This window comes from Vicia villosa, unplaced genomic scaffold (assembly GCF_029867415.1).
Source record: "Vicia villosa cultivar HV-30 ecotype Madison, WI unplaced genomic scaffold, Vvil1.0 ctg.000037F_1_1_3, whole genome shotgun sequence".
NCBI classification, from domain to species: Eukaryota; Viridiplantae; Streptophyta; class Magnoliopsida; order Fabales; family Fabaceae; genus Vicia; species Vicia villosa.
The window spans coordinates 2327-146505 of record NW_026704971.1 but is presented as its reverse complement, the minus strand read 5'-3'; the positions used below and the strand labels follow the sequence as shown (position 1 = coordinate 146505).

The following is a 144179-nucleotide window of genomic DNA, read 5'->3' as shown; positions in this document are numbered from 1 at the left end:
GCTGAGCAAGATAGAATCGAGTTTTATCACAAATGGTACTTAAATTAAAGAGGTGGAGTTCAAGAACTTACCTCTGAAACTGAAGGTCGTGTGTGTGATGGAGGACTTCTGGGCTTGTGTGAATGATCCTAAAAGCTTCCTTGGGACTCAGTGATGCTAACTGGATTTTTATTGTGGCCTGAATCCTTCTGAATTGCTCTACTCGACTCCCTCGATTTGAGCTTCAAGTGAACATGGAGGATGATGAATCTGCAGTTACAGATGAGCTGCGACCATCTGGAAAGCTCCACTACCTCCTATGGAACGTGTCTGGATGATTGGCTTTGCTTGGAACCTCCTGAATTGCTCTGTGGACCTCCAACTGCAACAGCTCCAAAGTGAAAGCAACAATGGTGTTCCTCCACTTACAGAAGTGATCCAGGTGCTTGGATCACCTCAAATGGACCCCCTTGAGATGTTAGAGTGCTTACTTTCCAAAGAGAAGCTCTGGTTTGAAGAAAACGATTCTTCTTGCCAAAGAACTTTGTCAAACCATAAGCAAGAGGAAAGAAAGAGAAAGCAAGGAATATGGTTGCTTTGGTGTGTTTTCTGAATGAGAAAGAGCCCTCTATTTATAGGCAAATGGTTCAGTACTGATTGAGAGAGTGAGCTTGCTTAGTGAAGTGAGTTTGGTTTCTTAGCCATGAAGAAATTTCAAAGAATATCCAAGTGTGATCATTGCATTTTCGAGCCAGCTCCCCATCCATTGATCCTATCTGATCTTAGGGAACATTTCTAGTGCAGAGTGAGCTCTAATTGGTTGGTGAGAAGATTCCTTGGGTGATTCATCAATTTGCCATAAATTCCCAAATGTAATCATTACATAATCACATGTTCTTGTTTTAGGAATCTTCCTCAATTCTCATGGCATGGTGAAAATGAATGCATGGCATGTTTTCAGATGTGTTATGGGTCGTGTAGCATCCATAATTGAGGTCATGTGCACAAAAATTGCAAAGTTCAAAAATGATGCATGACCTATAATTTTACTTCATGAGGCCAACTTTGAACAAGCATAACTCCTAGCTCAAAATGAATTTGGAGAAGGTTGAACACAATTTGGAAAGCCCTAAACATCTAATTCAAATCATTAGTTTGGAGTTTCTTCAGAATCATTTGGGAAATTTATGAAAAATGAGTCTAAAGTTGGATGAAAACTAGGTTAAAAACACTTAGAAAAATTTCTAAGTTTTTATAACCTAAAGCTTGAAAATTCCAAATCTCTTAAATGATTGATTTCTTGAAAAAAGTTGCTTGTAAGATGTTGTTTTATTTTGCAAGATCTACAACTTTCATGTTGGAAGTTTTTTGAGTTGTGTAGGTGAAATTTTGAGTTCCCACAATGCCCTCAAAAACCCTAATTCCCGACTTTTTGCTCCTTGATGATTCTTCATGAATTTCTTTGGTCAAATGACTTTAATATCCATATATTGATGATATTGATCTTTGAAAGTCATGGTTTGACCAAAAATCTTAAAAGTCAAAGGTGATCCCATACAGTTGACTTTTTCCAGATAAAGTGAGATTTTGGACTTTTGTGTGGAATCAAGATCTTTTCCTCAAATGAATGATGTAAATGGGTTGTATTGAGGTAGTAGAGGTTCTTGAATCATGTCTTGAGTTTTGGATCCATGCCCTGATTAAAAGTCAACTATCCAGATGAATTAGGTCAAAAACCCTAATTGTCGACCAGATGAAATTGATGACTATGGATCTTGAATTGGAGTGTAATGTCCAATGGATCTTGTTATATGGATCATTTGAAGATGATTGAAGCCTTTAACAGATGTCCTGGAGCTTATTGAGATTTCCCAAAGGTGATCCCTGATTTCAGTCCCTGATGGGCTCAAAACCCTAGATTGGTAGTCTTAGTGACCTTGAGCTCAGATGATTGGATGTCTAATCAATCATGAAGCTTTTTGTATCCCATGATTGTGTTGTAGATCAATCCCTTCATTGATTGATCCTTTGCCTGAGTCTTTCTTGTCTTTGAACATCCTCGATTAAATGCCAGATGAGAAAGTGACTGCTCTAGGCATTTGTTTTGACCTGATGAAAAGCCTGAAGATGTGTAATCTCAGGGGGGTCAAAATTTGGGGTATGACAGGTTGGTCCAGAAACGCGCGCAGGGAGACTTTCAAATCTGGCAATCCAGCGCGTTAAGACGTACGTCCTTTGTATGCTCCCTCGCCCTCCCAGCCATTGGATACAATCTCAAGTCAATCCAATGCTCCAGGAAGCGCAGATCCACCATGTTCCTCATGCGCTGTACCACACCTGATAAAAAGTTAAGTTTTTTATAATTTTTTTTATTTTTAATTACATAGCCTCTTTTTTTTATATATTAATATATATATATATATATATATATATATATATATATATATATATATATATATATATATATATATATATATATATATATATATATATATATATATATATATATATATATATATATATATATATATATATATATATATATATATATATATATATATATATATATATATATATATATATATATATATATATATATATATATATATATATATATATATATATATATATATATATATATATATATATATATATATTGTTTTAAATCTTTTTCTTTAAAAAATAAAAAACTATTATATGTTTTATTTTCAAAACTTTTTCATATAATTAATAATTTATTTATTTTATTTATTTTCTTTTCTTTTAATATATATTTTATTTTATTAAACTTCATATGTATATATTATTTAAATTATCCTTTTTATTTTATTCTTATTTACTTACTTATTTATATATTATATTTATTTCATTTAAAAACATTTTAATTATATATTTATTTATTTTCTTTTATTTAATTTATATTTATTTACTTATATTTCCAAAAATTCATATTTATCTTATTTTTATTCTAAAAAAATTCATAAAAAATATCTGTGTGTCTGATTTTACTTTCTCTTCTCGATTTAATTAATTAGGTCGCAAGACCAATAATTAATTAAATAATTTATGTTATTTTATTCAATTCCTACCCTAATTAGGGTTTACGACGAACATTCCATACACTGAAAATAGTCCTTTTTTTTTCTCTCTGTGCCTTTTTCAGGGTTACTCTTCAAATACATTCCGACTATGCGCCTGATCAAGATCCGAAGCTAAGTATTCAATTTAATTATTATTATTTTAAAGTCTATTTTGTTTCCTTTTAATTAGGGTTTGCCTTTAAATAAATCTTGCCTACATTCACTTTTCCGCCTTTGCTTTGCCATTTTTCAGGGTTAACCCCGAGGCTTCCTCCGACTGCCAACCATACCAGATCAAATCAAAAGCTAAGTGTTCTTTTCTATTTTAAATATTTGTTTATTTTATTTTATTTTATTTATTAAATTAGGGTTAACCCTAATTGACATTAGGACTGATAACGCACTCACCCTACTTTTGCTTGCTATTTTCCCCACTTTTTCAGGGTTTGTCAATTACCAAAGCTTCGAATAGTCGGTAACCCTAAACCCTGATCTCAATTATTACTTGTTTCAAACCTATTGCTCCGTTTATCCCGCTGGTTTCAATTTCCCTTTCCCCCGCTGGTTTCAGTTTCCCTTTCCTCATTATTGCTTTAATTGTTAATATTAATTGTTGTGGTTAGTAATTCTAGGGAGTGCAAGCTTGTAATTAACCTAGAATAACTAATTATAAGATAAATATTTGAATCAAATCACGTGATTGTTGCACCCACACACACTTTTGGGGTAACCTCTTTGCTGCCTGTTGCCTTGTTGCCTTGTGTATTTTTTGCAGAATGGCCATGTCCCTCGAATACGAGGATACCTCAGCCATGCTGCCTCGATAAATATAAAGGTCATAAGACCCCAATGATGGTGCCTTCGATACACTAATATGACCTCGACCCTCAGAAGTTGCCTACGAAAAGGATGAGGTATCCTCTGGCTGCCTACGAAAGGCTATTCTGATCCTTCCCTTAGACTACCTGCCTCCCTATGGCATGGGACACTCTTATGGCGAACGACATTGCGACGACCCTTCAACCTCCAAATGAAAGGCTTTTTGCCCTCTTATGGCATGGATAGACCCTTTCACCCTGAAAGGCTAAAAGAACATTTTTCATCTAACCAGGTAATTGCCCCTAATTGCTTTGCCTCGCTCTAAAAACTTTTTTCATATTCTTTCTCATAAACCTTCAAATGGCTACGCTCATTTACGAGCTAAAGTCCACTTTCTTTTCTTCTACATTTCTGAAATCAAAGAGCAAAGCAATTAAGAGCCCATGGAAAACCATGGATGCAAATGGTGCCTTACACCTTCCCTTTGCATAAATTACCCCCCGAACCCGTTTTCTTTTAAAAAGGTTTTTTCTGTTTCTTTTAGCCTTTCTGAATATTTGGATAAAATAAAAGTCGGTGGCGACTCATGCTTAACCGCGACATTTCGATATAAAAGTCAGTTCACCGTATTACAAAGTGGATATACCAGATTTACTTAAGTTTGGTGATGAAGGCCCTTTGGATGACGATGTCTACAATAGCACAATGATTATCAAATGTGGACAGTCTGCAATAGGACTTGTTTTTGAAAGGATTTACATTTTCCCGGAAGCTTGCAAGGCTGCATTTGCCAGCATATGTAGACCATTAATTGGATTGGATGCTTGTTTCTTGAAAGGTGAACATGGTGGTCAGCGTATATCAGTTATATGCAAGGAAGGAAACAACCAGATAATGCATATTGCATATGCTGTGGTTGAATCTGAAACAAGGGATTCTTGGAAGTGGTTTGTTGACCTACTGTTGGAAGATCTTAACCAAATTATCCCTAGACAATATGCATTTGTTTCTGACCAGCAAAAGGTATGTATTTAACTATGTATAATATGGCTATTGATTTTTTGGTTTGTATAATATGGCAGGGACTTGTGGAAGTGATTAAAGGACTTGGTGAGAATGTGGAACACAGGTTGTGTGTCAAACATCCATATGGAAGAAGAGATTCCCATGAGCACACATGAAGGAACTGTTGTGGAAAGCTGCTAGAGCTACTACTGTGCCAGAGTGGAACCATGCAATGTAGAAAATGAAAGACATAAATGAAGATGCATACAATTAAATTTCCAAGGTCCAAACTGCACAATGGACTATATCAACATTTAGCACTAACACAACATGTAATTTGCAGGTCAACAACGTGTGTGAGGCTTTCAATAGGGCAATACTCAGCATAAGGGAGAAACCAATAGGTCAACAAACGTAGAAAATCAAAATGCCTTGCAACTTATGCTCACATTGTGCTGCCATCAAGTGGACCAAGACTGTGGCCAGTCACAAATACTGAACACATGCATCTACCAGTCATGAGAAGGGCACCAGGAAGGCCCGATAAGTTAAGGAACAAGACCAATGATGAGCTAAAAAATGATGGTGTGATACCAAGGCAGTTGAAGATAGTAAAATGCATACATTGTGGCAAGTATGGGCATAACAGTAGGACATGTGTAAAGGAAAAAGTGATGCTAACAGGCAGATTCCAAAGGGAGGAAACAAGCAGATTCCAAAGAAGCAGAAGGCAAATGATGTTGAAGTTAATGCTCAAGGATTACAAGCTACACAGACATAACCATCTCAACAGTAGATTAGACTTAAGTTACTTTTTGTTTTGTGTGGATGCAATTTATATGTTAGTTGTGTTGTGAATGTATGTTATGCTCCACAAACAAATGTTTTTTTTGTTTGGATATAATGATGGTACATTTGCTTGTTTATGTAATGACTATTTTGGATATGTAATGAAAATTATATTATGCTATAATGTTAGGCTTTTATGCTTCAATGTATTGGCAATTGGTTCAACACAATTAAGTGATTCAATGTTACAGTGACAATAAAACATCAATGTAGTTTAACAACTTTCGTTTTCATTCAAACAAGAATAGGTACACCATAACATACAAAACATCTCCACATAACGCCTAACAACAACTAAACATGACATCTAAACAACAACTAAAAACCTAAACATATTCAGCCTCAAGAAATAACAACTAAACATCACATCCTTCTATTATTCAAGCTAACAAAGCACATCAATCATATTATGACCATAATAGATGCAACAAACAATCCTTGCCAAAAATTTAGCTTCTTCCTCAAATCCTCATCTTGTTTCAACTTTATATTGTCATTGTGCTTAAGTTCATCAATTCTCTTCATTAGTGACAAAATAACCTCCTTTGAATGAACAAACATTTCCTCCTCGTACCAACTGAAGAAATTGCATCTCTTTCTTCCGTGCAACTGCATTGACAAACAAGGTTAGCATTCTTTAACCTTGTCTCATATTCTATGCAACAAATTCAAACACAAATAGAACGTCACTTACCTTAAATAACCCACACCCATTAAACCTACTCCCAAGATTCCCAGTCGTCCACGAAGTAGTGAGAGGTGAATCATGGTCACGGAAGCAACAAACCTCTCTTCTTCGTGACGCGCAGCTAGAGGTCGACATGTAATTCGCTTATGGCATTGATGAAGATGGACAAAACGATAAAGACGAAGAGATTGGAGAAACAGCGAGAACGACTATGGAGTGAAACGCATAGATTAGAGAAAAATAGTGAAAACGAAGATGAGTATGCTATGAAGATGAGTATGCTATGGAAGCTTGCAAGGGGAACGAGAAAATGAATTCGAGAAAATGAATTAGTGATTTGACCTTTTAATCTTTTTAATTTTTTCCAGAAATTTTACTAATAATGAAAATGGATTTAAATTGTGAAAATCCATGTAAGTCATGCCACATAGTTAAAAAATTGCAAAAGTACATAAATCTACTTAATCTAAATTCAAGGTCGTCATGATGACAATCTTGAATACAACCCTAACTCTAATGCTTATGTGACATGATTTTAGAATTTTCAATTTTTATATACCACATTATTTTTTCTAACAATATTATCAAACCATCTTTCTAACCACTATTTTTTAAACAATATTATAAAACCATCATTCTAGCAATAACATCAAATATAGTAACAATATGATAATATTAATAGACAGTTATTACTTTATTACTAATCCTTCAATGAATATATATTTTTTAATAAATTTATAAAATATATATTCATAGAAATGGAAATAAAAATATAAATAAAATATAAATTTTAAATTTTGATCTTTTAATACTATTATGAATTTTGCTAGATAATTTTTTTACATTAAGAAATTGAAAACTTGAAAACTAAAAGAAATATTTTTCCATTTTCCTAATATCTTTATAATAATATATACTCATAGAAATAGAAATAAAAATAAAATATAAATTTTGAAATTTTACTATTTCTTTGTACATTATTATTTACTAAATTTGTAATTTTTTATGCTAAATTAAGATTCTAGATATTTATAAAAATATATACTCAAAGAAATAAAAATAAAATTTAAATTTAAATTTTCAAAATTTTACTATTTCAAATGCTAAAAAACAGGATAACCGGCAACATATGACCGGGGCTTATTTGAATAAAAATGTAAATAGGTATATGGAGATCCAAGAGAATAGATGCTTATTAATGGGGCAAATATTGTTTTCGCTAGCCACCTCAATCTAATTATGCGGATGCATATTAATGATTAAAAATTGAAATATTAACAACGTAAATAATTTTGTTTAAGAAAATAAATTAATAAGAACAACTTAAACACGAGAAGAGGAAAACCAATTTATTTTTTTGGACTAGAGAAAAACTAAAAAAAACTTAATATAAAAAATGCATATAATCAAAAGTTCCAACCAAAGAAATTAAATTAAAAAAACATAGATTAAACCAACATATATTAAGATAATAGTCAACATCTTTTTTTCTTTACTTTTAATCACTCCTGACAAGAGTATGATATAGGTTGAAACTCTTGTCATGAGTGATTAAAAGTAAAAAAAAAAAGATGTTGACTATTATCTTAATATATGTTGGTTTAATCTATGTTTTTTTAATTTAATTTCCTTTGGTTGGAAGTTTTGATTATATGCATTTTTTATATTTAAGTTTTTTTTTAGTTTTTCTCTACTCCAAAAAAATAAATTGGTTTTCCTCTTCTCGTGTTTAAGTTGTTCTTATTAATTTATTTTCTTAAACAAAATTATTTACATAAAGTTGTTAATATTTCAATTTTTAATCATTAATATGCATCAGCATAATTAGATTGAGGTGGCTAGCGAAAACAATATTTGCCCCATTAATAAGCATCTATTCTCTTGGATCTCCATATACCTATTTACATTTTTATTCAAATAAGCCCCGGTCATATGTTGCCGGTTGTCCTGTTTTTTAGCAACATACCTCCCTTTTCCAAAAGCTCCTTCACGGCTTCATTTTTTTTACTTCCAGATCCATGACCCAATTGATACTTACCGTAGTTACGGAGATCGCGAGTGGAGGATATGTCAGCGGCCGTCGGAGGGGTGGTTCAGTGATGTCGCAAGGGGGTCGGATCGGAGACGTCGGTGCTTCGGTTGTGTATGTTTCCGGAGTTTTGCGTGGCCGGCGGTTGAGGTGTTGGCTGTGATTTCTAGACCCGGATCCTGTACACAAGTAACTGTACACAAGTAACAGAGCAACATATGAATTGATATTGGAATAAAACATAAACATTATTCACCTTAGAGTTGTTCCTTTCAAAGTGACTACACTATTTTAAACAATTTTTTAACAAAAGATAATCTTCTCATGTTGTGTGCCACAAAGCTAAGAGTGAAAATATTTTTATTTGAACTTAGTAGTGTGTTACTGTAAGTGAGAATTGGAAAATAAGGGTTGGAGTTTGTGTGTTTGTACGTGAATAGTGATTGTTGTCCTCAAAAGTGTGACATTTAGAACCTATTTATACTATAATATTAGGTTAAATAAAAGGAAAAATAATATTAGTATTAACCAATAATCAATCAAATAATATCATGATTTTCTTAATGAACAAGCTGACACTATTTGGACCAATCAAAGGTTAGCATGACACAATATGACCAATAAAAAACAACTATCACAAACATGGAATAGATTTAATTCTTTTTTGGGATTTTTGGACTCTTTTTGATAAAACATGCATAAATTGAATTAAAAATTATTATTTAAAAAAAACCTAAAATTAAAAACGAAAATTAAATATTAAAATTATAAAAATATCTTTTTTTTTATTTTTGGATATAAAATGAAAATATAATTAAAACTAAAGTTATAAGAAAAAAAAAGTTAGAAGTGATATTCGAATCCGGGACCCTGTACTTGCAAACCCTACTTCCTTACCAATTGTGTTGTATTATGTATTCAAAATAAAAAGCCAATTGAAAGTGTATGAAGCATCGGTTAGTATTTTGCTATTTATTAAAATATAAATAATTTAGGCAAAATACTCTTTTTAGTCCCGTATGTTATCCTCGGGGTTCATTTTGGTCTCTTTATTTTAAAAAGTTTCATATTGGTCCCTTAACTCTTCAAAAGGTGTCATTTTAGTCCTTTTTGTCATATTAGCGACCGATTTAGCGACCAATTTTTTAGTTTTTTCGTCGCTAATATGACAAAAAGGACTAAAATGACACCTTTTGAAAAGTTATGAGACCAATATGAAACTTTTTAAAATTAAGGGACCAAAACGAACCCCGAAGATAACATACGGGGCCAAAAAGAGTATTTTGCCAATAATTTAAGAGTAAACTATTATATTTTAAAATAGACTTTAAATCAAACATTTATAAAATTCAGGATGTCAATGTAAATGGACCCAAGATTTTTATAAAACTCAATTTTTGAAATTGTTTTGAATTTTTGAAATGTGTGGGCAAATTTTGGGGTATGACACCTACACTTGCCAAGATCAGAGATTGAGAAGGTTTGGATTAGTAAGAAAAAATATTCTGGATTACCCCTTGATTTCCTTTATGAAAAAGCGGAGATTTTTGCTAAAGCTTCAAGTATGGATGCTTTGGAAGCTGTTTTGTCTCTTTTGATTTATGGACAAGTCCTATTCTTTCATTATGACAAAATTGTGGATGTGGCTGCTATCAAGATATTTCTCAGTAAGAATTCCGTTCCTACTTTACTTGGTGATTTGTTACATTCTATTCACTTCCGAGTATCGAAAAGGAAAGGTTGTGTCCTTGGATGTGCTCCGCTATTGCATAAGTGGTTTATTTTGCACTTACCTCTCTCCGTAAGAAAGAATGAAGAAGGTTTAACTTGGGCTCAAAGAATTATGAAGCTTTCTTTTGACGACGTCACTTGGTACCAAAAGGAGTTTGAAAGAACTTTGCTATTTGAAAGTTGTGGAGAATTCCCTAATATACCTCTTCTTGGTGTTCGTGGAGGAATAACTTATAATCCTATTCTAGCTCGACATCAGTTTGGTTTTGCTTTGAAGGATAAGCCACGTTCCTTGTATCTCAGTTCAGAATATTTCAGCTATGATTCAGATAAATCAAAGAAAAGAGATCTTTTCATCAAAGCTTGGTCGAAAGTAAAGAAAGTTGGTGCAAAAGATATAGGAAGGAGAAACTACATGCCATGGGACCCGTACTTCCAATGGATTTATGATCGAGTTATGGAGTTTGGGATGCCTTACCCTTCTGATACGCCCATAGTACCAAGGGTAGCTCCTCCTGTTGTCCCAGTTGCATTTGAGCCATATATTCCTGCTCCAAATGAAGATCTTGTTGCAACCGTTAACCAACTAAAGAGGGAAAGGGATGACTTTGAGAGACGCTTGCTAAAAGCTGAAGCTGAAAAAGAGGTGATGACACAAGATGCTAAAGAGCGAGAGACTTTGCTTGATTACTTTTCTCGTAAATGGAAGATTGAAGATTTTGTTTCCCCGGATCAGATTAACTCATGGGAAAATGAAATTTCAAGGCTTGTTCAAGAAAGAGAAGAAATGATCAAGGCGCACAAAGAAGAAGTTAGAGTTCTAAAAAGGAGGCGTCGTCAAGAGGACAAGATTACCGGAGTTTAGACTTTTATTATTTTATTTATTATTATTTATTTCTTTTCGTTTTAATGTAACCAAAAGATTATAACTCTAAGTTCGTGATTTATTTAATAATAATATTTTTTCTTCCTTTTGTTTTCAATATGTGTTAAAATCGTCCCAATTCTTTGAAAATATTGCATACGCATAAACATATCATTCATAAACATCGCATCACAGGTTTTATAAAAACAAATGCCTCATCTTTCTGCTGTTTATTTCAGTAAGAAAGATGGATCTCGAACAGTCTGTCAAGAATCTCCAAGATCAGAACGCTGAATTTCAAGCCTTGATCCTCAACTTGTCCAAGGGGCAAGATGAACTGAAAGCTCTCCTGACTAAGAAGACGAAGGCTAAGAAACCCAAATGAGTGATCAACATGGGAAGAAGGTTCAAAGGTCGTCCTAAGAAGGTTGAAGAAGCTGAAATTCCTAAGGATGAGGAAGAAGAAGAGCATGATGGCGACGCTGAAAGTAATGTGGGCTCTGATGGTCAAGGTGAAGAAGAAGAAGAGTATCCTCAAGACGAGGATGAATCTGATGAGAAGTATAGGCTATTAGAAGAGCGTCTGAGAAGCGTGGAAATTCAGAAGGTACCTGGGATGGATTTTGAGGAGCTGGGACACATTCCTGGGGTCGTTATTCCTCCCAAATTCAAAACTCCCGTCTTTGCTAAGTATGATGGAGTCTCCTGTCCCAAGATGCACTTGAGGTCTTATGTAAGGAAGATTCAGCCTCACACCGCTGATAAGAAGCTATGGATCCACTTCTTCCAAGAGAGCTTATCCAGAACTCAACTCAAATGGTACTATCAACTAGAAAGTGCTAACATCCGTACCTGGGAAGATCTGATGGTTGCCTTTTACCAATAATATCAATACAATTCCGATCTTGCACCAACTCGCATGCAACTATAAAGCATGACTATGGGACCTAAGGAAAGTTTCAAAGAATATGCGCAAAAGTGGAGAGATCTAGCTGGAAGAGTCCAACCTTCTTTGACTGATAGGGAGTTGGTGGACATGTTCATGGGCACGCTAACTGGGCCGTTCTATAGTCACTTGCTGGGTAGTTCTTCGTCTGGTTTCACTGATCTTATATTGACTGGAGAACGTGTTGAGAATGGTATTCGAAGTGGGAAGATTCAAGTGGGTGCATCTTCTGGTACTGCAAGGAAACCCTATCATGGAAGAAATGAGTCTAATGCTGTTCATAGTCAGAGGGGCCGTGGTAAGAATGATCAGAATCAGTCTGTTGGCGCCGTCCTCATCTCTACTCCAACATCTCAACAAGCTTCTAGACAAGAGTATCAACGCAAGACTGATAGACCAAGGCGACGATTCACCCCGATCAACATGCCTTTGTCTCAAGTCCTACAACATCTATTGAAGGCTAAACTGGTCACACTGAAGGATCCTCCGAAGTTTGTCAACATTGTGAGTCCAACTTATGATCCCAAAGCTACATGTGCTTATCATTCCAACGCTACTGGGCACAATGCAGATAATTGTTGGGCCCTGAAAAACAAAGTTCAAGATATGATAGAAGCTGGCGAAATCGAGTTCGACGCTCCAGAGACTCCTAACGTCATTACTGCTCCCATGCCGAAACACGACAAGACTGTTAATGCAATCATGGACACAATCCATGTCTATGATGTGAGAGATCTGTCAACACCTCTCCCTGACATCAAGAGAAAGCTGCTGCAAGCTGGTTTATTTCCAGGTTGCGACCCAGGTTGTTATTACTGTGCGTCCCTACCTAACGGTTGTGAGAACCTGAAAAGAGGTATCCAAGGCTGGATGGATCGTGGCACCATCAGATTTGAGAAGACTCCTTCTGTTGAGGATTTGTGCGAAGGTTTCTCCCGTGGCTTGAAGTTTGAAGATGTGTCCGTAATCTCCAAAGCTCCGCTAAAAATCCCTACTAAGGCTCCTTTCAAGATTTCTGCTGAACCCCGTGTGGCTCCGATTACTATTACTAAACCTGGTTCGATGCCATATTCTTCTGACAAAGCTATCCCTTGGAACTATGGTGCCGAGGTCTATGTTCAAGGAGTTAAGCAAGAAATCGAAGCTGATAAAGTTTTTGAAGATGCCAATCCTAATGTGGGTAATATTGCTGGTACTAGTAAAGTAACAAGAAATGAAAGGGTGTTTTCTCCAAAGATCTCTCTGAATACTGCTTCACCTGCCGTTATTATTACTCCGAATACTGATGCTCGTGGTAAAAGGTCGTTGCATGAACCTGAGGCTGTCACTGAAAACCCACCATCTGAAGAAACAAATGAGTTCCTGAAGATCATTCGCAAGAGTGATTATGAGATTGTTGAACAAATGGGGCATACTCCTTCCAAGATCTCTATGCTGTCACTTTTGAGTTGTTCTAAGACTCACGCCAAAGCTATGATGAAGTTTCTAGAAGCGGCCCACGTGCCACAAGAGATTTCTGTCAATCAACTCGAGAGTTGCATTGCGAACCTGACAACAGAGAATTACCTTGGGTTTTCTGATGCTGATCTGAGTCCTAGTGGAAAGAACCATAACAAAGCGCTACACATCTCCATTGAATGTGGAGGCACCACTCTGGCCCATGTTCTAGTGGATAATGGTTCATCTCTGAATGTGCTACCCAAGCTGGTATTGGACAAACTCCGACCTGAAGGAGCTACGTTGAAATCTAGTGATGTGATTGTAAAAGCTTTTGATGGATCAATGAGTACTGTACATGGTGAAATCGAGCTCCCAATCAGAGTAGGTTCCCAGACTTTCAACATCGTATTCTATGTGATGGACATTCATCCTGCTTATTCTTGTCTACTGGGGCGTCCTTGGATACATGGGGCAAATGCTGTGACATCAACTCTCTATCAGAAGCTGAAGTACCCAGCGAAAGGCAAGATTGTCACTATTCATGGCGAGGAAGAGTATGTGGTAAGTTTCGTAGATGAAACCAAGTATGTTGAGTTCACTATAGAAGGTTTTGAGAGTCCCCGTCAAGCATTCGAGTTGGTCCCTCAAGTAATTTATGAAACTAAGCATGTCTACACTCCTCCTAAAGTTACTAGGGTTCCTCCTACAATGGCTTCTCTGAAAGACGCTAGGGCTGTGGTAGAAGAAGGTGGTTGCACTATCTGGGGGCAACTTCCTGATATTCCTTACAAGTCCAACAAATGGGGTCTAGGCTGCACTGCTAAGGATCAGAGTGGAGAAAAACATCCTCGTCCTGAAGGTTTGAAGTATCATTTCATCAGCAAAGGAGTCAACGCCATTAGTGAAGATGAATACAACTACAACCTGGACAAATGGGTCTTCCACACATCTGACAAAGGGCTAGACAACTGGAAGACTGAAGACATTGTTTCTATCTCCTATAATCAGGAGTAATTGTCGTTCTTAGTTCTACTTCTGCTTTCTTTTATTTTTCCAATTTTAAATTATGTATTTCAATAAACAATAAACTCTAAAGCCGCGTGTCCCGCGCGAGGCACAATGGTCCATTGTTAGGGCTTGTCATTTCATAAGCATATTTTCATTCAATAAAGCATTGGACGTTTCGTATTCAAATCGTGTGTTTGCTTTTATTTTCTTGCTTTACTTCTATAGCTATTTTTTCTTACACACACCCACATACTGCACTGCAGATTCACATCCACTCTGGATCCTATTGATAACGAATCTGCTATTGCTAAATATGACTTTGAAAATCCGATCTACCAAGCTGAGGACGAAGGTGAGGAAGATTGTGAAGTGCCTAGAGAACTTGCCAGATTACTAGAGCAAGAAGAGAAGACTATACAGCCGCATGAAGAGCCAATCGAGGTTGTGAACATAGGTACTAACGAAGAAAAGAAAGAGATCAAGATAGGGGCTGAATTAGAGGATGTTGTCAAACAGAGATTGATCCAGATGTTACGAGACAACGTTGAGATCTTTGCTTGGTCCTATGAAGATATGCCTGGACTCGATACTGATATTGTGGTTCACCGTCTACCGATCAAAGAAAATAGCCCTCCGGTTAAACAGAAGTTACGAAGAAGCAGACCTGACATGGCTCAAAAGATCAAAGAGGAGGTTGAAAAGCAATTCAATGCTGGTTTCCTAAAAGTTGTGAGTTATCCGCCATGGATCGCCAATATCGTACCCGTGCCTAAGAAAGATGGAAAAGTCAGAATGTGTGTGGACTATAGAGATTTGAATCGAGCAAGCCCTAAAGATGATTTCCCACTACCGCATATTGACATTCTAGTTGATAGTACCGCGCAATGCAAGGTGTTCTCTTTCATGGATGGTTTCTCAGGTTATAATCAGATCAAGATGGCACCCGAAGACATGGAAAACACAACTTTCACTACGCCTTGGGGCACCTTCTGTTACAAGGTCATGCCATTTGGGTTGAAGAACGCTGGGGCAACATACCAACATGCGATGGTGTCATACCCCAAATTTTAACCCCCTGAGATTACACATCTTCAGGCTTTTCATCAGGTCAAAACAAATGCCTAGAGCAGTCACTTTCTCATCTGGCATTTAATCGAGGATGTTCAAAGACAAGAAAGACTCAGGCAAAGGATCAATCAATGAAAGGATTGATCTACAACACAATCATAGGATTCAAAAAGCTTCATGATTGATTAGACATCCAATCATCTGAGCTCAAGGTTACTCAGACTACCAATCTAGGGTTTTGAGCCCATCAGGGACTGAAATCGGGGATCACCTTTGGAAAATCTCAATGAGCTCCAGGACATCTGTTAAAGGCTTCAATCATCTTCAAATGATCCATATAATAAGACCCACTGGACATTACACTCCAATTCAAGATCCACAGTCACCAATTTCATCTGGTCGACAATTAGGGTTTTTGACCTAATTCATTTGGATAGTTGACTTTTGATCAGGGCATGGATCCAAAACTCAAGACATGATTTAAGAATCTCTACTACCTCAACATAACCCATTTACATCACTCATTTGAGAAGAAGATCTTGATTCCACACAAAAGTCCAAAATCTCACTTTATCTAGAAAAAGTCAACTGTATAGGATCACCTTTGACTTTTGAGATTTTTGGTCAAACCATGACTTTTAAAGATCAATATCATCAATATATGATTATTAAAGTCATTTGACCAAAGAAATTCAAGAGAATTCATCAAGGAGCAAAAAGTCGGGAATTAGGGTTTTTGAGGGCATTATGGGAACTCAAACTTTCACCTACACAACTCAAAAAACTTCCAACATGAAAGTTCTAGATTTTGCAAAATAAAACAACATCTTACAATGCAACTTTTTTCAAGAAATCAATCATTTAAGAGATTTGGAATTTTCAAGCTTTAGGTTATAAAAACTTGGAAATTTTTCTAAGTGTTTTTAACCTAGTTTTCATCCAACTTTGGGCTCATTTTTCACAAATTTCCCAAATGATTCTGAAGAAACTCCAACATAATGATTTGAAGTAGATGTTTAGGGCTTTCCAAATTGTGCTCAACCTTCTCCAAATTCATTTTGAGCTAGGAGTTATGCTTGTTCAAAGTTGGCCTCATGAAGTAAAATTATAGGTCATGTATCATTTTTGAACTTTGCAATTTTGTGCACACGACCTCACTTATGGATGCTACACGACCCATAACACATCTGAAAACATGCCATACATCCAATTTCATCATTGCATGAGGATTAGAGAAGATTCCTAAAAACAAGAACATGTGATTATGTAATGATTACATTTGGGAATTTATGGCAAGTTGATGAATCACCCAAGGAATCTTCTCACCAACCAATTAGAGCTCACTCTGCATCAGAAATGTTCCCTAAGATCATATAGGATCAATGGATGGGGAGCTGGCTCGAAAATGCAATGATCACTCTTGGATATTCCTTGAAATTTCTTCATGGCTAAGAAACCAAACTCACTTCACTAAGCAAGCTCACTCTCTCAATCAGTACTGAATCAATTGCCTATAAATAGAGGACTCTTTCTCATTCAGAAAACACACCAAAGCAACCATATTCCTTGCTTTCTCTTTCTCTTCTCATGCTTATGGTTTTTCAAAGTTCTTTGGCAAGAAGAATCGTTTTCTTCAAACCAGAGCTTATCTTTGGAAAGTAAGCATTCTAACATCTTAAGAGGGTTCATTTGAGGTGATCCAAGCACCTGGATCACTTCTGTAAGTGGAGGAACACCATTGTTGCTTTCAATTTGAAGCTGTTGCAGTTGGAGGTCCACAGAGCAATTCAGGAGGTTCCAAGCAAAGCCAATCATGCAGACACGTTCCATAGGAGGTAGTGGAGCTATCTAGATGGTCGCAGCTCATCTGTAACTGCAGATTCATCATCCTCCATGTTCAATTGAAGCTCAAATCGAGGGAGTCGAGTAGCGCAATTCAGAAGGATTCAGGCCACAATAAACATCCAGTTAGCATCACTGAGTCCCAAGGAAGCTTTTAGGATCATTCACACAAGCCCAGAAGTCCTCCATCACACATACGACCTTCAGTTTCAGAGGTAAGTTCTTGAACTCCACCTCTTTAATTTAAGTACTATCAGTGATAAAACTCGATTCTATCTTGCTCAGCATCATCAGAGGATTGAAAACCCTCTATCATCATTCATTTATTCATCTTGCTTGTCATTTAATTTTAAATTTAGGGTTCATATGTTCTTCGTGTTTTATGAGAAATTAGATAGTTGTAGTTAATATAAATAGATATTAGTTACATATCTGGATTCGTGAGCAAATTTGGAGCAAGATTGATGTTTACATCATGCAATTTGGTTGAGAAACCAGAGAGTTAGGAAATTCAAATTTCTTGAACTCAAGGAAGAAGACGACCATGGTGCGCGTGAAATTTGAATTTCATAGGCTGTTTGAAAATATAATGAAATGAATGTGTCTGGTTGACAAGCTGCGCGTGCAGCTCAGTTGGTTATTGTTTTGTGATATGATCATGAGGGCGTGTGTTCGAACCTCCCTAGGGCCAAAACCAATTTTTTACCACTTTTCTTCTTCAATTTCTTCACAACTTTAATCAAATATTTCACCTATTAAACTAAATCATTTTCAATTCATTTTTCACACACTTGTTAATTAATATATATATTTTATGAATAATCAAAAAAATCACAAAAATATTATTTATTTTATATATTTTTATTAGGTTAAAAATAGTATTATTTTAAGTGTTTTAAAATATATTTTAATATATGTTTTATTAAAATTTCAAAACCTAATATTTCATAAATGTTTTAGTATTAAAAACCCTAATTATTTAGGTCTTAATTAGGTATATTTTTTATCTGTACTTTAATTAAGTTGACTTTTGTCAATTTTCAAAACTGTATTTTCAAAATCTTCTCTCTGTTTTCAAAACATTCTTCTGGTATTTGAAGGGCATTATTCCCGGTGAAACTCTTCAGATACCTATGTGACCTATGTCCATCTTCACTTCTTCTGTTTTCAAAAACCATTAACTGTTTATACTATATATTCAACTGTTATCCACCAATTACTGTTGAGGCTCTGTACATACTTTTTCAGAGGCCTCCACTCCATCCAGGTTAGGCTTTACAAGCTTTCAATTTACAGTTTTTATTTAAATTACTGTCAAATATAAACTGTGCATATATTAGTTTAGAACTACGTTTGAGTGTAAACCCTAGGACAGTTAAACTATATATATATATATATATATATATATATATATATATATATATATATATATATATATATATATATATATATATATATATATATATTAGGAATATGGCCTAGGATTGAGAATGTCTTCCCGGTGAAGGCTCTTTCCTAATTAGAGATCTGTAGTTCAAAACCCCCAAGATGAATTATTCCCGGTGAAACATCTTGGCAAAAACCTTAGAATCCAAAAAAATAGGACACATCCACCCAAGAGGAATTATTCCCGGTGAAACCTCTTACCCATTTGCTTAGAGCCAAAATAAGTTCAAAACCACATAGCTTTCTCTTGTGCTATAACAAGGACCCTCGATTAGCCTCCTCTAGGGCTTTGTACAAGGACCCACAGGCTTCTTAAAAGCATTTCCAGCTTCCTCTTGAGCTTGTATACAAGGACCCATCAGGTTTCTTATAAACATAGGAACAGGTCTTTAGTCACCTTTTAACATACCCTGGTGAGTCTCTTCCAATTTAAACCAGACTTTAAACAAGCTAAGTTTGTCTTAATCTCACATTGAGCACACCTTTTGGAATGAGAGGCATGGACAGTCTCTGTCACCCTTATCTTCATTAATCTTCCTTAGCAGAGTCTAGGATCCATACTTGTTTATCCTCAGTAAGTGTCAGCCTTCATCTTGGGCTTTAAACAAGAAGTCTCAATTAGATAATGTTTCTGCCATCATTCAAAAACCCCTGGAAAGGGTCAGCCTCCATTAATTCCTTCATTTTAACAAAAATCCCTGGAAAGGGTTAGCCTCCTAAATCACTCCTTTAAATCCAAATCCCCTGGAAAGGGTTAGCCTCCAACTTCAGTCAATAAATTGAGTCAAAATCCCTGGAAAGGGTTAGCTTCCAAAGAAATCATTTCTTTTCAAAAGACAAATTCTCTAGCAGAATAAAACCCCTGGAAAGGGTTAGCTTCCAAAAACCTCATTCTTAAAAAAGATAAACTCACCAGCTGAGTCAAAATCCCTGGAAAGGGTTAGCTTCCTGAAAACAGTCTTTTAATAAATAAATCCTTCAGTAGAGTCAAAACCCAACAAAAACAGTTAGCCTCAACCTTGGGCTTCATACAAGGCACCAAAACAAATAAATTCCCCTGTTAATAGTCAGCCTCAACCTTGGGCATTGTACAAGGGAGAAAATAGAGTCTCCCCATTGAGTCCTTCAAAAAACAGTAGCCACAACCTTGGGCTTTGTACAAGGCAGATAAACCATATTTCACGTGTCAAAGATTCCTAACATCTAGGATCTTTCCCCATTAGAGTCATTCATACTCAGTTAGCCACAACCTTGGGCTTTGTACAAGGCAGAAAATAATGTTTTCCCTAGCTAGAGTCAGCCTCAATTCTGGGCTTTGTACAGAACACAAAAATTCCTTGTAATTAATCCCCAGTGGAGTTATCTCCCAGAGTCAATAAATAAATAATTAATCAATCAAAAAGCCTCAAGCTTGGGCCTCATACAAGCCAGCTAAAAAATCAAATCTTTTATACAGTAGATAGACATAGCTTATCTCTATAGAGAGATATTTTTACTACTCTACCACATTCAAACAAACAAACATTTCAAACATTTCAATTTCAATTTCAATTTCAATCAAGTCTCCCATTTAGGATTTTGAAAGGCATGAGCTGGCAGTAAAACCCAGACATGTGGTAACTTTCCCTAATTTGGATGAGCATCTTTCTTTCATTTAAGAGGCATCTGACTGGCATACTTGCACACACACAAGTAAGGTCCCCCTCTTGAATGAAATGAATCCAGTTATTCTGTCACTCTTTTAAATGTTTGTGGTAGAATAGTACAAATACCTCTTCAAGCAAGGCACCAAAAATCATTAATAATTAATTAGTTCCCCGAACTACATTAAGCTCTGACTTCCATTAGGGATATGTAGGCATGAGGTTTACAAGGAATCTCAACGAGCTAATAAAATACCAAAAATAGTCAGTCAGTCTGTCTGTCTTTCTTTTAATCAATTCAATTCCTTCTCCTAACACAAAGGAGAAACTTTCCCAATAATCATTAGCAAACACAAACACAATGACACAGAGAAGGTTCCTGTAGAGTACTACAGATATATAGGGTGCTTAAACTCTTCCCTATGTATAACCGACCTCCCGGACTCCAGAATTTCTAGTCTAGGTGAATCCCCACACTTAGCAAACTCCTAGGGTTTAGTTGAGATCTTTTTTCCCCTTTCCTACTCGTAGGACAAATAATAAAGTTCGTGTGATATCGTAGGAAGAACTGAAACAAAATTCATCCCACCACGGCGCATTCTCCTTCCAAATTTCGCGTGAAGGGTCTAGCGTGCCGTCCTCCCAAGTGAAACGGGGAGGTAAACAAAATGACACCACAGAAAAATGGCGACTCTACTGGGGATATAAGTGTTAAAAACCTTGGTTTTTCATCCAAACCAATGGTTGACCTGTTGCTGGTCCAGCCCCAATGAGGAATTAGGGATGCCAAATTCCCCCTCAAACAAGAGAGGTTCTGCCTAACCTCTGTGTCATTTCATGTGTTTGCTGCATTTATATCTGTTTATTTTGTTTATTCCGTATCGGGAAAGGGCTTGATTCCCCCTTGTGGTGAGAAATCCTATACCCGGATTTGAGTGCAACATAAGATAGGATGAAGGATGTCTTCCCGGTGAAGACCCTCTAATCTTGGTTCACAATTCTACTCTTGGGATTTGCCTGGCTGGTTGTGATTAACTGCGCCAATGCATTCCGAGACTGATTTGTACCAGGAGGACCTAGAAACACATTAACCCCACTTAAAGCCTTTTGTTAGGACGTAGAGCGGTGATTACGGAAGTAATTGTCACGCAGATACTACACTTAGAGAAAACTCTCTTATAGATACCAGTCAACGTATCTTTAAGATTGAGCAAAAGCTCTGAGACCCCTAGAACCCGTTCTACAGGTACAAAAATCCTTATCCTTAGTTTACCATGGGGAGAGGTTTGCGTTTTGACTTCATGACCACTATACCCTTCTACGCCATGTTTGTTAAAAACTCTTGTGTGTGCATTCATGCATTCATGCATCATTCATTAATAATAACTAAAAACAAAAGAGTCTTTTTTGAGTCGTTTTTCAAGGAAACTAAATAACGAACGTTTTGAACTTCATAGAAAGAGAGAAACGGAGAAAGGACTTAAGGATCTATACCATGGATTATGGGAGAAAGAGAGCTAGGAAATACACCTTCAAGATTCCCTAGGTCGAGGAACTGGGAAAGCTCGGAAAACTGGTAGTCAACCCCCAGACTTTCAAGGAGAAGTATGGAAAGCTTCTGCCTTTGCTCAATACCAACATTGTGGATGGGATCCTTCCCACATTGGTACAGTTTTACGATCCAACGTATCACTGTTTCACCTTTCCAGATTATCAACTCATGCCTACGTTGGAGGAGTACTCTCGTCTGATTGGAATACCCGTGTACGCGCAAGATCCGTACTCCGGTTTGGAAAAGAATCCTGACGACATTATCATTGTTGCAACTACTCCTTTGAACGTGGTCGACATCAGAACTCATATGGTGAGTAGAGGAGGAATTCAAGGATTGCCCTCCAAGTTCTTGCTTGATCAAGCTCGGTACTTCGTCAGCATCCAAGATATGAATGCATTTGAGGAAATCTTGGCTTTGCTTATTTACGGATTGTTTTTGTTCCCTAACATTAACGATTTCGTCGACATCGACGCAATTAAAATCTTCTTAATTGGGAATCCAGTTCTAACTTTGCTTGCGGATGCTTATCACTCTGTGCATTCAAGAAACCTGCAGCGAGGAGGATTAATCACATGCTGCGTACCGTTGTTATACGAATGGTTCGTCTCGCACCTGCCAAAGTCTAGCACTTTCTGGAACATGAGGGATGGCCTTTACTGGTCACAGAAGATCATGTCCCTCACTCATTCGGGCATTGAGTGGTGTAGTCCTGACAATGACAAAACCAAGATCATCTTCAGTTGTGGAAGTTTTCCCAACGTACCCCTTATTGGAACTAAGGGAGGAATCAGTTACAATCCAGCGTTAGCCCGTCGTCAATACGGCTATCCCATGAAAAATATACCAAGTAGTATTCAATTGGAGGGTCTGTTCTTCAAGAACATCGACGATCATGGCAACATGCTAAAGAAGGAAATTGTCCAAGCCTGGCGTCTTGTTCACAGCAAAGGGAGAAGATTGTTAGGAAAACATCTTTGCATTTCCCTGGATCCTTACCTTCAATGGGTACGCGTCAGGGCATTCAAGCTCAGGATGCCATATCAGCGACAGGAACCTATTCCCCTAAGGGAACCAATATACCTTTTCTCCACAGATGTCGAAAAACTGCAAGCGGCATTGAACAAGGTATGCCAAGAAAGGAATGCTTGGAGGAACAAGTACCGAATCGTCAACACCGAAAATGTTGAGATTCATAACATCCTAAGAAGGAAGGATGAGTTACTTGAAGTGCTCGATCGACAGGTGACACAATCGTCACTTTCTCATCATATCCCTCCTGCTTCCTGGATCATCGATCAACTCACGTCAGAGAACACTCAGCTCAAGAAACAGAAGAAGGTGTTAGAACGTGACGTCGGCTCTTCGTCAAAGTTTTAGAGTCCTTTCTCTCAGTTTCTCTGTATTTCATTTTTCAAAGTGTGTAAAAAACGGCGTTTTCGCTTAATTAATAAAAGTTTGATGTTTCATAACGTAATTATGGTGTTTCCTTGAAAAATATTAACTTAATTGCATATCATGCATCGCTTTAGTCGTGCGCACTGACACGAGAATTGTCGCGGATCTAATATTCACTTTCCTTTCTCCAGAAAGAGAGGAGGAGAAGGAGGTGAACCAAGACTTTCAAGCTGTCTCATCCATACAACACTCGTTCAAGTCGCAAGAAAAGAATGGATGACTTTGAGCAAGAGAATGGAGAACTCAGAGAAGAGGTTAATACTCTCAAAGATGCTATTGAAAAGCTCAATAGTATGGTAGAAGCCATGGTAGTTGCACAGAATCGACCAACGCCAGAAGAACCACAAAGGACTGTGGTTTCCGAGATTGTTTCTACTCCTATTCCTCAGTATACCATGCCACCCAACCGACCTTGGGGCATGCCGTATAACTTTATTCCAGAAGGGTACATACCCCCAAGTTCTGAAGTTCCAAGAGCTACAATGGAGATGCAACCACCGGAGGGTTACAAACCTCTGGAAATTGAAGTTCCAAGAGCAACGGCGATGGGTTTCGCACAACAGAATGCTGAGATTCCAAGATCTGTTGTCATGGCTTCTCCACAGCCGATTATGCATACTTTTCCTCCACAGGGCGGACAAGTATATCATCACGCTCCTAGTGAGGACGCTGGCGTGTATGAAAGATTGGACGAGTTCCAGGAACAGTTTCTGCAAATGCAGAAGGAACTCAAGACTCTCCGAGGACAAGATCTATTTGGAAAGAATGCTGCAGACCTCTGTCTGGTTCCAAATGTTAAGATTCCTCACAAATTCAAAGTACTAGAGTTCGAGAAGTACTAAGGGAATTCATGCCCTCAAAGTCACCTCGTGATGTACGCTCGAAGGATGTCAACTCAGACTGATAATCAACAATTACTCATTCATTATTTTCAAGACAGCCTGACTGGTGCTGCACTCAAATGGTACATGAACTTGGACAGTTCAGAGATTCGTACTTTTCGAGACCTCTGAGAGGCCTCCGTCAAACAGTACAAGTACAATCTGGATATGGCTCCCGACAGAGATCAACTCCAGGCCATGACTCAAAAGGATAGAGAAAGCTTCAAGGAATACGCTCAGAGATGGCGTGAAGTAGCTGCTCAAATCTGTCCACCACTTGAAGAGAAAGAAATGACAAAAATCTATCTCAAGACTTTAAGTCCATTTTACTACGGACGAATGGTTGCAAGTGCGCCAAGTGACTTTACCGAGATGGTAAACATGGGTGTACGTTTAGAAGAAGCAGTTCGAGAAGGTCGTTTGAACAAAGAACCAGAATCTTCTATTGGTCCAAGGAAGTATGGAAGTTCTTTCCAGAAGAAAAAGGATCAAGATGTCAGCAATATCTTGCACAAGGCAAAAAAGAGACTTCAATCTCAAGTTGCAGCGATAACTCCGGTTGTTAACTCAGCGCCAGCTTATCAACCTCAGGTTTCTCAACAACAAATTCAACAAAGGTCACAGCAACCTCAGCAGCAGGTTCGACCTCCAAATTACAACAATCGGGTTCAAAGGTATCCTCCACTTGACCCAATACCAATGCGGTATGCGGAATTGTTTCCAACACTACTGGCGAAAGGACTCATTCAGACAAAGAGCCCTCCAAATCCAACGTATGAATCATCACCTTGGTTCAAGGCTGACCAATCTTGTCCCTATCATCAGGGGGCACCAGGTCATAGTATTGAGAACTGTTTCAGTTTCAAGGCCGACGTCCAACGATTAGTGAAGAGCGGAATGCTATCCTTCAAAGATACTAATCCAAACGTCCAAGCAAATCCTTTGCCGCAGCATAAAGAAGCTTCAGTGAATTTTATAGATCAGCACCCCAATGTCATTCAAATCTACGACATTCGTCAGATAGGGGAAAATCTCGTCAAGATGCACTCTAAACAAGCTGGGTATGGTCACGTACCACCTCACAACTACTTCACATGTGATATCTGTCCAAAGGATAATCAAGGATGTGTCATAGTTCAAGCTGCATTACAAGAACAAATGGACTTAGGATGGATTCAACATATCCGAGTCAGAACTGAACATGACGTCAACATGGTCCAAGGATGTCCAGGAGAATACAAAATCTACAAAGTTGAAGATCTCGAAGGATCGGTAGTCAGGTTCCATAAGACTTTAAATGGACTTGCCTACTTTGGAACAGATTTCCACGCTTACAGTAGGTGCAGAATTTGTCGAAGAAATTCACGAGGATGTTTACGCGTTCGCAACGATATTCAAAAGCTGATAGACGACAATACCATTACAGTTCTTGCCAATAGAGAAGATGACGAAGTCTTCACCGTATCTCCTCAAATTAATCAAGTTGAACCAATGCAAGTTAAGTATGACAGCAGGAAGGCAGCAATTGCTCCGTTGGTCATCTACTTACCAGGTCCTGTACCGTATGAGTCCAGCAAGGCTATACCATACAAGTACAACGCTACATTCATTGAAAATGGTAAGGAAATACCATCAAAACAAATGCCTAGAGCAGTCACTTTCTCATCTGACATTTAATCGAGGATGTTCAAAGACAAGAAAGACTCGGGAAAAGGATCAATCAATGAAAGGATTGATCTATAACACAATCATAGGATTCAAAAAGCTTCATGATTGATTAGACATCCAATCATCTGAGCTCAAGGTTACTCAGACTACCAATCTAGGGTTTTGAGCCCATCAGGGATCAACTTTGGGAAATCTCAATGAGCTCCAGGACATCTGTTAAAGGCTTCAACCATCTTCAAATGATCCATATAATAAGACCCACTGGACATTACACTCCAATTCAAGATCCACAGTCACCAATTTCATCTGGTCGACAATTAGGGTTTTTGACCTAATTCATCTGGATAGTTGACTTTTGATCAGGGCATGGATCCAAAACTCAAGACATGATTCAATAATCTCTACTACCTCAACATAACCCATTTACATCACTCATTTAAGGAGAAGATCTTGATTCCACACAAAAGTCCAAAATCTCACTTTATTTGGAAAAAGTCAACTGTATAGGATCACCTTTGACTTTTGAGATTTTTGGTCAAACCATGACTTTTAAAGATCAATATCATCAATATATGATTATTAAAGTCATTTGACCAAAGAAATTCAAGAGAATTCATCAAGGAGCAAAAAGTCAGGAATTAGGGTTTTTGAGGGCATTGTGGGAACTCAAAATTTCACCTACACAACTCAAAAAACTTCCAACATGAAAGTTGTAGATCTTGCAAAATAAAACAACATCTTACAATGCAACTTTTTTCAAGAAATCAATCATTTAAGAGATTTGGAATTTTCAAGCTTTAGGTTATAAAAACTTAGAAATTTTTCTAAGTGTTTTTAACCTAGTTTTCATCCAACTTGGGGCTCATTTTTCACAAATTTCCCAAATGATTCTGAAGAAACTCCAAACTAATGATTTGAAGTAGATGTTTAGGGCTTTCCAAATTGTGCTCAACCTTCTCCAAATTCATTTTGAGCTAGGAGTTATGCTTGTTCAAAGTTGGCCTCATGAAGTAAAATTTCAGGTCATGAATCATTTTTGAACTTTGCAATTTTGTGCACATGACCTCACTTATGGATGCTACACGACCCATAACACATCTGAAAACATGCCATACATCCAATTTCATCATTGCATGAGGATTAGAGAAGATTCCTAAAAACAAGAACATGTGATTATGTAATGATTACATTTGGGAATTTATGGCAAGTTGATGAATCACCCAAGGAATCTTCTCACCAACCAATTAGAGCTCACTCTGCATCAGAAATGTTCCCTAAGATCATATAGGATCAATGGATGGGGAGCTGGCTCGAAAATGCAATGATCACTCTTGGATATTCCTTGAAATTTCTTCATGGCTAAGAAACCAAACTCACTTCACTAAGCAAGCTCACTCTCTCAATCAGTACTGAATCAATTGCCTATAAATAGAGGACTCTTTCTCATTCAGAAAACACACCAAAGCAACCATATTCCTTGCTTTCTCTTTCTCTTCTCATGCTTATGGTTTTTCAAAGTTCTTTGGCAAGAAGAATCGTTTTCTTCAAACCAGAGCTTATCTTTGGAAAGTAAGCATTCTAACATCTTAAGAGGGTTCATTTGAGGTGATCCAAGCACCTGGATCACTTCTGTAAGTGGAGGAACACCATTGTTGCTTTCAATTTGAAGCTGTTGCAGTTGGAGGTCCACAGAGCAATTCAGGAGGTTCCAAGCAAAGCCAATCATCCAGACACGTTCCATAGGAGGTAGTGGAGCTATCCAGATGGTCGCAGCTCATCTGTAACTGCAGATTCATCATCCTCCATGTTCACTTGAAACTCAAATCGAGGGAGTCGAGAAGAGCAATTCAGAAGGATTCAGGCCACAATAAACATCCAGTTAGCATCACTGAGTCCCAAGGAAGCTTTTAGGATCATTCACACAAGCCCAGAAGTCCTCCATCACACATACGACCTTCAGTTTCAGAGGTAAGTTCTTGAACTCCACCTCTTTAATTTAAGTACTATCAGTGATAAAACTCGATTCTATCTTGCTCAGCATCATCAGAGGATTGAAAACCCTCTATCATCATTCATTTATTCATCTTGCTTGTCATTTAATTTTAAATTTAGGGTTCATATGTTCTTCGTGTTTTATGAGAAATTAGATAGTTGTAGTTAATATAAATAGATATTAGTTACATATCTGGATTCGTGAAGAAATTTGGAGCAAGATTGATGTTTACATCACACCATTTGGTTGAGAAACCAGAGAGTTAGGAAATTCAAATTTCTTGAACTCAAGGAAGAAGACGACCATGGTGCGCGCTAAATTTGAATTTCATAGGCTGTTTGAAAATATAATGAAATGAATGTGTATGGTTGACAAGCTGCGCGCGCAGCTCAGTTGGTTATTGTTTTGTGGTGTGATCATGAGGGCGTGTGTTCGAACCTCCCTAGGGCCAAAACCAATTTTTTACCACTTTTCTTCTTCAATTTCTTCACAACTTTAATCAAATATTTCACCTATTAAACTAAATCATTTTCAATTCATTTTTCACACACTTGTTAATTAATATATATATTTTATGAATAATCAAAAAAATCACAAAAATATTATTTATTTTATATATTTTTATTAGGTTAAAAATAGTATTATTTTAAGTGTTTTAAAATATATTTTAATATATGTTTTATTAAAATTTCAAAACCTAATATTTCATAAATGTTTTAGTATTAAAAACCCTAATTATTTAGGTCTTAATTAGGTATAGTTTTTATCTGTACTTTAATTAAGTTGACTTTTGTCAATTTTCAAAACTGTATTTTCAAAATCTTCTCTCTGTTTTCAAAACATTCTAATGGTATTTGAAGGGCATTATTCCCGGTGAAACTCTTCAGATACCTATGTGACCTATGTCCATCTTCACTTCTTCTGTTTTCAAAAACCATTAACTGTTTATACTATATATTCAACTGTTATCCATCAATTACTGTTGAGGCTCTGTACATACTTCTTCAGAGGCCTCCACTCCATCCAGGTTAGGCTTTACAAGCTTTCAATTTACAGTCTTTATTTAAATTACTGTCAAATATAAACTGTGCATATATTAGTTTAGAACTACGTTTGAGTGTAAACCCTAGGACAGTTAAACTATATATATATATATAAATATTATAGGAATATGGCCTAGGATTGAGAATGTCTTCCCGGTGAAGGCTCTTTCCTAATTAGAGATCTGTAGTTCAAAACCCCCAAGATGAATTATTCCCGGTGAAACATCTTGGCAAAAACCTTAGAATCCAAAAAAATAGGACACATCCACCCAAGAGGAATTATTCCCGGTGAAACCTCTTACCCATTTGCTTAGAGCCAAAATAAGTTCAAAACCACATAGCTTTCTCTTGTGCTATAACAAGGACCCTCGATTAGCCTCCTCTTGGGCTTTGTACAAGGACCCACAGGCTTCTTAAAAGCATTTCCAGCTTCCTCTTGAGCTTGTATACAAGGACCCATCAGGTTTCTTATAAACATAGGAACAGGTCTTTAGTCACCTTTTAACATACCCTGGTGAGTCTCTTCCAATTTAAACCAGACTTTAAACAAGCTAAGTTTGTCTCAATCTCACATTGAGCACACCTTTTGGAATGAGAGGCATGGACAGTCTCTGTCACCCTTATCTTCATTAATCTTCCTTAGTAGAGTCTAGGATCCATACTTGTTTATCCACAGTAAGTGTCAGCCTTCATCTTGGGCTTTAAACAAGAAGTCTCAATTAGATAATCTTTTTGCCATCATTCAAAAACCCCTGGAAAGGGTCAGCCTCCATTAATTCCTTCATTTTAACAAAAATCCCTGGAAAGGGTTAGCCTCCAAATTCACTCCTTTAAATCCAAATCCCCTGGAAAGGGTTAGCCTCCAACTTCAGTCAATAAATTGAGTCAAAATCCCTGGAAAGGGTTAGCTTCCAAAGAAATCATTTCTTTTCAAAAGACAAATTCTCCAGCAGAATAAAACCCCTGGAAAGAGTTAGCTTCCAAAAACCTCATTCTTAAAAAAGATAAACTCACCAGCTGAGTCAAAATCCCTGGAAAGGGTTAGCTTCCAAAAAACAGTCTTTTAATAAATAAATCCTTCAGTAGAGTCAAAACCCAACAAAAACAGTTAGCCTAAACCTTGGGCTTCATACAAGGCACCATAACAAATAAATTCCCCTATTAATAGTCAGCCTCAACCTTGGGCATTGTACAAGGTAGAAAATAGAGTCTCCCCATTGAGTCCTTCAAAAAACAGTAGCCACAACCTTGGGCTTTGTACAAGGCAGATAAACCATATTTCATGTGTCAAAGATTCCTAACATCTAGGATCTTTCCCCATTAGAGTCATTCATACTCAGTTAGCCACAACCTTGGGCTTTGTACAAGGCAAAAAATAATGTTTTCCCTAGCTAGAGTCAGCCTCAATTCTAGGCTTTGTACAGAACACAAAAATTCCTTGTAATTAATCCCCAGTGGAGTTATCTCCCAGAGTCAATAAATAAATAATTAATCAATCAAAAAGCCTCAAGCTTGGGCCTCATACAAGCCAGCTAAAAAATCAAATCTTTTATACAGTAGATAGACATAGCTTATCTCTATAGAGAGATCTTTCTTCTATCTCACCACATTCAAACAAACAAACATTACATCATTTCAATTTCAATTTCAATCAAAGTCTCCCATTTAGGACTCTGAAAGGCATGAGCTGGCAGTAAAACCCAGACATGTGCTAACTTTCCCTAATTTGGATGAGCATCTTTCTTTCATTCAAGAGGCATGTTGGCTGTCATACTTGATCAACCAAGTAGGCTCCCTCTCTTAGTGAAATGAATTCAGTTATTTTATCACTCTTTTAATGTTTGTGGTGGAATAGTAGAAAAACCTCTCTGTAAAGATAATTTCATGCTTCTTTACTGTAAACAGAGATTTAATTCAAGCTTCAACCTTGAGCTTCAAGCAAGGCACCAAAAATCATTAATAATTAATTAGTTCCCCAAACTACATTAAGCTCTGACTTCCATTAGGGATATGTAGGCATGAGGTTCACAAGGAATCTCAGCGAGCTAATAAAATACCAAAAATAGTCAGTCAGTCTGTCTGTCTTTCTTTTAATAAATTCAATTCCTTCTCCTAATACAAAGGAGAAACTTTCCCAATAATCATTAGCAAACACAAACACAATGACACAGAGAAGGTTCCTGTAGAGTACTACAGATATATATAGGGTGCTTAAACTCTTCCCTATGTATAACCGACCTCCCGAACTCCAGAATTTCTAGTCTAGGTGAATCCCCACACTTAGCAAACTCCTAGGGTTTAGTTGAGATCTTTTTTCCCCTTTCCTACTCGTATGACAAATAAGAAAGTTCGTGTGATATCGTAGGAAGAACTGAAACAAAATTCATCCCACCACGAGCGCATTCTCCTTCCAAATTTCGCGTGAAGGGTCTAGCGTGCCGTCCTCCCAAGTGAAACAGGGAGGTAAACAAAACGACACCACAGATGGTAGCTTTGTTCCATGATATGATCCACAAAGAAATAGAGGTTTATGTCGATGATATGATTGCAAAATCCAACACTGAAGAAGAACATCTAGACCACCTGCAGAAATTGTTTGATAGGGTGAAGAAGTACAAGCTGAGACTGAATCCGAACAAATGCACCTTTGGCGTAAGGTCTGGTAAGCTGCTGGGTTTCATTGTTAGTAGTAAAGGTATTGAAGTTGATCCTGCAAAGGTAAAAGCTATACAAGAGATGCCTGCTCCACGAAATGAGAAAGAAGTTAGAGGATTCCTGGGACGTTTGAACTACATTGCTAGGTTTATTTCCCATCTGACCGCTACTTGTGAACCAATCTTCAAACTACTGAGGAAAGATCAAGTAGTAAAGTGGAACGACCAATGTCAAGAAGCTTTTGAAAAAATCAAGAAGTATCTGCAAGAACCTCCGATCATGATACCACCTGTTGAAGGAAGGCCTCTAATTATGTACTTAATAGTTTTGGAAAACTCAATGGGGTGCGTACTGGGGCAACATGACGAGTTTGGTCAAAAAGAGCATGCAATATACTACCTTAGCAAAAATTTTACCGACTGTGAAACAAGATACTCACTGCTCGAGAAAACTTGTTGTGCTTTGGCCTGGGCTGCTCGCCGACTGAGAAAGTATATGTTGAACCATACCACTTTATTGATCTCTAGAATGGATCCTATCAAATACGTGTTCGAAAAGCATGCTCTCTCTGGACGAATAGCAAGATGGAAAATGATATTAACTGAGTACGACATCCAGTATACAACTCAAAAAGCAATCAAAGGAAGCGTAGTGGCAGATCATTTGGCACAACAAGCTGTGGACGACTATCAATCCATGAGTTTTGAATTTCCAGATGAAGATGTTATGTTTGTTACTGATTGTGAAGAGCCTGGTCCGGATGAAGGACCTGAACCTGGATCCCGATGGACTATGGTTTTTGATGGAGCTTCAAATGCACTTGGTAATGGTATTGGCGCAGTGATTATCTCTCCTGAAGGTGGACACACTCCATTCACCGCAAGGTTATGTTTTGATTGTACCAACAATATGGCCGAGTATGAAGCATGTATTCTAGGACTCCGAGCTGCTATCAACTTAAGGATCAAGTTCCTGGAAGTATATGGGGACTCCGCCTTAGTTATCAGTCAAGTCAAAGGAGAATGGGACACAAAGCATCCTAATCTCATGCCTTATAAAGAGTTGGTGTTGTCTTTAATTACATATTTCGAAGAGATTACTTTTGAACATATTCCCCGAGAAGAGAATCAATTAGCTGATGCATTGGCTACTATGTCATCTATGTTCAAGGTCAGATGGGATAACAAGGCTCCTATAGTTATTATAATAAGACATGACGAACCTGCGCACTGCTACGAGATAGTTACTGATGAGGTCGAAGAAAAGCCATGGTTTCATGAAGTAAAAAGATACCTCGAGGCTCAAGAGTACCCTGAAGGGGCATCTATCAATGACAAGAAATTCTTAAGAAGGTTCGCATCCAAGTTATTTCTGAGCAATGGAACCTTATACAAGCGAAACCATGATTCAACTTTGCTTCGCTGTGTGAACAAGAAGGAAGCTGAAGAGATCATGGAAGACATGCACGATGGTACTTTTGGAACCCATTCTAGTGGACACACTATGGCTAAAAAGATTCTGAGAGAGGGTTATTATTGGTCCACTATGGAAACTGATTGTCACCAACATTCAAGAACTTGCCACAAGCGTCAGATATACACCGACAAAGTACACGTACCTCATGTTCCTCTAAATGTTCTGACTGCTCCTTGACCTTTTGCAATGTGAGGCATTGATATGATCGGAGAAATTAAACCTACCGCTTCCAATGGACACTGTTTCATTCTTGTGGCCATTGATTACTTCACCAAATGGGTAGAAGCTGCTTCATTTGCTTCCGTAACCAAGAATGTGGTGGCTCAATTCATTAAACACAATCTCATCTGTCGGTATGGCATCCCCGAGAGGATTATCACTGATAATGGTACCAATTTGAATAACAAGATGATTACCGAGCTCTGCACGCAATTCAATATCAAACACCACAATTCTTCTCCTTATAGACCAAAGATGAATGGCGCTGTGGAGGCCGCCAACAAGAATATAAAGAAGATTGTACAGAAAATGACCGTAACTTACAAGGATTGGCATGAGATGTTACCATTTGCTCTTCATGGTTACCGTACTTCCGCACGTACGTCAACTGGGGCAACCCCGTTCTCATTAGTCTATGGTATGGAAGCTGTGTTACCGATTGAAGTTCAGATTCCATCCTTGAGGATCATGAAAGAGGCAGAGATAGACGAAGACGAATGGATTCAAACTCGACTGGATTAGATAAACCTGATTGACGAAAAGAGGCTTGCGGCTGTTTGTCATGGACAATTATATCAGAAGCGTATGATCAAGGCGTTTAACAAAAGAGTCAAACAACAAGTTTATCAGACTGGTGACTTGGTTATATAGAGGATTATTCTACCACAAGAGGATCCTAGGGGCAAGTGGACGCCCACATATGAAGGACCATTCGTAATCAAGAAAATATTCTCTAGAGGAGCAATGATACTCACTACTATGAATGACGAAGACTTTCCGCATCCCGTGAACGTTGACATAGTTAAAAAATATTACGCATAAATAAGACCCGCTAGGTCGACGTACCTAGGCAAAAGTAAGGGCATCCCGACAAACCAAAAGGGTTTGGGCAAAAGTTAGGGATATATATAAAAAAATGTACACCCGTTAAGTTGAAAACCCGAAAGGGCGACTTGGGCAAAAAAGGGTATCCTGGTAGGTCGAAAACCTGAAAAGGCGGCCTTGGCAAAAGTTAAGGATTAAGCGTACGACTATGTCTCGTTCACGTTATTCATCAGTCAGTTATACTTACAACGTCAAGTTCGAAGGGCTCGGATCGATTCAATCGTCTTTCTCCAACAAGCAAGGGATGAGATGCTCGAAGACATAATAGCAATAGCATAATTGAAACTTAATAGGATTGTTTCCACATAGCTATTTTTCTTTCGTTTTATTCTGTACCTTTTTCAAAAAACACACAATATGTTCTTTATTTTGCCTATTCATGGATTTCTTAATACAAGTTATCTTCTCTATTTCAATTTTTCCTTTTCTTTTTCGAATACGCAAACGTCCAATGATAATTTTGAATGAACATATGCATATGAACATGGTTATCATCTATCCTTTCTTTCATAAAAATATCTATTAGTTCATTAGATAGGAAAGGCAAAGAGACAATGTCTAAAGTAATCCAGAAGTCCTTCTTCAAAGTCAGTAGTCTGAAGGAATCCCCACAGAGTAATCATTAAGAAGATATCTTCAAATACTCTCAACTAAAGACATGGTTCCCCAACGGAGTTTCTCCGACATCTCTCATCCCCAATCAGGTACATCAAGTTACTGATCATCCCCAAGCAAAATCATAAATCCCCAGTCAAGCACTCCCAAGATAAGATCAACAACAGAAAGATTTATCCTCTCAATCAAGACAATCAAAGAAGCACAAATCATAGTCATACATCATAAGTCATGAACATACTCATACATCGCATACATAATCACATACACGTTCCTCATTTATTTTGAGAAACACGTAGCTCATGCATCATAACATTGCATAGATACTAACAATATTTGACAGGTACGTTACAAAGATTTGAATCTTATTCCAAACAACGCCTAACACATGGTATTCCAGACATCTACGGATGCAAATTGGGTTTAGTCTAACACAAGACTCACTTCATAACCTAACGCACGATTTTCCAGACATCTGAGGATGCAATTGATATTATTCTAACGCACGACTTATTCATCAACCTAACGCACAGTTTTCCAGACATCTGAGGATGCAATTGGGAGTAGTCTAACGCATGACTTATCCTTCGACCTGACGCACGGTTTTCCAGACATCTATGGTGTATTTATTATGGATGGTTATTTTGTTGTCTTGATATTCACAGGCCAAGTGAAGTACAAAGGTTGAAGCTACGTATTAACCATAAGGGAAGATTTGTTAGTTTTCCTATCAAATGTTACATGGAGGGTTTAGTTTATGAGATGGACTTCAGTGTTGATGTTGATTTTGTGAACTATAAGGACATTGAAAGCCTGGTCCTTAGTGTTGGGTATACGAAATTCAAGTGTTTGTGGTACCAACATCCAAAACTCTCATTTTAGCATGGACTCAAGCCTCTAAACTCAGATGATGACCTGTTGCAGCTTGTTGAAGATTCAAAAGGGTATGGCTTAGTACATGTCTTTGTTGAACATGAAGTGTGTCATACCCCAAAATTTGTCCACGCTATTTCTCTTATACAAATTCAAAGCAATACATAAAGCTCCTAGACACACTCTCCGATACAAGGCTCTGAAACTAGGGTTTGGGTTGTTCAAAGGAAAATCAGTGAATCAATGGCTCCAAGTCATCCTATATGGCTCAATATATTTCACATTACCTCTATAACAAGTATCAAGTCTCAATTCAAAGGATTGGTCACTCAATTGATCAAAAAGTCAACAGTCGACTAAGTTAACCTAAAAGTCAACTGTGGTCAAAGTAAAATCAAAACTCCTGATTTTTTGTCAAGATCCTCATATTGAAGTATCATTCACCATTTGATCAAGAATTGATCATGTTTCATCAAGGAAGGATCAAAAATCAATAAATCAAAAAGTTTCCAAATTAGGGTTTGTACAGGAGAAAGTCAACTAAACTTTGACCAGCCATAACTCTCACATGGAACATCAGAAATTCTCCATCGAAAGCTCAGTTGGAAGGAAATTGAATTCTCTACAAATTTGTCTCTCACATGCCAAGTCTAAAAATGCTCCATTTGAGAGATATGGACCAAAACATTATAGGTCCTTTTCAAAAGTCAACAAAAAGTCACTTTTTTAAAAAGGACATTTAAGGAGCATGGAAAATAATTTTGATATGAGACCAAAGACAATGGTTAGAGGTCTTTCTAAGGTTTCTAGAAAGTTCTATAACACTCCCATACCTCAAAAATTGAGAGAGATAGACCTTGTCAAAGTTGGGCTATTTTGGAGGGAAAATGTGAAGAAACTTGAAACTTTTTTGCAAATGGGCCCATATTTTTGAGATCCAAACTTCTTCCTTATGATATTAGGGGCCCATAAATCATTGGCCACGAATTTATTTGGTTTAAATTAATTTTATAGAATTTTTTATTCATTAAAAGTTCAATAAAATTAAAGAAAATCAAAAGATTTGATGAAAATTTGTTTGGTATCAAATCCAATCTACATTTACTCCAAAACTCAATCAAATTTCGTGCACATGGTAATTGGAGAGAGATTGGATCATTCAAGGCCAAAATTAGAAAGAGCAAAAATCAAATTTCAATCAAATTTGCATAATTTCCAATTAAAGATTCAAGAGGATTCTTTCTAGTTTTATAACCCTAATATGTTCCTCTATATAAACATAAGTATAGCAGAGCATCAGGGTACGAATTTCTGCCTCCAAGAAACCTAATTGAGTTCTCAAAGTTTCAAGAAAAGGTGATATTCGGTTTTTGAGTTGGAGAAAGATTCAACCCCGTCAAAGGCTTCCAACACGTTCCCTGGAGGTCTCTGAAGCAATTGGAACTCTCACACGCAATCAACACCCCCAGAGTTACCTCGTGTAAGCCAAGGTATGTCATGAAATTTTCAAACTCGATTCCTCTAATTCATGGCATATAAACATGTTTCGATGGCATCATATTGTTTTTTATAGTGCACTGAACGTTTCTGGATGAATAATTCATTGTTTACCTGCTTGTGTCGAGTTATGCCATTATTAAATGTTAGGGTTTCGTTTTAGGGTTTCTCAGTACAGGTACTTTTAGGGTCAAATTGAGACCATGGTTGAACTCGTGAGGCCCAGACGAACGTAAAGGTGGCCTCGCGAAAAATTTCTGTATTCGTTTGCTTGTGTTCGTAAACTGCAGGGCTATGGCTACGGAAGCGTCTGTTGGTAAAGGTCTGAACCAGAGCTAATACGACGGTTAGGGGAAGAAGATGACTACGTGTCATCGTCCGGTTGGTCCAAAAACGCGCGCAGGGAGACTTTCAAATCTGGCAATCCAGCACGTTAAGACGTACGTCCTTTGCATGCTCCCTCACCCTCTCAGCCATTGGATGCAATCTCAAGTCAATCCAATGCTCCAGGAAGCGCAGATCCACCATGTTCCTCATGCGCTGTACCACACTTGATAAAAAGTTAAGTTTTTTATAATTTTTTTTATTTTTAATTACATAGCCTTTTATATATATGCTCCAGGAAGCGCAGATCCACCATGTTCCTCATAGCCTTTTATATATATATATATTGTTTTAAATCTTTTTCTTTAAAAAATAAAAAACTATTATATGTTTTATTTTCAAAACTTTTTCATATAATTAATAATTTATTTATTTTATTTATTTTCTTTTCTTTTAATATATATTTTATTTTATTAAAATTCATATGTATATATTATTTAAATTATCCTTTTTATTTTATTCTTATTTACTTATTTATTTATATATTATATTTATTTCATTTAAAAACATTTTAATTATATATTTATTTATTTTCTTTTATTTAATTTATATTTATTTACTTATATTTCCAAAAATTCATATATATCTTATTTTTATTCTAAAAAAATTCATAAAAAATATCTGTGTGTCTGGTTTTACTTTCTCTTCTCGATTTAATTAATTAGGTCGCTAGACCAATAATTAATTAAATCATTTATGTTATTTTATTCAATTCCTACCCTAATCAGGGTTTACGAAGAACATTCCATACACTGAAAATAGTCCTTTTTTTCTCTTTGTGCCTTTTTCAGGGTTACTCTTTAAATACACTCCGACTATGCGCCTGATCAAGATCCGAAGCTAAGTATTCAATTTAATTATTATTATTTTAAAGTCTATTTTGTTTCCTTTTAATTAGGGGTTGCCTTTAAATAAATCTTGCCTACATTCACTTTTACGCCTTTGCTTTGCCATTTTTCAGGGTTAACCCCGAGGCTTCCTCCGACTGCCAACCATACCAAATCAAATCAAAAGCTAAGTGTTCTTTTCTATTTTAAATATTTGTTTATTTTATTTTATTTTATTTATTAAATTAGGATTAACCCTAATTAACATTAGGACTGATAACGCACTCACCCTACTTTTGCTTGCTATTTTTCCCACTTTTTTAGGGTTTGTCAATTGCCAAAGCTTCGAATAGTCGGTAACCCTAAACCCTGATCTCAATTATTACTTGTTTCAAACCTATTGCTCCGTTTATCCCGCTGGTTTCAATTTCCCTTTCCCCCGCTGGTTTCAGTTTCCCTTTCCCCATTATTGCTTTAATTGTTAATATTAATTGTTGTGGTTAGTAATTCTAGGGAGTGCAAGCTTGTAATTAACCTAGAATAACTAATTATAAGATAAATATTTGAATCAAATCACGTGATTGTTGCACCCACGCACACTTTTGGGGTAACCTCTTTGCTGCCTGTTGCCTTGTTGCCTTGTTGCCTTGTGTATTTTTTGCAGAATAGCCATGTCCCTCGAATACGAGGATACCTCAGCCATGCTGCCTCGATAAATATAAAGGTCATAAGACCCCAATGATGTTGCCTTCGATACACTAATATGACCTCAACCCTCAGAAGTTGCCTACGAAAAGGCTGAGGTATCCTCTGGCTGCCTACGAAAGGCTATTCTGGTCCTTCCCTTAGACTACCTGTCTCCCTATGGCATGGGACACTCTTATGGCGAACGACATTGCGATGACCCTTCAACCTCCAAATGAAAGGCTTCCTGCCCTCTTATGGCATGGATAGACCCTTTCACCCTGAAAGGCTAAAAGAACATTTTTCATCTAACCAGGTAATTGCCCCTAATTGCTTTGCCTCGCTCTAAAAATTTTTTTCATATTATTTCTCATAAACCTTCAAATGCCTACGCTCATTTACGAGCTAAAGTCCACTTTCTTTTCTTCTACATTTCTGAAATCAAAGAGCAAAGCAATTAAGAGCCCATGGAAAACCATGGATGCAAAGGGTGCCTTACACCTTCCCTTTGCATAAATTACCCCCCGAACTCGTTTTCTTTTAAAAAGGTTTTTTCTGTTTCTTTTAGCCTTTCTGAATATTTGGATAAAATAAAAGTCGGTGGCGACTCATGCTTAACCGTGACATTTCGATATAAAAGTCAGTTCACCGTATTACAAAGTGGATATACCAGATTTACTTAAGTTTGGTGATGAAGGCCCTTTGGATGACGATGTCTACAATAGCACAATGATTATCAAATGTGGACAGTCTGCAATAGGACCTGTTTTTGAAAGGATTTACATTTTCCCGGAAGCTTGCAAGGCTGCATTTGCCAGCATATGTAGACCATTAATTGGATTGGATGCTTGTTTCTTGAAAGGTGAACATGGTGGTCAGCGTATATCAGTTATATGCAAGGAAGGAAACAACCAGATAATGCATATTGCATATGCTGTGGTTGAATCTGAAACAAGGGATTCTTGGAAGTGGTTTGTTGACCTACTGTTGGAAGATCTTAACCAAATTATCCCTAGACAATATGCATTTATTTCTGACCAACAAAAGGTATGTATTTAACTATGTATAATATGGCTATTGATTTTTTGGTTTGTATAATATGGCAGGGACTTGTGGAAGTGATTAAAGGACTTGGTGAGAATGTGGAACACAGGTTGTGTGTCAAACATCCATATGGAAGAAGAGATTCCCATGAGCACACATGAAGGAACTATTGTGGAAAGCTGCTAGAGCTACTACTGTGCCAGATTGGAACCATGCAATGTAGAAAATGAAAGACATAAATGAAGATGCATACAATTAAATTTCCAAGGTCCAACCTGCACAATGGACTATATCAACATTTAGCACTAACACAACATGTAATTTGCAGGTCAACAACGTGTGTGAGGCTTTCAATAGGGCAATACTCAGCATAAGGGAGAAACCAATAGGTCAACAAATGTAGAAAATCAAAATGCCTTGCAACTTATGCTCACATTGTGCTGCCATCAAGTGGACCAAGACTGTGGCCAGTCACAAATACTGAACACATCCATCCACCAGTCATGAGAAGGGCACCAGGAAGGCCCGATAAGTTAAGGAACAAGACCAATGATGAGCTAAAAAATGATGGTGTGATACCAAGGCAGTTGAAGACAGTAAAATGCATACATTGTGGCAAGTATGGGCATAACAGTAGGACATGTGTAAAGGAAAAAGTGATGCTAACAGGCAGATTCCAAAGGGAGGAAACAAGCAGATTCCAAAGAAGCAGAAGGCAAATGATGTTGAAGTTAATGCTCAAGGATTACAAGCTACACAGACATAACCATCTCAACAGTAGATTAGACTTAAGTTACTTTTTGTTTTGTGTGGATGCAATTTATATGTTAGTTGTGTTGTGAATGTATGTTATGCTCCACAAACAAATGTTTTTTTTGTTTGGATATAATGATGGTACATTTGCTTGTTTATGTAATGACTATTTTGGATATGTAATGAAAATTATATTATGCTATAATGTTAGGATTTTATGCTTCAATGTATTGGCAATTGGTTCAACACAATTAACTGATTCAATTTTACAGGGACAATAAAACATCAATGTAGTTTAACAACTTTCGTTTTCATTCAAACAAGAATAGGTACACCATAACATACAAAACATCTCCACATAACGCCTAACAACAACTAAACATGACATCTAAACAACAACTAAAAACCTAAACATATTCAGCCTCAAGAAATAACAACTAAACATCACATCCTTCTATTATTCAAGCTAACAAAGCACATCAATCATATTATGACCATAATAGATGTAACCAACAATCCTTGCCAAAAATTTAGCTTCTTCCTCAAATCCTCATCTTGTTTCAACTTTATATTGTCATTATGCTTAAGTTCATCAATTCTCTTCATTAGTGACAAAATAACATCCTTTGAATGAACAAACATTTCCTCCTCGTACCAACTGAAGAAATTGCATCTCTTTCTTCCGTGCAACTGCATTGACAAACAAGGTTAGCATTCTTTAACCTTGTCTCATATTCTATGCAACAAATTCAAACACAAATAGAACGTCACTTACCTTAAATAACCCACACCCATTAAACCTACTCCCAAGATTCCCAGTCGTCCACGAAGTAGTGAGAGGTGAATCATGGTCACGGAAGCAACAAACCTCTCTTCTTCGTGACGCGCAGCTAGAGGTTGACATGTAACTCGCTTATGGCATTGATGAAGATGGACAAAACGATAAAGACGAAGAGATTGGAGAAACAGCGAGAACGACTACGGAGTGAAACGCATAGATTAGAGAAAAATAGTGAAAACGAAGATGAGTATGCTATGAAGATGAGTATGCTATGGAAGCTTGCAAGGGGAACAAGAAAATGAATTCGGGAAAATGAATTAGTGATTTGACCTTTTAATATTTTAAATTTTTTTCAGAAATTTTACTAATAATGAAAATGGATTTAAATTGTGAAAATCCATGTAAGTCATGCCACATAGTTAAAAAATTGCAAAAGTACATAAATCTACTTAATCTAAATTCAAGGTCGTCATGATGACAATCTTGAATACAACCCTAACTCTAATGCTTATGTGACATGATTTTAGAATTTTCAATTTTTATATACCACATTATTTTTTCTAACAATATTATCAAACCATCTTTCTAACCACTATTTTTTAAACAATATTATGAAACCATCATTCTAGCAATAACATCAAATATAGTAACAATATGATAATATTAGTAGACAGTTATTACTTTATTTCTAATCCTTCAATGAATATATATTCTTTAATAAATTTATAAAATATATATTCATAGAAATGGAAATAAAAATATAAATAAAATATAAATTTTAAATTTTGATCTTTTAATACTATTATGAATTTTGCTAGATAATTTTTTTACATTAAGAAATTGAAAACTTGAAAACTAAAAGAAATATTTTTCCATTTTCCTAATATCTTTATAATAATATATACTCATAGAAATAGAAATAAAAATAAAATATAAATTTTGAAATTTTACTATTTCTTTGTACATTATTATTTACTAAATTTGTAATTTTTTATGCTAAATTAAGATTCTAGATATTTATAAAAATATATACTCAAAGAAATAAAAATAAAATTTAAATTTAAATTTTCAAAATTTTACTATTTCTTTATAAATTATTATTTACTACAAATTAAATAAACAAAAACTCATAAAAATAATTTTATATTTATTACAAATTAATAAATTAAAGACTCATAAAATTAATTAAAAAAATAGCTTTCCATTTTTTTAATAAATTTATAAAAATATATACTCATAGAAATAGAAATAAAAATAAAATATAATTTAAAATTTTGAAACTTTACTATTTCTTAGTACATTATTATTTATAAAATTTATAATTTTTTATCCTAAACTAAAATTCTTGATATTTATAAAAATATATACTCATAGAAATAAATTTTACTATTTCTTTAAACATTATTATTTACTAAAAATTATTAATTATTATTTACTAACATTTTACCATTTAAATTATTAAATTATTGAATTTATACATGACAATGACCAACTAATACATCGTTTTATAATATATTAATTATTAAAAAAAATTAATTATTATTTACTAAAATTTTACAATTTAAATATTAAATTATTGAATGTATACATGACAATGACGAACTAATACATCATTTTAAAAATTAAACTTTTAACCATCAAACCACTTATGAATCCATGGACATAGTCGCGCATCGCGCCGGTCACAATCTAATATATGTAAAATAAATAATTACTGACTTGTACTTTGTTAGTTATGAAAGTGATAGTTATGAAGGTGAGAAAAGCACAAGAAAGGAGATTTGTATTGTATTCAATTTTATAAATTTTTTAAAAATATTTAAAATATGATCCATGTCAAACACGCGTGACAAATATTATTAGATAAGCGATGAGAGATTGACAAAAAAAAAAAAATTATCCTAGTTGAACCCACAACTCAAAGTTATGCTCGATCCTCTCATACTTGAGTGATTCCCTACAATCCAACTTATTACAAATTCACAAAGGAGTGTCATGATCCAACAGTCTTATACATTAGTTTCTCTAACACAAAGAACTAACATAATTGAGTCTCTTCTGAAAAGAGTTTACATACAACTTAATTCTTTTGAAGAAATACAATCAAATAAGAGATAATTGTTTGTTTTTACAAAAATTACTCATTACAGAATGCAGACAAAATTAAACACAAGTAAAATATATACAATGAAATCACTTAATAGTTGCTTAACGAATAGAGGATCAACCTGAAGTTATTGACCACATATTGAATTCTCAACTAATAATCCTGATCCATATGAAGTTTATGTAAGTCTATAACATGTGTCAAAATTTTACACACATGTGCAAAAAATGATAAAATAAATGAATTGCTTATGTGGTGTTTAGTATAGTAGAGTACATAAAAATTGATTCGACGATGTAAAGCTTTGAATGAGCGATAACCACGGAAATTATTACAAGACAGGTCTATCGTTCATTTGCTATTGGTAGATAACTGAATTTATGGCACATCATTAATGCATTCTCAACAAACTGAGAGCGATCTTCATTGATAGTAGGACAAGTTTAGCAAATATGTGCTGACTTTTTTTTATAAACTAGTAAGGGATGTAAATTCAAATATGCAACGAATCATCGGTTGATTTATTGGTGGTTGACGTTGAAGTTAGTAGAAAGAATTACGGTTCAATTTTTCGTAATTTTTTTTGAAAGAAGTTTCAAATTACTTGATGTTAAAATTGATTCTCAAACCGGACTATACCGGTGGTAAAAAGTCAAGATGTTTAGAAGGTGTGTTCTATTGAGTTAAAACAATAGCAATGCAAGTAGATATGGATGAAAAATGGTTCAATTTGAAGTGGAGCATACCTATGAAAATGAATGAATTCATACTTTTTGTTTTACGATTTTGTAAAATTGTCACTAGAGAAATTATCAGCTCGATTCGCATATTAGGTCGTTTTCTTTAAAATGTTTTGCAATATTGTTCAAAATTGTGCAACGCAGACGTTCACCACGATGTCTCTAAGATAAAATAATTCAATTCTATATTATATGATTACTACTTGTACGATAGATAATTGGTCTAGATATATACTTTTTGATTGTACGAAGACCAATTGAATATGGTATAAATATCACTCATAGTATATGGCATAAAATTCAATCGTAATAATTTCTCAAACGAGAAAAAATTCAAATAATTCTCTAAAAGAGAATTCAATAATAATTGTTCGACTATTCAAAATAATTTCTCAAACAAAGATAATTCAAATAGTTCTCTAAACATAATTCAATAAAGCCTATTTCATTTGAACATTTGTTAATAAACAATTCAACTAATGTTAAATAGATTAACAAATTAAAAGATCAATGAGATTAAATGTTTGTTTCATTGACTCTTCCGAGTTTACTTATTAACATAAGTTTTATGATAATATTTATTTGAAAAAACTTATGAAAACAATTTATGACAACAACTTATGTACTGTTCATAAGATTTTTTTTAATTTATTTTCATAAGTTCTTTAAGATAATTAAGTTTTATTTTTTATTTTAATTTAAAGTACAAAATACAATATAATAATATTAAAACTCCTCTCTAGGGCGATTTCCAGCAGAGATTTGGGTTTTCGGCGACTGAAATTCTGATAGCTACAACTGCAAACCGGAATACTGGGGAGATAAAGTACATAAGTTTTCTTTTCATGTGTTTGAAGATGGCTCGAGGTCGGGGACGACCGAAAAAGAAGGTATCTTCCTCGTCGATCCCATCAGGGGTTTAGAAGCAACACACAAGGAGCAACAAAGAGGACATTAATGACAAGGGGGCTGAAAGCACCGAAGAAATAACAGAGAATGAAATAGTAGTGACCAAGACAATCGAGAAGCAGGACAATGATACAATAATTGAAAACCCTAAAACAAATTTGGGGGTTGAGAAACTCTGGGTGGATGTAATCAAAGATAACTGTGTCATTGCTAACAACATACCTATAGAGTTTGTTGCACCAAAGATTGTGGATGGTGAAGTTGAAATCCAAATAGAAGAGGAACACATTGAATTTGAGGTCAAATTTTGGGAGACATCGCTAATAATGTATGTTTTGGAGAAAACCTGAGTATGAATGTTGTGACGAACTTTATGATTAAGTTCTGGAACTTCATCAAGCTCCCTGAATTGTACTAAGATCAGTGGCGGAGCCAGGATGAAATTGTTGATTGGGCCAAATATTAAAAAAAAAAAGAGTAACTAATAAAAAATATAATGTTAAAAATGTTTATTTATTTACCCAAGAGCACTTGAATGAGATGGTAAGAGATCTCTTCCGCATTATTCAAAAAAATTGGGTTCGATCATGGTTCTGGACATACAACCTTGTTAAATTCTTTTGAGGGATCCGACTCGAAAGATTAGTCTGTGCAATTGCACGTAGCGATATCTCATTTCTACCCAAAAAAAATCATTCTATTTGCTTTCACTTTTTTTGTTACTAGCAAAAATAAATGTATAAATTGTATTTTTCTTAAACTCTTGTGCAAAAGTGTGTCAAATTATACTATAAAATTTATTGATACATCTTCAAAAATCAACTAATTATTCTCAACATAAATTAACTAATTATTGTCAACGTGTCTAGCAATATTATTATGTTATTTATTTTTGTAGATTTACTATTTTTATTTGCTCTTTGTTCAATATATTTGTATAGTGATAATTGATTGAAATCATTTTATGTGAAAAAAATAACAACAAAACAATCTATGCGTGTTTGTATGCGAGGAGGGAAGAAAATCAATAACCAAACAAAATATGAATGAGGGTGTTTAAAAAAAATACATTCAAAATTTATTTTAGAACAATTTTAAAAAATTGAATTGATGGAATTTTTAAAAAGAATTATTAATACTCAATAAAATATTAAGTTTGGTAATATATAGACAAATATTTAAAAAAAATTGTAAAAAGACTCAATAAAAAAATTTCAATTTAAACATCAACTAGTAGGTTTTGAGCCCATGACATTGAGGTTCTAATTATATAACATATCCATTCAGCCATTGTGTATTTATGATAGCATGGTGCTTTATAAATTTAAAAATATTAAATTTTATAGGAAAAATTATATATTATACCTATTTTTAAAAAAAATCATAAAAACTTTGGGGTGGCCATGGCCACCCCCCGTCCCAAGGAAGTTCCGCCCCTGACTAAGATGAGGGTTTTTTCATCATGAGATTTAAATCGTTTGAGGATTGAGATGAAGTTTTTCAAAGGGGACCTTACACTTCTTGAATATGCCCATGTTCCTCACAGATTGGAAATCTGATTTCTCTTTGGCTCGAGGCATGTTACGTATGGTTCCAATATGGGTTAAGTTACCTAATCTACCTCTACACCTATGTGGAGCTAGGAGTCTGGGGAAATTTAGGAGTGAAATAGGGAGGCCAATGTACAATGATAAATGCACTGCCAAAAAACTTGGAGTCACATATGCAAGGATTCTTGTAGAGGTTAATGCCACCCAGAAGTTGTGCAAAGAAATTAGTGTCAAAGATGCTGAAGGAAATAAAATGAAGCAGAATGTATAGTACGAGTGGCGACAAATATACTGTGAACGATGTCATAGAATTGGACATAGATGCAATAATGAAGGCCAAAAGAAACAAAGTGTAAAGACATGGAAAGTTGTGGAGAGAAAAGAGGAAGAAAAACTTGCTGAGATAAGGGAAACACCACCACAAAAACCTAGTGATAATCCTAAATGGCATGAGGTCAACAGAACTAGCACATCTAAATCTAGAGGAAAGGGGGTTTCCAAAGAGCCTGACATAGACCAGGTATGTAGTGCTACTGATTTTGAATCTCTAAGGATTTAGGGAGATCCTGCAGAGGGCCCTATGAAGATGAAATGATTATTTCATAGAATGTTAAAGGGTTAAATAGAACAAGTAAAATAAAAGAGATTAGCTCCCTTCTCTATCACCTAAAACCTGACATAGCTATTATTGTATAAACTAGAGGTAAAGCCTCTAATGTTGATAAAGTTAGAAAGAAATTGGGAAGGATTTGGATCCTTTGGAATGGTAATAGGGTCAAAATCCATGTAAATAAGTGCACGAAGCAAATGATACACTGCATTGTGCAAAACTCTGATGGTAGATTCAAGAATTGGCTCATTGTCATATATGTTATGAACAGGCTGGAACAAAGAAAAGTCCTTTAGAATAATATTGAAAATCTCCATAACCAGTTGCAGGGGTCTTGGGTTCTTATGGGGGACATAAAAAATGTGTCGAGGCCTTATGACAGAATTGGTGCCCCTATTGCTGAAATAGAATACATTTACCTGTTGAAAATGATGGAAAGAACCAGGTTGTATAACATGGAAAACAATGACGACAATTTTACCTCGACTAACAAACATCAGGATAATCCCATATACACATGGATTGACAAAGTCATTGCAAATATTGAGTGGTTTCAAAGGATTATGTTATCTTAGGTCATAATATGTTATGGCTTAAGAAGGGGGTAACCATAGGGCCCCCTAAATCCATTTTTAAATATATGATCTGTCCTAGTAGTGTGGAGGGTTTCCAGCAGAAAGTGGAGGATAATTGGAAGAGGTATATGGCAGGCAGGCCCATGAAGGTGATTTGGAATAAACTTAGAAGGCTCGATCCCACTATGAGGAAACTGAACAGACATGTGACTGGCATATAAACTTAAATTATGAAGACCATAGAGGAACTGCAAGAAGCTCTGAATAGAATAAACAATGACATAATGAACCCTCAATGTATTGAAGCAGTCAAGGCCTAGACTAGGGGATGGCAATAATGATTTCTTTTATGACTCCTTTAAGTGTAAAACTAAAATGACTACCATCACCCACTTGTATAAGAATGATGGTAAAATTATCCTCACACAGGAAGTTATAAAAGAGGAGATCCTTGATTTCTATGGTAAGCTCATGGACACTGCAGATCAGAATTTGAATGGGGTGGACATTGTTATGTTGAGAGATGGATGTCAGGTGACTCTGGACCAAAGGAAAACACTCACTGAACCTATAAATGAACCAGAAATTTAGAAGGCCCTTAAAGGAAATAGTGACTTAAAACCCCTAAATTAGATGTATATGGTTCCAAAAAATTTAAGAATACTTAGAGTATCATCAAGCATGACTTTATTGCTGTTATCTTGGAATTTTTTTAGAAAGGAAACATGCATAAAGAAATTAATGGCACCTTAGTCACCCTTATCCCAAAAAACCCAATTTCTCAAAACATTTGAGAGTACATACCCATTGCTTGTTGCTCTACTATATACAAAGTTATTGCTAAGATCCTAACAGATAGGTTGGGGAAAATCCTGCTTGACATCATTAGCAAAAGCCAATCAACTTTTATTCCAGGTCAAAGAATTCATGACCATATTTTGTTGGCCTATAAACTCATAAGGGGTTACTCCAAGAAAGGTGAAACTCCCAGATGCATGCTCCAGATGGATATACAAAAATCCTATGACACTATGGATTGGAAGGCCCTTGAAACCATCTTGAAAGAGCTTGGTTTCCCGAGGAGATTTATATGTTGGGTTATGTTGGTTGTCACAACTGTTACCTAAAGGTTCAAAATCAATGGAATGCATTCTAATAGTCTAGTGGAAAAATGAGGCTTGAGACAATGGGATCATTTATCCTCCTTGCTATTTGTCATCATTATGGAATATCTACATAGGAAACTCAACAAACTTCAAAGGACACTTGATTTCAACTTTCACTCTAAATGTGAGAAGCTTAAAATCATTAATACCAGTTTTGCAGATGATATCCTTCTCTTCTCAAGAGGTAACACCAAATCTGTGGAACTTATGTTGAAGGCTTCCCAAGAGTTCTCTAATTCTAGAGGGTTGGTGGTAAACCCTCAAAAGTGTGAGGCCTATTATGGTTGTGTGAATGAGCAAACCAAAGCTGAAATCCACGATGTCACATGCTTTAATGAAGGCAAGCTGTCTTTCAAGTACTTGGGAATTCCCCTTGCTCCCAAGAAATTATCTAATCATCAATGTTTAGAACTTGTTGAAAAGTTGTTGAAAAGGATAAAACATTGGAGCACTGGTTTTCTTAACTATGTAGGAAGAATCTAACTTATCTGAAGTATCTTGTTTGTTGTTACAAATTATTGGCTCCAATGTTTCCTTATGCCAAAGTTAATCATAAAGAAAGTTGAAGTTGTTTATCGGTTATTTATATGGACAGGAAAGGCTAAAATAGCTAGGAAGTCACTTATAATTTGGAAACATATATATGAGCTTAGGATATTTGGAAGGCTTAATCTAATGTCTTTGAAAATCTGGAATAGAGTTAATCCTACAAATTTTTTGTGGAATATCAACGAAAAAGAAGATACTTTGTGGATTAAATGGGTTCAAAGTTACAAATTAAAATGACACAATGTCCTAAATGCCCCCATGACTGAACAACTCTCTTGAATTCTAAAGGGCATTATAAATATGAGGAATGAGGTGTGTGGGTTACAAGCCTGGACTAACTGTTAGCAAAATGGAAATTTCAGCACTAGAAGAAAATATGAGGTAGGGATGGTAACAAGGCGGGTCGGGGACGGTTATTACCTCCCCCAATCCCAAACTCGAATCCCTAAACAGTCCTCATTCCCCGCCCCAAACCCAAATGGGGATAGAGAATTAAAATCCAAACCAGATCCAAACAGGTTCGGGTACCCCGCCCTGCCACTATCCATTTAGTGAAATCAAGTTTTTTTTAATAAAATACTTATTTTTTCCAAAATCAAATTACATTACAAATAATAAAATAATTTCAAAAACTTTCATACATATATTTAAAATATTTTAAATAATAATACAAATCAAAAAATCTAAACATTGACCATATATTTAATATTCTAAATTATCAAAAATAAATAACAATATACATAATGAAATAAACGGGGCGGGTTCGGGTGGTTTATAGTGTCCCCATTACCCGATTCGTCCCCATATTTTGTAATCGGGGAAAACTCAAACTCAAACTCATTCAAAACAGATTTTCCCTGTCAAATTCAGAGCGGGTTCGGGTGGGTACCCCGGGTACGGGTTTTGTTGTCATGCTTAATATGAGGCACTAAAGGGTGACAGAACCAAGGTGACTTGGAGGAAATTATTCTTCAATAACTTTGCGAGACCTAGGGCCCTGTTCACTTTATGGGTGGCTTGCCTTGGAAGGTTGGCAACCAAGGACAAGATGCTTATATGTGGGCTAATAAATGATGATAATTGTCCACTATGTAGCCAAAGGGAGAGTCAAGGTCATCTATTTTTCACTTGTGTTGGCACCCATCATATATGGCAAGCAATTATTAACTAGATGGGTATGCAGCACACGCCTGATGAGTGGAATAAGGAAATTACTTGGGTGATGGAAGCTAGCAGAGGAAAAACGTGAAAGCAAAGCTTCTCAAAATGGCTTTTGCGGAAACTATTCATGAATGTTGGAGATATAGAAATGATATAATCTTTGGGAAAACCATAGCAAAGACTAGTATTGAAAAATATATAACTGATAGCATTACTTATAGATGTCGGGATAGACCTAATATGAGAACTCACATAGCTTATTTGCTTATGGAGTAATTGGTGATCAGATGATTTTGTTGACTTGATTTGTTGTGGGCTGGATCCTTTTTGCGATCGCCTTGTACCTATTGGTTTTGGTTCAATATATCAATATTATTGCTTCCAAAAAATAATAATAAAATTATTGATGTTTATTTAAATAGGTTGGCATGATAGACTTAAGTGGCTTTTTTATACCATGTGGCCTGCCTTTTTAGCTAAATGGACTTATGAAAAAGTCTAAGTCTTGTCTATTTTTAAATATTAAAAAATCTTGCATGGGCTTGTGTAGGCTATTCTATAGACCCATGTTAGATGGTTTTGACCTATTCTCACCCTTACCAGTCATAATAATTTATCAAACGAGAAGAAATTTAAACAATTTTTCAAAGAGAATATAATAATGATCGTTTGACTACTTAAAATAATTTCTCAGACAAGGAGAAATTCAAATAATTCTCTAAAGATATTTCGAAAAAATGCTTGGTAATTTCTAAAAAAATATATAATTCAAATAAGGAAAAACTCATAAAAAATGTTTTGTATATTGGGGACAACTTCTCTACCCATCACAAAAAGATGGGTAGTGTACATTCCACCAATCAGACGACGCCATTTAATTTTTATGTATTTAATTATTTATTATATAGAACAAATGTTTGATGTTTTCAATGCATTTTACACTAAAGGTAACCTTACCCACTTTTTTGAGTTGGGTAAATAAGAATCCACCTTGTATATTTTGAAATGAAACATGTGTATTTCTTATATATTGAAATAAGTTAATTAAGGTAAATAACCTAAGCAATATGAGACTTAGAATTTTTTTAATAGTGTAGAACTTAAGTTTTTTTTTTAAAAAAAAAAAAATCAGCTCCACATTTAAATATTTACATGTTATTGTTGGAATATAAGTGAGAAAATCCATAAAGATATGTTTAATGTAATGTAGAATAGGTTCTCATCTTCTCTCAATTGATCTCACTACTTGTATACAGAATTTTTACTCATATTTTCTTGGGAATGGATCAAGTGACTTTGATTTTCTATAACTGTTAAGTTAAAAAAATTGGAGGGAAAGTAGACGAATGCGGCGTTGATTTTCTATAACTGTTAAGTTAAAAAAATTGGAGGGAAAGTAGACGAATGCGGCGATAGAAGAGAGAAAGAAGAGAAATAGAGAGAAAGTCATTCTGAGTTTCCCTCCCTAAAGTGACCAAAACCCCCTATTATCTCTCCACCCAATGGGCTCATTGATTTAAGCATTTATTCTCAATCCACCACTTATAGCATGAGAATCCTTTAACATAAAGAATATTTCCATTCCAATATGACTTACTTCCACTTCCACTAGTGTCTCAATCCAATTTTATTTTTCTTCCTTTCTTTAAATCTTGCAACTTGGAGCACGAGTTTAACATGCATCAAGCTGAAATGTGGACCATTACACGGTCGTGCTATGCATAGCACCATCGTGTAATTTGAAATCTTGCGACAGAAGCTACAAAATGTAGCTTTACAATTGTCGTGTGTTGGCTTTGTTTTCACCGAGAAAACAAACACACGCGTTTGATAGGAAACAAACAATTCAGATAAAAACGTATAATATATTTCTTTGTAAAAAGTTGGCCGCAGAAGTACAAGCTTTAACTTTGGATTTTCAATCCAAAGAAAATTTATTACCGCGACTTAATGAATCGTAGTAACCTTAGCCAAGAATGTTTTCTCTATAAAATCAAGAATGTCAAATGCACATATTGCAATCACAATGATTTCTTGGTGAACAAACTATGGCAGGTTTTGTCACATGGATAAGGACAGTCAATAGCTTTCACAACTTTCCGATCGAAAAACCAATTTCCAACCGCGTTCGCAATCCGCTGCATGATAAATTATAACCTTATCAAATGATAAATTCACATGTACTATTTTAGAAACATTATAAATCTTAATTCACGCGCATACCGTGTTGTTAAGAAGTGGAGAGTCACTAGCAAACCATGTATCTTGTCTCTCGGATTGACAATGCGTGAAACAAGAATTTATGAATAATCCAGATTGAGATGTCGTTGAGAAGTCTTTTACGTCATTTAGCATTTGATTCCTGAACTCTGATAAAAAAAAAGAGATATATATTATTACATGAAAATCACATGATTATAGATAAACATCAATTGCTACGCGTGATTTACGCGATAGTAGAGAGTGGCGCGATTACTTTGGAGGAACTCAATTTGGGTCGTGTTACATTTCGTCTGATTCAATTTACAAGCAGTCCAATAGCCGTGGGGATCGGCCGTAGACGGGGTTAAACTTTCATACAACTATAGAAAACAATTTCAAGTGACTTAGTAAGCAAGTAATTAATAGAAAACTACGAGAAAGTGAGTATTTGTGAATGTTACCTGCCATCCATCATAAGCTGCGTTCAGCAGAAACAACGGAGTTTGAATATGATCGATCAAGTTTTCAGGAAAGAAGCACTGAAAAAAACAGCTTAAAATTTTCATGTCTAGTAATTTCAAGCAATGAATAGAATAGCATACAGAATTTGGAAATTACCGAAGTTGGATCGAGGTGGTCAAGACAACTTTTTGGCAGATTTTTTTGTACTTCCTACGATTTCAAAGACATCGATGAAATGAAGTTATGAATTTATACAAGTTCTTTGACCCTTATACAAGCTTCTACAATCTTTTACTAGATTAAACTAAATATTACCTACCTGTAAACTAACAACGCCGCCGAACATTTTCCTCAATGTGCGTTCGCCAGATACATCGGTTCTACACGATTGAACAGATAATACATAATCACAAAGTTTACATTGCGATAATGTAGGTTTGAGGTCATATGAAATAAAATATGTTACTTACGCGTCAAGAAAGAATCCTGCATCACTGAAACATTTGACTTTGGTAGATTTTGGAAACAAGCTTCCGAATTCGTCACAATGAAGTATAGTTGCCAGTCCTCCCGCAGAGCATCCAGACAGAAGAGCCTGATTTACATTTTTTTTCTTCTTTAGCATCCTTTGACATTAAAGAATAAATAACAAATTACACTGTTCCGATATGAAAAACCTGTTTGGCATTCTTCATTCCTTTGGACATTAATTCCTCTATTGCAGCTTGCCATATTTTTTGTCCTCTAAATTGAAGGTTTGCAGCCTGAAAAGGGGTATGAATGAGGCGTCGATGAAGTTGTTGACCGACTCATAGGACAGAATATCGACACTTAGACCAGCAGATGCCTACAGACAGGCATCTGATAAGTTTTAAAGCATATGTGCTGTCATTCTCTAACTGACCTCATTTTGACTGTCTCCAGCGAAAGATGCGCCATCGCAGTACCGCACTTTGACTCTATTCCAGTTATAAAAATCTGTGAACAAAAGACGACAATACAAAACACACCGATTTGAGTAACCATATCTTGCAACCTCTAGAAGTACTAAGCAATAATTTGATCTAAATCAATGCATGTGTAGGGTAAAAAGAAAGAAAAAAACCAGGGTTTTCTTCAGCTTTATTGCTCAATATTCCTGTGAACGGTATTTGCTTATCCATGTATTTTGACGAACCGCGACGAGTAGTTTTTCTAAACACACATGTTCTGATATTATTACACCATCCTCCTCCCTACAACAAGGTTTTCAAACATGTTTACATTAATCTTCAAAATTTTACCGTAGTGAAACCATTGAATTATTGTTACTGGCACTATGGCACTGAAGCACAGATGCCCTGAAAATGACATCAACACTGACACGGCGACACCTTAATAATTTGGAAAAAAAAAAAAAAGGAATAAACTACTCGTAGTAGTATTAGTGCGACGCGCCTTTTCCAGAGGTGTCGGTGCTATAGATAGTGAGCCTCGTGACTCATTATCAAAATAGTTGAACATTATTTTGCATACCTCCAAATTAACTAGCCAATTATTTGCACCAGATCCAGATCCAGGATGGAAGTGATAAGCAGGTAATGTTCCATCCAAACATACTGAGAAAAACAATGTAAAAAGCTTAGTGATCCCTATGAGGCACAGTGAGAAACAGCTTATAGCTTGTTTGAAAATAAGCTGAAAACAGCTTATGATCATGTAAAATAAAAGCTCAAAAGAGTGAATTCAATTCCAACAGACCCTAATCATGTTACTTAGGCAATAAGTAATACTATTACTAACATTCTAGAAACATGATAGCATAATGAGGGTGAAATCATTAGAGAGAAGAAGAAAAAACCTGCTCCTTTAGAATCAGCTCCTTGAATAAGAGTGAGTGGAACCATGAGAGATTGAGGTTGAGAAGAAGACACTTGAGCTGAAAAGACATCGTTTTCCAACATATACAGAGGTGAAAAACTCTCTGTCTCAGTCTCAGATCTAATCACTGAGATAACAAAAGAAAACGTTATTATGAGAATCAGCTTCATTATCATTCCTCAGAAGCTTCTTCAACTTCACTCTCTTCTTCAAACTGTGTCAAGTTTTTACTGAAAATGTATATAAAAATAATGAACAGAAAATATTGCGGAGATAACGAAATTTGAGACAATAATGGTCGCACAAAACATTCACGGATTATTACAAATTTGTCGGTCTATAAACAAATATTTGATTTTTTTATATATAATAATAGTATAATAATTTAATAGTCACAAGAATATCATCCCGTGAATAAATACGACAAATATTTTATTTTTAATTAATATTAATTGACTTTCTAAAACAAAAAGGGAATTGTATATGGATTCTAGCTCCTCTATATCAAATTACTACTTTGACTATATAAATTAAAGAATGTATTTAAAGAAAATTTACTGGCAAATAAAAGGGAAAACATAAAACTAAGGAAATAAATCTTACTAAAATAGTAAAATAAAGTAAAGAAATAAAAAAATAAAAATTTGATTTTGTATAAAAAATAGTTTATAAAATTATATTTTATTAATGGTATAAAAATTTAAATAATTTGAAAAAGAGTATAATAATAATAGTAATAAAATATATATATATATATATATATATATATATATATATATATATATATATATATATATATATATATATATATATATATATGTTTAAAAAGTGGACATATTATTTTACTAATATTGTCAAAAAAATTAATAATTTTTTTATGGCTGTACTAAATGGTTTCTAATTTAATTGACCCCTATTAAAAATAAATATTTTTTATATTTTCATTAAATAATAATAATAATAATAATAATAATAATAAGAGTAGTAGGTAGTTGTATTCGTAGAATATATTATTTAAAAATTTAAATTAGTTTAAAATAATTAAATTATTATTTGATACATATAAAAATTTCATAAAAAGGTAATCTTACTATAAATATTTTATATTTTTTATACTAATTGCAATGTGACTAAGTCAATCATCTATGCTGGGGGAATGCCTTTGAATAGACATTACAGTCTTGCTGAAATTATTGGATTTTCCATTGCCTCCCCTCCCTTTATTTACCTTGGTGTGCCCATTTTTGTTGGAAAACCTAAAGCCTCATATTTTCTTCCTCTTGCAGGCAAAATTAAGCTTAAGCTAGCAACTTGAAAGGCCAACCTTCTTTCAATGGCTGGAAGGGTTTTACTTGTCAGGACTGTCATCCAAAGCATGATGGTGCATAACATTGCCATCTATGACTGGCCCTTTAGTATCATCAAGACTATTGAAGGATGGATCAAAAACTTCATTTGGAGTGGTAACATAGACAAGAAGAAATTGGTGACTGTAGCATGGAACAAGTGTTGTGCCAAGATAGATGCTGGAGGGATTGACCTCACTTCTTTGAAACACTACAACAAAGCAACAAATCTCCACCTTTGCTGGTATTTTCTCAACAAAAATCAGTCATGGTCAACCCTTCTTGCTGCTAGGGTCTTTAGAAATGGGAAGCACATCAAATACTCAATCAAATCATCACTTTGGAAGGGATTGAAACACTGGTACCATACTGTGATTGATAGCTGCTTTTGGATAATTGGAAATGGCAAGAAAATAAATTTCTGGCTTGACAATTGGATAGGTGAAGTGTTGGCTACCAAATTCAATATTCCAAGTATCTTCCATGCTAAGCTTACTAAGAGTGTGACTGATTATTAGAAGAACAACTCCTGGTCCTTACATGAAAACATATCTCTTTCCCTACCCTCTCTGCTTGATTCAATCAAAAACTTCTTCATTTCTGACCACAATTCTGAAGATGAGCTTGCCTGGAGATCTATGGAGCATGGTAACTTATCTATTAGGAATGCTTATGATCTGATCAAAATAGATGTCAAGTCTGATATAGGGAACCCTTTCCCTTGGGATACTGTTTATGCCCCTTGCACATTCTATGGTAGCTTGGAGACTTATGCATAACAAGATTCCCACTGATGAGAATTTGACTGAGAAGCTTCTCCTTCCCATCCAAATGCACACTTTGTAATAGTAATGAAGAAACTTCTAAACATCTTTTATTTGAGTGCTCCTTTGCCAAAAATATGTGGACCTGGTTTAGCAATACTCTGGGTATTCCTATCAACATTAATTCCTTAGAGGACTATGTGAATATTATTAAGGGAAGTTGGAATCCCCAAGCAATGGTAGTTATCAAGGCCAACCTTGTTTTCATCCTGTACCAGATTTGGCAGACACGCAACATTGCTAGGTTCGAGAATAAGCTTACACATTGGAAGAGATGCATAAGCAATATCACGGCCAGAGCAAAAATGGTGGGGAGACTAACTTCTAAGGAGGCTGACAATTCAATCAGCAGTTTCACTTTCCTCAAGCATTTTGATGTTGTCTTGCATCCTCGAAAGCCGAAGATTGAAATTGAGGTGTTATGGTGTCCTCCCAATTGAGATTGGATCAAATGCAATATTGATGGAGCAGCTGCCGGCTCCCCTCTATTGGCAGCAAGTGGAGGCATTTTTCGTGACTTCCAAGCTAATCACATTCTTAGTTTTAGTGTTTTCCATGGTGAAGGAAGTCATATCCTTGCTGAATTCTTGGCTGCAGTCATAGCAATTGAGAAGGCAAGACAAAGGCAGTGGACAAAGCTTTGGATTGAGACTGATTGTGTTATGGTTGTTAGGGCATTTTCAAATTCTAGCCTAGTGTCGTGGAAACTCAAATCTCGTTGGCTTGCGTGTTGGGCTTTTACTCTTTCCATTGAATTCAGAATCACGCATATATATCGTGAAAACAATTTTTGTGCGGACTACTTAGCTAATATCGGCTTAAAGAGCAAAAATTCATCTTGGTTTAATTTTGTGCATAGGGACATTCATTCGGATTACTTGTTAGACAAGGCGGGAACCCCTAGACTTAGGCTTGTCTTTTGAGAGGTTTTGGTTTGGTCCCCCTCTTGTGTTATTTGTATAATTTGTATTCCTCTTTTGATTTTATATATTTCATATTTTTGATTAAAAAAATAAAAATAAATAAATCAGCATTAGAAGTTTTTGGAAGAAAAATTATAAGATTGGAATCATAATCGGGAAGAATCCAAGAAGAATGGGAGAATTGAGTCACTACAGCATATACATCAAGGTTGATCACATCCCAAAAATGATGGAAGAATGAGGTACCAAAGCCATCTGGCCCAAGAGCTCCATCATGGTTAGAGTTGAAGACGCCATTCTTGACTTCCAAGATGTTAGGAGTTTTGGTAAGCATGATGTTAGTCTCATCAGTGATCAAATTAGGTATGCGTGAGTTAATAAGGTCCAGGTCAGGAGAGGTAGAGTTTTGGTTGGAGAAAAAGTTCTCCAAGAACCTCCTGGTCAGAAATTAGATTGCCTTGGATCTTTATAGAGGAATGAATTTTATGGAATGTTAGACGTTATCCATCCTATGAAAAACTTAGTATTTCTGTCCCCATCTTGGGGTTCGGTCGAGAATTTGTTTGGTAAAAGCATGGTTTTAAATTGCGGTTGCGGCTGCGGATGCGGTTGCGGTTGCAGTCACTGCGGTTGCGGCTATTGTGGTTGTTGCGATGCGGAATGCGGTCGTTGCAGCGTGAATTCATATTTATGAACATAAAATATGATATTTTATTATTTATTTTCGATTTCACATATCTTCCATTTCCTCTCTAAATTTTCATATATATCTCATTAATAATTCGTCACCCTTTTGAATATAACTAATCCTTTTAAAATATATCTTAAATCTATGATATAATTAAAAAAGAAGGTAGACCAAATAATTTTCGCGAACATTGCATAATCTCTTGCGATCTGATGCGGCCTAATGCAGCTTGATGCGGGCGATGCGGTGTTTTGATGCGGGCGATGCGGTGTTATGATGCGGTTTTTATTGTGATTTGCAATCACACCGCAATTGCGGCCTGATGCGGATGCGGACACTACCGCAACCGCAATATTGCGGCCGCATCAGGTGATGTGGTCCGCAATTTAAAACCATGGGTAAAAGTATTACATGTAAATTGGGAAATGGAAATTTGATTGACTTTTGGAATTATCACTGGGTTGGTTTGCAGCCTCTAAAGGTCTCCTTTTCGTCTCTTTTCGGGGCGATTCAGAATGTCTCTGGTAGCATCCTCTCATCAGGTTACTGGGTTGATGGAAAATGGTGCTGGAAAGTTGTCTCGGAGACTGATTTGTTACCTTCATTGGCGAAAGAAGAGCTGAACCAACTGTTAATCATTCTGGCAGAGCTGCAACCCTTTCCAAACTCATTGGATTCTTTTAGTTGGTGGAGAAATTCGGCTGGTTTTTCGGCCAAAAGTGTTTATAAGTGGCTGTCCGGTTCGAGTTCGTTGGGGACTATGCAGAATTCCATAAATCCTTCGGTGTTTAAAAAGCTATGGAAAGTTGTGGTTCCTTCAAACATTAAGTTTTTCGGCTGGAGATTATTGCTCGATCGTTTGCCAAAGCGTATTCAGCTCGGGAAAAGGGGGGTTATATTGCCAAATGGTTCTAGCTGTCCTTTTTGTTCTAATGAAGAAGAATCTGCAATTCATCTTTTCTTTCATTGCTCAGCATCAGTTCAGCTTTGGTCAAAGGTATTTGTTTGGTTACGCATTCCGTTGTATAATCTGCAGGGGTCGGTCTTGGAGAACTTCGGAATGTTCATGTACCCGATTGGAAACACAAATGACAAGTTTTGGAGGATTTTATGGTTGGCAGCAACATGGACATTATGGAAAGCTAGGAATGATTTGATTTTCAATAATATAACATTCGATTTAAATGTGTTGTATTATCGGTTAAAATCTACCTTGTGGGACTGGTTGGGATTTTGTAACATAGACAGTATTGATTTTTCTTTGGAGGATTGGTTGATAAATCCTGTAGAATGTGTAATTTGATTGACGGATCGTAAAAGTTCGGTATTATTCCGGTTTTTTCCTTTGTACTAGTTTGGGCACTCCTAATGCCATATTTTAATATAATTACTATTGCTTATCGGAAAAAAAAATTCTTTCCAACATAATCTTAGTATTAAAACTCATATTACCTTTGTGAGTTTTAGTTGATTATATAAAAAATGTTCGTACATAATCTGGCTTATGGATTTGATAAGAATACTCTTAAAAATACTCTTAATAATAAAGTCATTACTTTAACTCATTAGAAATATTTTAGATAAGAGTATTATGCTGCAAATACATCTGTATATTATACTATCAAATCCATAAGCCAGATTATGTACCGAACATTTTTTTTATATAATCAACTAAAACTAAAAAAAAAAAAAACTTAAAACAACTTATTATATATTTTTATATGAGTTTTAATTGTTATGTAATGTATTTTTATATGAGTTTTAATTGTTATGTAATGTGTAAAAAAATACATGAGTTTTAATTGTTATGTAATGTGTAAAAAAATACATCATAACCATTCAATTATATTACTTACAAAAATTAAAATAAAACACAAACACTTCTAACAAATTAACGGTTGTGATGCACTGACGGTATAAATTTTTTTACACCGTCAGTGTATTCCAAAGTAAATCCTTTTTACATATAACCTAATTTAGTTTATTTCTATATTTTATTGTTTTTTAAAATAAATTGCTTCAAATGTCTAGTGTAAATAATTATAGTTGGATCTTAATAATACATTTTTCAAATTCTGCAATCAGTTGAAAAATTGTTTCTCCATGCTAAACTTAAATAAGCCACAAAATGATATGAATTTTTTCCTAAAACAAAAAGAATAAATAAAATAAAATAACAAAGATACAATTAAAATCATAGGTTCAAAACCCTCTGATAAAATAAACATATCTCAAGGAGGTCATTAAAATTGATGGCTAGTTCTATAGTATGGTGTACAACAAATAAGTTAAGTCTTGCTTCATGCACACAAAATAGATGTGCATGGTGCAATACTACTTAACTTGTGCACATTAAATAAACCATAAAATTGATATCAATTTTCTACCTATTTTCCTGCTGGACAAAATTGCCTACACTTTTGTGCAATGCAAATAAAAGTCTATTAAAAAAATTTGATCCTGAACTTCTTCATTCAGATGGCTCATAGCTTGTAAACTGGTTCAATTCCAAGGAGATAGAAGCATTTTCTCATCACAACAAGTGTGGCTTCACATAACAAGAGTCGACTAGTTTCCTCCGGAGACCCAACAACCTGAAAAGGGAAAGAAGTTAAATAACTTAGCACCTTATAGACGATTCATCGGTCATCACTACAAAATAGGAATAGGGCATTTGAATTAATAGCAAACACTTATAGCTTTGGTGGCATACCTGACAATTTGAATAAAATTTCTTTGTGAAGATTTCAGCCAAATTGTATAGGTATTCACACAGCACATTTGGTAGCAAATTTGAGCAGGACTCCACAAAAACCTGAGATAAAAAAATCAAGATTTACAAAGTTAAACGCTGTCAGTTTAGCAGCAGACAAGGTATATAAATCTTGAGAAAAAATGTTTCACTCTACCTCGGTAAATTGTAGTAAGTGAAGAGCCAATGTTCGCTCGTCTTCATGATCCAACACCAAATTCCCACTCTGTCAAGTCAAGAGGTTGGTAAGCAAGATATGAAGCATATAAAATTAAGTCAATCATGGTCTACTCTAGTATAAAGCCTAGGCAATATGTTTTACATTGTAAAATTAAACATATGATACAGGCAATAAATCTTTTTTTTCAACAACAAAAAATGTCACAATCATGGATTTTAGAAAAACATACCCTCTTTAGTTCTTCTATGTTTTTACCAGATTTCCTGATGATTGAACAGATCCTGGCATGTGCATACTGCAAATAAACAGCAGTATTTCCCTGTTGGACAAAAACCTTGTAAAGGTGAGACATTTATAGCTTTACATTAGTTGGTTTCATGAGAAACTAAGAACAAGGGTTTACCATTTCTTTAAGTTTCTATTTAGTTCTTTAAATTTCTATTTAGTAGTTCTGACAGCAATTGGTAATAGAAAGGAGCAAAATCTAACTTCTTTTTCAAGTAACTTAACAAGCATTTGAAAACAGTAAATGCACCTTATCATTAAGCATCTGATCAAAGTTGAAAGTGTAATTTGTTAACCTATTGATCTTCAAGTCAGCATACCTGCAAACACATTAAAAGCATGAACATGATGGGCGATAAAACTGCAACTCATTCAGTATTCCTACAGCAGTGGCATAATCAGACAACGGAAATATTGTAAAATCAAACCAAAACCTTATGTTGATTTATATGATACAAAAAAGTGATCCCTATAACTGGGAAACATAAACGTGATTGATTGTAATGGTAATATGTAATTGTAATACCGGTTAGAAAATCTGGTTTACTTATATAGCACTTTGAAAATATATATACATCAGAAAAAATCAATATATGTCAATCAGATTTAAAACACTAGCGCTGAATGTATCAACACAAACTTTTACAACTCAGTAACAGAAAATTATAAAATATTAAATTTGGTTATAATTTAACACAATAAAGTATGCCTACAACTAAGCAAACTACGTATTATTACTGGAAAGCATGTTGGTTATATTTCGAACATGGGAAAAATATTACTGAGATAAAGAACTTACTTAACAGCTCCGTATCCAATTGCCTCAGATGTTTTCTCAATCTCTTCCTCTGTCCAATCTTTAGCATTATCTAAATGAACTCAGATTTAAAAGGTTAACTTCGTGTCACATATATTAGAAATAAAATTGCAATGGGCAACAGGTATTTACCACGTTCAAGAAGGGAAGCTTTACAGCGCCTTTTAGCTTCATCAAGTAAATCAACCAATCGAACAGTATCGCTGCTGCGACTTCGAAATCGTTTTCCATCGTCGCCAAGAACAAGACCAAAACCTACATGAGTGCATATTGGATATTCATTTTCATCCTTTGGGAGCCACCCTGCACGCCTGTAAGCCTGATAGAAAAATCAAAAAGCATGTCAAAGATTCAAACTCGTTGGTATATTGGCACTAACAATATATCAGTCAATTGGTATATACCTTAAAAAGCATGTCAAAATGTTGCCACTGTCCAACATCTGTAACATATATATTCCATTCAAGCTTTTCGACATTCAGACGATACCTACAAGGTTAAGTGGATCAGATAACCAACAAAATTTATTTTCAACAGTTGCTATATTTCTTATCCCATACTCGGATGAAAATGCAGATATAAAAGCCTTTTCCTATTTCCCATTACCTGATGCCAGTTACACATAAAAAAAACACGATATCCTAATCCTATCAAGAAATCAAGTTTGTTGGCAAACATCTAAATATAAATCCTTGTTGATATTTAATAATACAGTTCTTCTGACTTTTACCTCTAAGTCTAACTATGGGAACACCTTTCATCTAACCTACTCTTGTACTCTTCCTATTAGTTCTTATGCATTTCTTCTCCTTCAATGCTTAAACTACCAAAGGTCGCAACAAGATGTGTGACATTCAAGATAAATCAATTTGACTGATTAATAACAAAATTTGAATATTCATGTGAATCACAACACAAATTACGAGAATCTGTCCGTAAACTGAGTAACACTAACCAAAGTGATGCTAGATCAGTTGAAAAGTAGTTGTAGCCACCATCTCTTTTCACAGCAATTATTGGTATGTCTACACCTTCAACAAATATCACACGTGCACCTTCACTGTCTTCAATTAGTCCTAATTTCTCCAGTTTCTCCAAAGTTGGAGGGATTAATGGATTAAAGAAGCTCTCTGGCTGTGACCAAATACATTGCCAATCAGTACACAGCAAAAAAAAAAAATCACTATTATCCAATAAAATAAAAATCTGTAAAGACTGCAACATTAAATCAAGATATTTAATCGATTCATTGCTAGTTGCTACGGTGGATGCATTAACAATCCCCTTTAAGCTGCAAAATTTATAGTTACTGCTGCAACTGCTATATACAGGAAATCAAACAACACATTCAATAAAATTCACGCCAATCGAAAGAATTTCTATAAAACCAAACATATATAAGGCACACGGTGAATTCTAAGTAACCTTACACTTAAATTAAAAGAAAAGAAAGAGATAATAAATTCTTTAACGGGAGATACATAAGAAACTGAACCCTTACCATTTCCTCTAAACCAATTATTCCAAGGCGTTTATAGACCTTGTTAAACTCAGTCCTGCTAATATCGCAAATTTGCTGCCATGCCGCGCGATACTTGGGATCCCCTTTCTGAAATCAAAATTCAGGCAGACAAAATGCATAATCTATTCTCCGTGATCTCACATATAAGGGAGAGTAAGAAAAAACTGAGAAGTAAAATTTACCTGGAGCTTGACCACAGACTGCTGTGCATTGAGCTTAAAATCAGGATCACTATCAAACTTCAATTTCGAGGCCTTATAGAATGCCTAAAAATGCATTGACTCCAGTAATTTCAGAATAACCAAAATAAGTTTCCAGCAAAACTAAGTAATATTGAGAACATAAAATACTATCCCAACTAGACCAATAAATATTGACAAGGAATAGGATTCTAATTACTAGTATTGTATCCAAAATCAAATATAAGCATGCAGCTTGTTAATTAAAACAATGTCGGATCTGAACTAAAAATACTGACAAAATATATGAATAAAAAACTACATAAGAAAACTGATATAAAGTTCATTTCCATATGTTTTCTTACCTGTAGATCTCCAATAGCTGACTCATTAACATCTTCTGGGTTCGGATATTTCTCAAAGAGGTATGCAATCAGCATCCCAAACTGCAAAATAAATGCATGAAGTTAAGCCCAATGTTTTCAATCATGGATCGCAGAATATAGCGTTTTGTTAGAAATCAGCTAGCTACAGTGCCTTAGGGCCATTACAGCCTATATTTGACAAAAATCTTGTACTAAATAGCTCAGCATTGAGCAATAGCAGTTTGCTCAAATTTCGCTAAAGTGCTGCTAGATGCTCCAATGCCAAAATGAGCTTCGTCATAGTAATAGACTGTTATATATAACTAAAAGCACCTAGAAGTTAAGTGATTATTACAAAGGAATCACCCAAAGACAGATATAATGTTAAATGAATGAAGAAAACCAAGATTTAACAGTATACAATCTCAATGATCTAGTCACAACAAATAGAATAAAAATCCAACCTTGACTTAAACTTGCACTATATAGTCAAACACAGGGCATAAAATAGCATAGTTTAATTTAAAGATTAACTCTACCTGAGTTCCCCAATCACCGATATGATTTCGGCGGATAAGAGAATCCGCCTTGCAAAATTCAAGCATCCGAGCCAATGTGTCCCCAATAATGGTTGACCTCAGGTGACCAACATGCATTTCTTTTGCAATATTAGGAGACGAAAAGTCAACCATAACCCTCTTGACTGGAAGTCGAGGTGCCCAGGAATCAATACCTTCAGTAAGCATCCTCTGTAAGCTCTGCAAAATAAAATTTTCCGTTACATTTATAATCAAAACAACACAATGTACAACACAGATAGATACTAGTCCAGAAATTTCATGTACACATTATTTCTAACTTAAAATTACAAATAGAAATACAATGATTCACCTGTGCTAACCACTTCTTTGATAAGACAATGTTCACAAACCCAGGACCGGCTACCGAGCATGATTCTACCATTTCTGATGGAGGGAGATTTTTCACAATACCCTACACAAACAAACAAAACAAAACACACACATTGCCATCAGACAATAACAAAACAAAACAAAACCTAATTTCAAAATCCGTAATCAATAAAAAGGATTCAAAATAAATCCAACAGAGTGAATCATCTCTGATATACCTCTCCAAGCGAACGGGGATTCTTGAAATCAGTTTGCTTCCCTTTAACCTTAGCCCACAGACTCATTGCATTATTACTGCACACACAAAAAGTCTATGTATTAGCTTCAAGCAAGATTTTAAATAACAGTCGTAGTCGCGTAAAGACTTTTGCGATTTTGGTAGTCACGGTGTGAATTAACCGCAATTTGTTCTTCATCACAAAAACAATGAATAACATCGGTATTGGCATTGGCACCATCAGATACCGTTTTTTCGCGGCCGTTTTTACGTTAACAGACCGTTTCTAAAACCTAGTCTTCAAGTAGTAAATTGACAAATAACCTTCTTCTGCTGCCAATGCACATTGCAAACTAAAATGCTAAATCCATTTTTCAGACGCATGAACTCACTCACCATTGATAATCAGCAAATTTGACACCATTTTTCGCAACGCATGCATCAATCATAGGCAAAACATCGGACTCACTAGGCAAAGTTGCTCTTATAGATTCCCCAAACAGTTTCGCCAATTGCTTTCGCAGACTTGAAGTCTGAGAATTCAACTCCTATATTTCCAATCACATATATATTAACATTTTTTTACATGGAAAAAAAAAAAGGGAGAGGTTAGGAATGTTATCGTTAACATCGATAAATGAGTTAAGAATGAAACAACGAAATAATTTTAAAATTGGGAACGCGATGAACTTACGATATACATTGCGGGTGTACGTGGTTAACTCAAACAAAGCAGTGGGCGCGGCGGCGTTTTGCGGCGTGGTGATGGCTCTGTGCGCAAAGCGAAAGAAGTGGGGTCTGTGTAAAGTGGCGGCAGTGAGTACGTAGGGACGATTGAGTTTTATATATTTTAGGGTATTTTTGTAATTTTGTTTTAATGAGAGCGGGCGGGTTCAGTGTAACGATGGGTTTTGATATTAGGTAGGGTTGTCAATTTGGATCCGTTAACGCTGGTTCTCGTGAGAATTGTGTTTGGAGTCCGAAGTTAGAGATTTTTTCTCCTGTGAAAATAGGAATGGAGGAAAAAATCCCCCCAATGAGAGTTTGGGACAAGAATCGGGGGAAGTATTCTCCATTCCGTGGATTCTTCAACCCCCTGACCATATTATTTATTTTTTATATATAATTATATAATTTTGCATGTTTTTGTTTATAAAAAAAATAATATATTAGAAAATAAAGAGTTATAAGTGGATTTTTCTTCTTCTTTGTATAATGTATTGTTTCACTGTTCAAATATTCAATCTTATATTCAGTGCATATAGTACACACCGTCTCCTTTTCTTCTTTTCTCAATTCTCTTTGTCTCATTCGTTTCTCATCTCCTTTGTTCTCATCACCATCACAACAACAACTCTCATTTGTTCATTGTGCTTAATGTAATTACTTTTCAACTTCACTATACTTCAATTATTATCTTGCTTTTCATTCAATTAGTAAATTGGTGGTTATGTTTTCGTAACTACATGTGCTTTAGCATTTTTTGTTATTGATGCAAGAAGTGTTTTTATTTTTAAAAAAAACAAGAAACATGTAAAATATATATTTTTTAAAAAAGAAAAAATAATGAAATAGTAGTGTCGTAGTTTTGATCAAAAGTAGATAATTTTTTAAAGGATTCAATCTTTGTGGATATTCGATTCTCTGTGGGGATTTGTGGAGATGGAGACAAATATTCCTCTATGGCGGAGATTAGAGACAGAGATGGAAAAAATATTAGGGGGCGGGGAGCAAGAAAGCATCCTCCGCACATTTCCTGCCCCGTTGACATCCGTAGTTTTAGGTTGAAAAAAATTCATTGATGATCAATAAGGGGAATGCTCTTTTCCACCTTAGCGTGAGCCTCACACTTTTGGAAATTTGAAATTATTTTTAATGGATTTCAAGATACTTTTTGAGATGCATTCAAAACTACAAAAAAATTTATCTTTTTGATATTCATTCCATTTAAGTAAAATATGATTCGGAGGTATATCTTCGTATATTATTTGATTGTATTCAAATATAAATCTTCGAAACATCTTTTGTATTCAATTGTTTAGTTCTCATTCACTAAATTTGATATTTTTTGAGACATGCATATTTTAGGTCATTTTTAGGCCACGAATTAGAAGAAAAATGCATACATTAATTGATTCAAACATAGCACACAATTATGAAAAAAAGTTATACAATTATCAAAATGTACCGACCATATATAAGTTATTTTGAAAATACAAAATAATACAACCAAATAAAAACCTATTGGGTATGTCTAACCCTCTACCTGTAATGCAAGGCATTTAGTGCATCGATAATCATGTCTTCTACGAGGGTCAACTAGGAACTACCATCCTCACAGAGTAAATTCTCTATGTTTGATCTCCCCATCACTACAATAAGCCGACATGTCCTCAGTGTGGTCATCCATAGTCTCAAGCATCTCCTGATTAGTTGGCATGCATGGTCTTCCAGGAGCGCCTGGTGTCGTGATAGGGTGTGACACCCTATAGAATCACGTCATGTAGCCGTCAACATAAGCCCACTGAAAAGAAATTGGCACCATGCAATGCTCCTCTGGTACCAAATGACTCTCGAAACCCCTCAGTATTACATCAAGATCTCTACGGTGAACGGTGGAAAGAGCGGACTCTGCGGGGAGTCTCGGAATAATCAGCAAATGACCAAATTGGTGCATCACTCGTTCGGACAAATAAGGATGCATAAGAGATGACCCTACATGCCAACCATCCAGAGTATAAGGAAATGATGTCCAACAGACGCCTCTCGTGTTGACCCCCGTATGGGCAGAAAGAAATGGCATCTGATATTTGACAATCAAGATACACTCTTAAAAAAGTTACTTACTATTATATTATATCTTCTAATTTAATTTCATGAGTAATATATAAATTAATTTATTATTTTATATCAACTTAATTTACAGACTCACTCTTCCAACAATATAGAGGTTGACTAACATATTATTTTTTGACAAAATAAAAATGACTCACTTATAAAGTATTTTGGCGTGTCTAAGGGACATCCTGGGTTAACTTTCGTATTATTCCGAGGGTAATTTTGAATTTCCTAAATGTGACTCTTCATCACTAAAAAGTGAAAAGAACAATCCCCAACGACTTAGCAGTGTAAGGATATACACATATTGCTACTTGGTCAATCAATACACTTAATATGCAATTGTTCAAACATTACAATAACTCTAAAATTATTTTGTTTCATCAAATTAGGGTAATACTAACCTGTGTCCCAAAAACAAAAGTTAATGACCTTTTTGTAAAAACATTCTTTTGAAATGCATGCATTCAATTTTTTGAAACTTTAAACATTATTTTATTCAACTCAAATTTTTTAATTCTAACTGCACAACTCAAGTCAGCAACACCCGTCAAATTATATGGATTACTATATAAAGGTGAACCTATATTGCATCATGACTAAGAAAATTCAAGCATTTCTTCGGGCCCATGATATGCTTATGTATGATGTTGCAAATAAAATTGAGAAATCCACACCAAGCTTTCTTTTGTCAAAATAAAAATACAAGTTAACTGAGGATATCATCTAGCAAGTCACTGATAGGCACATGAAGAAACAGAAGCTTTTTTATAATCCAACAACTAATAGCTGATCACACATGGAAACAGAAAAGAACCACCTAAAGATAAACTAAACATGGGCATCAAGATAACTTCAGCACCAAGCAACTTAAATATCAACACTATTCTTAGGCATTGTCGATTGCTTGTAAACCACACATATCTGGAAAACTAGAACAATCCTACCGATAGTTTACAAAAGGGTGAAATCGTTGGACAAAAGTTTAGTTTATCTAATTTTTCCCGATGGTAAACTGAATCGGTTGACTTTTTACTTTTGACTGTCATGACTTGTAAACATCGAGCATTCTGTAAAATATATTTTGCAAATCGAAGTGAATCTGGCATACCATCATAGCTTATGGTGCAAGATCTGAGGTGAGATGAAATGCATTCAGGAACAGAATTTGGACATTTCCAGTTTGTCAATGATGTGCTGCTGATACTCAATGCCCACGAACATTCGTGAAACCCGTTTTGGGCGTATTTGGGGAAAATCTATTTCAAGAAAAATAGAGACAGAATACAATAAAGGTGAGTTGGTTCAAATATATAAAAAAAGAGGAAATATAATACAAACATTCAAGTTTTGTAGAATACAATAAAAAATCACAGAAAATAGTATATATAATAAATGGGACGAACCTCATCAATTAAAAGAATTTCAAGGTTAGGACAATTCTGGAGCACATCCATTAAGTCATTCCAGCCATAGAAGTGAACAAACATTAACTTAAGGTGGATCAAGTTTTGAAAAATGGGAGAGCCTTTGAAATAGGAAATGATGTTTTCATTGGGAAGCCTCACCTCTAACTGCAAATTTCTCAAGACAGAAAACAAGATAAGAAAATAATTGAAATGGCATCTATCCAATCACTATTATAAACTATGATTTTCTTTTTCTAGTTCATTGAATAATTGATGTAAATAATTAAGGAAGTCATATCGTATTTGTACCTGTAGAAACTGGACATTATAATGTATTGCTTTAAAAAAAACATGATACGGACCGTTACCCACTCGTGTGAGTGGGATACTTGCACTTTCTTTATAGCCAACCATAATATACAAATCTTCAAGAACCAATGATTTAGATATCAACTTCTTGAGATCGTCTGAATTTTGTAAATAAACACTTTTCAAATGAAGGGTTTTAAGCGAGGGAAGATCAACCGACAAAATATTTCCCGCCATACATAACCTCTCGAGTTTGAGAATCACAAGGGTTCGGCAACTAAAAATGTTGTTGGGTGCTACGGAGATAAAATCATCCACCAAGGAATTGGAGTGCGACATATAAATTTCGAAAGCAGTATAGAAATGAAACAAGGAGAGTTGGAGGTCCTCGACGCCACGCAGTTTTGCAGCTTCAATCCATTGATCATGGTTGAAAAGTAATAATTCAGGATGGCAACAGTTAAGGTGAAAGGCTCTAATAGGTTGGTTATTCATGTCTGGGGATAGCATGACTTTGTCAACACAGCGACGGAAGCATTGGAATTCCTCTTCGCCTTTAACTAATTTATCATCAAAATGGAGAACTACCATGAATTTGCATAGTGGTTTCCACCTCTTGGAAAGAACACTGGTGGTGTGAGCAAATATAGGAGGAAGAAAAGAGAGTATGCGAGTCAGTAACTCATCTGGTAATTCACTAATCCTATCAACCATAGCTTTGAACTTTGTATCCTTTGCCATGAATTTTCTCTAAACCTTTCTGCAACAGTAAATGAATTTCATCTATTAATCAAAACAACGAAATTACTTTCTCTCTGCCAATTAGGTTTGAACAATGTTACCATGCAGACTAATGAAATTAGCTATTATTAATCAACACAATTTTATAAATTCAAACAATCAATGACTAGCCAGTGCACATAACATGAAGGTGATAGAGAGTGAAGATGAGAAAGATTTTACCGGATTTTCAAACTGCTCCTCAAACCCTAGTGTGGACTCACAATGAGGGTTTTTGCTTTCGTTTCTCGGAATAAATATAGGAAAAACGGTTGTTTTTGGAGATTACTAATTCTTTGAGTTGGCTTGGGATGTTATGTTCTTCTTTTTTTTTTTTTTTAAGCAATAATATAATAACCGGAGAACTAAGGGTTCTCCAACCTTATTACACAGAAAACAGATTAATACCGTCAAAAGTCAATATTACAAACCAATTATAATTACGACATAAAAGACACCGGGTCCTTAACAAAATCGTAAAAGCTACAATTGGGATGAGCAATATCGCCTATAAAATCGTAAAAGCTACACCGGGTTCTTCTAATGATTACTAATGCTTTCATTTTATTTTGATTATATTTTGATTTATGTTTAGTAGATTATATTTTGATTTATATTTAGTAGATTATATTTTGAATAGCTAAAACAAAATCAATATGTTATTATTTTGAAAATTAGAATTTAAATAAAGACTAGTTATAATATTATTATTCTTATCTAAAACAAATCTTTTACTATATCATTATTCTTATAATGTTATTAGAGTTATACGTTTTTATAGATTTTTTAAATAGAAAAATGTAAATTACATAAAAGTATGTAATTATATTTATTACAAAAACTTGATAGAATAATTGAAAATACTTTAAGAGAATTATTCAAGTTTAAACACACCAAAAAATTATATGTGTGGAGATTGTTCCATTCTGAACCAGATATGAGAAGAAGAACGGTGGTGATGACAAATCGTAGATTTCAACGCCGTGGAGTGAGAGATTTGTAAGGTTGGCACTCCAACGCTCAAGTTAGCATGTGAGGTAGAATAGTAAATTCAAATTGTGTTTTTAAACCTGGTAATTGAAGTTGCCGCATTCTCTATATATAGTTCAGAAAGCATAACTAACTTGCTATTTGTTAGCTATAAATTGTGGAGAGCCCTTGATGCATCCATAAGTCATATTTTTGATGATCATTAGAATGATGATCTTTGCGTAATAGGAAGATTCTTAAGGAGTGAGACCTTTCTCTGGCCGTTGACCTTTCTCATACCTTTCTCAATCGTGGAAAAGTTGACTTCACTTTGTTTATTAGTTTATTAGACGTAAAGTAAATCATATTCTTTTAGTCCAAATATATATAAATCATATCATATTCAGTTCAACTGATGAGTGTCTTTGTCAAGAGTTTGCAAGTTTGATGCAAGATGAATTTGAGATGTCTCTTATGGGAGAGCAGACATATTTCATGGGTTTGCAAATCAAGCAAGCTGAAGAAGGCACTTTCATAAGTCAAACAAAAATACTGCTTAGAGCTTCTCAAGAATTTCGATATGAAATACTCGGAAAAGTATTTCAACATCTATGGCATCTAATGTGCTAATTGATAAAAACAAAAGAGAAGTGTATTTCGACATGACCATGTATAGAGGTATAATCGGACCCTTACTCTATTTAACTACGAGTAGGCCAGATATCATATTTAGCGTGTGTATGTGAGCAAGATATCAAGCATCACCTAAGGAATCTCATTTTATGATCGTAAAATAAATTTTGAGGTATCTTAACGGAACCTTGCAACACAGTCTTTGGTGGTACCTGTCACTTATTTGTAAGTTGTTTAGTTTTTTGGCATAGTAAAAACGCTTAAAAATGGAGAAGTAACGGAGGATAAATGGATGCGCTTCCATGAGACGGGACATCTCATAGCAAGTGCATATGAGAGACCGTGTATTAATCTTACAAGATACAGTTTCTCGTAAACATATTTCCCACTACGCACTATTCCACCTCCAAATCTAAATAATCGATATATCTGTGTTAAGTTGATTTCTAATCTGTGATATTTTCTTCAAGTTTATTTGAAACCGGGATGTCCTATACCAGTTACATCACCGAAGTGGACAAATCATTTTACAATCGAATCCTAGACTTGGTCGGACCAATTATTGAAAGGATACAAGAGTACACCAAATTGAACAACATTGAAATAGCAAAAAATAGGGAAAAGTCAAAGGGGATACCATCGGTAGATTTGTCGGCCGACAATTATTTCGGGTCATTTACGTAATTATTTATCATATTATTGTATGTGACATTTTGTTAACATATTACGATGCTAAATAAAAACATTTTGTTATTATGTCTCTATGTTGGATTTTGTCTCTTGTTTTGTTTTTGTTTCTGTTCTATATTATGCTTTTGTTTCTGTTTTTTTATACCAGGGCAGTTACCAAAAATGTACGTTCGGTTTGGAATCAAAAATGAATTTTTAGTTCATTTCCTGTAAGCAGATAGGGTTTATGTGGTCCATAATATCCTCCAGCTATTATATATAACCTCATTTTTCATATTGTTTCATACCAAAACACCAAAAACCAGAATGAGCATCATAAGACATGTTGGAAATGTTCACTTTACTGGCAATACACCATCACAAGAATTTAAGATCATTGAGTATACTCCCCTTGAAGATCTGCATTACACACTGCAGGAGCTTCTACCATATGACGACAATCGAAAAGTTGTGAAGATCGAGTACCGCTCGCTATCCTTTGACAACGAAAGGAAGCTTGAGTTCATCAACCATGAGCTAAACACGAGCGCTGATTTACGGACTATGTGTAGAACCTTTTTCCGTTTAGAAGCAAAAGTTTCAGTCGAGCTTGATGCGACTTTTGCGAGTTTGGTCGATGATATTATCAACATGCTGTAACGTCCACCTGGACGTTGAAGTGTAAGGTTTATATTATGTTAAAAAAATCCTTAATGTATTGCTTATGTTATGTTATCAATGTTGGAATTATTGTATTTTGAGTTTGTGAATTTGGTGTATTTCTAGTCAGTTTTTTCTACTTTCAGTGTATCAACATACCAGAAATGCAACTTCGGGTGCATCCCGGAAATCCATTTTCGAGAAAATTGATTTCTTATATATCAAATTTTAGTGCGGCCCATAAATGTTTTTTCAGTTTTCAGGGGTATTTTTAGAATTCCACGTGGTGCATAAGAAAACCATAGGATGGGTTAAGAAACTCTCAAACTTTATTGATGGTTATTATTTTGATAAGGTGGTGAGTTTGAAGGGATTTTCTTTCTCTATCCGGTGGTGGTGAAAAAAACTTAAAACCCCAAAATGTCCTTCAGAGATGAATTTCAAACGCATCATAAATCAAGTTATTTTCGAAGATACATTTTCGAAATATCTCACTATTGATCTTGAGAATTTTTAGAGATGCATTTCCGAAATAACCTAATATTTAATATGAAAATTATTGCATTAAAAATATTACATAAAATTTTAGTTTCAATTGCAAATTAATGACATGATAAATTATTATGATTTTTTATAATTGATTTTTTTTTCAATTTTAGTTAATTATTCATTAATGGAATTAAAATTGGTAAGTTATGATTTAAATTATGTTTAATTTCGATCAATTACTTTAATTTAAATTAATATCAATTTCTTTTAATTATATTTTAATAAAAATTTATTTATTTGATTTAAGTGAATAGTAAAAAATTATAATGATTCTTTGATAATAATTTATCTATTTGATGTAATAGTTAGATTATTGTTTTATTCTTTGTTATATGACGATTGATTACAATAATTAATAATTCACAAATAACTATTATAATTGTTTTTAATATAAATTTTAAAATTTAAATGATTAATTTTATTAATAGATAAATTGATTTAGAATTCAATTCAATAAATTTGAAACTTATTCCGTTAATTAATAATTTTTCACAAGATCAAATATTGAGATAATTCGGAAATACATCTCCGAAAAACACCATTTTTTGCAAAAAAATAAAAATAAAAATAAAAAATTTATAGAGGTGGAAAAATAAATTCCCAAATTTGAATCTTTGATGGCGTCTAATGGAAATTGGACATTGGGAGATGTAAGGATACACACATATTGCACCGTTCAGACCTTGCAATAACTCAAAGCTATTTTGCTTAATCAAATTATATGGATATTACTCTATAAAGGTGAATCTATATTGCATCATGACTAAGAAAATTCAAGCAATGCTTCGGGGCCTATGATATGCTTATGTATGATGTTGCAAACAGAATTGTGAAATCCACACCATTCTTTCTTTTGTCCAAAATAAAAATACAAGTTAATTGAGGATATCATCTAACAAGTCACTTATAGGTACATGAAGAAACAGAAGCTTTGATATAATCCAACAGCTAATAGCTGATCACACATGGAAACAGAAAAGAACCACCTAAAGATAACTTCATGACCAAGCAACTTAAATATCAACACTATTTTTAGGCATTGCCGGTTGCATGTACATCACACATATCTGGAAAACTAGAACTATCCTATTGAAAGTTTACAAATGGGTGAAATCTTTGGACATGAGTTTAGTTCATCTAAATATTCGCAGTGGTGAACCGATTCGGCAAACATTCTATTATTCACTGTCATGACTTGTAAAAGTTGAGCATTCTGTAAAACATATTTTGCAAATTGAAGTGAATCCGCCATGCCTTCATAGGTTAAGGTGCAAGATCTGAGGCGAGATGAAATGCATTTAGGAACCGAATTTGGACATTTCCAGATTGTGAACGGATTGGTGACTTTCAATGTCCACTCACATTCGCGATATAAGTTCTCAACGTAGTTGGGTATAATCTATTTCAAGAAAAATAATGACAAACGTTCAAGTTTTATTATTCTAACTATAACAAGATTTATAGAATACACTAAAAAAACACACACAATATATAATAAATGGGACAAACCTCATCAATTAAAAGAATTTCAAGGTTGGGACAATTGTGGAGCACATCCATTAAGTCATCCCAGCCATAAAAGAAGGCAAATATTAATTCAAGCTGGATCAAGTTTCGAAAAACTGAAGAGCCTTTGAAATAGGAAATGATGTTTTCATTGGGAAGCCTCACCTCTAACTGCAAATTTCCAAGACAAAAAACAAGATAAGAAAATAAATGAAATGAGGTAAGGGGTAAGGATTAAAGAAGTGATATCGTATTTGTACCCGTAGAAACTGAACGCTATAATATACTGCTTTAAATAAAACATGATATGGACCCTTATCTACTCGTGTGAGTGGAATACTTGCAGTTTCTTTGTAGCCAACTATAATATACAAATCTTCAAGAATCAATGATTTAGATATCAATTTCTTGAGATCGTCTGAATTTTGTAAGTAAACACTTTTTAAATGAAGGGTTTTAAGCGAGGGAAGATCAACCGATGAAATATTGCCCGCCACACATAACCTCTCGAGTTTGAGAATCACAAGGGTTCGGCAGCTAAAAATGTTGTTGGGTGCTACGGTGATAAAGCTATCCACCAAGGAATTGGAGTGCGAGATATACATTTGGAAAGCAGTATAGGTATCAAACATGAAAAGTTGGAGATCCTCCACACCACGCCGTTTTGCAGCTTCAATCCATTGATCATGGTTGAAAAGTAATAATTCAGGATGACAACAGTTAAGGTGAAAGGCTCTAATAGGTTGGTTATTCATGTCTGGGAATAGCATGACTTTGTCAACCCAGCGACGGAAGCATTGGAAATCCTCTTTGCCTTTCACTAATTTATCATCAAAATGAAGATCCACCATGAATTTGCATAGTGGTTTCCACCTCTTGGAAAGAAGTGCGGTAGTGTAGGCGAAATTAGGGGGAAGAAAGGAGAGTAAGTGACACAGCAACTCATCTGGTAACTCACTAATCCTATCGACCGTAGCTTTGAACTTTGTATCCTTTGCCATAAACTTTCTCTAAATCTTTCTTTCTGCAACAATAAATGAAATTCAAACAAAATTATTTAAACAATCAAATTTTGGGACCGTTATTACTCGCACCACCAGTCCTTTTATGAGATACACTTCAACTTTTTTTTATTAAATAATTAATGTATTTGATCCTAATTAAATACATTAATTATTTAATGAATATAGGTGAAGTCTCTCTTATTAAAAGGACCGGAGATAGGATTAATTAACTCTCAGATTATAAAAAATTTATGATTTCTCAACGACTATAAATACCTCAATCTCAAATTCCCAATTAGGTTTTGAATAAAATTCCTGAGCATAATAGAGTTGTTATGAATAAGATAAGAGTGCACATAAACATGAAGGTGATGACAGAGAGTGAAGATGAGAAAGATGTTACCGGATTTTCAAACTGCCCCTCGGATCACCGTGTTGTCAGCCCCTGCTCGACTCGTAGTGGAACTCACAGTAAGGGTTTTTGTTTTGTAGCAGGGTCTGTCTTTTGTTTCGCTTGAGGTTCTTCTAATGATTAGTAATTCTTTATTTGCGTTTTGATTAGCTAAAACAAAATTAATATATTGTTTAGTTTTTCTAAAAAAATTAGAATTTAAATAAAGAGTATTCATAGAATTATAATTTTTATCTAAGATGAATTTCGTATATTATGATTTCGACCTCTGTCATGATGATTATATCTTTTATAGATTTTTAAATAAAGAAGTGTAAATAGAATAATTTAAAGTACTTTAAGGGAATTATTTTGAGTTCAACTATACTAAAATATTTAATGTGTGAGGATCAGGGCTGGTCCAGATTTTTTAGAAGTTTAGGGCTAATAATAAAAATCGATTCTGAATAATTAATTTTAAATTTTGGTCATATAATAATTTTTAAATTTTTAATTATAAAAATAAATATTATTTAAATTTTACATTAAAAATTAATGGTTAAGAAATAATTATATGTATTATAAAAATGTATATGGAGAAAATTCGTATCATTTATAAAAGAAAATTGATTATTTAAACATTTTCTACAATGTTAAAACCAAAATATTGTAATTAATAAAAAATATCGAAGTTATAAAATGATAAAAAAATACCTCAGAAACCTTTGTTTTTGTCAATTTATACTAATTGATAGAGTAATATAAACATTAAAATATTTATATTTTACAAATATACTTAAAATGATAAGAACCTGAAATTTTGAAATATTGAGATAATAGACTCAGAAATTTAATTAGAGTTCAAAGTAGTATAAAGAAATAAGATTTAACCACGAAGGTTTAAATCCACCATAAGTATTACCCTTAATTCAATATTTATCACATCTTAATTTGAATTAAAAAAAAGGTTTAATCACGGATGAATACTGAAACAATTAGATTCGAATATTTACTTGTATTTTATTTTTTAATTAGACAATTAATGTGGAACCAACGGAAACGGTAAATTTTAACACTTCACTAAAAAGTACAGTAGCATTTTAGATTTATACTGCTTAATCATATTGGTCCTTTCTTCATTCATTATTCACAACCGTAAGCAATAAGATTTGCTAGTGATGCTTCTTACCTGCATTTCACTTTTTTCTAGAATGACATGATGTCTAGAATGACATGATAGTTTATAACATCATATCATCATATTAACAATACTAGAATGACATGATTATTAAACATAGAATGACATGGATGTTCTAAAATTAACTGGATAATTTAATATTATCATTACAAGGATTAAACATTAGTCTAGTAAAACTAAACAAGGATGTTGTATCTCTGCCTTGTCTCCAAATGAGAATCCATTAAACAGCAACCGATGATAATACAAACTCGTTAACATGATTAGACGATATTCAGAAAGATCCATAAAAGTATCAACCATCTAGAGGCAATTCTCCGCATTTAACAATTCTGGAAGGCTTTGTAGGGATATCTAACCTGCTTGTTTCCTGAGACTCAAGTATCCTCACAACATCCATTCCTTCAATGACATGTCCAAACACAACATGTCGATCATCTAACCATGGAGTCTACATCACAAAACCACAACATTAAGATCGATAGTATGCAAAAGATCATTCGTCTAACCATGACCACTAAACATGTTACTTAGCATTGACAGAAAATCAGAAAAGTACTCCAGCTTAATATTCAAACATGATGCATATTTAAATTAACAACCAATCACTGGTTTTTTATTTTAGTCTTAACTAGAAATTTGAAGTTTACTTTCATAAAAGATAAGTACGTAAATTTGTAACTAAACAGAATTCAGGACAGTACGTGTTTCTCACCTTTACGGTGCAAATAAAAAATTGACTGCCGTTGGTATTAGGGCCGGCATTGGCCATGCTCAAAACTCCAGGACCAACATGCTTCACTGCAAGAAAGTGTTGAAAATAGAATTTTCAGTAGATTAATAACACTATCGTAAGCTCAAATTAAGATATTACTGTACAGGCAGCAACAAAGACATACAAGCAAAATTCTCATCTTCAAAACTCGAACCGTAGATACTTTTTCCACCGGTTCCCTGCAGCCAATAGAAACACGTTTTGAGTGAGAAGAAACATAATTACGCTCAGTGAGCCAAACACATGGCAAGGGAAAGTAAATACGCATATTAACATATAAACAAATATGACAGACTATTGACATATAGAAACAAATGCAACAAGTCTCACATTTCCTTCAGTGAAGTCCCCTCCCTGAATCATGAATTCTTTGATTACGCGATGGAAGGAGCATCCTTGGTAACCATATCCTTTCTCTCCTGCATAAAGATTATTAAACTCAATCAATAAAATGCCATGTTACACAATTTATTCAATGTAGCTGGTAATTCAAGTACAAGAACAAAGCTGCTGAAAAATATGATTACTTGCCTGTGCACAAAGCGCGGAAATTTTCAACTGTTTTCGGAGCAACCTCTCCGAACAAGCCCAAAACAATTCTGCCCACAGCTTTACCCCCAATATCTACATCAAAGAAGCATTTGGTTGTCACTTTGGCTTGCAGCTCTTGAACCTAACAGTGATAAAACCAGGTAAGATCCAACATCTTATAATCACAGTATAATTTGACTATTCAACAATGCCAAGAATTTTTTGGTTAATAAAGTAGTCAATAAGTTTATCAACATGAAATTATCAAAATCAACAATCCAAATGCTTCCGGAAACAACACATCCAACACAACATCTTAGTCTCCACTACACTTCCTTTCTACACTTACTTTATTCTCGTGTTGGTTCTTAATAGTCCAACATTTTGTCTCATATAACATCACAGGTCTTACAGTAATGCGATAAATAAATTGGAGTAAACAACCATTTTGGTTCACAACAGTCCTCCTCGAATGTATCAAAATTAAAAAAAAAAAAAAAATCCCAAATGAAAATCTTACATTTTCAGCGGCAGCAGCACATGTGACTTTTCTATATCTAATTGAAGTTGCTCCAGCTTGTTGTGTGGTTGAAAACTTCAAAGGAAAATGTGATTTTGATGGCAATGATGTGTTGTAACCAATCCTTGATACGGTTTGTGACCTTTGAACCAGAGACACGTCTTGGCTAAAATTACCCTAAAAAAAACAAATGGCACATTTAAAACCCTAAACCCTATTTTGTACAAACATGAGTAGAGATTAAGAGAATAGATTTGATTTGAAGATAGAGAGAGAAACCTGAAGATGAGAAAGTGTGTTGTGAGATTGAAGAAATTGAGTTGAGAATGAAGACGCCATGGGTACACGAAACAACCTAACTGCAACAAGAAATGGTTTCTCTAAAGCCAAAGCGGTTGAGAATTTTGAAAAACGAACACGATAAGTTACTGAAGCGGTTCTATTTTTTGTTTTGCTTTTTGGTACAAAAAGCGGTTCTAATTTAATATTTGTCCTCTTACATTGGTTTCTCAGTCGCATTGGAAAATACATAATCCCTCCGTCTCATAATAAATGTCCAATTTGAGCAATGCGCGGTTTTTAAGAAAATGATTGGATGTGTTGGTTTTAGTAAAAAAGTTAATGTCATTTACTAAAATATCCCTATTAATAGTAGTTGAATAACGTGAAAGTTAATAAATAGGGATATAATAGTGGAAAAATAATAATGATTGATGCATTGAAATTGTAAATGGACAATTACTTTGAGGCAAAGAAAAAATACAAATGAGACACTTATTATGAGACGGAGGAAGTATTTGTTAAAAAAAATTTTGAAATATATTTATTTTAATACTATAATTTATAGATTAATTATTTGTTATTAGTATTTCTTTTAAATAAAAACTATTTCGTATTTGTATTTATATTTGTTTATTAACTAACAATAAAGATATTCTTTTAGTGGAATTGTCAAAATTTTATTTTAATAGAATGTTACAAGTTTAATGAAATTGGACTCTTGTACTTGGAAAAGACTAATTTGTCCTTTGTTCATAAAATTACACTTATTTGTTTTGGGGTAAAAGTATCTAAAATTTACTTTTTCTAATCAATGGTGTCATATTGTTCTATTCTAATGAAATAGTTATGAGTGAAGACCCATTTTGGTTCCTCACAAATATTACACGAGTCAAATTAGTCATTCACAATAAAATAGACTCAATTTAATCTCTTATAAAATTTAACTGGATCATATAAGTCTTTCTGTTAATATTTTTTTCAAACCGGTTTTTCCTAGTTTTAAATCGTGACTGGATTGCCACGTTGGATTTTATTTTATTTTCATTTTTTAAATTTTTATTTTTAATTTCTTTTTTACACAATTATAAATTAATAATATAAAAAAGCCAAAATTGTTTCTTATAAGGAGTTGAACTCAGACCCATGTGGTTAATCTTAAACAATTCTAAATTTAAAATAAAAAATACAAAATTTGTATCAATATGGTCTCGAACCTAAGTCTCTTCAGATTAAATGACAGTCAATTTAATAAAATAGAAATTGATTTGTCTATTTGTAAATGATAGTCACTTTACTAACAATAATTTGTCTAGTTGTTATTGATAGTCACTTTACTAACCGTAGAAATTGTTTGTCTGGTTGTAAATGATAATTACTTTATTAACAATAGAAATTGATTTATTTAGTTGTAAATGATAGTCACTTTACTAACAATAGAAATTGATTTGTCTTGTTGTAAATAATAGTCACTTTACTAACAATAGAAATTGATTTTTCTAGTTGTAAATGATAGTCACTTTATTAACGATAGAAATTGATTTGTCTAGTTGTAAAGTGAAAATCATTTAACTTGAAGGGACTTGGATTTGAGACCTCATGGATAAAAATTTATGTATAAAATTAGTTAATATTAGTAGAAATCATGAAAATTACTTATTTAAAATTCCTTTATAAGAAATAATTTTGGCTTTTTTGATATTATTCATTGATAACTGTTTAAAAATGAAATTAAAAATAAAGAATAATTTAGTATTTAAAAAATAAAAAATAAAAAAATCTAACGTGTCAGTCCAGTCACGGTTTAAAAGTATGAAAAGAACCGGTTTAGAAGTAGGAAAAAACCGATTTGAGAAAAATATTAGCAGAAGAACTAATATGATCCGGTTAAATTTTGCAAGGGATTAAGTTGGGTCAATTTTTTTGTGAGGGACTAATTTGACTCGTGTAATATTTGTGAGGGACCAAAATGGGTCTTCACTCAATAGTTATTGTTTTATGCTTTTGCTTGCTATGTTTGAACTGATTGATGATGTCATACGGTTTAGTTGCTATTATTTTTCCTCTTTTACCTTTTGCCAAGCTACAATTCAAAATTCAATTTTGAAAACAAACAAAATGCCTATTAAAAAAAAAACAAAATCTTCTGACACTCTCTCCCTCTCGTCCTTTCTCTCACACTCTCTCTCTTCTTCCTTCTCCTTCTCCTTCTTCTTCCGATATATGTCTTTGCCATTTCGTTTTCCTCTCAAAGCTAAAGCTACAAATGCCTCTCTTGTCAAATGTTTTGGAATCTTCGATCTATGTTGCGGTTTAAACTAATCTTCACAAATAAACCCTAAAAAGTGATTTGCTTATTCAACATATGAAGACGGAAGGTGAATAACCTGGTTTCAAATTTGAATATGTCGGAACAAGTTGGAAGCCCTAAAAGCGGGGGCTTTGTTTATGTTTTAGTTCGGTTGATGACAGCCGGTTCAGTTCCACGATTCATATCTCGCCACCAACGTTACTATTTATCTTTAGGTGTGTTCAATGTTGATGATTTAGGGTTTATATGTTTTGTTGATTGGGGGTTTTCTTACGGTGTTTTATTGATTGGGGCTTTTTTATAACGAGATCTTAATGCTGATTATTAATTTCTGTTTGTTTTAGTGGCCCTCATACATGGTATCTACAGGCCAGGAGGAAAGGAAACATCGATGTATTTGTTTTTTAGTACAAGCTTTTATTTTGTGTGTTGATTTTTAGTTAGAGTTTCATTAAACCTGTATATTTTTTGTCTCATTTACCCCTCAATGTCTTGCAGCAAGTTTCTACATTTTCACCAATTGCAGATGGAAGTCTACTTGTATGTTTGTTGGTATATTTTCTCAATAATAATGTTATAGACTGATGAAAATTAATAATAATGTTACATAATGTAAAAGGTGGCTTAGATGTGTATTTTGTTGATGACCACTTGCAGATCTTAGATTTGGCTTTTGATGATGAGAAGTCTCACAATATAAAGAACTAAATCACTAATGCCCTGTAGGATCTTGAGATGATACTTGATTCCTTATTAAGGTGGGAACTAAACCGAGTTCGGTTTTACGCTCACGATGTTCCACGACAGAGGAGGGACTGTTGGAAGAGGGGGAAGTCCTACTCATCTTGCTATATTATCTCATCCTTTGAGTTCAATAAATTATGGTAGATGAAAAAGACTAATCTCTTTTCTGTTCTAATTAGATTTGGCATATTTGTCCTTCCTTATTTTTCCTTTCCATGCAGGGTGCAGTGTAGGAAAATATAGCAGGGAGGATTCCTGGAATACAAAATTTCTCAGTTTAGTAGTTTTTGTTTTTAGTCCTTTTAACCCTTTTGAGTACGATAAGATTCAAAACTTTTGCCCATTCTATTTCTTACAAGCTATATTTTGTAGTTGTACTCTTTTGCATTTGTGAAGCTCTTCTTCATCAAAGTGGTAATTCTCTGTATGATCAAGTTCTCCATCCAAACATGCAGTCCCCGCAGTAAATTCTACTTGCATTTGATTCTCACTCAGCTGCTGGTAATTATCAACAGGTTTTTTAATTCACAGCTTCACAAGTTCATAAACATATTGGGTGAAACTATCCCTGTTTCTAAATTTATATTGACAAATTTTATATTTCCTTTCTCTGTGTACAACGTATGTTACTATCTTACTTATGTTTTCATTCATTACTGTTCAATATGTATGTGTTGTGTACAACGTATGTTCTATATTATGCCACTTCTGAGATAAATTCATAGTATTGAGTTGATTTGTTTAAAACTCCTTTTATGTAGTTTACATAACTGGATTGAAGGTTTATATTGGAAGCAGCATGAAATAAAGATCCAAACATGGACAATTACTTATGATTGGCTTCAAGTTGATGATATTAGTTATATGCCTTACTAATGTTTCAATAATAGTGTTCAGATAATTTAGAGTTAGAATATTTTCGACAAAACTGACCATGCCATTGTTGTTGCTGCTGCAGAATAATCGAAGGAGTTTTAATCTGTTCATCTTGCACCATCGGGCAACTGTTGTTCTTCGGGTGAACAATTAAGGTTTGTTTGTTCGCTTGGAAACAACATGGATGTTATAATTTAAAGGGTTAAATGGCATTCACCCCCTACCATATAGGCGTGTTTTGATTTACCCCCCTTAAAAAAAAATTAAAGCAGACCTTATCAAAGATAGATTCCATGAATGTAGCCCTTGGTCATTTTTTTTGGAGAAGATTCTAGGAATATTTCCTATGTGGACAATTTGGAACAACTGACTGTGTAAATGCTTGCCACATAGGATCCTTTGTTTTCTTAGTTCGCCCCCTGAAAATAGCTGACAATTTGGAACAGCTGACTGCGTTTGACTTTATGCACAGAGTTGTTAACATTAATCACAAAGCTTTTAATCTGAAAGGTAATGTGTAATTTACTTATCTCATAGTGATACATTTTGGATTTATGATGATGATATGGAAAGAAAACACTAGCTGGATTAATAAAAGATGGGATTACTGCAGTTACACACTATTACTCGAATGATTTTCACACGGAATTCAGACTGCAAGTACGTTTAATATCGGGCATAGTTTTTTTTTATATGAAGTTTTTTATATGAAGTTTTTTTGGTTCGTAGTGCTGTCAAATATCGGGCATGGCGGCGCCATCAGTCACCGTCATCAACATTAGCTTTTGCAAGACCTTATACTCCTCTGCTCTCTTCTCCCAGACGTGCAGAAAGCATTCTGCAGAAAAAAATATTTGAACCGCTCTGCCAATACAATTTGAGAGTTTAATGAAGGGGCCAATCAATGTATATATATAAAAATGATAATAGGAATGAAGTGTTGCTATGTAAAATCTTGGTGGAGTGAAATACTCATTACTAAAAAAATATTAAATGTTAATATTTCTTTCATTTGCACTAATATTTTGTATATTTAGCTATTGTTTAAATTGTTGTTATTCATTATTCTGGCTCTGGTGCCTCACCTGTTTAGTTATACAATTAGAGAGAAATCATCACAAATTATGTACAATTCTTCAAAGTTTTTTGTCTTTTAAATTTGAATTTGAGGTTAGATGAGATGGAGAAAACACAGAAAAAGAAATTTGATTTGGTCGCTATAGATCTTTTCATGGTTACTCAGAAAGAAGTTTCTTTGTCATTTAAAAGATCATTTCATAAATTAATTACGATTTCTTTTAGATTAACATTTTGAGTCCTACAATTATATATATTTTAGTCTCAATTGCTAAGTTCTAAATACCTAAGTTGCGATTATGTTATGACAAATACTTTTTATTTTATCTAATTGTAATTTAATATATATAAAATGCTTCCCCACCTAATTTTCATTGGAATTATACACGAAATTTTTTTGCAGTTAAATATATTTTTTATTTTGTTGTAAAAAACAAATGCGCGCACAACACCAGTACCCGTACGAACGCACGGGTATCCTTCTAGTTTGTTAACAAGATTTTTGAAATATATTTATTTTAATACTATAATTTATAGATTAATTATTTGTTATTAGTATTTTTTTAAATAAAAACTATTTCGTATTTGTATTTATTAACAATAAAGATATTCTTTTAGTGGAATTGTCGAAATTTTCTTCTAATAATATGTTTATGTATAATTATTAATAAATTTGAATTAATAGCCGAACATCTGTTTACATTTTATAATGATTACTATTAAACTATGGTCATATATATATATATATATATATATATATATATATATATATATATATATATATATATATATATATATATATATATATATATATATATATATATATAAAAAGGAGGGTTATATTTACTCCAGGAGTAAGTTATTATAACTTACTCAAAATCTAGATCATCGATTCTTCTCAATCTAAGGTTTAAAATAATAAGTAATAGTTTTCTCTCTCCACATTTAATTACTTATTATTTTAAACCATTAGATTGAAAAGAATCAATGATATAGATTTGGAGTAAGTTATAATAACTTACTCTTGGAGTAAATATAACCATATATATATATATATATATATATATATATATATATATATATATATATATGAGGAGGGTTATATTGACTCCAAAAGTAAGTGTTCAACACTTACTCCAAATCTTAACCATTGATTTTCATTAATCTAACTCTTTTAATTGATCATTTAATCTAATTATTTTTGGAAATATTTTTCTATATAAAACTTTAATTAAAGCCGTTGGATTAATGATAATCAACGAATAAGATTTGGAGTAAGTGTTGAACACTTACTCTTGGAGTAAATATAACCCTCATATATATATATATATATATATATATATATATATATATATATATATATATATATATATATATATATATATATATATATATATATATATATATATATATATATATATATATGAGAAAATAGGTGATGCACGGACAATGTAAAATAGTTTTACACTGTCAACCAATCACAATCATGTATCCAATTAAAACATTTTTTTATTTTTAAATATAACCCTCCTCTCTCTCTCTCTCTATATATATATATATATATATATATATATATATATATATATATATATATATATATATATATATATATATATATAGGAAATGACTTTTTTATATGGGAATGTGAGAATGCATCTGAACCATTGGATTTTAAAATAAATGGTGGAGATTATGTATGAGAATTTTTTCTCTCTCCTCCATTATTAAATAAATGATGTAGGAGAGAGAAAAAAGATCCACTTATAATCTCCACCATTTATTTTAAAATCCAATGGTTCAGATTCATTCTCACATTCTCATATAAATATGTCATTCTCATATGATATGCCATATATATATATATATATATATATATATATATATATATATATATATATATAATAAAATTTTAACAAATGAGACCTACATGTTACTCCTTTCCTGTCAAATTATAAGTCATTTTAAGTATTAGACAAATTAAAAATATATTTAATTTTGTATAAATAATATAATTTTTCAATATTATTCTTCATTTTTGACATGAAAAAATTTATAGAATTGTAAAAAAAATGCTATAGGATATATTAAAAAGAAAAATCATTAATGTTGTATTAGAATTGTTAAATAAGTTATAGTTTGAGAGAATTCCCTTCCATTGTTCTAACACTCACCCCTAAGCCAAATATTGTTTTGATTGTGATGTGGCTCTTGACTTGCACAATTAAAGGCCAATTAGTGGTCTTTGGAAAGCTCTAACGCTATTGAGATGAGGTTGTGCCTTTGAAAGGCGCCCAAGAACAGGATGCATGTTAAGTTGCCAGGGTCGATCAACTCTCATTTCACATCCCAATTGACCTACTAAATTGTGAGGATCATGAGCTCATTTTTATGGGGAAAAATATCAATTGCGCCTTTTCTAAAAAAATGTGATTCCAGATTCTCTGTCCATGCTTGAGATTCTGAAAGCTTTAGCAGGTGCAACATTTGCTGTTAAGACCTTCCAGACGTACTTTCCCGAGAAGAGTTAGATTTCCCCCCAAAGAAACCTCATGTGATGGTGTTGGTAGTCTTCTCAGAACCTTGCTCGAACATCCTCGTGAGAAGATGGTGAAAGCAATATTGAGAAGATGATGGGTGTAGTCCAAGTTAGTTTTATTAGATTCCACGTGGGCCCTAATTGTACTCGCAAAAAGTAAGAATGCGTGACAATCTCTAGTAATTAATGGTTGTCAACAGTTTTAAGATTTGTTGTGAGGTTGAGAGCTTTCTCATGTAGGGGTCAGAAACTATGTCAGCGTGTATCTCTATATCTATCATTTTATTGAGCGATATCACGATATTGGGAATTAACTGTGTTTCCTGAATTTCAATGAATTAACTACCTATTAATTCCCACAACTCTCTCTGTCCCAAAACTGACCCAATATAAGTTACCGGCAAAATCACACGCTTTGGATGAAGACACAAAAGATTTGGGAAACATATCCGAAGAAAGGGCGCCTTATCCAAAAGAGGGGCACTCAAACGAACAAAGGATAGATAAGGAAAGAACGATAGGCGAAGCGTATTCCTTTGCCATACCCCAATGACCCCTTCAAATTACACCATTACTCAGTCCCCTCAAGCACAAGGCCTCGTAGAGACTAGAGTGTTTTAGTCCCTTACCATCTTCGAATTTTTCACAAGAGCCTTATCGAAACCTTTATTCATATAGTTCTGGAGGCTTAGGTAAACCTTGCGGACAAGACTTAGGTGAGTCCCTCAATTGAGACCTAATTGAGTCTTCCTGACGAGACTTAGTTGAGTCACTCATGCGAGACCTAGTTGAGTATTCTTAGAGAGACTTAGTTGTCTCTTCATGACGAGATTTAGTTGAGTCCCTCAGGCGAGACTTAGTTGAGTCTTCCTGACGAGATTTAGTTGAGTCCCTCAAACGAGACTTAATTGAGTCTTGCTGAGAGACTTAATCGAGTCTTGCTGACGAGACTTAGTTGAGTCCGCTAGCATGTCTTAGTTGAGTCCCTCAAACGAGACTTAATTGAGTTTTGTTGACGAGACTTAGTTGAGTCCCTCAAACGTGTTTTAGTTGAGTTCAATTTTATAAAATGTTAAAGATTTCTTTATGTTTTATACAAATCTCCTCTCCCAAAATCCTCCCTTCACCTTCCCCCTAAACTCCCAATTTTATAAAATGTTAAGATTTTGACTTAATATGTGGTGTCAGGATATTTTAGATCTTGAACGTTTAGTTCATTGACAATTTCGACGCTAGCCGAACTCCCCAGCGGATTATTTAGTAGATTTTTGATGAATTTTTTCTAAATAGATCTAATTGCCAACCGTACTTTAACAATACTTAATAAAAATTTAAATCATAAGTGAGCCTTTCTCCTTGATGATTCACATTAACTCTCTCATTCTTTCTTCAATCCTTAACAATTACATTCAATTATTTCATTTTCTATTCGAAAAGAAAGTTTGGCTGAATCAGTGTGTGAAATCAGATGTTCTTACATGGCAGGAGATGCATCAGCCATGTGCAATGTGTGTGCATTTCCATAAGACATGGCACAATACTGGCAATGACATAATAACACCCACCTTTCAATTTTGACTTTGTAACATGCATAATATATTCTTAATTTAACAAATAAGTACATAGCTGCTTGTGAGAACTTAATTATTTTCTTCTATTTCCTGATGAACAATCAAAGTCAATGCAGACAAGTTAGGTAGTTGCATGTTACTACTAACATTAATTAAATCAAATATTCATACAAGTAATAGATAGTACGGAATACTAAACCTTGCATTAGTCCATTTGATAGCCTATCATTCAAATAATATATATAATTTAATCTATTTATCAATTATGAATATATATCCTAATACATGTTGACATGTTGTACATGATAGTACCACTGACGTACCATCAGAAATCTCATTATATTCCAATAGTTTATTGAATTTCAGTTAGTTGTTTCTATGGGCTAAAACCGCCTAACTGCACCTATAAATTCTCAAGAAAGTCTTCCATCTTTAGCATCAAAATTCTAGCAATTCCTTCTTCAACTAGTCAGAGAAATTTAAAGGATGGAAAAACTCATTATCTGTGTTCTTATATTGCTGATGAATTTACTCACTTCAGAACTCAGAGTAGAATCTGCTGTTTGGCAACAAGCTCATGCAACTTTTTATGGTGGAAGTGATGCCTCAGGAACAATGGGTATATTTCAACTTCTTGTTCATCATCTTTATCATAATAACTATATAATAATAAATTTGTTTTGATTAATTTTTTTTTAGGTGGTGCATGTGGTTATGGAAATCTGAACATAGATGGATATGGAATAAAAACAGCTGCATTGAGTACTGCTTTGTTTAATGATGGCAAATCATGTGGTGGCTGCTATCTGATAGTTTGTGATGCAAGAAAAGTCCCTCAATGGTGTCTCAGAGGCACTTCCATTACTATTACTGCCACAAACTTTTGTCCACCTAACTTTGCACAACCTAATGACAATGGTGGTTGGTGTAATCCCCCAAGACCACACTTTGACATGTCTCAACCTGCCTTTGAAACTATAGCCAAATATAGAGCTGGAATTGTTCCCATTCTATATAGAAGGTATGTCCCGTATCCGACATGTGTCAGTGTTGTCTGACACACTAACACATGTGGTTACATTTTTTTTATCGTTTTCTCAAAATTTTACTGATGTCAATGTATCAGTATCAATGTCATGTGAGATGTTTGTTATGACGATTACACTGGGGTGCTTATCAATTAAATCTATAAATATATGTGCATTATGGAAATATTTGTTGTTTATTTGTGCAGAGTTGGTTGCAGAAGAAGTGGGAACATAAGATTTACTATAAATGGGAGAGACTATTTTGAGCTGGTGCTTATAAGCAACATAGGTGGAGGTGGAGAGATATCAAAAGTTTGGATAAAAGGATCAAAAAAGAACAAATGGGAATCAATGTCAATGAATTGGGGTGCTAATTGGCAGAGTCTAAGTTATCTGAATGGTCAGAGTTTATCATTTAGAGTTCAACTCAAGAATGGAAAGACTCTTACAGCTATAAACGTTGCACCTTCCAATTGGAGATTTGGCCAGTCTTTCAAAAGTAATGTTCAGTTTTGATTCTCAACAAAATACTATGACTTATATGATATGAAATATGAGTCAATAATACTCCATTATTCTATTTTGGTCATTTATTTATGTAACAGTTATATAGTATATTGTGCTGATTTTGTGTAAGGAATTATTCCAAGTGGTTGGGGCTGAGCAATATATTTTAGTATTTGCAATGAAGGCTGCCAACTATGGTATAATAATATGTGTATGTAATCAGAAGCATACTTAAATGCTTTTATTAATATATATGCTGACGTCAAACCTTTTTTTAATTTAACTCTATAAATGCTAATATGTATAAAACGTACCCAAAGAAATTAACCTACCACCTCCCACTATATATCTGACACCTTCATATTTTAAGGTCTTTTACCATTATAACCTTCATCATATACTAGAATTTTAAAAAAGTATTGGGGTGTACTGAAAATATTGATTATTCACCAGAAATTTGTCAAGATTTACATTTTTTTACCGTTGAAAAGTTATAATTTTTGTCATTTTGAAATTTCTGGTATATACATATTGGGATTTCTGAAAATTCCGGTAGATACTTGAATTATCTTACAAATAGTGAAATTTTTGGTATATACAAAAATATTCCGGAAATATGAAATTTTCGGTAGTCTGTGAGGTAAATTTTTTAAATTTTTTTATGCATTAATTTTTTTTGAATAATTGACTCATAAAAAAACTACCCGATAAAATACATATATATGATAAAAATTGTGCTACATATAAAAATACAAAACAAATTAGGATGACTTCCTAACTTCGTCTTCATTGTGCCTAATGCGTCCTGCATATGCTAATTCTCAAGCTTTTGCTTCTTCAATACAATTTTGTCTCTAACAGTCAGTGACGGAAGACAATGGACAATTAGGTTTTAACTTTACCTAAACTCAATGATTGTTGTTGACAAAACCAACATCAATGATATGTTTGCTTGTATACATAGGTGGAGTTAAGGTCAGAGGGAAAAATGTGATGTTAAGTTTTTTGAAAAGGGAGACAAATACAATATTGTATCTACTACCAATAGGGTAACCCATAACAAGAATCGTCATCCATTTATTCATATCTTGCACACCTAAGTGTTCTACTCTTAACTCATTCCTAACTGTAGAGACGGTGTCATAGAACAATTTGGAAAACAATTATGGGTGTTAATGAAATTGAATATCTAACTGCATCCGAATCAAGGGCCATGACTCTTTATCCCATCCAAGTAGAGCGGCAATAGCTCAAAAACCATAATTTCCATCTTTATCAACATCAATAATGTCATCAATGTATGAATATAAGAGATCAACAAACTGGGACAAGTAAACATGTCTTGAAGATTTGGTGGACGATTCAGTGTCAGCAGCCATACTTGACAGTTGTCATTCAGTTGGTTTTTTGCATGATCTTTTCGTAGTTTAGCTCCCATGCGAGCCCTCAACATACTCCCATTGTGAAGGATCACGATGCACATCACTCTCTTGACCCTTTTTACTCTTATTTGCCTTGTAGTTCACCGACGATGGACACATAGAAGTTGTGGATGAATGTGCTAGTTCTTGAACCTTTCTCTTCAACACCCTCTGGCCTACAATATCTAAAGAGAGGGAGCTGACATGACACCTCTAAATCTCTCTAAAGATATAACCCCACCTATCTCCTCTCCACCTCACCCAGATCCTTATCCAAACCCTCCTCCTCACATACAAGCCCAAATGGAAGAATTTAGGTTTGGTATCTTTGATATAGTTCATGATCTGGTTGTTGAGAGACTTCTAGCCTCTGATTCTATTTCATGTGCTACTAAGTGGGATACTCTCAGAACCTATATCGATACAATTATGCAAAATATGAAGTCTTTCTTTACTGAGTTTGTAGCTTCTTCGAGTTAGAAGCACGAGCAATTAGAAGCTAAATTGGCTTATGTTGCTGCTAATCAAGAGGCTGTGGGTGCCCAACTTCAGTCTGTGGCTGCTTCTAATCAGGGAGAAATGGATGCCCAGTTGAAGTCGGTGGTTGTAAGGCAGAATGACATGGGAACGGGTATCATGGCCATCCTAGAGCTTCTCAAGAAACCCTAGGCTTTAGGACTTAAAACCTTCTATTGTTTCTGCCTATTTTTGAATTATTTTTCAATCTGACAAACTTTTTCCCTTGGTTTTAATAATATTTTCTTTAGTATCTTTTCTTATTTTCTTTCATTCATGTTTTTTTTTTCGATAACCAAGGGGGAGTAAGATAAATAAGTATTTAAACTCTTGAATCTAAAAGTTAATAACTAATGTATTGCTTTAATTGTGAAGATTAATTTATTTTGCTTTAAAGGTCAATTTAATTAACCTGGATAGAATTTAGGGGGACCTTATAAATCTCAGCTTTTGGACTATTAAACTTAGGGGAAGCTTACAAATCTCAGACCCTGAAGTCAACTTGTTAATTAAATTAACAACTATTGTTCTTAAATACTTGTGTTTGTCATCATCAAAAAGGGGAAGATCGTTGGAACAAAATTGGTTTGTACCATATCCCTAAGGTTTTGATGATAACAAAGTATTTAAAGAACATTTGGGTATACTGATATATGTACTATTGTGCTGGACCATAAACTAAAAATTGTGATATAATCTAAGTACTAGTAATGAAAAATAACATTTTAAGAGAAACTAAAAGATCCAGAATCTGAAGGATCGGAACCTAAGAGTCAGACTCTGAAGTGGGTCAACTTATGAAGACCATAGTCTGAAAAAAGTCAACCTCTAAAGATTCAGATTATGAAGGATCAGAGGATGAGATCTAGACTCAGAAGCTGGTCAACGCAAGAATCAAGAAGACTCTGAAAGGTCATTTTCTTCTTTTGATCACATGTAGAACCAAGAAAAAATCTGCACAGACAGCAAGGATGCAACAAATAATTCCTTTTGAAGTATATGAATTTTCCATGACATTATCCATATGAATAAACATTCCAACGTCTATGATCAAGCTTCTCCAAGACTCTATTGTGCAAGCTCTTTTCTTCAATGATTCTTTTATTTCTCTCTATATAAGGAGCTTAATACTTGAAGAAAAATAATGAATCTTTGACAATTAAATAGAGTTGTTACTCCGTCAAATCAAAAGCACAAGTTTAACTTATAATTTATTAATGTTTATATACCTTAGAAATTCTTAAGCCATAAGAGTCTTATTGAGTTGTATTTTGTTTACACCTCTAAATGCATATCAAGTGTAATATCCAATCATTATTATATCTTATTAAGATAGATTATTAGACGTCTCTTGCTTATGTGCTTGAGCATTAGAAGTTTCTTACTTGTGTGTTTAAGCATTGGAAATCTCTTGCTTGTGGGCTTGTGCATTGTAATCAATTGTGATTATAGCGAAATCCCTTGAAAGTGAAAGCGGACTGGACTATTCTCGTTTTGTGGGAGGAAGTAGGATAAACTGCTTGTCTCTCTCTTTATTTCACTATCTAATTTTGATTTAGTTTTTACTCAGTGCAGATTTCTCACTTTTTATCAGATTCTAGACCTTGTATTCAGAATCTGATAAAAGTGTTAAAGAAAAGATAGATAAAACTAACACAATTCAACCCCTTTTGTGTTTTTCTGACCTTCAATTCCAATACTTATAACCCTAGATGAAGAGAACTCCCAAAATTTTCCTATAAGAATAAATTTTCCTAATCAGCCATTAGACCTCCCGACTTTCAAAGACAAATGGGTGCCCCGGCTTCCTAGAAATCCAACCTCAAACTACTAATGTATAATTTCATAATCGCTCAAACCAATAAAAATGAGGAATTCAAAATTCAAAACCTATACACAAGTTATATCTTTAGACAGTTGGAATCTAAATATGACTTTATAGTTACCTATAACAGAATGCTGGAGACTTAAATATCCCAAGTGTCTCACAAGCAAGCAGCTTTGTTTGCTCCTCTTGGAACATTTTTGGGACAGCCTGAACGAAACCCGAGAGGTCATGTAAATATTGCGTCGCTAAGAAATGGTAGCAATTATAGGACGCACATAAGAAGGATGTGGGTAAAATCGAAGAGAGTGAGTTAACACCACCTACGAAGGAGATTGTTAAAGAAGAAGTCTATGTTACTCCTCCTCCGCATAAACCACCAACTCTGTTTCCACAAAGGCATTTTCTCAGAGATTCAACACTTCAATTTGTCCTTGTGTGTCTCCTTCCTCATATGGTGGACTCCACTAAAAACAAATGTTGTGCTTGATTGACGTCTTTAATTTGTACACTTTGATGTAAACTCATCTCATGAATTCCTTCAATAAATAATAGAGTTATCTTCTAAAGCCTTTATTCATATCATATAATGTCCATGTGCTCATGAGGGTCTCCAAACCCGTCGTAATTCTCCATCCTTGGTGGCTTGTTTATGAACTTTGGTGAATGGTTTCTTTTTATAGTTAGTGAAGGCTTGATGGGTGGTATTATGCTCAATTCCAATGTGAAGATGGTGTGAAGAAGATCTCATAGGATGATGGCCCTTAGGCAGTGTATGAGTGGTACCACCACCTCCAAAGTCATAAAAAGGAAAATTGTGACCATAATTGTCAAAGTAATCAAGATCATAGCCTGTACGTCTTGGTAGAGATGAGGCTCTTCAGTCATGAGAGTGAGAATAACATTGTGGTATCTTGAATCATTCATTGTTGATCAGACGTCAAACATGGAAATTATATTGCATTGAACCATAGACCGAGTTTCCTTAGATGCTACCATTGGATGAAATAGTGAAAAAATGTTGCAAGGAAGTTAACATCGATCAGAACTAGTAAAAATGATTATTGTGTTTGAAACAATTAAGAGAAGCGGTTGTGGTGGGTCAACGGAGGAGATCCAAATGTTAAGAGTCCCACATCGGACAATATATGGCTTGAACATGTGCTTATAAGTGGGGGCAATCCTCACACTATAAGCCGGTTTTGTAGGGATGAGTTATGCCCAACCACATTGGCCATAAGTGGGGGTAATCCTCACCCTATAAGCAGGTTTTGTAGGGATGAGTTATGCCCAACCCGTATTGGAATAAGTCTCTGATGATGGTCAGAGAGGATGAGTATTTGTAAAGTTAACACTCTAATACTAAAATAAGTGTTTGAGAGTTGAGAGAGGTGGAATTATGAAAGTGCGAATGAGAATAATACTTGAGTGTGACTTAGAGATATGGTTAGAACAGTTCCCAGTTTGACCGGCATGGATTGTGGGTGGCCGTTGAATGCAAACTGACGGGGGAGACTAGGACGGAGTCGTGCTCTTATGTGATGTCCCAGAGTTAAGTTATATTTGTTCATCATCTAATGAACGTTTGATTGAATTGAGCCTATGAACTGAACAAGTCTTATTGGGTCTTTGTCAGCCTTTATTATTAATAATAATAATAATAATAATAATAATAATGAAAAATGACTCAAACATTGATACATATATAGAATGAGATAAAATGCAAAATAACATTTAAATATGCTTGTGATCACATACACATATTATTATACCAAAGTTGCCAGGCTTCATTGCAAATACTAAAACAGATTGCTGAGCCACGTTGCACAACCACTTGGAATAATTCCTTACAGAAAATCACCACAATATACTATATAACTATTACAAGAATGTACGATTGCTGACTCATATTTCATATCATAAAAGTCATATTATTTTGTTCGGAATTAAAACTGAACATTACTTTTGAAAGACTGGCCAAATCCCCAATTGGAAGGTGCAACATTTATCGCTGTAAGAGTCTTTCCATTCTTGAGTTGAACTCTAAATGATAAACTCTGACCATTCAAATAACTTAGACTCTGCCAATTAGCACCCCAATTCATTGACATTGATTCCCATTTATTCTTTTTTGACCCTTTTATCCAAACTTTTGATATCTCTCCACCTCCACCTATGTTGCTTATAAGCACCAGCTCAAAATAGTCTCTCCCATTTATAGTAAATCTTATGTTTCCACTTCTTTTGCACCCAACCCTGCACAAATATACAACAAATATTTCCATAATGAATACATTTACAAATTTAATTGATATGCACCCCAGTGTAATCGCCATAACAGACATCTCACATGACATTGATATCAGTGAAAATTTGAGAAAACAATAAAAAAAATGTAATCACATGTGTTAGTGTGTGTGTCAAACGCTGACACATGTCGGATACTTCACATACCTTCTATACAGAATGGGAACAATTCCAGCTCTATATTTGGCAATGGTCTGAAAGGCAGGTTGAGACATATCAAAGTGTGGTCTTGGGGGATTACACCAACCACCATTGTCATTAGGTTGTGCAAAGTTAGGTGGACAAAAGTTTGTGGCAGTAATAGTAATGGAAGTTCCTCTGAGACACCATTGAGGGACTTTTATTGCATCACAAACAATCTGATAGCAGCCACCACATGATTTGCCATCATTAAACAAAGCAGTACTCAATGCAGCTGTTTTTATTCCATATCCATCTATGTTCAGATTTCCATAACCACATGCACCCCCTACAAAATAATCAAAAGAAAGTTATGATGACTTATGATAAAAAAGATGAATAAAATAACATATAGACAAGAAGTTGAAGTTTACCCATTGTTCCAGAGGCATCACTTCCACCATAAAAAGTTGCATGAGCTTGTTGCCAAACAGCAGATTCTACTCTGAGTTCTGAAGTGAGTAAATTCATAAGCAATACAAGAACACAGATAATGATTTTTTCCATCTTATAAATTCACTGACAAATTAAAGAAGGAATTGTTGGATATTTGTTACTACATATGGCAGACTCTCTTGAGAATTTATAGGTGCAGTTAGGTGGTTTTAGCCCATAGAAACAAGTAACTGAAATTCATTAAACTATTGGTAAAATAAGTGTTGACCAAAAAATTATTCTCCTATTGTAAATAAAATATTATCTACATAACATGCATTTGTACGTAGGCATGGCTGGTCTCTGATTGTATTAAATATTCTAGGGTTTTGCTAACCAGTGCCTCAGGGCAATGGTTAAGCATTCTAAAAAAATAAAATATTTTATAGAAAATTTAATATTTCAATTTTTGAAACATTAAATACGGAGATTACCGAGATGAATTTACTATTTTTAAAGTCTTAACCATTGTCCGGTTAGCATTTTCCAATATTCTATTATTAGACTTTTTGTGTGTAAACTTTCTTATTTTCACATTTGATCCTCCGTAGGATCCGTGGTACGTTAATGGTACTATCATGTAGAACATGCATTAGTATATAATGATTGATAAATAGTTTAAATTATATGCTATTTGAATGATATGCTATCAAAGAAACAGATAGAAGGTTTACTGGTATGTACTATCTATTACTTGTATGATAAGTAATCAATTCGTACACAAAAATATATCGAAATAAATATTTGATTTAATTAATGTTAGTAGTAACATGCAACTACCCAATATGTCTGCATTGACCTTTATTGTTTATCAAGTAGTCTTAAAGGAAAGACAAGCAGCTATGTACTTGAGGCATGTTACAAAGTCAGCTACGAAGATGCTGAATTGAAAGGTAGGTGTTATTATGTCTTTACCATCTATATTGCACATGTCTTATGGAAATGCACACACATTGCACATGGCTGATGCTTCTCTCACCATGTCAATAACTGAGTCACACATAGAGTCGGCTAAACTTTGTGATTGAATGGCGTTGGATTACAACCAATTGTTATCCGGTAGCTCAAACAAGTAATGAAAGGGAGTAAATATGAAAGAGAAAAATTGTAGAATGATTGTATTGAGTTTTGTCATCACTATCTTATCTACTCATCAATAAAATTAGATAGAGTTACTCATAGAATAAATCTTCGATCCCTAAGATAAACTATCTTTTTTGTCCTTTTGGTAATTCGTGGTGACACGTATGTTGGTGATTTTAATATCATCAATGCATTTTGGTAGTAATGTGATTTACTATAGGCCAATGCAATTATGCGTTAAGTTTGAAACGAGTTAGGGTAGTGCGGAGTGCACGCTAGTCGAGCCAAACGCGTAATTGAATATGAATAATAGAAACGGGCATAACGTTTCGTTTGAATAGTTGCACCCGTTCCCAACGGACATAACGATTCGTTTGAATAGTTGCACCCGTTCCAACAGACATAACTGTTTTCCGAAAAGGTGTGTCTGTTCGTTTCTATTATTGGTCTCCTATATAAGGAGTCTTTTGGTTTCGATTTGACACACGAAATTACATACTTCCTCTCTACATCCTGATCTGTTCTCCATTGTCAGAAACAGATTGTTCTTCAAGAATTATCCCCGCAAAGATTTCGTGAACCCAGACAAAGAATAGGGTCGAAATACTTTGTTCGGAAAGTGAACAAACACGATTCTTGAAGATATCCAGGATTATCATACCATATATCTAACAAACGAACAAAGTATTCTTTCTGATAATCATGGCTGGAGGAGGAAGCACCGTGAAGGAGATGACTAAAAGTTTCGGAAAATTGGACAAGTTTCAAGGACAAGACTTTAGGCGTTGGCAGAAGAAGATGCATTTCATGTTAACAACGTTGAAGGTGGTGCACGTCTTGTCTACACCAATTCCAGAACTTGAGGAAGATGACACGTTTGAAAATCTGAGACGCCGATCAAAGTGGGAGAACGACGACTACATATGCAGAGGGCACATTCTTAACGGTATGTCTGATCCCTTATTTGATATTTACCAAAACGTGGAATCTGCAAAGGAATTGTGGGATTGTCTCGAAGCCAAGTACATGGCAGAGGACTCATCCAGTAAAAAGTTCCTGGTGACCGATTTCAACAATTACAAAATGGTTGAATCGAGGTCTGTCATGGAACAATTTAATTAACTCCTCTGAATCCTTGGACAGTTCACACTGCATGGATTGAAGATGGATGAAACAATATCTGTCTCAAGCATCATAGACAAGTTGCCTCCTTCATGGAAGGATTTCAAACACAATCTGAAACATGGAAAAGACGAACTGTCTTTGATCCAACTTGGAAGTCACTTGCGCATAGAGGAATCTCTACGAGCGCATGAGGATAACAAAGGAAAAGGCAAAGAAATTGCTGGGCCCTCGGTTAATATGATCGAAGAGGGTGGTAAGAACGATTACAACAAAAACAAAGGAAAGAAACGTGCTTTCAATAACAAAAAAGGCAATTTCGGTGTTAACAAGAAACCGAAACTAGAATGCTGGAAGTGTGGCAGAACAAGCCACTTCAAGAAGGATTGCCGTTTCGATAAAAAACACAACAACGCGAACGCAAGTGGTTCAGGAAAGGGGTCCAAGGACCAATCCGAAAACCAAGGTCAGAAATCAATTTGTGATTTGAATAGTTTGATTAAACATTCGGTTTCACTAACTTCCGAGGCATTTTATGTGCAGGATGATGCTATCGCGTGGTGGATTGATTCTGGCGCCACAACACATGTTTGCAAGGATCGTTTCTGGTTCAAGAATCTTGTTCCAGTAGAAGATGGTTTTGTTCTATACATGGGAGATGATCATTTCGCTCCCGTTGAAGGCAAAGGAAACGTGGTGCTAGAATTCAGTTCTGGAAAGACTATTACTTTGTTTAATGTATTGTATGTTCCTAAGTTACGTAAGAATTTAATTTCTGGTCCTGTATTGAATAAGCTTGGATACAAGCAAGTGTGTGAATCCGATAAATATATTTTATCGAAGTCTGGTGTGTTTGTAGGATTTGGTTATTATAATAATGGAATGTTTATGATGAATTTGAATGGAGTTCCTAAAGATTCTGATTCTATATTTATGTCTTCTTCGAATGTTATCAATTTTTCGTTATGGCATGCTCGTTTAGGACATGTACATTATAAAAGAATGCATGAAATGTCTAAAGACGATTTAATTCCTGTTTTTAATGAAAATAACGAAAAGTGTAAAACTTGCTTGTTAACAAAGATCACTAGGCAACCTTTTAAAAGTATAACAAGGAAATCTGTCATTCTTGAGTTAATACATAGTGATTTATGTGATTTGCATTCTACTCCATCATTAGGGAATAAAAAATATTTTGTCACTTTCATTGATGATGCATCGAGATTCTGCTATGTTTATTTGTTGCACGCTAAGGACGAAGCCTTAGATAAATTCAAAATTTATAAAACTGAAGTTGAAGTGCAACGGAATGTAATGATTAAAACATTACGCACCGATAGAGGTGGTGAATATTATGATCCTGTATTTTTCCAATCCGTAGGAATCATTCATGAGACTACGGCACCTTATACACCTCAACAAAATGGTGTGGCTGAAAGGAAAAATAGAATTCTTAAAGAAATGGTAAATGCCTTGTTATCTTACTCTGGTTTGAGTGAAGGGTTTTGGGGAGAAGCTATGTTAACGGCTTGCTATTTGTTAAATAGGGTTCCTAATAAAAGGAACAAGACTACCCCATATGAACTTTGGTATAAGAAACGACCCAACTTAACATTTCTACGTGTTTGGGGTTGTAGGGCCATGGTTAGACTCCCGGATCCAAAAAGGAAAACTTTGGGCGAAAAGGGTGTAGCTTGCATCTTTGTTGGATATGCTGAACACTCCAAGGCTTATAGGTTTTATGTTATAGAACCTAATGACTCGATTTCTATTAACACAATTATAGAATCAAGAGATGCCATATTTGATGAGAATTGTTTCTCTTCTATACCTAGACCAAAGTTATCTATACCTAATTCGGACGAATCTCTAAGGGATGATCATTCAAGTGAGACACTTGAACCCCGTAGAAGCAAAAGAGCAAGAAAAACTAGATCTTATGGATCTGATTTTCAACTATATTTAGTTGAGGGATCAAAGGATCAGATTGAAACTCAATACTACTATTGCTATAGTATAGAGGAGGATCCAAGAACGTATGATGAAGCTGTGAAATCTCGAGATTCTAATTTTTGGAAAGAAGCAATTGATGAAGAGATTGGTTCTATCATGGAAAATAATACTTGGGTATTATCTGATTTACCACCAGGCTGTAAACCATTGGGTTGCAAATGGATCTTCAAAAAGAAGATGAAAGTCGATGGTACAATTGACAAGTTTAAAGCTAGATTAGTTATCCAAGGCTTCAGACAAAAAGAAGGGATTGATTATTTCGATACCTATGCTCCGGTTGCCCGTATCACTACTATTAGATTGTTGATTGCCTTGGCGGCTATTCATAATCTAGTGATTCATCAAATGGATGTCAAAACAGCATTTCTGAATGGTGATTTGGAAGAAGAAGTGTATATGAAGCAACCTGAAGGTTTTGTAATGCCTGGTAATGAGCATAAAGTGTGTAAGCTAGTTAAGTCGTTGTATGGGCTGAAACAAGCTCCGAAGCAGTGGCATCAAAAGTTTGATGAGGTTGTTTTGTCCAATGGTTTCATTCTAAACCAAGCTGAAAAATGTGTATATAGCAAATTTGATAAATCCGGTAAAGGAGTTTTCATTTATCTATATGTTGATGACATGTTGATCTTTGGCACCGACCAAAATCAAGTTGATAAAACAAAGAATTTCTTGTCATCAAAGTTCTCCATGAAAGATATGGGAGAAGCAGACGGTATTCTTGGTATTAAGATTAAACGGGAGAATAAGGGGATTGTAATTACGCAATCTCATTACATTGAGAAAATACTTAAGAAGTTCAATTATGAAAATTGTTCTCCAGTAAGTACTCCCATGGATCCAGGAGAAAAGCTTATGCCAAATACAAGTAAACTTGTGGATCAACTCGAATACTCAAGAGCTATAGGCTCTTTGATGTATGCTATGATTAGCACTAGACCGGATATTGCTTATGCGGTTGGAAAGTTGAGCAGATTTACTAGTAATCCTAGTAGACATCATTGGCATGCGATAACTAGGGTATTCAAGTACTTGAAAGGGTACTATGAATTATGGATTGTCATATATGGGATTTCCTTCGGTGTTCGAGGGTTATTCGGATGCTAGTTGGATAAATAATGTTGAAGATTCATCCTCTACAAGTGGATGGGTGTTCTTGCTTGGGGGAGGTGCCATCTCATGGGCTTCCAAGAAGCAAACATGTATAACTAGTTCCACAATGGAATTTGAGTTTGTAGCATTAGCTGCTGCTGGTAAAGAAGCAGAATGGCTAAGGAACTTGGTATATGAGATTCCGATATGGCCTAAACCGATATCACCAATTTCTATCCGTTGTGATAGTAGTGCCACACTGGCTAAAGCATATAGTCAAATATACAATGGAAAGTCTAGACATTTGGGTATTAGACATAGTATGATTAGGGAATTAATCATGAATGGGGTGATATCTATTGAGTTTGTTCGGTCGCAACAAAACTTAGCTGACCACTTGACGAAGGGGTTAGCAAGAGACTTAGTGAAGAAGTCGGTAATTGGGATGGGATTAAAGTCCATTTAAATCTATTAGTTATGGTATACCCAATTCCCTTCTAATACAACGTTAGAAGCAGAATTCAATGTGGAAAGATCATAGTTAAAGATTGGAGCAATTGTGTTTATATTCCCAAGGTATGTGCTCAGACCTGCAAGTGATGGCTAGGTTGAAGTATATCTTCTTAATGGTTCTTTTGAAAAATTGCTAATGCAGGTGCAAGATTAAAAGGATCACCTATGTGAGCATGAAGTTTTGCCGCTTCAAGAAGCTTGGACTTGGCTTCCTATATGCTTATTAATGGATAAGGACACATCGCTTGTAAAGTGTCAAGTATGAATAGTAGAGTATTGTAAGAAACATCTGTGTACTATATCTCTAGATATTCAAATGGATTGACGGGTTCAATCATTATGACACCCCGATTTTCGAATATTTGGAATGTGTATTTGTACTAAGATGAAAATTCAATCGTAAGACATTTTCTTCTATGCATTTGTTTGATCGTTATACCTGTAAAGTAAATCAAGGATTATACTAAAATGGGGGGAGTTTGTTGGTGATTTTAGTATCATCAATGCATTTTGGTAGTAATGTGATTTACTATAGGCCAATGCAATTATGCGTTAAGTTTGAAACGAGTTAGGGTAGTGCGGAGTGCACGCTAGTCGAGCCAAACGCGTAATTGAATATGAATAATAGAAACGGGCATAACGTTTCGTTTGAATAGTTGCACCCGTTCCCAACGGACATAACGATTCGTTTGAATAGTTGCACCCGTTCCAACAGACATAACTGTTTTCCGAAAAGGTGTGTCTGTTCGTTTCTATTATTGGTCTCCTATATAAGGAGTCTTTTGGTCTCGATTTGACACACGAAATTACATACTTCCTCTCTACATTCTGATCTGTTCTCCATTGTCAGAAACAGATTGTTCTTCAAGAATTATCCCCGCAAAGATTTCGTGAACCCAGACAAAGAATAGGGTCGAAATACTTTTTTCGGAAAGTGAACAAACACGATTCTTGAAGATATCCAGGATTATCATACCATATATCTAACAACGTATCAACTTCATATATAGGACATGATTTATGACATTTGACGTTGTACCCGGACAAATTATCGTATGCACAAAAGTTATTGATTATGCAAAACATCATGGCACACAACTTAAAGTTATAACATGTATACACATCATCAACATCAACACCTTTCTCCCATAAAAAGTCTTAAATCTTCAATCAATGACATAAATAAACATCTATGTCGTTTCCTGGTTGTTTTGGACCCGGAATCATCATCGATAGCATCATATACTTGCGCTTCATGTACAGCCATGGAGATAGGTTGTAAATTTAGAGAAGAACATGAAATGACGTATGGTTAGTACTCAAATTACCAAAAGGATTCATTCCATCAGTTCATTAGCATAATCTAGAAACAAGGAATCAATTTTCTTCAATTACAATGAATCAGCTACATGGAGAATTTTTTTATCACACTCTTTCATCTACATACCATCTAGTATTCTTTGTGTCACTAACATTAGCAAACAATCTCTTGAACCTTGGAATTATCGGTAGGTACCATATCACCTTGACAGGAACACCCTTGCTAGTTGCACCATCGTCGTCATAAACATCGTTGTCCTTTTGTGTGTAGCACGGCCCCCCACTCCTCAAGCACTCGTTCAAGTTTTCAAACTCTTTCTTATGTAAGATGCAATAATTACGACAAGCATGTATTTTGACGTAGTCCAAATCCATTCGACACAATATCTTCTTGGCCTCATAAATACGGTTTGACAACGTGTTACCTTTATGAAGCATTTCTTTCAACAATTCAAGCAATTCAATAAAAAATTTATCCGTCCACCACCTCTTGCCTTAAGATTAAATAGTCATAACACAACTGACAATCTTATAAAATCTTTACATATCGGGTACAACGAATCTTCCATGTCTCTTCGCAAAGTATCTACCATATTAGCTTCCTTGAAAGCATCGACTCCAATATAATAAATTATGTCTTCTAGATTATTAGTAATACATTTATCATCTTCAACTGTTTGTGACAAAGGTCTCTTTTTTGTCCCTTCATCATGCCATACCCATTTCGTGTAATTTTGAATAATTTCATCACAACCACAATGATTGAATATAACATCCATTGGATTTTTTTTGCGTATTATAGCAATTCATACAAGGACACAGAAAAATCTCATTGTTATTAGGAAGGATTTTATCTGCGAAATCAAGAAATTGTAACAATCCTTTCTCATGCTCGCTACTTAATCTATTGGCTTTCATCTAACTACGGTCTATAATCAAATAAAGCTTCTGAAAATAAAATAAAAAAGAGTAAAAAAATATAGCTTATCAACAACAACAAAATAATACGCAGAGAACAACAAGAACAACAAAAACATGTCGCGGAGCTCCTTGCAGAAGAAGTGTTCTTCTTTTGGCTAAGCTCCTTGGAGAAGAAGTGTTATTTCGTTGGCTAAACTCCTTGAAGAAGAAATGTTCTTTCGTTGGCTGAGCTCCTTAGAGAAGAAGTGTTCTTTCGTTAGGGCTTGAAAATTGAATTAGATGGACATGAGAATCAAAATTAAAAAAACTTTATCTCGGTTAAATTTAAAAAACCAAGGTAGATTAGACGACGTAAAATTTATAAAAAAATGCGTCTTTTGGTCGTCAAATGAACAAAAAATTAGGGAGTATTTATCTTGGTTTTCATAAAAACCGAGGTAACGTATCTGACGTAAAATCTAAAAAACATAATGGCGGCTTTTTGATTCCATATATAACATTAAATATCAGGATTTAAGAATCGAATCTCAAACCCTTAGCATATATTTATGTCAGATTTATAAATATCCGAGGTAACAATTTTATTAATATTTTTTAAATAAGACAATTCGCTCCGTTCACATGTAACCGCGACTTTGTTTCCTACGTTGTGAAAACTTCGTCATGATTATTTGTTGTAATGAATATATATTATTGTTTTAAAAAAATAATTAAATTGTGTCCTGTTCATTGGTTATATTTTGGTTTTTTTGCTGGGTAAGATGAAAGATTTGTCAAAAAATATAATTTATTATTTATAGTAGTGATTATTAATTCTTTCAATCTCCCTGATAAATTGATTATTCCCTTCATTTTGTTGTCGAGCTCCTTCTAAGATAATGATTTTCTTGTAGCAACTTCTGCTAGTTATGTTCCCTTTTGGAGAGAATCTGTTTAAGAGAAAGGTGATAAGTGACCCAACTGATGTCTCTTATCGTCTTTGTGAGATTTTGGTCGAGTCGGTTTCCCATTTATTTAATCTTTACTTTTTGAGTATAAAATCTTTAAGTGGTTGAAATGACATATATTTCTTCCCAGATACCCTGGACTTCTTTTTGAGTTTTTTATTTTTATTTCTTTAGATGGTTAGGTGAAAGCTAGGGTGGTTTCATGTTATTTGGCAAGTTGTGCTCTTGCTCATTTGGAGAGATAGAAATGACATTATTTTTTATGCCTCTTCAATAAACGTGAAAGTGGAAGAAAAATATTTTTCTAAATTTAAAATTACTTTTAGATAGATTAATATAGAACTTTTATACTTTTTTAATTGGCTTCAGCACCCTAACATTTAGATTAACCAATAAGATTGTTTTCCAGTTGGGGTGAAGTTTTTAGTTGATTGCTTTTTTTCTCGTTTGTTTTGTGTTAGTGTTTGTGTCATAGCTTTGTTGGTTGTTACTTTTAGCCTTTTGTGTTGTTTTCTTCTTTTTTTTTGACAAAAAATAAATGATATTCATTCATTCAAATCCATAGAGTAAATCGTTGCAATACAAATTCAAAATTGCCAAAAACAAAAAGGATGAATCTGCGAACAAATCCACAGCATCCATGTTAATAGCATAAAACGGCAAATTGCATATGCCTACGAATATTAATGTATTAACTGTATTGAGATGTTCGAAATATTCATGCTTCCGGATCTGTAGCGTTGAAGGCACCAAAGTCATTGATTGAATCTGCACTAGATCGAAACTAATCTTTCAACCTGAAACAAATGAACACCGCACAAAAACGGAAAAACAAAATACCCGCACAAAGACGAGAAATCAAAATACACCACAAAAATATGAAAAGTCAAAACAAACGATGACACACAAAATCACAAAAAAGACAAAAAGAAAAGGTGTAAAAATCATTAATTTAAGTAATAGATAAACAAAAACGATTTGGAGGAGTGATTTTGGATCAAAATTGATCCTAAATCACCCCTCTTTGAGAGAGAGGAAGGAAAAAGAAGAAAAGTGACGGCCCATCTTGTTTTCTTCTTGTATTTGAGTTTTTTCAAGTCGGTCCATCTTGTGCTAATTGAACTCCTTCTGTTTATATTTCCAATGACCTTTTTACCCCTCTCCTGGTATAAAATATTATTTTTCTTTAAAAACAATCCAGCCAACAAAAAAACGCACTAACCACAACTTTGGAATGAAAGTGACACTCACAAATTGCAGGATTCCACTTTAGAGTAGAAATAGGGTTTCATAAGAATTTTGTTTTAAAATGTAAGGTTTTTAAAAGTGAAAGCAAGGGTTTTTATAGGGATCGAACACCAACCATTCAAAATCATAAAGATAATTAGTGAACATTTTTCCATACCTTTGAATTTAGTGATATTTAATGTCATTTCATGGTTTAATATTATTTTATTTTAAATTAAATTAAAATTTATTTACACTAATAGTGATTAATGTTTTTGGGAATATTTAGCCTATGTCTGGAATTTATTAAAAATCACGGTAGAAAATCACGGTGGATAAAAGCTACCAATAGTAGCTTCTAAAAATCACGGCAGGAGAGCTCCAAACGTGCGGTGGCAGCAGTGGACCGTGTTTCCAAACCCACCATTAAACTATTTTACTGACTATAAAATTTCACCGTGATAATAATGAAGAGAAGTGATTTGGAGACAGAAAAATGACTCCTACATTGATACAAATATAGACTGATATAAACTGCAGAATATGATTTGAATATGCTTTTGATCACATACATATATTATTATACCAAAGTTGGTAGCTTTCATTGCAAATACTAAAACATATTGCTGAGCCTCAACTACTTGGAATAATTCCTTACACAAAATCACCAAAATATACTATATAACTTGTTACATAAATAAGTGACTCATATTTCATATTATTTAACATATATAGTATTTTTGTTGAGAATCAAAACTGAACATTACTTTTGAAAGACTGGCCAAATCTCCAATTGGATGGTGCAACATTTATCGCTGTACGAGTCCTTCCATTCGTGAGTTGAACTCTAAATGATAAACTCTGACCATTCAGATAACTTAGACTCTGCCAATTGGCACCCCAATTCATTGACATTGATTCCCATTGATTCTTTTTTGACCCTTTTATCCAAACTTTTGATATCTCTCCACCTCCACCTACGTTGCTTATAAGCACAAGCTCAAAATAATCTCTCCCATTTATAGTAAATCTTATGTTTCCACTTCTTCTGCACCCAACTCTGCACAAATAAACAACAAATATTTCCATAATGCACATATATTTATAGATTTAATTGATATCCATAGCAGTATAATCATCATACTGGACATCTGACGTGACATTGACAATGACACAGTGACATCGGTGTAAATTTGTGAAAATGATTAAAAAAAATGTAATCACACGTGTCGGTGTGTCTAATACACTGACACATGTCGGATACCAACACATACCTTCTATAAAAAATGGGAACAATTCCAGCTCTGTACTTGGCTATGGTCTGAAAGGCAGGTTGAGACATATCAAAATGTGGTCTTGGGGGATTACACCAACCACCATTGTCATTAGGGAGTGCAAAGTTAGGTGGACAAAAGTTTGTGGCAGTAATAGTAATGAAAGTGCCTTTGAGACACCATTGAGGAGCTTTTCTTGCATCACAAACAATCTGATAGCAGCCACCACATGATTTTCCATCATTAAACAAAGCAGTACTCAATGCAGCTGTTTTTATTCCATATCCATCAATGTTCAGATTTCCATACCCACATGCACCTCCTACAATTTAATCAAAACAAAGTTATTATTATATATTTATTATGATAAAGATGATGAACAAGAATTTGATATTTACCCATTGTTCCCGAGGCATCACTTCCACCATAAAAAGTTGCATGAGCTTGTTGCCAAACAGCAGATACTACTCTGAGTTCTGAAGTGAGTAAATTCATAAGCAATATAAGAACACAGATAATGATTTTTTCCATCCTTTGAATTTATCTGACAAATTGAAGAAGTAATTGCTGGATTTTTGTTGCTAAAGATGGAAGATTTTCTTCAGTATTTATAGGTGCAATTAGGGGGTTTTAGCCCATAGAAACAACTAACTGAAATTCATTATTCTATTGGGAAAATAGGGTCTGTTTGATGTAATTCTGGAAAACTGTTTTTTAGTTTTTAAAATATTGAAAATTATAAATTGTATAGTAATTTAGTTTTACAAAACTATTTTTGAAAACTATTCTCTATTTTAAAGTTTTAAAACCTAAAAAAATAAAATTGGTTTTTTGACGTTTTTAGTTTTGGTTTTTAGTTTTAGAAATTAAGACTAAAAAACTTTTAAAAAAAAGGTGCTATAGTTTTAGTTAATGACAAATTTGTAATATTATTCAACTTTAAAACAATTTTCAAAAATTAAATTATCAAACATGTTTTTTTTTTAAACTGATTTACAAAATAGTTTTTATTAACTAAAAACTAAAACTCAAAGGGCCCTAAGTATTTGTATTGACCAAAAATTTATTCTACTATTTTAAGACTTTAAAATAGTAAGTTTATCTGAGTAATCTGCGTATTTAATGTCTCGAAAATTAAAATATGAAATTTTTTATAAAATATTTTATTTTTTTGGAATGTTTAACCGTTGTCCGGAGGGCCATGATTAGCAAGACCTATAAAATATTAAGTATATAACATGCAATTGAACATAAGCAAGGCTGGTCTGTGAGAGCAATTCTTGCATGGACACGGCCATAAATGTATATTCTTAGGCACAACCAATAAGAAGAAAGTAATTTTTAATTTATTTTTATTTTAATTTTGTTTTTGATTGGATTCATGGGGTGGTTGAGATTATGAAGGAGAGAGAAAATTCTTAATTTATTTTTTAATTAATTAAAATTATGTGATTGGTTGTGTGTAAAACAATTTCTTATGTCCGTATCCACCTAAGAATTTTCCTGTGATTGTATTAAATATTCTATTATGAGACTTTTCTGTGTGTAAACTTTCTTGTTTTCACATTCTCCGTAGGATCCGTGGTACTATCATGTACAACATGCATTGGTATACAATGATTGATAAATAATTTAAATTATATGCTATTTGAATGATATGCTATCAAACTTACAGATAGAAGGTTTACTGATATGTACTATCTATTACTTGTATGAGAAGTAATCAATTTCTACACACAATAATATATTGACATAAGTTATGGGTATATTGTTTAAATATTTGATTTAATTAATGTTAGTAGTAACATGCAACTACCTAAATTGTCTGCATTGACCTTGATTGTTCATCAAGAAATAGAGGAAAAGAATTAAGTTCTCACAAGCAGCCATGTACTTAGGGCATGTTACAAAGTCAGCTACAAAGATGCTAAATTGAAAGATAGGTGTTATTATGTCATTGCCATCTATATTGCCATGTCTTATGGAAATGCATACATATTGCATATGGCTGATGCATCTCTCACCATGTCAATAACTGATTCACACACAAAGTCAAGCCAAAGTTTGTGATTGAATGGTGTTGGATTACAACCAATTGCTATACGGTAGCTCAAACAATTAATGAGAAGAATTGTAGAATGATTGTAATGAGTTATATGATCACTAAATAAAATATAAAATGTGGTTTTTATATCACAAATACCACTTCAGTGGTTTACTTGATGAGGAAGTAAATCCGAAAAACTTGTTAATAATTTAAGGCACACATATCCATTATATCTACTTGGGTTCTTTAAATGAGACTCACTCAATTTTTATAAGGTTAAATATACGTCATTAGGAGTGGCAAAACGGACCGCCTACCTCACCTCAACTTAAGCCCGCCAAAAATGGGTCGGGCAAACAACACCGCCAAAAGAAATTGGGCTTAAAATCTAGCCCGTCCTGCCAAGATGACGGATTGGCAGGCGGCGGGCTTACTTGCCTATTTATTTATTTTATTTAATAGATTAATAATTTTTTTTATATTTCAATTAGATTTTTCACTTACTTTTTAGAACAAATTTTTAGAAAGTATCTTTTTAATAAATTTTACTCTAAAGACTGGGAGGCACTGAATAGGAAAGTTCTCAAGATAACAAATAACAAATACTTGTTTTAAAAGGGAGTTCATTATTTGGAGTCTATTTTGGTATGTGATCATCGGTTATTTCAAAGATGAAATATATAATGATTGTGAGTCTTGGAGTCTATTTGTCAAATCTAAAGAAGATTGTATTATTGGAGGATATTCTTGTCACTTGGACTAGAATTAATTGAATCCTGGTATTTCTTTAAGATTAGCTACTTTGCTGGAGGAAGATGTGTTTTCTATTATGTTGATTACTAAAAGTGTACAATGTCAAACTGAATGTCATGACATTGTTGTGTGATAAGTTAATGTAATCAAGGTACTGGACGATTTAACTCTGTTTACAAAAACAAGTATTTGGTTCAAGTCATCGTTGTATCATCTTGCTACAAGTAAATATTGACACTCCTAAGATTGGTATGAGAAGCTGCATGAAGTATTTTCATCATAACTTGAGGCGCAAGTTACATTGAAAATATGAGGGATAATTTTGAAATTATACTGCTGAAGAATTATGGTAGTAATTGTTTAGTCGGTTTGCCACCTATATGCCTTCATCTTGTGATATGTGTAATCTCAGAAAAAATCAATGTTTTAAAAACCGAATCAAACATTAAATCGGTGAGGGTACTGGATCACTGGTTTATTGGTCGAACCACTGGGTCACTGGTCAAACCGCATGACTAAACCGGATAACTCGGTTGAATAGACCGGTCGTTATAACAAAACTATTTAGGTATAAAACATGTCGAACAAGACGATTCAGTATACAATATATAACCGGCACGTAAGTTTTTTAAAAATATCATATCATAAATAAATTCACAAGTTCATAATTTAAATTCAAATTTTAAACATAGGTATCACACATAACAAAATTCTACAAAATTACAAAGTATAGTTGCAAACAAAATTTAATCGCAACATAATCTAATTGAATAAATTATAATAAAATAACTTTATTGTCTACTAAATTTAATTTTAAGGAAGAAAAAATTGTTCCAATGTTGGTATCTCCTTCTTCAATATCAAAATCATCTGCAACAAAATCAACTGTATCCGAAACATCTTTATTTTTATTTTCTATTTTCTATTTTTTCTTTAATTTGTTCTTTTAATTTTTATAAAAATAATCAAAATGATGTTGTTTTAAGTTTTTAAAATAAAAAAAATTAAAAATGCATTTAAACCACCGGTTTTGACCGGTTCACACAGGTTCAATGACATATTCGATCCAGCAATCGAACCAGACTGATTCCCGATTCAACCGCTCCGATCGGCCGGTCCAAGCCGATTTTTTAAACACTGGAAAAAGGGGGAGAAAACTGTCAGTATGTCTAGGTCTTAGTCAGATATGTTGTTTGATGTATGCAACAATTTAGGGGGAGCATGACTGTCTGTCATTTGAGTCTTGAGTCTGAGTTTGTTTATGCTTTTGCGGCTACTTTTGTTGTGGTTGTGTTGTAGGATGTCATGTTGGATGTTCTAACATCCTGTTTGTGTCTTGTGCATTGAGTTATGTGGACTTTCACCTAGAAAGTTTAGGATGGTAAATTGGAGCTGTGTTTTAGGGGGGGTGTCATCTATCTTCTTCCTCAAGTACAAAGTTTACATGTTTAGCATGTAGCTTGTGTTTGTGGTTGTATTCCTCTCTCTAGTTTATTTGGGCTTTGGTTGTTTTAGTCAAAATTCACCTAAGAGGGATATTGTTACCAAAGAGAGAGGTTGTTTGGTAAAACATGGTTATGCTGATTTTGAGCAAGATGTTATAACATCTACATCAACTGTCATAACAGTTTAGCTTATGTGTTTTCAATCAAATGTCAAAGACAGATGTCATGACATCTTAGTCTGGTATAACAGGCACTGCTGTTTTAAATATTAACACATTTAATTTAATTCGGTGATATTTCTTTTGGATATATCTCGGTATTTTTCGTAGGTCAAGAAGATTCAATCTGGAACAAGTGAATTAAATCTCCAACAGAAAAAAGTTTCTAAAATTGAACATTGAGACAACTTAGTAAACTTGAAGATTTGTTCCAAGATTTACAAAGATTTTCTGCATAATTGTTACAGCTCTCAGCTTGTGGATCAAGAAATATTTTGGTGAAGTTTTCGAAGTCCATAGACTGTTGAGTAATATTTAAGCAGAACCCTAGACCTAATGTAACTAAGTCTTTCTCAATTGTAAAATTAGGGGAAGGTTAGAAGTCTTAGGTTTTGAGAGTCTCTTGTGTTTTGAGTCACCCACGTAATTTTTGATACAGTGTGGTAGACTGGTTGTTACTTGACTGTTTGTCAAGTTGTTGTTCTCACTCTTAACGCACTACAAAAAAAGCCTCAGTAGTGACGTGAATATCACGCCACAAACCAAAAAAACACATCACAAACCAATATTTGCGAAGTGAAAATTCACGTCGCAGGAGGCAAGGTGGCAACTTTTAGTGACGTGATTTTCACTTCACTATTTAGTGAAGTGAAAATCACGTCGCAAAATTTGGGTCAGAGATTAATGCATATTCAGTCAGAGCAGGCGTAGCAGCGTTTGGGTCAGAAAAGCATCTTTAGTTGCGACGTGATTTACATGTCACTACTTAGTGACATGGCAATCACGTCACTAAATTTGCCTAGGAGTAAATGAAAAGCGCATTTAATGTCTAATGTTGCGACGTGATTTTCATGTCACTACTTAGTGACATGGAAATTAGGTCACTAATATTTTTTTTTTGCAAAAAACCAAATATATATATATATATATATATATATATATATATATATATAATTAAATTAATAAACTAAATATATTAAAATTTATAAATTAATTCAATAAACTAAATATACTAAATTTAAGAAAGTAAAATTATAAATCTAATATTACTAAATAATGTAATTATAATTTAATTAATAGTTTACACAAATTCAAAATGAAAAGTTATAACAACAAAATAAAAACTAAACTAAATCAACAATCAATCCGGGTCGGAAAACTCATCCTCATTTAGATTTTCCTGATCAGTCGGCGTAGAACCCCCCATATTTTGGTTTCCACCAAAGGATTGCATAAATTGTAGCATTTGTGCCTCCATATCCGATTGTCTTTTCGCCATGACCTCCATTTCCCGCTGATGCTCACTCCGCATTGCCATCATTTGGGCCTCCATTTGGGCCTCCATTTGGACTTTCAGTGACGCTTCACGTTCCGCCGCCTCACGCCTCACCTCATTTATCGCCAATTGTCTTACAGTGTCTCTCTGTTCATCTGTTAAAGTTACAGGACGTGAACCTCCTTCCCCGTTGAGAACTCTTTGATATAGAGTTCTATCATCAGATCTCAAGGTGCCTGCCAAATTTCCACCACCAAAAAAACACCCGTTAGGCCCCTTGCCGCCAATGACTTTACTCCAAAGATAAAAATCTACATCTGGATGAAGCGGCTCTCCCGGTCTTGGAGTATACCGAGGATTAGCAGTCAGAAATTGTACAAGCAATGCCTGATAATCATCCTACACAAACAAAAAAAAAGTTAAATATAATTTAGTTGCCACATGAATTTCACGCCACAAATTTAGTTGCCACATGATTTTCACGCCACAACATGTCACATGCCACATGAAAATTATAACACATACATTCTACCTGTCAGAATTAATTAATAAATCAGAATAATAATACCGATTTAATTCATACATTATAACACATACATTCTACCTGTCGGAATTAATTAATAAATCAGAATAAAAATCCCGATTTAATTCATACATTACAACACATACATTCTAACTTTGATCACCAATTTGATTCATATATCAACACTTTATCGGCACTTCACAATCACCACCAAATACATCATAATTCATCGCTTAAAGAAATACCGATAGCTTAAAAAAATAATACGGATAGCTTAACCAAATATAATACCCAACTTAACCAAATAATACCGATAGCTTAACCAAATATAATACGGATAGCTTAACCAAATATAATACCCAACTTAACCAAATAATACCGATAGCTTAACCAAATATAATATGGATAGCTTAACCAAATATAATACCCAACTTGAACATAAGGAGCAAAACCATCTGAGCATAATCCAAGCCTGACATTTCTAGGTTCTGCGGCAAAATCAGGATGTATTCGATCAAAGTGTTTCCATGCCTCGCCATCAGATGGATGCCACATAGTGTCTGGACTTGTTTTGTTTGTATGATGCCATGTCATCTGACTTGCACTGTGCATTGAAGCAAACATTCTTTTTAACCTTGGAATCATCGGAAGATAAAACATGGACTTTTCTGCTACACGGTCTTGATTAGTGTTAATGGCTCTACTGCGAACTTTATATCTTGGACTCATACAAAATTTGCATTCCTCCAACAATCCATCTTGAGTACCAAACTCATTGTCATAAAACAACATACAACCATTAATGCAACAATCAATCTTTCTTACTCTTAAGCCCAACTTCGACACCAACTTCTTTGCTTCATAAAATGTTGTAGGTAAGTTGTCTTTCATTGCAGTTGAGTCCAACATCATTTTTACAAAGAATTCCAAACACTGATCAGGAACATTCCAATTTGACTTGGCGGCCAATAATCTCACACACATTGATAACTTGGAGTCAGACGAACCGTCAAACAACGGCGTATTCATCTCATTCAACAACTGATAAAATCTCTGCGCTTCTTCGTTCGACATCTCTTCCCCATCACAATCTTCAGGTTGATCATAGGTCACATTCACACCAAAAGCATCCTCAACCATGTCACCGATCTGATTAAAGTTTTCCTCGTATTCAATAGGCGGTCTTTCCTCATATTCCATTGACGGACAACTACTTGAAGCATGCGTACTGCTAGTCTCTGGTACTCTACTCGGCAATTTTTCACCATTAAACGTCCAAACCCAATAACTTTCCATGAAACCCCTTCTATACAAATGCCTGACCACTTCATCTGGGTCACTAATTATAGGTCTACATTCACATTTAAGACAGGGACGCCTAACTCCTCCTTCGCTTCGACAACATTCTTGAGCAAACGCCCACGTGATAAACCCGTTAACTCCTTCTATAAAATTGGGTTTAAGTGCACGTCTTCCTGGTTCCACTCTATCGTACATCCAACTACGATAATACAAATAATATTTCATACTGCACATATATCCAATCATTCTCTTTTTAGTAACAATAATTAAACATTTACTTATATCAACTATAAGTAAATAATTAAACATTTACTTATATCAACTATAAACAAAATATTATTATATTATTTTTTAAAACAAAATAATATACTTCACACTATAATAAATATTTTTAAAACAAAATAATATATTATTTTTTAATAACTATGTAGTAACCTTCTTTTAAAATGTTGTTTAAAAAAAAAATACTAATTCACACTATTTTGTTCTTAACAAACTTATTATTCCTTTTAAGAAATATAAAATATAATTCTACTCCATTGTATTTTATTTTAAATATATACCTAATATATTTCATTTCTAATAACATTTCATTTCTATTTTGTTCATCAATTTTTATGATCTCTAATCATCAAAATTCAATTATACCAAATATATATACAAATTTATTATACCTAATATATTTTATCAATTTTTCATCATCTCTAATCATCAAATTAAATTCAATATTGAATCTATTTTAACAATCTACTTTCAACTCTTTTCATCATCTCTAATCATCAAATTAATTTTCTACAAACCTAATTTACTACAAAACTAACATTCATCAATTTTAACCTTCAATCTAATTTTCTACAAACCTAATTTTCTACAGTCTAATTCATCAATAAAAAAAAAACCTAAAAAAAATAAAATGCCAAAATTACCTCTATCTTCCTCTATCAATCTTCAAATGTCTTCTTGAAATGCTCCTTCAATCACAAATATTACACCTAAAAAAAATTATAACACAAACAAATAATTTATACAAAATTAAAACGAAAATAATAAATAAAATACAGAAAATTAAAAATGATTTGATACATACCTTGAATATTTTGCAATTGGAAGGAATAGAATGAAATTTGAGAGAATGGGTGAAGAAAAATTTGGGAGAAAATGGGGAAAGAAGAAGGGTTGAGAGGAAGAAGAAATGGGGAAAGAAGAAGAAAATGTTCTTCTGGAACGAATGGAGAGGGAGAAGCGTTTTGGGAAAAGGTATTAAGACTTTAGCGACGTGATTTTCACATCGCCACGTTGCGAAATGAAAATCACGTCGCAACAAATGCACATTCCCAACCCACGTGCTCCTTGTCAGTCAACTCTGGCATTAAAGTTTTTTGGTTTTTGTAATTTTTAGTTGCGACGTGATTTACACGTCACAACTGAATTTTGAAAAATTCAAACTTCCCCCCTGTGCATTTCTGACTCCAATTGTTTTTCAATTTTTTATTTTAAGTTGCGACGTGATTTACACGTCACAACATTTTTTTTATTAAATTCCTGACTCCCCTCCTTGATTAACGTTACTTTTTATTTTTAAATATTATAAACATGTTGCGACGTGATTTTCACGTCACAACTGGTTTATTTTACACACGTGAAAATCACGTCACTATTTCACGTGGCTAGGAAGCACTTTTCTTGTAGTGACGCTTCTAAGCATGGAGTTGAGTATTGTTCTTGGTTGAAGCTTTTAAGCAAAACTAATGTGAACACTTCAGAAGCAAAACAGAGAAATATTAAACTTCAAATATCATTGTGAACACTTCAGAAGCAAAACTAAGTATTTTGTATTTGAAGTGCAATATCTTCGAAATTTGAAAGTATTTTTGGTTTTTTCCGAGAATGTGGTAGCAATCCAATCCATAGGATGTCTTATGCAATTTCCAATAGATAATAGATTAGAACACAACTAAGACTCTCCAAAAGTGTAAACCATAGTGACAATGCATTTATTCTTTCACTGATGGTTATATTTCTCTTATTTTAAACGTAACATTCAATTAGACATATAATGACAACAAATTATTGGCCATTTTGGCTTATAATAACAATGATTAAAAAATCATTTTAGGCAGGGACAATGTTGTAGCCCTCTCTGTTGAATGAGCCAACAAAAAATATTCTGACAAACAGAATGTGTCTTTTTATTGATTCCCTGACTGAAGATTCAAAATTTGAAACCTGAGCCCTTACTTCAGGTAACACTTATTCATAGCAAGAGTTTGAAGATTCTTCCAATTGTGTCTTCATTGTTGTGTTTTCCCATCTCCTTTTGATAACCATTCATCATCAAACTAGATGATCGTTCCGTTGTTTATTACCGAGTTTTTTAACACCACCGTGATCCCTGATCGAATATAAAACCCCTCAGATGATCTGTCACCCTCCTGCACATTCTACGCCCCAAAAACAATTGTCATTAATTTGATTTCAGAGAAGTATATGAGAAATAGTTGAAAAAGTAGAGAGCATAGGCAATTAAGACTTACTTCTTTGTTTGCAATTATAACATTGTTTCCAATTCTTGCATTTTTGTCGATTATACAATTCCTGCATCAAGATTCAAGTCATGATATAGACTTACATGTAAAAGATACAAGAGATAAAGAAACATTTGTAAATCCAACATAGAATATTATTCGGATCCGTTATATTGTGCCGATCCAATGAATAGTATAATTATATGCCATGTAATACATGAATGGTGTTATATGTGAAATTATGACAGCATTTTCAGGTTTTAGGATTCTTACATAATTTTCGTATTCTTGCCTATGCCTATAGGAACGTCCCCCGCTGCTAAAAGAGACGCAATTTCAGCCTCTGTCTGATAATAGTCGGCACCCATCATCAAGGTATCCTGTAAAGCCATTGTAAATCTGATAACACGGCTTCATGACAGTCGTGTTAAAAGAAGTTGGACAGATAGATATTTTTTCTTTTTACCTTTAGCTGCACTCCAGAATCGAGTCTCGAGCGAATTCCAACTATGGAATGCTCAACCATGCACTCTCTTAAAAAGCAACCATCCGAAATCAAAGAATTAATCACCTGCAAGAGATGTTATTTCACACTCGTTAGGCTCCATTAGAATCATATAAGGTTGGTTATATTATAATGACGGGATTTTTCAGTTCTACCTGACACTTCTCCATTTTAGACGGGGGTAGGAACCGAGGACATGTAAAAATAGGCTTTGACTGATCGTATAACTGAAACTTCGGCGGCTTCGACATGGAAGAAGAAGAAATTGCAATTTGTATAAACTCATTGATCGATGATACCGGTAACTTTTAAATACGGAAAGACCTACCTTGTCCATAAGCGCCAAGTTTGCATCATAGAAAGATTTTATAGTCCCAATATCTTCCCAATAACCACTGAAAAGACATGCCTGTGATGAAATACAAGGGCCAACCTTGATTGTTTACTATAAAAGCAGAATATGATAATTCAATGCATCAACCAAAAGCTACTTTGACAGAATGTTTGGTGACAAAATACTTTCGCCCGCTAAAACAACTTTTATAACTCGAGTAGTTTTTACTTAGAGAAACTACCTGAACTTTAAAATCTCTTATAGCCTTCGGAAGGACCTCGGATCCAAAATCATTTGCATTAGGATAACAGTTCCTGAAAATTTATTACCGAAGAAAATTGGATATCACATCATACATATCTGAGTTGAAACTTTGGAAAATATCTTAAGTTAATAATTACCTGAGAAGTTTGCGAAGAACGTCTAGCTTAAACACGTATATACCCATCGATGCGATATATGGAAGCTTCCTTGCTTCTTGTGTGGATAATCCAAAAATACTCGTATCTACATGCTACGATAACAAGTAGAGAAATCAGAGACGGATGATTTCAGATTGAAAACTGGCACCATTATATAGTTATAGTATATTACACTTCAATGTTTTAAGAGGAAATTGGAAAAATAACAACCATAGATCTTAATAATTCTCCCTTGGGTTTTTCCATGAAGTGGCGTATCTGTCCTCTTTCGTCAACCTTTACTAATCCAAAATCAGAGGCACGACTACGAGTGAAAAAAAATAAAGAAGAAAATGTGAACACTTGAGAAGCCGAATGAGTAAAAAGGTGTTAGAGGAAACTTTATTTAGAATACCTGCCATCCACTGGTAGACACGATACCGATATATCAGCATATGAATTAATGTGCTTCTGCAGATTTGAGATCAGTTGTCATGTGAAACATTCAAAATGAAAGCGAAACATCAAAAGCGAATCATAATTAACATCTAATAATACCAACCTTCACAAGTTCCATGTAATCCATTCGATAGAGCTGATCGCCACACAATATCAGAATGTTCTCTATGTTTTTATGCTCAGCGTCCTAAACTCAAGTTCCAGAATCTTATTCAGTTTTCTGATTGACGTAAAATATATCCTACGAAATCTACAATTGTATGATCTTGAAAACTAACTATATATACCTCAAACAACCAAAGGAACCGTCTTACAGCATCGGCTGTACCCTGAAACCACTTATTTCCTGATTCGCCGAGTGTTTGTGATGCTGCCAATACCTACCATATCAAACTTTTAGTCTGTATACATCAAGTGAAAGTAAAAAATATAATTCAGTGACAAAAAAGGAAGGTGTACCTCAATAAAACTACCGCCACAGTTGACGCCACCTCCCAAATTATATGTTCGGGCAATGTGGCGATTGAGGGACTGAGAATTGAACTGTGTAAGGACGTAAATTTTGCTAATTCCGCTATTAATACAATTACTCATTGGTATGTCCACCAGCCTATAACAACCTCCAAATGGCACCTAAGAAACACACAAAGAACATAAAAAAAACACACATATTAGTGAATTCAAACCTAGTTTTGGAAGAACATAACAAAACGCGAGGATGAATGAATTCAACAGTTTACAGCAGGTTTAGCCCTTTTTTGAGTAAGGGGAAATAGACGGGTTCCTGCTCCACCACCTAAAATGATCGATGCAACAGTCTTTGGGTTGGCCTCTTCTTCAGCAAAAAATGGTGATTGTAGGGTCTGAAATGTAACATTATCTAAGTAAATTCATATTCATAGCATGCTTCACATCTAAAAAAACAAAATTATAGTTTCGTTGCATGATCATGAATACTTTTTTGAAAGACCAGGTAAAACTAAATAAATCATTAGTGATCAAGTTCGGTCAAAAGTAAGAAGCATGCTATGATACGAGGCTCTGATACCAAGTTGAGAAACATGGTAGAGCCTAACAACGAAAAAATTACACTGATTGTAGGATACACTTTATATAGTAATCGTAACTAACTTGTAACGACCTTAAACAATATTCAACTAATTCTAACAATAGAAGAAACATAGCATTGCCAAAGAACTAAGACATTGACAAGAAGCAGAATGGAAGTGAATATACCATAAAATTGTTTGCAACATCGGCAAGCGTAGCATTAGCCAAAAATCTTCTAGTTGTGTTTTTTCTTTGTACAACACTTACGAATTTTCCATATGGAAAATCAAATGCTGCATTCCTTGAATACAACTTGCTACCAGAGAACGAAGAAGACAGAATCCTGTCACGGTCGAAGAATGGCTTCTTTGAACTCAACAACATAGAAATTCCATGTAACTCACTTGTCATCATCATTACAAAATTTCCATACACTAAGAAAACTACCTTAAATTCTTCTTTCAAGCAAGTTATTATTTAAAGTCCAAAAGCTTACTAGTACAAAATTATCTAAGAATTGAAAACAAAAACTAATAAATAACAAAGCAAATCAGAACATTTTATGTACAACCTTAAAAGAAAGAGAAACATGTGTAAATGAAATTAACTTAATTAAGAAACATCAAAAGATCCTTCAAGAAAAGCAATGCACCAGAGAACAGAAAAAGAGGGAAAATAAAGCAAGAGCATAATTTACAATATTGTTTATTTTATTGTGTTTCCACCTCATTTTGTTTAATTATGAATTTAAAAGAATTAATTAAAGCAAAGTTGGTTTCCTCAATGTAGAGCAAAGAATGGCTTAATACACAAAACTAACATGGAAAAAAAACGTCAGACAATTTCGTACACAAAACAAACTTAGTTGTAAGTTTCTAAAGATTCTCTGCAGCTTACACTACACTTAAAGCTAAAATGCATCTTTATATTCCTAAGTGTATGTTGTTTCTCTTCTCTTTTGTGATTAATTTAACCATTAATTAAAGGTTCAAACTTTTAAAATCAATGAAGCAGAAACTTAGTACTTTCTTTTACCATAAAAATCAGTTATAGTAACAAATTTAATGCATATAGTCCTCCTCGTACATTACTTTAGTTTTACATCTTTCTTTACACCTCTTTTTTTCTTTTAAAATCCTCACTCTTCACTTTACAGCTTATACTTCTTCAAGCTTTTTCAGAGCTGTTTTCTTAATCAATTTTTATTAATAAATCCACTAATTAAAATGAATCTTACTAATTCATCATTTATGATTATCTCCTTTATACATAAATAAACAGTGACAGATAAATAAATGGAACAAATCCAAACTCCTTTACAAAAGCTATCGATGAATGTTGCGAAGTACTCCTTTCCATCCTTCAAATAAACTTCCAAAAAAACACTGATGTAAGAATACAATCAGTAAGAAAATATACATATCATTCCTTAGCTGTGTAACCGAATACCTAACAGCTCTCTCAACGAGTACTTTGTCTCGCCGTTATCTTCCTTAACAGGCTAGACTTCAGTTTGGCAATCAGAAATTACTCCTTCAAGCTTTTCTATTCTATAGACATGCCTTATTCCAGAGCCAGCTTCTGATGACATACAATTACAGATAGAAGATGACTACAGGATGATGCTTTGCAAAGTAGCAAGAGTGTTGCTACACGCAGCACGGAGAAAGTTATTGGTGGACAAACTGGAACATCAAATGCCTACTGTACATCAACATGATCATAATACTATTTATCTATTCTTAGATTGTTACATAGATGATCAAGCTCTGGTCTTGCATCCATCCACCCGGCAAATTCTGTATCGGCAGGAGAGGTACAGTAGAGATACGATGTGAATGTGATAAGAAAAAAATAGCGCCTGCCAGAAAAACAAATGATTACATAAACAATAAGTCCATATGGTGTACACATACTTTTTTATGTGATTACTACTCTCACAAATCCAATAATACGTACGTACTTCAAATTTTCTACTCTTTTCCAAAGTTTGACATTAGGTGCAAGATCAACATGTTAGGTAGTTGTGATTTAGTGGTTGGATTGATAATTAATAGTGCTAAATGCTAACTTAACACTGTTGTTAATTAAAGTCAACCTTACAACAATAGATAACTTCTTTAAAGAACATTTTTTCTATAAACTCACCATTGTATTTAAAGTTTGTAACATGTAACATGTAACATTTCTCATACTCCACCAAAAGAGATTTTATATTAATGTTTGATTCGCTTTTCAAAATATTTTAATTTTCTATAATTTAACATGCAAAGTATACACAATAGTTAGAAACAATTATAGGGATCCGATCGCAAAAATAAACTATTATAAATTTAGTTGTTTAAATGTCTATATCAATTCCTGCATCCGTGTAAATCCGACCTCCGCACGCTACATATATAGGCCCCAGCAGTGTGCGCGAGGGTGTGAATAATTCTTCTCATACCTTTTCGAGAAAATATATTAATAGCCATCGGTAGGCATCAAGAAAACATTACGGTTAGCAAGGCAAGTAAATGTACCTCAAAGCCTTGATGCCCATGTCCATAAGATATGCACGCTCCTCATCATCAACATCAGTAAGCTTTCCAAATTCTCTATTGTAATAAAGAATATCATCTCGTATATGCCCTGCGCCTGCACATCTATTAAAAAGAAAAAAGAAAAATTCAGTGCCTTTAACTAAAAGCCAACAACTATCATCATAAGCTATGTTGCTAAATCAAACTTCCTTGGCAGGTAAATGATGAAAAAGCTACAATAAAACTACAAAAGTGATGACATTATATATTTGCAGAGAAAAGGTAAATTGAACCAGGGAAAATTGGTGAATGCGACCACAAAATATAGGGGTGATAGGGAGCATAATATATCTACTCTAATGTTGAATGCATTTCCATTCAGATAATAAAAAATGGTTAGTAAAGCATCTAATCAAACTATTTTGACAACCTTTCAATGACAATGTCAACATCAGCTTTGCTTTGGGGGCCATGTGCGAGGACTCTTGTAAGGTTCAAAATGTCACGATAGTCGCCCATCCTAAGTGCTGTTTCATTAGAAGCTCGGGAATGCAAATTCTCTTCAGTAACTGCAGATGCATCAGGACCAAATGAAGGCTGCAGGACTTTTGATGCAAAGTTTGCATCTGCACCAAGTCTAATACAAATGATGGCCATTGCATATGCGACTCCACCAAAACCCGTGTGTGATACAAAGAGGTAATTCCCTGCAGAGCTACAATGAAGCAAGAGCTTAGAGGGGTGCAACCAGTCATACAACAAAAATGTTGGATTTAGAAGATCCATATACTTCAAAGTAGAGAGAGACTTACTCATCTTGACAGTACTGTATTGCATCGACATCGGAGGCCAAGGCATCTCTCTCTCTTGTTAAGGGTATTCTTCGATAGACAATATCATATCCATCATCTTGTAGAAAAGAATAAACTTCTGCTGGTGTCTTCACATCATCATCCAGAATGTTTTCCCAGTATCCAACCACAGAAGACTGGTTTGTCGAGGGGTCGTATTCTTCCCGGTGTAGTAGCATTCGCCCACCAGACTCTTTAATCTCAGCCAGTATGTCTTCTTTCAGCCGTGCCTCCATGTGTTCAACCTGCATTTTAAGTAACCATGAGTTGTGCAACACAATTACTTTTGTAATATGTTCCAAGAAACAAACTATTGTACAAGATGGCTCACCACAGGACCGGTGATTCCGACGTGTTTGAGTGTATCAACATGTTTGTTTAACTCCCTAAGGACAAAGGGAACACAATTGATATAAACAACCGCTTCTTCTCTTACATCGGTCAATATAACTTTTTGAGCAGTGAAACCAGGTTTAGACTTGGCATCCAAGTAGTTTAGCATCTCCTTGGCCCCAGAGATGGTTGGAGTAGCCATGCAATACACAGGGTATTCATCAACCTGAAAAAGAATGGCATTCTCCCAGTCATCATACCACTTATAAATCAATGGACAATGACATGAAATTTGATAATGCAAAATGCTGTCAGCAAATCAAGTTTATATTTTATTATTGTTTGCTGGTTCTAAAAGCTATAGGTCAACAGTAACTTTATATCTTCATCGATGTACTCAATTGTCAAATTTTATAATAGTTATTTTCTTTAGCAATACTTTCATATATAAAAATACCTTGTAGACATGAGGTGCACCATGTATTTGTATATGATTGGAAGTTCTCTGTCCAGGAAAGAAATACATTTTAAGTATGGAGCCCTTCCCCAAAACAGAACCATTTCTGGTCTTGACAGTAGCCTCCATCACTGCATCTCCATGCTGAGACTCTTGTGATTCTCTCAGCTCCTCCTAAAATTTAAATTGGCATTATTAAAGCAATTCTACTTTGAAATTTAAAAAAAAAATCATTTGAGTATAGAAAATTTACAGGGACAGTGAAAAATCTCCCAGGTCTTAATCTGATGCTCCATTTCATAGCCTGTACCTCTGGCCTTTGACGTGACCAAACCTTAAATGTCATTTTGGAATCTCCTTGTCCACAAAACCCATCGAATGCTTCGCTTCCAAGATATGCTGCAAAAGCAATTAGACGGAAGTACCGTTCCAAGTACTCAGCACTGCGATTTAAAGCCACCCTCCTTACCCTATCCTCAACATGCTGTTGATTGGATACTTTTCTATATTGTAGAACAGCTTGACGAATGTTTTGGAGTGCAGAACATCTATCAATAACAGCATCTAAGGCCTCTCGGCATTCAACACCGTTATCAAATAATGTGGTTATCTTCCATAACAAGAGAATGTCATTTATACCAAAAACACGGTTTTGTTTCTCGTCCATCTTCATTTGTGAAGTACTGGAGGTCAATGCAGTGACACAGCCCTCAGCTTCATCTCCGCTTGAAGAACCACTATTTGATTGTTCTCGGGTCATATCATCACTCAATATTTTAATGGGCCTACCAAAATCAATGCGAAGTTTTACAAGGCAGGCTATGACAGTACCAGTAGTAGTCCTTCCCCGACCCATCTGTTATATCAATGAGATATTAGCAGCTATAAATGAGAAGGAGAAAAATACTAGAAGAACCAGTGATGAACATAAATGAATGTATTCATAAAGAATAAGAAATTACCTGACAATTGAAAACAAAATTAGTGTCCTTTGCAGCAGAAGCAATATTAATTGCCAAAGTATCAAAGTCAGAACGTTTAGGAGCTTTTCCGTCAGTGATGGGTACACGTGCATACTTAATGGGAAACCCATCAGCTTCCAGGCTTTTGAAAACTTCAAGCGGCGTTTGAATCACATCAGAGGTAACCTGCTCCCAAGCATCATATATATGTCCATCATCTGTTTCATGAATAACCATTATGGCACTGCTATATTGTTTAGCTTCTCTTAAAATGTCTACTTTTAATCGTGCTTCCATTTTCTCCACTCTTTCACGGCCAATACCCTGAAAGAACAAATTACAGCTTCCAGTTCACCAATAATAGGAGGAAAGAATACCAAATTAATATGGAATTCAAAACAGCATCTAATTTCAAACCATGAGCCAGTTTTTCTGACAACATCTATTTCGCCATCCCCTTTCATAACTTCAAATTTATCGAAAAGATATGTCAAATGCAATGTTTACCGTGTACTCCAACATGTTTTTGTATGGTCTTTCAACTTCTCGAAGAACAAATGGCTTCCCATTGATGTAAATCACAGGCTCTTCTCTCATATTATGCCAAAGTATTGGGTGTCCACCATTAGTGCTGCCAATTCTTTTAATGACTGATCGGATACCATCAACAGTTGGATTCGCAACACCAAAAACTGGAAATCCAGGAATTTTTCGAAAATTAGGAGCACCGTCTACTCTCTCCGGCAAACTTGGATTTTGGCATCCAGGACAGTGATCACTTTTAAGAACAGTTTGACTGCCAAGAACCTCACCCTTTCTCAAGGCAGCAACCATACCCATCTCAGAAGGCCGGACATCAGTTGATTCGGCTATCTTCGTTAAAGATGGTTTCAAACTTGAATATCCAAGTGCACCCATTGGATCTCTCCTGAGTAACCTGCAGTGCCAACCATCACGAGTCATGCCAAATACATTGGTGATCAAAACCTTGGACCATATATAAAAGATTATGTCTGAAAGTCAAATCAAGCTCAGTTCAGTAACAATCATGATCATTGCTAGATATACAATTCAATAGTCAAACTCAGTTTGACTCGATACTTATACATCCACACTCCACAGGCTTAATGAAGAGAAATCAAAAAGGAAAAGTAACAAAACATAGACCTCACATAGTGAATAAAGTTTAACCTGCGAATAATGCTGTAGAGTTCAGGCCTTGCTCTCATCCAATCAGAAAAACTACTTTGACCAGCAGTACTAGAGAGGAGTATATCCCTTTCTGAATGAAGGTACACCGCAAAACATATTAAAAAGTAGTATCTCTCCAAGTACTCCACAAAAAAGGAAAGTGATGCCTCCTTTTTCATCTCATCTGGTTGTCGCAAAATGCTATTACGATAGGTGCCAATTGCTTCACGCAAATTCTGAATTTAATGAAAGACACGGATTTAATGAGGCAATTTTAGAAATATGAAGATTCAACCCACAAAATACATGGAAAGAAATTCACAACATTCAAAGAGACGTTAAAAACAGAAACCTGCATTGAAGCACATTTGTCAATGACTTTGTCCACTTGTCTTTTCCCGTCAACACCACCCTGAAGAATGTTAGCAAATTAGAATAACAAGAATAAATTCTCATTTTATACAAGAAATATCAAATTTAATGTCAGTACCTCTAACACCCGAACCAAGCTTCTTATGACTGCATATTCTCCCCTGCAAATTGCCTCCTCTGAGCTTGGCAAGTGGTCAGCAACATTGGTCATAGATTGAAATATTCTACCCATCGAATTGCTTCTTGGAATCCCTATCATATGACAATGACATAGAAGTAATATTTTTGTTAGTGGAAAATCCACTGATACACTTTATGATTTAAACTTAATGATGAAGGAGCAAGAATAAATTAAAGGAAATCCTGGAATGTGGGTTCATGTGCTCGTATAGGTGCAGTAATGAGCAAAATAGCGCTTCTGAAGTATAAAAGAGTTCGATAATTTTTGTAATTAAACAGCAAAATAAATAGCTTTCAATCAGATGCCGAATGTCCAAGAATCATAATCTTATATTCAAATTTCTGGGATGAAAAAATGCCATTAATAAAAGAAAATAAACAACAAAATCAGAAGAAAAAAAACAGAAAAGTTGAGTGAATAAATAAATAGAAGTACCAGAGGCCCCAATTCGATTGAGGTAGACCAAAGTTGCGATGACCATTCCAGTTGTCGTTCGTCCGCGCCCCATTTGACAATTAAAAATTATTTCTGTTTTTACATCAGCTTGAGAGATTTTATGCACCTGAAAAATCAAAGAATAAGATCAGCTAAGATACAAGAATTCATTGGTTTTGCAAAACTTCTTGAATAAAAAGGGGGCTTAAAAAGCATTATTTTCTCACAAACAAATTCATGCAAACACAACTGACCAAAATATCAAAATCCAGTTCCTTAGGCGATTTTTCATCAGTTACAGGAACGCGTTCATAATCAACAAGGTATCCCTCCTTTTGCAATGCCTCATACACCTGCATAAAATAAAACAACTTTGAAGCAAATTTTAGCAGGAAAAACTGATTTAATACTCGCATTTCCATTCTAATACCTCCAACGGCGTCTCTATAGAATCACATGACACGGGTTCCCATTGGTCCACCATCTGACCATCAGGAAGTTCATCCGTTACAAGGATCTTATTACTGTATCTGTTACATCAACATAAATATTAGATTGTTCATAAAGATTGAAAACAATCATAAATCCCGCATGACAAGTTAGTAACAAATACAGAATGGCCCCGAAGAAATACCTTCTAGCTTCCAATACGATGTCTTCTTTCAAACGAGCTTCCATTTGTTCCACCCTATCCCTATTAATTCCCTGATTGATTACAAGTCCGACATAAGTTAGACGTAAAAGCACACAACAGTCTCACTGAAGCAGTAATTCACTCAAATCAACCGAAACAAGCCAACCCAAAATAGGCATAACCGCAATTGCAGCCGCAGAGTATCAAGTATTTTGGATCCTTCTTAGGGGTGGGAATAGGCCAGGCCGGCCTACAGGGGCCTACGGCCCAGCCTACATAGGCCTAGGCCAGGCCAGGCCTATTTAATAAAGAGACCAGGCTTAGGCTTTTTTAAAAGCCTATTTTATTAAATAGGTCAGGCTTAGGCTATTAAAAAAGCCTATGAAGCCTTATAGGCCGACCTATATTTTCATATATATTAAAGATATGTTAAATAAATTGGTTCATGTATGCATATATATATATTAGAAAAAAACTGAATAGGCTACCCTATATATATATATATATATATATATATATATATATATATATATATATATATATATATATATATATATATATAAAAATGCTGAATAGGTTCACTTATATATGTATATATAGGCCGACCTACAAGACTTCTTAAGTTATATAGATTAATTGAAAACTTTAATGAGATACAGGCTTTTTAAATAGGCTTTCAGGCCAGGCCAGGCTTTTAAAAAGGCCAGGCCAGGCCAAAAAACTGAGCCTATGATAGGCCTTAGGCCAGGCTTAGGCCTATAAAGTTTATCGTAGGCCAGGCCCAGGCCTTCTAAAGCCTAGCCTAGCCTAGCCTATTTCCACCCCTAAATTCCTTCTACAACCATACCCCAACTACAATTGCATTGACTGCATTGTTTGAAATTTTCCTCAATATCAATAATCACAACGCAACTACAACCACAATTTAAAACCTTGAAAACTATGAAGCACTGACACCGGAAATACAACACCTACACTAACACGTCAACATTCATTATAATTTGAAAAAATGATTAAATTAAACGTAATTACAAATGTCAGTGTCAGTTTCGGACACTGCACTGACAGTCTCACACACTTTTTCAGAGGTGCCGTTGCTACAAATTTGGCATTAAAGAAATTGAATCAACAGCTTACCGTATATTCAAGGTTGGAGAATGGTCTCTCCACATCTCGCAAAACAAAAGGTCGGCCATTAATGTACACAAGCTGATTTCAACAAAGAGAGAAATAATGTTAATACCTATCATAGTATTATCATTATTAATCACCATTTCATCATAATTACGAACAACTTAATGAAAATAAAAATAATCAAAACTTAAATTTAACTACATTTCTACTTATCTAGAAACACTTAACAAAAGAAGCAAGCTATAAGTATACCGGTTCTTCGCGAAGACTAATCCAAAGAACTTGCTGTTTTTTACCGCGAGCACCAATGTGATTAAGAACATTTCGAATTCCATCGACCGTCGGAATCGCAACACCGTGAACATGCAAAGACTCCGCCTGACGATAATTCGGAGCACCTTCGATCTGAGGCGTCAATAGCTTATTCTGGCAACCAGGAAAATGGTCGCTCTTCAGAATAGTCTTCTTTCCAAGTACAGAGCCTTCTCGCATTCTCATGACTTCCTCCGGTTCCTTCACTATCCTCAACATCTTCAACTTCCACAATTGCGAACTATCAACTACTGTAATGTAATGTGCTTAATGTATAGTTTTCACCTGAATTTATATATGCTGTCAACTTCACTGAGATTTCAATTTTTGGATTAAGAAGCTTCAATTTCACTCCATTTTTCTAGTGGATTTTCCTGGGAAATTATTCTGTACCTACCAAAACCCCTTTTTGTAACAGCAACGTGAAAAGCGTGAGCAACAAGAAGAAAAACGTGTATGCATCTTGTGATGTGACTAAACTTATAAACGCTAATCACTGTTTATTTTTTAATTAGTTTAACTAATTTGATAGTATAAATACGTTTACCGTGTAGTATATGCTTTTGAACTAACGGTTTATTTTGAAAGCGTGTTTGTTTGGATGCGTTATGCTGTGAATATTCTGTTAACTTTAATGCCACGTTGGCATTGAATGTGCGTTTATTAACGGACGGTGCTCTTTTTATTTTCCTTGTAAACGGGAACATGATTAGATTTAATTTAAATATGCTTTCTGTTTTCTTCTCCTGTAATGATATATAATGTGGATAAGGTTGAATGAAAATAATGATGTGGAGTAGCTTGGTACATTGTACAATTTGTGTGTTTTTTTTTTTTTTGAGCTAGTAATTCTCCTAGATAGACGTGTATGTACAGTACATGTCAACTAATAATTAAAATTTATCTATTATTATTTATTTTGGCATGACATATTATTAAGAGTAATCCTATTCTTACACCAATACTTACACCGTATTTATACGGTGAACAGTGTTTTTTAAAATAAAATCATAATATTTATAAAAAATATTTTTATTTTTAAAATTACGGACAACACTAGTCATGTACGGACGTGCATTAACCAATTTCATTACTGCATTAACCAAGTTTTTATACTGCATTAACCAAGTTTGATGACTGCTAAAAATTATTTTTAATACCTGGATGTTGCATTAACCAACTTCATTACTGCATTGACCAGGTTTTTACACTGCATTAACCAAATTTGGTGACTACTGTAAAGTACTGTTCATAGGTGTAAGAATAGTATAACTCAAATTTGGTTAATGCAGTGTAAAAACTTGGTTAATGCAATAATAAAATTGGTTAATGCGACATTCAGGTGTTAAAAATAATTTTTAGCAGTCACCAAACTTGGTTAATGCAGTGTAAAAACATGGGTAATGCAGTAATGAAGTTGGCTAATGCAACATCCAGGTACTAAAAATATTTTTTAGCAGTCATCTAAGTTGGTTAATGCAGTGTAAAAACTTGGTTAATGCAGTAATGAAGTTGGTTAATGCACGTCCCTACATGAACATTGTTGTCTGTAATTTTAAAAATAAAAAATATTTTTTATAAATATTAGTATTTTATTTTAAAAAACACTGTTCACCGTATAAATACGGTAAACAATATTTGGTGTAAGTATTAGTGTATAAATATGGTGTTAGAATAGCATTACTCTTATATTTAATAATTTTTTTTATTTTTTCTAATACATATGAAAACATGGTCATGGTGTTTTTAATTTAGTGTATGTATAAATTCATGGTGTATAAATAGCAGTCCTCATTATTAATTACAAACGTATTTTTATTTATTTATCACAAACGTATAATTTATTTATTAATAAATAGTTTATTTTTTAGATTCTATTTTAAATAGCATTTAATTTATAATTTATCATTTATTTTTTTCATCCACTTTTATCTTTATTATTTTGACTAAAATACATTTTTAACTTTTATAATTTATATTAATTTAAAATAAAATAATTATATATTAAATGTCATTATATTATTTTAGATTTAGTTAAACAGTTAATTTTATCAAAAACTTCAATCAAAACACAATCATCTGTTATAAATTATAAATTATCAATCATAAGTAATTAGTTATAAACTAATCAATTAGTTTATCTATCGATCGTTATTTAAAAAAAAAACTTAAAATCTTTACACACAGTGGCTTGGATTAAGTAATGTCATTTTCAGACCTAAGAGAAAAAGTGGCTTGGGATTTAGAATCTCCAATTGGTTAATTTGATCTTTTTAGTCAAATTTATTGAGAGACAAGTGTGAGTTTTAAGTTCCACGTTGTTTTAAAATATTAAATGTTGAGTATTTTATAAGTGAAATGACTCATATACCAAATGCCTTAAGGTTTTGGATGAATATATGCGGTGTCTCTCTCACTTGTTTGGGTGAATATTTAACCCAATGTGAATGTTTCCCCTCATGATGACTCCTAAATGGTATTAGAGTCAATGGTTCGACTAAGGGACCGACTCCTTGTATCAAAAACCTTCTTGACAAGGTGGTGGCCAGGTGACATATCCCGTTGAAACTTTTGTGATGTGGTAAGGATCTCAACGACAGTACACGTGTTTGTGGATGAAAGAGCTTTCACTTTGATGGACTATCACTTGAGGAGGAGAATGATGAAAAATAAATGTGAGTTTGTAAGTGAGACGACCCATATATCCAATGTCTTAAAGTTTTTGGTGAATATGTTACGTCTCCCTCACTTGTTTGGGTGAGTCTCTGACTCAACGTGGATGCTTCCATTCGTGATGCCCCATCAAAATGAGAGTGAGATCATGTATTGACACTTATTTCTAGGATACCGATGGTTTTAATCCACCCCTTGAGTTTAGGTTTCCTAGACTCTTTAGTGTGTGATAAAAAAGTGGTACGAAGGAGAAATTGGTTGTTGATAGGACGATGTTTTGGTTTGGGATCTAAGGTAGAAATTTTTTTGTGTATAAGGAAGGAATGGTTGCTAACCTTCATTTTCGTTATCCAAGGAACGACTCTCTCTCTCTTTAGATAAAGACAAATGGTGGTAGCGCCATGATAGGGATGTGGTATTTTTGCCATCATCAGCTATTTTGATCCAACTTTAACTTTTTATCCTTTCTGCTCAATCTCTCTAAAATGATGACTTAACCCTTCCCCTCATTTGAGTTAGTAGTACTCCTTCTATAGTTGTTTGTTTTTGGCAACTTTTACAAGATGAAATCACTTTCATGAAAAATTTGTTTAAGTGTTGGGTTACAGTTGATCTAGTTAAGGTTTTCTGATCTATATGTAGGGAGACAGTAGAGTCGATTTTTCATTTATTTATTATTTGTGAGGCAGCTTCGACGTGTGCTATATAATTTTCAGGTGGTTGGGTGGCTATTGGTCCTTCCTAGAAATCATAGATCTCTTTTTGAATTAGTTATCTCTATGGCCGGTAGATTTAGGATTACACATGAATTTGCTGTGATACAATATTTTATTATCTAATCGATCTAAAAATTCCATAATATAGTAATTTTTTTTCAGTTCATAAACTAATGTTAAGGATGTGAAAGAAAAGAGTATTTTATTGATCTAAAATTGATATCTTTATAAGTTTACAATAAACTCTCGTGCTTTCTATGTTTGGATTGAGAATTATATCTTTTTGGCTAAACCAGTAACACTTTGATAGTCTTTGAACTATTTCCTCTAATATAGTATTTTTTATGCTTCTTTCAAAAAAGTCTCAATTTTATTGATTGTGGTTCTTATAGACATATATTCCCTTGTTGATTAAAAATGTGATTTTAATTGCACACGTTGTTTGCTTGTTTAATTTAGGTGAATATTAAACAATCGTATTGATTCCTTCCTTCTTTTGACTCAAATAAACTAATTTTCTAAGTTAATTTTGGCTTGTAACTAAATAACGCGCATGTGAAAGGCACATTGGGAGTAACTTAAATTAATGGAAAAGTTTATCAAGAACGTGAAAGCCATGGTGGGAGATCCATTACTTTTATATATTTTGAACTCTTTTGACTAAATAATGCATGCTTCAGAGTTCACACTATGATGCACCATTGTTTACCTGTACTTTAGATTACTTGCAAATATTTAATGGCATAGTAATCCCAACAGTTTTGTGTGTTGTTTTTGAGAAACCAACGTGACATATTTATATCATACTTTCAAATGAATTTGTTCTTAATTTTTATAATTAGTACTTCTATACAAAAATATGTGAGAACATTATGATATTTCTTTGCCTCTGTATAGATGAGATGTAAATTATTAACAAAAGATTAATAGAATTTTAAAAATAAAGAGATGTCTAACTTTCACATTTAAGATTGAAAGATTTTGGACTAATTGATACTATTTTGAGATCAAAGTAAAATGAAACAATGGAGGTCATAACTTAGTCAAACACACCATGTTAAAAAAGTGTTTGATACAAAGGAAGAAAATAAATACTTCATTTAATCTTTGTGTCATGCTTTAAAAGAATGTTGGAAACCACTGCCTATTTTGTGCAATTAAAGAAAATCTATCGGAAAACTTATTACTCCATAAGTTATTTAATATTTAGTTAACAAAAATTTGATAAAAATTATGATACCGAAAAATTTATTACAAATTAGTTGATAAACAAAAATTTAGTAAAAAAATATAATACCAAAAAATGTATTGCAAATTATCTTATAAATAAAAATTTGGTAAAAAAATTATATTATCGAAAAACCTATTACAATTACAAATTATTTGGTGAACAAAAATTATATATCAAAATTCTTTAAGGGACGTTATCTGGTACATGTGTGTAGGGGTACAAAAATTTTTGATTTTGAAAAAAATAATAGATAAATTCCAATTTGCTATCGATGTATCTAAGAAAAAATATAGGGGTGGAGAGATAATCATTAGGATATGGAATAAAGTTTTCTAGTAAAAGGTGTAGATATACTATAAATTCGAACAGTGAAGAGTAGATCCATCTTATTTTCCGTCATATTAAAAAGATACATCGATAGCAAATTGGAGATCAAATATTGTAAGTATTGTAGATCATAAATTTTTAAGGTGAATATATACATTAACTAAAATAAGTGTATATATCAACTAATTTCAAAATAATAGAGATAAAAACCATCTTTAAATTGGTTTAAATACTAAACATTCTCAACGTAAATTTAAAATGAAGTGGAAAATTAAACATAAATTTTAGTTTATATGCAAATCATGTATATCTATGGAAACTATAACTATTCAACCAAAATTTCATAAATTGATAGAATTCTTGATCAGAAATTTATGCTGCAAATTGAAGTAATCATAATATGCTCATGAATCCATTATGGTATGGTAGGCTACAGGACAAAACCTGACTTGAGTTGAAATGAAATGTGTTTCAAAACACAATTGCAATAATCTAAAGTTAGGTTCTGTTATGTAACCTTTCATAACAATGAAGGTACATTCTTACTTTGAAAACAATCTTCCACCACATCAATATAGACTCACGTTCACCAAGCCATTTATCAAAGATGATTTTTGTAGTATATTTCAAAATACAACTATGGATAAAAATTGAGATAAATTACTTCAAAACTATAATAATGGAAAATAATGGAAAAGAAATAGAGTGGATCCTTACTCCTGCAATTACTAGTAGGTTGTGTTATTTAGGTTAGTAAAACTAATTATAGTAAATTAAAAAATATATATATATATATATATATATATATATATATATATATATATATATATATATATATTATATATATATATATATATATATATATATATATATATATATATATATATACACACACACACACTTAATATAAATCTATTCTCTAAAATTTTTTCAAATTATATTGACTTAATTATCATTAAAAAAATCTCCTACACCAAAAAATATATCTCTTCATTTTTTAAACTTTAATTCTTATATTTTAAAATTATATTTTCTATAATTTTCATTTTAGTTACCACTAAAATTGTAACTCATACATGATAATAATATATAAAAATAAAAATTTAAAATAAATTTCATTTTAATGATCATTAAAATTGTAATTAATATTCTACAATGATGATAATATAAAAATAAAAAAGAAAAAATGAATGTATTAACATTACTACTAAAAAATATTTCAAATAAAAAAATATGTTAAAGAATTGAAGTAGATAAAATTTTAAAACTAAAGATTAATTGATATGATAGTTTAAAGTTTATAAATATTTCATATTAATATTTTAATAATATAAAATAAAAATATTATTTTATATTTAGTTATAAAAAACTTTTCTTGATTTATATTAAAATATTTATTCTTTATAGTTTTTTAAATTTGAAATGTCTAGGGATATGTTCTCTATGTTTTTAATAAAATTTCAGTTTTTATTTATCATTATATAAAAATATAAAGTTAATAACACCGTAACTATAAATTAATTTTTATAGTTTCTTTACCATTAATTTATTATAATTGAAAATTATTTTTATTAAAATATTTATTCTTTATAATTTTTTAAATTTGAATTGTATGGGGAAAATTTTCTTTTAATAACCAAGTTTTAAAAAAATATATATACATAACTAACAAATATTTCAAGAAAATTACCCTAATAAGCAATAACCATGTTTGGGGATATTTCACACGTTGGCGTCATTCCATATGGCGCCTCCTATTTTTTTTCAAAATTTTCTAGTCGCCTGCAGATTTACCTGCGAATATTCATGCAGAAAATTTTAATGTTTTGCATGTATGTAAATCCGCAGGTAATTCCGCAGGTAACTGAAAAAATTTGAAAAAAAATATGAGGCACCATATGGAATGACGCCTACGTATAAATTACATCCAAACATGGTTATTGGGATAATTTTCTTGAAATAGGAGTTAGTTATGTATATATTTTTTAAAGCTTGGTTATTAAAACAAATTTCCACAATAGGGAGATGTTTTCTATGTTTTTAATAAAATTTCAGTTTTTATTTTTTATTTTTTTTTTAATAAGCAATGGGATTATAAGGGAGTATTATGGATACTCCAAACCAAAAGGAACAAAGGGAAAACTCCTTCTACTCAAAACAATTGAGAGGAAGGATATTCCAAATGTGAAAATTACAATGATCCCTAACAACATAATACGAATGAAGCCAATTCCAAGAGAATAAAACTATCCCCGTAATACATTCGGTAAAACTAAAAGACTCATTTCTAAAAATACTCGCATTACGTTTTAACCAAATATTCCACACCGTTGAGAGCCAAATCACCGCAATGATAATTCTCTTAGCTTTATCCTTCACCTTCTCAAAGAAATCAAAAAACTCCTCAAACTCTTCCAACACAAAATTGTCGACCGGGCCAATCCACTCGTACACCTTCCTCCAAATCCTCGCAATTACAAAGCACCCTCCCTTCAAATGCGATAAATCTTCCTCCTCCGTTTGACAAAAAACACACAAACTCCCTCCCTCTACCAAAGAGATACCCCGTTTTTTTAATTGGTCCTTCGTTGCCAATCTATTATGAACGAGTCTCCATCCGAAAAAAAGAATTTTCGGAGGAGCTTTAATGCTCCACAGAAATCCAACTCTCTTGAGAATAGTAGAATCTAAGGAGGGACTTTTAAGCTTTTCAACAAATCTATCATAGCAAGAATTTACCTTGAAAATTCCTGCACTGTTGCAGCCCCAATAAAAGCTGTCAAAAGTCCTCTCCGTAGGCCGGAAACCGTCAATTTGAACAACCAACTCCTGCCACAAAAAGTCACTACTGCTACCACCATGGAGCAGCTCTTCCGCGTCCTTCCAGCACCACCCAGCAACACCAAAACTGCCAGCCTCCGCTACCGACATTGCGTCATTGTTTGCGAGCACGAACAGCTCCGGAAATTGATACATTAGAGCTTGCTGCCCCGACCACGTACTGTACCAGAACGGGACAGCAGTACCACTTCCGAGATTACAACCTATTGCACCTGCAAAATTATGATTAAAGAGAGCAGCATAATTGTCGGATGTTAGAATATCCCTCCACCAAATGGAGTCATTTTTCTTCACTACCGATATGTCACCTATAAGGATTTTCAACCTTACATTTCCGTATCTAGCCTTGAGAATTTTACTCCAAACCGCCTCCTCCTCCACCAAAATCCTCCACTTCCATTTGCTAATCAAAGCCAAGTTCATTATTTCGATGTTTTTAACACCCAATCCGCCTTCTTCCCGAGATTTGCAAACGGTGTCCCAAGACACCCAATGGATAGTTCTCTTTGTTTCACTACCATTTCATAAAAACTTTGCTTGAATAGCCCGGATTTCATTTAATATCTTAGACGGCGCTTTGAAAAAGGAAAGAGAATAAATTGGGATTGAACTTAGCACGGAATTAATCAAACACACCCGCCCCGCACTATTGAGATTTATACCCTTCCACACGGACAAACGCCTCTTAAACACCGAAATTAAATCCTTCCACATAGAAAGCTTCCTCGGATTGTCTCCCACCTTGACACCAAGAAATTTGAAAGGAATTATGCCAACTTTGCAAGAGAGAAAAATAGACGCCGCTTCTAAGTAATCTTCATCCGCATTTACCCCAAAAAGGTTGCTTTTGTTAAAATTAACTCGCAACCCCGACATTAATTCAAAACCCCTTAGTAAAACCTTTATACTCCATAAATTCGCCGTATCACCTTCCGCCAAAATTATGGTATCATCCGCGAATTGTAACACATTAACACTCACTTCTTCATTAATTTTGAACCCCCTAAAATCTCCATTCGCTATCGCTCCTCTCATCAAAGCCGTGAGGACTTCCGTGACTATAACAAATAAAAAAGGAGATAACGGATCACCTTGTCGGAGCCCTTTTTCCACTTTAAAGTCTTTCGTAATACTACCGTTGATTAAAACGGACATACTACTATTGCAAATGCATCCCTCCATCCATCTCAACCATCTATCACCAAACCCCATTTTCTTGAGAACGAAGAGAAGGAACTTCCAACTAACCCTATCATAGGCTTTTTCAAAATCCACCTTCAAGATGACACAACTCCTCTTCTCTCTTTTGGCCAAATCCAAGACCTCATTCACTACCAAGATACCGTCTAAAATGCTTCTACCCGGCACAAAAGCCGTTTGATTATGCGACACCAATTTCCCTACAACACATTTCAATCTACCCGCCAACATTTTAGCAAGAATCTTATACAAACAACCCACTAAACAAATTGGTCTAAATTCATTCAAGGATTGAGGATTTTTGACCTTTGGAATAAGAGCTAAAAACGAAGACGTACATCCATTCGTTAATCTTGCCTTGACGTAAAAATCCTCCACAAAAAGAAGCACATCCTTCTTAACCAAATCCCAAAAGAATTGAAAAAATTCAATTGTGTAGCCATCCGGACCGGGACTTTTGCTACCATCACAATCCCACACCGCTTGTTTCACCTCATCCTCCTCAAAAGGCCTATCCAACCAAACGCTATCCACCTCATTCAAGCAAGCGAGATCAACTCCTTCCGGGACAGCCCTATCCAAATCACCCTCTTTAAAGTAATTTTCAAAATGATTTTTGATTTCCACTTTAATCTCTTCCACACCCTCAACCGTTCCCTGAACGCCTTCCAAAACCGTTATAGCATTTCTCCTCCTTCTATCTCTTAAAGAGTTGTGAAAAAACCGAGTATTCTTATCGCCATCCTTTAACCAAAGTTGTCTAGACTTTAGTCTAAGCATGCTTTCTTTAATACCGATATAATTCCAAAAATCCTTAGTAGCTTCTTTCCTATCTTCAACTAAAGAAAAGGAGGAACTCCCGAAATTGTTTGCGATAGAAGCATCCAACTCGTTGATCTTACCAACCTCATCCTCTATCTTTAAGTCGATCCACCCAAACACCTCATGATTCCACCGCTTGATACTTGGCTTCAAAGCTTTTAATTTTTCAAAAAGGACGAAATCTCCTCTTCCCACAAACTTCAGTTTATCCCATTCACTACAAATGAAAGATTTGAAGTCCTCATGTTTAAGCCAAGCATTGTTGAATCTAAACGGTTTCGGGCCCCAATCTATGTTCCCGCAAAAAAGACGAATCGGGGCATGATCCGATATATCTCTAACTCCAATCCTTTGATCTATAATCCCCCACTCATCTATCAACTTACTTGTCACCAAGAAGCGGTCAAGTCTACTCATGGCCTTCCCGTTATCTTTGAACCATGTAAACTTTCCACCAACGCAAGGAACGTCAACCACTCCCATGGATTCAATAAACTCCTTAAAATCACTCATACCTCTACTATTATGATTAACCCCTTCCCCCAACCTCTCATGACTACTAGTGACCTCATTAAAGTCACCCCCGAGACACCATTCAGAATCTTTGTCCTTGTTCCGCCTATGAACCAAACCTTCCCACACCTTTCTTCTTTGAACAACCGAATTGGGTGCGTATATGTTTACTAAATTAACCGAACGCCCACCTTTAGTGGCATTAATACCAACAAAACCAAGCCCTCTGTAACTGAAATTGACTTGCAAAGTTTCCTTCTTCCATAGAATTAACATACCTCCCGCCGCACCTACCGAGGTACAAGCCGTCCACTCGACATTTTCTCCTCCCCAAAAGGATTTAGCAATCGAGTCAGTAACACAGTCAATCTTGGTTTCTTGTAAAAAGCACACGTCTATTTTGCCGGAACACAACAGGAAACTAATTCTCTTTCTCTTAGAATAGGTCCCTCCCCCTCTAATATTGTAGGATACAATATTCATGTTAAAGCTCTATTAACCGCCTTCTCTCCCTTCGCCCCCCTACTATCTCTTCTTTCCATCTCCTCCAACTTTCTAATGGAACAAATATCATCAACACCTCCTACTACTCCCAACCCAGCCAGAGATTTCCACAATTTGTTTCCCACCTCAGAATAAGAAGAATTGAGAATCCTATGGTTACATCTCCTAACATCAGAGTCAGTATTGGACAAGCATGGGAGAAACGTACCATTTGAAATGTCGTCTTCTTCCTTTGAAATGTTGACTTGCTCTACAACATTATTCTCCGCAGGACCTTCGATTTGATGAGAACTGGAAATTTGTCTCGGTGCTATACAGGCAAAGTAAGAAGGGGCTGCATTGACCCTTGCGGCAAAATCTTGTATCTTACTTACTGACTTTTTTTTTTCTTTCTATTATTTCCATTGGGCTTAGAAATAGCCTTTCTGCAAGCTTTATCAAATGATAATGGGCTACAAGATTTTTCAACCACGTTCTTAGGCCCACTAACTTCCCACCCTTCCGAATTAATGCTCCTATTCGTCCGGGCCCCACTTTCGCTAGAGCCTTCCTGCAGATACACCTTCTTGCCGCTACGAGCCAAAGCCACGTCATTCTTGTTAGAACAAGATTTGTTCTTATCAATTATCTTAGTTTTGAT

General features: G+C 34.3%; 11 protein-coding genes across 16 annotated transcripts; 2 read left to right on the top strand and 9 right to left on the bottom strand.

The window, feature by feature from the left end:
- Window positions 1–52938: 52938 nt before the first annotated feature.
- LOC131622670 (pectin acetylesterase 12-like) lies at window positions 52939–55919 on the bottom strand. The gene is made up of 12 exons (XM_058893709.1): window positions 55598–55919; window positions 55273–55355; window positions 54863–54992; window positions 54662–54735; window positions 54435–54521; window positions 54228–54352; window positions 54077–54137; window positions 53914–53967; window positions 53757–53834; window positions 53570–53675; window positions 53317–53462; window positions 52939–53231 (listed from the first exon to the last, which is right to left on the bottom strand). Exons 1-12 carry the CDS (start codon window positions 55791–55793, stop codon window positions 53115–53117), a joined length of 1257 nt encoding a protein of 418 aa, XP_058749692.1. The 5' UTR covers window positions 55794–55919; the 3' UTR covers window positions 52939–53114.
- Window positions 55920–59792: 3873 nt separating this feature from the next.
- LOC131622678 (uncharacterized) lies at window positions 59793–60701 on the top strand. The gene has a single exon (XM_058893717.1). The coding sequence runs from the start codon at window positions 59793–59795 to the stop codon at window positions 60699–60701; it is 909 nt and encodes a 302-aa protein (XP_058749700.1).
- Window positions 60702–61593: 892 nt separating this feature from the next.
- Window positions 61594–67603, bottom strand: LOC131622669 (arginine--tRNA ligase, cytoplasmic-like). The gene is made up of 17 exons (XM_058893708.1): window positions 67322–67603; window positions 67024–67175; window positions 66629–66704; window positions 66391–66492; window positions 66039–66257; window positions 65500–65580; window positions 65138–65221; window positions 64935–65042; window positions 64389–64567; window positions 63838–63922; window positions 63566–63752; window positions 63416–63485; window positions 62867–62936; window positions 62561–62650; window positions 62308–62376; window positions 62112–62213; window positions 61594–61992 (listed from the first exon to the last, which is right to left on the bottom strand). Exons 1-17 carry the CDS (start codon window positions 67328–67330, stop codon window positions 61882–61884), a joined length of 1794 nt encoding a protein of 597 aa, XP_058749691.1. The 5' UTR covers window positions 67331–67603; the 3' UTR covers window positions 61594–61881.
- Window positions 67604–70291: 2688 nt separating this feature from the next.
- LOC131622677 (FBD-associated F-box protein At4g10400-like) lies at window positions 70292–71924 on the bottom strand. Its single transcript, XM_058893716.1, has 3 exons — window positions 71184–71924; window positions 70872–71039; window positions 70292–70724 (listed from the first exon to the last, which is right to left on the bottom strand). The coding sequence occupies exons 1-3, from the start codon at window positions 71922–71924 to the stop codon at window positions 70398–70400; spliced, it is 1236 nt and encodes a 411-aa protein (XP_058749699.1). The 3' UTR covers window positions 70292–70397.
- A 4493-nt stretch (window positions 71925–76417) lies between these two features.
- Window positions 76418–78539, bottom strand: LOC131622668 (F-box/FBD/LRR-repeat protein At4g00160-like). Of its 3 annotated transcripts, XM_058893706.1 has the most exons (5): window positions 78357–78538; window positions 78230–78268; window positions 77210–77973; window positions 76953–77120; window positions 76418–76842 (listed from the first exon to the last, which is right to left on the bottom strand). In XM_058893706.1, exons 3-5 carry the CDS (start codon window positions 77948–77950, stop codon window positions 76525–76527), a joined length of 1227 nt encoding a protein of 408 aa, XP_058749689.1. In that variant the 5' UTR covers window positions 77951–77973; window positions 78230–78268; window positions 78357–78538; the 3' UTR covers window positions 76418–76524. The 3 variants fall into 3 exon arrangements, with proteins under 3 accessions (XP_058749689.1, XP_058749690.1, XP_058749688.1); XM_058893707.1 differs by lacking the exon at window positions 78230–78268 and having other exon boundaries at window positions 78357–78539; XM_058893705.1 differs by having other exon boundaries at window positions 78230–78538.
- A 1062-nt stretch (window positions 78540–79601) lies between these two features.
- On the bottom strand, window positions 79602–81828 carry LOC131622684 (peptidyl-prolyl cis-trans isomerase, chloroplastic-like). The gene is made up of 7 exons (XM_058893726.1): window positions 81648–81828; window positions 81369–81545; window positions 80849–80990; window positions 80648–80736; window positions 80442–80496; window positions 80258–80343; window positions 79602–79993 (listed from the first exon to the last, which is right to left on the bottom strand). The coding sequence occupies exons 1-7, from the start codon at window positions 81705–81707 to the stop codon at window positions 79838–79840; spliced, it is 765 nt and encodes a 254-aa protein (XP_058749709.1). The 5' UTR covers window positions 81708–81828; the 3' UTR covers window positions 79602–79837.
- Window positions 81829–82793: 965 nt separating this feature from the next.
- LOC131622683 (putative expansin-A17) lies at window positions 82794–92306 on the top strand. 2 transcript variants are annotated; one of them, XM_058893725.1, is made up of 3 exons: window positions 82794–82815; window positions 91450–91783; window positions 91997–92306. In XM_058893725.1, exons 1-3 carry the CDS (start codon window positions 82794–82796, stop codon window positions 92304–92306), a joined length of 666 nt encoding a protein of 221 aa, XP_058749708.1. The 2 variants fall into 2 exon arrangements, with proteins under 2 accessions (XP_058749708.1, XP_058749707.1); XM_058893724.1 differs by lacking the exon at window positions 82794–82815 and adding an exon at window positions 91225–91381 and having other exon boundaries at window positions 91462–91783.
- A 5699-nt stretch (window positions 92307–98005) lies between these two features.
- Window positions 98006–99053, bottom strand: LOC131622667 (putative expansin-A17). The gene is made up of 3 exons (XM_058893704.1): window positions 98921–99053; window positions 98514–98835; window positions 98006–98315 (listed from the first exon to the last, which is right to left on the bottom strand). Exons 1-3 carry the CDS (start codon window positions 99051–99053, stop codon window positions 98006–98008), a joined length of 765 nt encoding a protein of 254 aa, XP_058749687.1.
- A 10913-nt stretch (window positions 99054–109966) lies between these two features.
- Window positions 109967–117207, bottom strand: LOC131622666 (putative expansin-A17). 2 transcript variants are annotated; one of them, XM_058893702.1, is made up of 4 exons: window positions 117168–117207; window positions 110889–110957; window positions 110491–110812; window positions 109967–110276 (listed from the first exon to the last, which is right to left on the bottom strand). In XM_058893702.1, exons 1-4 carry the CDS (start codon window positions 117205–117207, stop codon window positions 109967–109969), a joined length of 741 nt encoding a protein of 246 aa, XP_058749685.1. The 2 variants fall into 2 exon arrangements, with proteins under 2 accessions (XP_058749685.1, XP_058749684.1); XM_058893701.1 differs by lacking the exon at window positions 117168–117207 and having other exon boundaries at window positions 110889–111021.
- Window positions 117208–119950: 2743 nt separating this feature from the next.
- LOC131622682 (glucose-1-phosphate adenylyltransferase large subunit 1-like) lies at window positions 119951–123857 on the bottom strand. Its single transcript, XM_058893723.1, has 15 exons — window positions 123515–123857; window positions 123019–123141; window positions 122738–122911; window positions 122566–122658; window positions 122382–122465; window positions 122235–122290; window positions 122051–122144; window positions 121820–121932; window positions 121660–121732; window positions 121413–121493; window positions 121240–121326; window positions 121046–121150; window positions 120853–120959; window positions 120589–120649; window positions 119951–120495 (listed from the first exon to the last, which is right to left on the bottom strand). The coding sequence occupies exons 1-15, from the start codon at window positions 123743–123745 to the stop codon at window positions 120394–120396; spliced, it is 1584 nt and encodes a 527-aa protein (XP_058749706.1). The 5' UTR covers window positions 123746–123857; the 3' UTR covers window positions 119951–120393.
- Window positions 123858–124391: 534 nt separating this feature from the next.
- LOC131622681 (uncharacterized) lies at window positions 124392–133185 on the bottom strand. Of its 2 annotated transcripts, XM_058893721.1 has the most exons (18): window positions 132653–133184; window positions 132404–132475; window positions 131267–131337; window positions 131063–131162; window positions 130887–130985; window positions 130633–130759; window positions 130135–130268; window positions 129997–130056; window positions 129645–129880; window positions 128961–129390; window positions 128454–128777; window positions 127745–128347; window positions 127492–127665; window positions 127033–127260; window positions 126663–126946; window positions 126281–126565; window positions 125851–125973; window positions 124392–125189 (listed from the first exon to the last, which is right to left on the bottom strand). In XM_058893721.1, the coding sequence occupies exons 1-18, from the start codon at window positions 132929–132931 to the stop codon at window positions 125057–125059; spliced, it is 3762 nt and encodes a 1253-aa protein (XP_058749704.1). In that variant the 5' UTR covers window positions 132932–133184; the 3' UTR covers window positions 124392–125056. The 2 variants fall into 2 exon arrangements, with proteins under 2 accessions (XP_058749704.1, XP_058749705.1); XM_058893722.1 differs by lacking the exons at window positions 124392–125189; window positions 125851–125973 and having other exon boundaries at window positions 126344–126557; window positions 132653–133185.
- Window positions 133186–144179: the final 10994 nt, after the last annotated feature.

What these genes read in the sequence shown, in the direction of transcription:
- LOC131622684 (XM_058893726.1), bottom strand. Translation starts at nt 81,707, where the DNA reads ATGGCGTCTTCATTCTCAACTCAATTTCTTCAATCTCACAACACACTT. An exon ending in GTGCTGCTGCCGCTGAAAAT is followed by an intron (nt 80,991 to 81,368) that starts GTAAGATTTTCA and finishes TATCACTGTTAG; the next exon opens with GTTCAAGAGCTGCAAGCCAA. An exon ending in GGGACTTCACTGAAGGAAAT is followed by an intron (nt 80,497 to 80,647) that starts GTGAGACTTGTT and finishes TATTGGCTGCAG; the next exon opens with GGAACCGGTGGAAAAAGTAT.
- LOC131622669 (XM_058893708.1), bottom strand. An exon ending in CAGCTATTGGAGATCTACAG is followed by an intron (nt 65,222 to 65,499) that starts GTAAGAAAACAT and finishes ATGCATTTTTAG; the next exon opens with GCATTCTATAAGGCCTCGAA. An exon ending in ACATAGAAGAACTAAAGAGG is followed by an intron (nt 62,377 to 62,560) that starts GTATGTTTTTCT and finishes TTGACTTGACAG; the next exon opens with AGTGGGAATTTGGTGTTGGA.
- LOC131622681 (XM_058893721.1), bottom strand. Translation starts at nt 132,931, where the DNA reads ATGTTGAGGATAGTGAAGGAACCGGAGGAAGTCATGAGAATGCGAGAA. An exon ending in AACTGGATTTTGATATTTTG is followed by an intron (nt 130,760 to 130,886) that starts GTCAGTTGTGTT and finishes TTGATTTTTCAG; the next exon opens with GTGCATAAAATCTCTCAAGC. An exon ending in CTCTACAGCATTATTCGCAG is followed by an intron (nt 129,391 to 129,644) that starts GTTAAACTTTAT and finishes TTGGCACTGCAG; the next exon opens with GTTACTCAGGAGAGATCCAA.
- LOC131622682 (XM_058893723.1), bottom strand. Translation starts at nt 123,745, where the DNA reads ATGATGATGACAAGTGAGTTACATGGAATTTCTATGTTGTTGAGTTCA. An exon ending in ACTTGGCGCTTATGGACAAG is followed by an intron (nt 121,327 to 121,412) that starts GTAGGTCTTTCC and finishes TCCATGTCGAAG; the next exon opens with CCGCCGAAGTTTCAGTTATA. An exon ending in ATTCTGGAGTGCAGCTAAAG is followed by an intron (nt 120,960 to 121,045) that starts GTAAAAAGAAAA and finishes ATGGCTTTACAG; the next exon opens with GATACCTTGATGATGGGTGC.
- LOC131622666 (XM_058893701.1), bottom strand. Translation starts at nt 111,021, where the DNA reads ATGGAAAAAATCATTATCTGTGTTCTTATATTGCTTATGAATTTACTC. An exon ending in TGATGCCTCGGGAACAATGG is followed by an intron (nt 110,813 to 110,888) that starts GTAAATATCAAA and finishes ATTAAATTGTAG; the next exon opens with GAGGTGCATGTGGGTATGGA. An exon ending in GTTCCCATTTTTTATAGAAG is followed by an intron (nt 110,277 to 110,490) that starts GTATGTGTTGGT and finishes TTATTTGTGCAG; the next exon opens with AGTTGGGTGCAGAAGAAGTG.
- LOC131622678 (XM_058893717.1), top strand. Translation starts at nt 59,793, where the DNA reads ATGGGTAAAAGTATTACATGTAAATTGGGAAATGGAAATTTGATTGAC.
- LOC131622677 (XM_058893716.1), bottom strand. Translation starts at nt 71,924, where the DNA reads ATGGCAAAGGATACAAAGTTCAAAGCTATGGTTGATAGGATTAGTGAA. An exon ending in ATAATGTCCAGTTTCTACAG is followed by an intron (nt 71,040 to 71,183) that starts GTACAAATACGA and finishes AGAAATTTGCAG; the next exon opens with TTAGAGGTGAGGCTTCCCAA. An exon ending in AAATTCTTTTAATTGATGAG is followed by an intron (nt 70,725 to 70,871) that starts GTTCGTCCCATT and finishes TTCTTGAAATAG; the next exon opens with ATTTTCCCCAAATACGCCCA.
- LOC131622668 (XM_058893707.1), bottom strand. Translation starts at nt 77,950, where the DNA reads ATGGCAAAGGATACAAAGTTCAAAGCTACGGTCGATAGGATTAGTGAG. An exon ending in ATAGCGTTCAGTTTCTACGG is followed by an intron (nt 77,121 to 77,209) that starts GTACAAATACGA and finishes GGAAATTTGCAG; the next exon opens with TTAGAGGTGAGGCTTCCCAA. An exon ending in AAATTCTTTTAATTGATGAG is followed by an intron (nt 76,843 to 76,952) that starts GTTTGTCCCATT and finishes TTCTTGAAATAG; the next exon opens with ATTATACCCAACTACGTTGA.
- LOC131622667 (XM_058893704.1), bottom strand. Translation starts at nt 99,053, where the DNA reads ATGGAAAAAATCATTATCTGTGTTCTTGTATTGCTTATGAATTTACTC. An exon ending in TGATGCCTCTGGAACAATGG is followed by an intron (nt 98,836 to 98,920) that starts GTAAACTTCAAC and finishes ATTATTTTGTAG; the next exon opens with GGGGTGCATGTGGTTATGGA. An exon ending in GTTCCCATTCTGTATAGAAG is followed by an intron (nt 98,316 to 98,513) that starts GTATGTGAAGTA and finishes ATATTTGTGCAG; the next exon opens with GGTTGGGTGCAAAAGAAGTG.
- LOC131622670 (XM_058893709.1), bottom strand. Translation starts at nt 55,793, where the DNA reads ATGATAATGAAGCTGATTCTCATAATAACGTTTTCTTTTGTTATCTCA. An exon ending in ATTGGCTAGTTAATTTGGAG is followed by an intron (nt 54,993 to 55,272) that starts GTATGCAAAATA and finishes ACCTTGTTGTAG; the next exon opens with GGAGGAGGATGGTGTAATAA. An exon ending in CTCCACTTCTTAACAACACG is followed by an intron (nt 53,232 to 53,316) that starts GTATGCGCGTGA and finishes TTTATCATGCAG; the next exon opens with CGGATTGCGAACGCGGTTGG.
- LOC131622683 (XM_058893724.1), top strand. Translation starts at nt 91,249, where the DNA reads ATGGAAAAACTCATTATCTGTGTTCTTATATTGCTGATGAATTTACTC. An exon ending in TGATGCCTCAGGAACAATGG is followed by an intron (nt 91,382 to 91,461) that starts GTATATTTCAAC and finishes ATTTTTTTTTAG; the next exon opens with GTGGTGCATGTGGTTATGGA. An exon ending in GTTCCCATTCTATATAGAAG is followed by an intron (nt 91,784 to 91,996) that starts GTATGTCCCGTA and finishes TTATTTGTGCAG; the next exon opens with AGTTGGTTGCAGAAGAAGTG.